The sequence below is a fragment of the Barbus barbus genome (assembly GCF_936440315.1).
Source record: "Barbus barbus genome assembly, chromosome: 26".
Taxonomy (NCBI): domain Eukaryota; kingdom Metazoa; phylum Chordata; class Actinopteri; order Cypriniformes; family Cyprinidae; genus Barbus; species Barbus barbus.
The window spans coordinates 10,748,866-10,893,044 of NC_136754.1; the positions used below are offsets into that span (position 1 = coordinate 10,748,866).

The 144,179-nt window shown below is 37.3% G+C and overlaps 3 protein-coding genes across 8 annotated transcripts in view; all 3 read right to left on the minus strand.

The window, feature by feature from the left end:
- Window positions 1–231: 231 nt before the first annotated feature.
- Window positions 232–57,843, minus strand: LOC306846407 (laminin subunit gamma-1). The gene is made up of 28 exons (XM_079379777.1): window positions 57,173–57,843; window positions 20,570–20,874; window positions 16,978–17,108; window positions 14,521–14,687; window positions 13,091–13,279; window positions 12,658–12,775; window positions 12,368–12,466; window positions 9,557–9,693; window positions 9,302–9,424; window positions 9,021–9,210; window positions 8,365–8,477; window positions 7,981–8,202; window positions 7,350–7,538; window positions 7,005–7,250; window positions 6,222–6,375; window positions 5,992–6,134; window positions 5,718–5,896; window positions 5,453–5,609; window positions 4,941–5,146; window positions 4,733–4,812; window positions 4,510–4,647; window positions 4,248–4,392; window positions 4,017–4,166; window positions 3,352–3,466; window positions 3,027–3,226; window positions 2,760–2,918; window positions 2,577–2,676; window positions 232–1,474 (listed from the first exon to the last, which is right to left on the minus strand). The coding sequence occupies exons 1-28, from the start codon at window positions 57,540–57,542 to the stop codon at window positions 1,218–1,220; spliced, it is 4,782 nt and encodes a 1,593-aa protein (XP_079235903.1). The 5' UTR covers window positions 57,543–57,843; the 3' UTR covers window positions 232–1,217.
- A 2,189-nt stretch (window positions 57,844–60,032) lies between these two features.
- LOC306846040 (ATP-dependent RNA helicase A-like) lies at window positions 60,033–71,258 on the minus strand. Of its 2 annotated transcripts, XM_079379115.1 has the most exons (28): window positions 71,157–71,258; window positions 70,690–70,810; window positions 70,463–70,603; window positions 70,272–70,377; window positions 69,965–70,098; window positions 69,740–69,888; window positions 68,694–68,740; window positions 68,456–68,592; window positions 68,280–68,369; window positions 68,045–68,206; window positions 67,861–67,938; window positions 66,257–66,448; window positions 66,031–66,172; window positions 65,870–65,952; window positions 65,627–65,783; window positions 65,329–65,426; window positions 64,476–64,689; window positions 64,272–64,366; window positions 64,118–64,191; window positions 63,648–63,800; window positions 63,399–63,559; window positions 63,208–63,319; window positions 62,897–63,058; window positions 62,639–62,766; window positions 62,298–62,527; window positions 61,997–62,112; window positions 61,404–61,604; window positions 60,033–61,284 (listed from the first exon to the last, which is right to left on the minus strand). In XM_079379115.1, exons 2-28 carry the CDS (start codon window positions 70,798–70,800, stop codon window positions 60,942–60,944), a joined length of 3,816 nt encoding a protein of 1,271 aa, XP_079235241.1. In that variant the 5' UTR covers window positions 70,801–70,810; window positions 71,157–71,258; the 3' UTR covers window positions 60,033–60,941. The 2 variants fall into 2 exon arrangements, with proteins under 2 accessions (XP_079235241.1, XP_079235242.1); XM_079379116.1 differs by lacking the exons at window positions 69,965–70,098; window positions 70,272–70,377; window positions 70,463–70,603; window positions 70,690–70,810; window positions 71,157–71,258 and adding an exon at window positions 68,841–68,983 and having other exon boundaries at window positions 69,740–69,869.
- A 1,032-nt stretch (window positions 71,259–72,290) lies between these two features.
- Window positions 72,291–144,179, minus strand: part of LOC306846623 (ras GTPase-activating protein nGAP-like) — a 77,947-nt gene continuing 6,058 nt past the window's right edge. The window contains exons 1-18 of one of the 5 annotated variants that reach the window (XM_079380109.1): window positions 130,572–131,406; window positions 112,955–113,082; window positions 111,538–111,664; window positions 96,918–97,027; window positions 93,616–93,728; window positions 86,171–86,324; window positions 85,409–85,507; window positions 84,754–85,308; window positions 84,522–84,666; window positions 84,301–84,445; window positions 82,852–83,088; window positions 82,359–82,560; window positions 80,419–80,618; window positions 77,908–78,868; window positions 77,691–77,822; window positions 77,404–77,606; window positions 76,345–76,432; window positions 72,291–73,558 (exon numbers count right to left, since the gene is read on the minus strand). In XM_079380109.1, the coding sequence (XP_079236235.1) occupies window positions 73,391–73,558; window positions 76,345–76,432; window positions 77,404–77,606; window positions 77,691–77,822; window positions 77,908–78,868; window positions 80,419–80,618; window positions 82,359–82,560; window positions 82,852–83,088; window positions 84,301–84,445; window positions 84,522–84,666; window positions 84,754–85,308; window positions 85,409–85,507; window positions 86,171–86,324; window positions 93,616–93,728; window positions 96,918–97,027; window positions 111,538–111,664; window positions 112,955–113,082; window positions 130,572–131,106 (4,302 nt within the window). In that variant the 5' untranslated portion in view covers window positions 131,107–131,406 and the 3' untranslated portion in view covers window positions 72,291–73,390. Of the gene's footprint in view, window positions 73,559–76,344; window positions 76,433–77,403; window positions 77,607–77,690; window positions 77,823–77,907; window positions 78,869–80,418; window positions 80,619–82,358; window positions 82,561–82,851; window positions 83,089–84,300; window positions 84,446–84,521; window positions 84,667–84,753; window positions 85,309–85,408; window positions 85,508–86,170; window positions 86,325–93,615; window positions 93,729–96,917; window positions 97,028–106,384; window positions 106,622–111,537; window positions 111,665–112,954; window positions 113,083–130,571; window positions 131,407–144,179 lie in introns of those variants that run through there. The other 4 variants (XM_079380110.1, XM_079380112.1, XM_079380111.1 and 1 more) reach the window with 4 other exon arrangements.

Sequence of the window (144,179 nt, forward strand, 5' to 3'; positions counted from 1 at the left end):
AATATTAGAGACATGTGGATCACGTGTGGGGGTGTGCAAGTTAAAGGGTCAAGACATCACGCATCACCATCCGCTGAAAATTAACCACAAATGAAATAAATGATAGAGCTATGATGCAACACTGAGCCATGTATACAGGCAAGCGTATTGTACCACAGAACATTTTATATATATATATATATCATTATATATATTATGCAGAAGTTTTGGCTGATTTTAAATTTTTTTTCTCGCAAATGAACCAATGAGGTGGCTGGTTGGGTCTTGGGTTTAAAAATCAGCCGTTCCTGAATCATTTAAGCATATTTACAAAAAACAAAAAAAAACAGTTCCTCAACTGTATATAAAAGAAAAAAAAAAGAAGAAAAAAAGAAAAAAACATTCACACAAAAATATAACATTTGAAATAATTATTAGCACCAGTGTATCAGGTAAAAGTCTTGCTACGCCAATGTACAAAGTTGCATAGTGTTGAGTTTTGCTCATGTTAATGCGTTTTGCAGGACACCAGTAATAAGCAGCAGCGTCTGAAAAAATCAAAACAAACACAAAACTGAAATGTCTGGCAACCGTGAAATGTATAAAATCAGCTGAGCCATGCAGGGATTTTCTCAACTTTTAGTACTGAACTATTTATATACACATGAACTGAAATACTGTATTTACGTGTTCGACTCTCTCTCTCTGTACCAAAACTAGCACGAGGGGCGAAAGAAGATGCGCATTACGAACAAATTAAGATTCCTTCACTGTTAGCTTTGAGCGAATAGCGTTACCGATGATGATATACACTAGCTTAAGTAGCAAACTTCCTCAAACAAACGCCTTGGATTAGGTTGGAATTCTGATTCGATTGTAAAGGTTTGAGAGGAAGAGCTGGAGGTGGTGCAGTCATGTGGGTTCAACTCAAGGCCTCTAACAGCTCACACACACACACACACACACACACACAAACATACGCACAAACACACACAAAACACGGCCATTACTTGGAGTTCTCTTCACGTAGCATTTCTGCATATCAAAAAATTCAAAGCTGCTTTTGTCTTCTGTTTGTAAAACATGATTTCGAAGAAATGTGTAGAAATACAAACAATAACCTAATAAAAGGAAATAAAATGCGAATAAAAGATTTCGAAAACAACACAAAGCCTGTTTTGGTTGAGGGTGGAGGTCTGTGGAAGAACACAGGGAGTGTAAGGTGTAGCGTGGAGAGCTTAAGGCCGCTCCAGAGACGGAGTGTTGAAGCAGCCTTCTGGCAGAGTGTTCTTGATGTCGTTGAGATTAATGATGTCCGCTCGAATCTCTCGGATCTGACGGTCGTAGTCGCTGATCATATCCTCCTGGCTCTTGGCGATGTCGTTCAGCTCCTTCAGCTTCCTGTCCAGCTCACTTCCTGCCATCTTCTCCTTGGCTTCTTTTAGAGCACTATCGATCTGATTCAGCTTGCTCAGATCCACCTTATCGATGTTGCCTGGAAGAGGATAAGGTGGTGTTATATTAAAATGTGTGTTAAGAGGTCATTACATTTCACAGAAATGAGTTCTTCTTGCACAATATAACAAGGAAAATTAAAATTATCATCAATACGGACAATGGTATAAGCTAAAAATGCTCGAGCTAAATATTTTCTTTTCTTTACCTTTTGGTTAGCCAGATAACATCTATTAGCCTATTAGCTTACCAGGGTTATTAATATTGGTAACACTTTAGTATAGGGACAAATTCTCACTATTAACTAGTTTTTATTAGCATTATTAACATATTGGCTGTTTACTAGTACTTATAAAGCACATATTCTGCATGTCCACATTCTACATCCTACCCAATACCTAAACTAAACAACTATTAACTAATTAATAAACTAAAATCTATTAATAAACAGCAAATTAGGACTTTATTTAGGCAAAATTCATAGTTAATTGTTTGTTAATAGCAAGAATTGGACCTTAAAATAAAGTGTGCCCATATTATATATTATGTTATATTATTGGAATTAGCTTTTATTTGAATATTTTTTATATAATTATTTTAAGATTTTCAGTTTTCATTTAAATTTAGTTTATTTCATTTTTTAAAAATATTTATATTTAGCTTAAATTTTTAGTAATTTTAGTACCCATTTAATTTCAGTTAGCTACAAAGGCAACATTTATCATTTTCAGTAGTTTTTTTACATACATATATATTTTTTTACCCTTTATTGTTATAGGACAGTGTAGATAAGACAGGAAGTGGGAGTGTGAGAGAGTGAGAGTGAGAGTCGGGATTCAAACTCGAGATGCCTATAGTGCAAAGTTTTTCATTTAATATTAATATTTAATTTCAGCTTTGTTTTAACAACTGTAAACTATTTTTAGTGGTTCTAATTATAGTTCAAAATGGCAATAACTGGAAAAGCTCAACAAAATATCACGATAACACAACATCTTTGAATAAACATTGAGGAAGGGGGATGAGATCTTGCATGACAGACAATACACACAGTATGATTTCAAACTTTTTTGGTTTCAATTATTGGTCATTGTTTCTGTCACAAAAATGTGGATTGTTGATTAGCAACTAGAGAGTCTTACCGAGCTGGCCTAATAATTCATTGATTGTGTTCAGCACTGTCCTGACAGCGTTTTTGGCTTTTCTGGCATTGCTCTCAGCTTCTTTAGCATTATCAGAAGCCTGCGGAGGAGAGCAAAGTCAATACAAAGCTAAAATATGGCTATAAAACAAGCTGCACACAAATAGTCAAGGCTATAACCCACCATGGCCGCCATCATCATGTCAGCATCCGCCTCAGCTTTCTTCTTCTCCAGCTCTTTCTCAGCAGCTGTGAGCTGGTCCATCATGTTGTTCACCTCTCCATCCAGTTTCATGGTGTCTTCAAAAGCTTTTTCCGCATCTACCTTTGTCTTTGCCGAACCCTGATTAAAAACAAGCAAATTGAATAAAGTAAGGTACTGTTTGATAAGGAAACGGACATCCCACAACTTTATGGTTTTGATGCTCTTCATCTGAAACTCAACATGTACCTTCTGCACATCATTAGCGATTTTCTCAGCTTCCTCTGCCTTCCCCTTAGCTTCTTTAGCATCAGCAGCTGCATTGCCTAACGCTGCCTCGGCCCGTCGGGTCTTCTCATTGGCTTCATTGATTGTCGCGTTGATTTCTGGAATTCGCCTCATGGCATCCTCAGCAGCAGTTTTGTTGTCATTCACTCTCCTGTCAAAGTCTAAAAATAGATTTTTTTAAATATATTATTTAAATATTTAATGTTTTTATTTTGATATTTAGAACTTTGTTCTCTCTCTCTAAAATATAAAATATCAAAATATAAAAGTTATTTTACACAATGACCTCTAAGGTTGTTCAGTATGTCCTGTGCCTCTTGGAAAGTAGATTTTCCTTTTTTCGCCGCCTCTTCAGCCAAAGCCTTTGCTGCGTCTGCACGTGCCAACAACTGATCAGCCGTCTGAAGAAAACACAGGTGGAAAAAGAGTTGGAAAACACAAAGGTTGAGCTTTTACACTGCTGTCTTCAATGACATGTGTAGCGAACATTCAAAATGTGAAATTCTGCACTTACAATAATTTACTGTTTATCATGAACATACTTATAGGAATGAAAATCAATACTGTGGGGAACAAATACACAATATGTTTCACAGCTAATCTAAAAATAATGCTATTCATAAAATGCCAAGCTTTATCAAACATCTCAAAACGTAACTCACACTGTAAGCAGGTTTCATAAGAACAATGTCTGAGTTCATGGTCCAGCTCTTTCATTAAGATTAGGATGAGACTATAGACTATGACCAGCGCCATCACTTGTCTCTCATCAGTATCATTTAAGTGGCTCCTGGGCCTCATGGCATGTGCTTGACTCTTACATATTAACTATGTGAAAGAGCTGCAACTACATATTCTCATTGTTTCTTTCTTAGACTCCTATGACTGTATTTTAAAAACTAACTCCATAGAACCAAGACAAGTACATTAAAAGTCAAAAAGCATATGTACCTGTTGCTCAGTCTTCCCTTTTTCCAGTAGTTTGCGGACTTCTGTCTCTTTGCCCCTCAGGTCCTCTCTCAGATCGTTGTACTCCTTCTCAGTCTTGTCTAGCAATTTGTCCAGGTCTGAAGCCTCCTTCTTTATCTTATTGGCCTCATCCTGAGGGACATTCAAGAGATTGGATTATAGTTGCATCCAAGTTGATTCAGTAAGAATTCTAATTCATTATGAAACCAGCACCTCTAATGTTTTGGTGTCGATTGGGGGCAAGCTGGTCAGGTTAGCATAGATCTTCAGAGCTTTGTTTCCTGCCTCTTCTGCTTCAGCATGTAGTTTAGCAGCCTGCTTCTCCAGGTTCTTGGCCAGATCCTTTGCTTCAACATATCTGAGCACATTTGAACAGCATTTTAGACCATCTGCATTTGAAATATTTTCTTAAAATCAGATGGCAGAATATTGACAAGACAAGAAAGTCGCATAAAATGTGATGCCCACGACATACTTCCTATTGAGTTCATCGATGTCGCTGCTTGTTTTGTTCTCGCCGTCGAGTGCCTTCTTTAGCATATTATAGGCTTTAGTGGATGTGTCATTGGCATCCTTCGCGATCTTCTCTATCTGATCTGCATCTGCTTTATGTCTGTGTAAAGAGCCACAGAAAAATGTTAAATAAAACTGTATTAGGTGGTATGAAAATATTAACAGTATGAAATATTGTAACTCACTTTTCGGACAGTTTGCGGGCTTCCTCTGCCAGAAGTGTCATATTGTTTGGATCTCCAGAGGTTGTGGGTATTTTAATGTCCTATGGGAACAGACAAAATGAGAAATATTGGCAACTAAGAGACATTTTAATGGACTCTACTACCATTAGCTGAAGGTATATGTGGAACATTACGACATGCTCTCTTGGCGGTGTAGCAGAAATCTCACCACTTTACTGATGGCCTCCTTGGCTTTGTCCAGCTCCTCTCTAGCAGTGCTGATCAGGTTCTCTGCGTCACGGACTCGGTTACGTGCTCGATCTGCCTGCGTTCCTGTGTTGTCCACAGTGTTCTTGATGTTCTGCAGTCGGTTCCACTGGTTGTTCAGGGTCTTGTTGATGTTGTTTAGCCGGTCCAAAAGGCCTTTATCCACTTCTGTATGAAAGATTAAAGAATAAAGATGATGCTATGTAAAATGTATCTGCTCTACTATTAAGTGAAAATATAATGATTCGATTTCCTTCCCTTTTTTTTTGGCTTTTTCGAATATCTTTTAGTTCTTATTTCATGTATTTATCCAATTTGAGGTCCTATTTATTATTTAAAGATTATTTTTTTAAATAAATGTAAATAGCGGATGTATAGCATGTGATACTATTTAAAATAATATTTAAAATGATAATTATAATTACTATTAAAACTAAGAAATATTTAGAAAATTACTATATTAACAGACAATACCTTTGCTAGCCTGAGCCTCTTCCAGTAAGTCCATTATGGTTTTCTCTGCCTCCTTCAGTCTGTCCTCAAAGGCCTTGTCACTCACTGTATTCTCAGTGTTGTCCAGATTATCAATCAAATTCTGTAGGTCAAGAAGCTTCTGTCTCTGCTGGTTCACCTGCACAGAAAAAAATGAAAAAAAAAAATGAAAAAAAATCAGAGGTATTAGAAGTTGTCTGTTCTGTTATTAAACAAAAAGTGCTGTGTTCATAAGATTACCCCTTACCTTGTCTCTGACCAGGCTGTAACAGTTGGGACACTGCTGGCAACCTGGTGTGGAGCGGTTGTAGAAGTAGTTCTCCTCACACATGTCACAGCGAGCTCCCACAAAGCCTGGGAGACATTGACAACGACCGTCTTCCTTGCACTGAGCAAACTCAGAGCCTTCTGGGTCACAGTCACAAGCTGCAAAAACAAACCAATGGTAAATGAACAAATCTAAATGAATAAAAGTAATTCTGCATTTAGTGCTGATAAGGCAAAATAACAGGACAACGTACGTTTGCAACCCGACGAACTGAATCCAAAGAAGTTGACCTCACAGCGTTCACATTGTTGACCTGTGACCCCAGGCTGACACTCGCATTGGCCGCTAACGATATCACACTGACCGTTTGTGGAGCCAATAGAGTTGCAGTTGCATCTGGGGAAACAAATTTAAGAATCTGTTGTAAACTTGCAGGTTTGTCGAGGTCAATGAAAGAATAAGAGAGAGAAATAACTTGAATACCGTTCACAGCCCTTGCCGCTCTGTAGGTTGTAGAATCCGGGATCACACGCACTGCAGTCTCTGTTAATGACATGGGGAAGACACTGACACTGACCCGTCACCTGAGAGCAGGTCGTCTTCCTGTCCACTGTACCGTACGGAGAGCACGAGCATGCTGCAGAGATGGAAAAATAAAGGTTTAAAAAAATAAAACAAAAATTCATTTTTAAACATTTTAAATTGTAATGTTTCACAATATCAGTTTTTAATGTAGTTTTAATCAAATAAATGCAATTTTGATGATAAGAGACTTCTTTCAAAAACAAATCTTACCGACCATAATCATCTTATTTTTGTTTTTTATATATTTTATTATTTCTAAAAATACTGCATTACTGTGAAATATTATTACATAAAAATATATTATTATTATTTTTTTATTTTTTTACATTTTACAATGTAATTTTTTTCTGCAAAGCTGAACAGCCATTACTTCAGTCTTTACATAATCCTTCATAAATAATTTGAAGGTGCTGATTTGGTGCTCAAGAAACATTTATTATTGTTATTATTATCAGTGTTAAAAAAAAAAAAAACTCTTGTTCTGCTTAACATTTTTGTGGAAATTGATATAATTTTTCTGGATTCTTTGATTAGTTCAAAAGAATCAAGAACATTCATTTCAAAATTGTCTTTAACATAGTAAAGTCTTTACTGCCACTTTTGAAGAATTTAAAGCATTCTTGCTAAATAAAAGTATTAATTTCTTTTTGAATGGTAGTATTTTTTGTTTGTTTCACTTACGTTTGCATTTGTCAGCTACATTTGCGGCACGTGCATCACCGTAGAAACCCTCTTTGCAACGGTCGCAGAAGACGCCGGCAGTGTTGTAAATGCACTTGAGGCACTCGCCCGACTCTCGGTTACAGTTGCCCACAGCATTGGGGTCAATGTTGTTATTGCAGCTGCAGGCACGGCATGCCCTGACTGGACCATTCTCACCAAGAGGGTCCCCAAAGAAGCCATCATCACATAGTTCACACCTCTTACCTGGAGACAATTAAAGTTGGGGATGATCATGTGCCATATTAGTGCAGTTTTATTTACTATATTGAAACTCCAAACAGATTGAATGCTCAGAGCCTGTACCAGTGGTTCCAGTTGGGCAGTTTGTACAGACCACCTCTTTGGTCTTGGGCACCACGGCACACGTTGCACCTGCGGGGCAGGGACAGGGTTTACAGTCTGAAGATGAGCCGACCGTAGAGTCACCATAGAACCCGTCTTTACACCTCTCGCAGCTCATGCCGGCGGTGTTGTGTTGGCAGTTACACATTCCTGCAAGTACAAAACAAAGTTACCATGTAATACCACACATCACCACAAGATGGAAACATTATATAAACATATAAAGGCAAAAGTAGCACTACTACTCTGATTACTGCAGTCTAATATGTACACAGTGAATTTTGTGTAAGCATGGCCTATTTATAAAAATCCCAAAATATGTATTTTTACAGCTCTTAAAACATTTTAGACCTTTAGGCCAACATTCTGGGTAAAAAAACAGCCAAAGTACTGACATTATATGATTAAATCACATTTTTTTTATTTAAATGGCTTTCATGTTGCATGCATCCAGAGTACATGACCTTCTGTAATTCCCCCATCCAGATAATAAATAGTGAAATCAATATCCAGTCTCCTGAGAGCAGATAAGTAACTGATATAATCAACACTATGGCAATGCAATACAAATAAGTCAGTTGTGATGACAAACCTGTCACAGGGTCACAAGTGTCACTGTGTCCATTGCAGTTGCAGGGCTCGCAACTGCTAAAGCGGCCCAGCTCAGGTTGGCTCCTCCTATATCCCAGATCGCACTGCTCACAGTGCTGCCCCAAGTAACCCTGAGGACATGTACACTTCTCAACCCAACGAGCTGGAGTTCCAGGGCCACGGCGGGCGGACACGAGGGACACGTTGTCTAAATAACCAGCACCTACAGCAGAAAGATTATTAAGTATCAGTTAAAATGCCCTTAAGAGTCTCGCAACAGAGAACTCAAGGTCATGGTAATCAAACAAATTAAAACACCTTCCTATTTAGTCTTTATACAGTGTCTAAAAACAAAAGCTCTGCTTCGGTGAATTAGTAGACATACTTCTTGCACTGTAGGTTCCACGAATCCTAATTGAAGTCAGATTGTACAGAAGTTTCTGGAAGTCGGCGTGTTTCATAGTGGGTCTCCAAGGATAGTCAGTTGTGTCATGGAGTCTAAATGACAAGAGATGATATTTAACATTTTAAGTACATCAGATAAGCTATACATATGCATAAATCTAGTGAGCTGCAAAAATATGAATGAGCTAATTATGAAAACTAAACATGGCAATTAATGTCATTGTATTCTGATGCATTTGATTTTTATAAATAACTGAATGTATGGAATTTACAACATTAACTTAATTTTCATTGAAGAACCTAGAAAAATATGTATAAAAATATTAAGCATTGCAACTTTTTCATAACAATGAGAGATGTTTCTTAAGCACCAAATCAGCATATTACAAAAATTTCTAAAGGATCATGTGACACTGATTCAGCTTTTATCATCACAGGAATAAATTACATTTTACAATATATTAAAATTGGAAACAATTATTTTAAATTATAATAATATTTCACAATATATTACTGTTTTGGTGTATTTTTATGTACTTGAATATGTAAATCTTAAAAAAAAAAAAAAAAGCGGATTCATTTGATTTAAGCAATTACCAGCCCTAGTTTTAACAAAAAGGAACTCAAAGATCTCACCTAAACACAAAGGTTTGTGTCTCCTCTCCTGGGTAGGAATTGCCCTGGGCAATAAGTGGCACAGCAACACGATGCCCAGCCCCTTCCAACACAATGTCCTCCGCTGACAGTCGAGCATCATGTCGCTGAATCCTGAAGTTCAGCGTGAGGTTCTGACCATAGCTCAGCAGCTGATTACTAAGAAATTTCTCTACAAGAAAATATCCCATATGATTAGACCAGTCTTATTCATTAAACCTTCTGCCCCTTTAACATACAGAGGAAACCACGTGCGATTATACCTGGAGCCACAAAGTAGATGGGGAAGTAGTCCTCTGAGATAAGTGAGATTTCTCGAGAGGTGGGTGACCACTGCACTGTAACGCTAGAGCCATCTCTATGCTGTCCCTTCCAGCCCTCTTCATCTATTCAGTCATACATAAGATATATTATTCATTCTCCATGTCACAACCTTTTGTAACCGTGGCTGATTTGACATTATAGCATCAGCAATTAGTATATAGAGGGTGTTGACACTCTATTGGATGGAAACTCACCCCTGTCGAAGGTAGAGGTGATTTTGTGTATGTGGTAGCCATCAGCACTTTCACACACAGTGGAATGCTGGAAGCAGAAGCATGGAGTACATCCCTGAGGATTTTGGGGGTCCAGATTAAAGTAGCCCAGTTTACACCTGAGAGAAAGACACAAAGGGTTATTAGTAATGAGACAGGCTGATTAGTTCATCTGTGAAGTTCAGGGACATTTTAATTATTGTATTTATATTTATATATTTATATTGTTGTCCACATAAATACAATTACTACTACAGTTTTATTCATTCCTCTCTTTACCTGCTTCAAAACCACCATACGCACTGGCTGTAAACTTCTCACAAAAGGTGTTGTGAAATGCCATTTGATTTCCTCAGCATTAAAAATTACAAATGCTATTTTTGGTTTTGAAGGAAACGGGAAAAGAGGGAGCAAAAAAGTCAAGGAGAAGGAATCAACTGGCTGTTTATTAGTACTTATTAGGCACATATTAATGCCTTATTCTGCAAGACCATATTCTAAATCCCTTAACCAGACCCAGTACCTAAACTTGACCACTACCCTGCTAACTATTAATAAGCAGCAAATCAGGAGTTTATTGAGGGAAAACTCTTAACAGTTAACACGTGTTCCATAATCTAAAGTGTTACCAAACATTCTCACAAAAGGTGTTGTGAAATGTTGTAATATGGTATTTATTTAGCATAAAGTTATTGAAAAATACTGTTTTTTGATTTGTTATAACCTGTGGGGCCCACATACGTGTAGAGTGAGTGAAGTAAGCAGGCCATCAGTTAACATCAGTGAGATCATCGTAAGGCCTCTAAAGACAGGTCACACAAATCAAGAGCTGTCGCTTCAGACACGCACTCCTTTCGTCCTTCCTGAGTCTGTCTTTTCACTTCTCCACCTTTGTCTGTGTGTCTCATGAGTATTGTACTGCAGGGATTATACAGTTCATGTGTGGCCAAACTTGGTGACTGAGAGGAATGTCACAGCCGACATGTGAATGAAAGGGTTAAGAGTTTTTTTTTTTTTGTGCAAAGTGTAAGGCAAAAGCAAGCAGGAGAGCCGGGATTATGGAAAATCAAACTGGAAATGCCAAATATTTGGGATGCATGTTTAAATTAAGGCTGCCAATCAATGAAAAATATCAATGAAAAAAACAAAACAAAATCACAATATCAATATTTGTGGAAAAAACTAAACAAACGAGTTGATTACAACACTGAACTGTTGTAACTATTGTACTTTATTGTAATGATTATTTAGTACTACTGTACAAATGTTTGCTGTCAGTATGCTTTTTTTTAAAGAAATTATTACTTTTAGTTAGCAAGAGCACATTAAATCAAAAGTAACAGTGAAGACATGTATAATGCTACAAAGGGTTCTATTTCAAATAAATGCTGTTCTTTTGAACTTTCCATTCATCAAATAATCCTGAAAAAATATAAATCATGGTTTCTACTAGAATATTAAGCAGTACAACACTGGTAACAACATCTTTAGCACCAAATCAGCACAGTAGAATGATTTCTGAAGGATCATGTGACACTGAAGACTGGAGTAATGATGCTGAACTCAGCTTTGCCATTACAGGAATCAATTTCATTTTGAAATAAATTAAAATAATTTTATTTTTTTGATCAAATAAATGCAGCCTTGGTGAGTGCAAGAGACTCTTTTCAAAAAGTTGTTGATTTATTTTCTTTTTTAAAAATTAATCACACTTAATTACAGACACATAATGAAACATTTAGAGAAGGACCATCACAGTCAACAAGCAGAACACTAGGCTAGTTAAACTTTGGTGACTGCAAGTCTGGAGGCCCTACATGGTCTGGCTGAGGGCTCTCTGCTGGGAAACCTTTGCCATCCCTGAGCTATTTTCTCTTCCATCTGACACTGAGTGTCCTAATTCTGTTTCTCAGACACACGAGTGGCCTCAGAGCCTCTGTGTGTCACCCACATAGGGACTTTCCACAAGAAAAACGGTGTAGACTTCAGACGCCCCTTATAAACATCTCTTTATAAAAGCTTTGACAGACATCCTCATAACAGAGCAGGAGCTGAAAGGCAGACAATCTTTATGGGGCTTGTTCGAGTTAATTCTGTTGATGACTCGCTTCTAATTAGGGCTGTCGCGATTCGTCGATTTTAGTCGACTAATCGATTTTTAAAAATCGTCAACTTCATTTTGCTCGCGTCGACTAACCGGTAAAATACCGGAAGTGGCACATTTCACGGACGAGAATCCATAAAACACATTATTAGACTATTTCCATGGCTGAATGATATATTAAACCCATTTAAAAATCATAATTAAGCATAATTGTGAATTCACAAACGCTATGATTTAATTAAATAATTCTATGCGATGCAGTTCTAACACCGTATATGCTCTTTAATTATTTCCATGCGTGCAGGTTAAGTTTGTGCGTCTCACAGAGGCTCCGTTCACAGTAACTTCACTTTTGCTTTAAAAAAGGATTTCATAGAAATTTGGATTTCATTTCGTTTAATAAAATATTTTTAAGTAAAATTGTTGTTTTTGCGGAAAATTAATCGTTTAGATTAATCAAAAAAATTTGTCGATAGATTAATCGAAATAAAAATAGTTGTTAGTGGCAGCCCTACTTCTAATTTGAGAACATATTTAAACAAACAATCCTAGCAACTATAACTTTGGTCCTTGCGAACAAGTCAAGTATGGACAACACTATCAGCAGGGGTGTTTAAAAATCCATAACATTTGCCATTGTGTGTGTGTGAACATGTGCATGAATGTTTTTCTAAAGTAATGAGTCTGACCTGTCACAGTTGAATCCATCCACATTTTCCTTGCACTGGCAGCGTCCGGTCTGGACATCACACTCCTGTGTGCTTCCGGCTGGATTACAAGAGCAGGGTCTGGATAGGGAAAAGAGGGAGCAAGAAGGTCAAGGAGAAGGAATCAACTGATTAATGAGTCTGCAAATCAAATATAACCTTCTCGAAAAGAAGGACAGCTTCTGGCATCCTTGAAAATTTAAAAAGTGTAAGAAAGTGTTGCAGGTTGGTGGATTAAGCCACGCCAGCATGGATGAGTTAAAGCACTTTACCTGCAGCCTGCCGCAGTCAGTGTGTGGTAACCAGGCTGGCATCTGTCACACTTATCTCCCATCACACCTGGCTTACAGCTACATCTGCCAGTGTTGTCACATTGGGTACTGAGAGAACCTGTAGACGAAGAACCAGTAAAACAAACGGTTACAAAGTCAAGTTATGGGGGCCCGTTCAAATTTACACCAAAACAAAATGATAAAATGAACAAATAAGCAAGCAAAAAGCAAAAAACAAAAATAAAAAACAAGGCAAAATAAAACAAAAAACAAAGCAAATCAAAACAAAACTAAACAAAAAACAAGAGCAAAGCAGAACAAAGCAAAACTAAACAAAAACAAAACAAAATAAAACATAAAACAAAATTAAACAACCATGTTTTTTTTAATGCATCTTCCACCTTGGGCTGGTGCAGTATGTCTTGTTACGCACCAACAGGGTTGCAGCTGCAGGAGAGACAGCGCTGGCCGGAGGGGTCTCTGTAGTAGTTATCCAGGCATCGCTCGCAATTCGGCCCATCTGTATTGTCAGCACAGTTGCGGCAGTGACCTCCGTGACCAGTAGCACGATACAGCTCAGGATCGAAGTAACATTCGGCACTCTTTCCGTTACAGTTACAAGCTGAAACAGAGATATAACTTCCAGTCAGAACTTAAAGGTAAAAACACCCAGGGGTGGCATTAATGTGAACATTACGCACACAATCAAACTTGCAGGCCTACGTGAAATAAATGCTTGAAAAAATATAGGGTGGTAAAGGAACTGAATTACGCAGATGTGGTTTGGCATTCATCAGGATGTTGATTAAGATTTCTGCTTGAGCAATTAGTTCATGAGAGACAAATGGAAATAAGATGGAGGAGTGAGAGCTGTGTGGGTGTGAGAACACTGGGTCTCAGGCTGCTGTACATCAGTTGTGCACATTAGTCATGCATTTCCAGGAAGTGCCTGCATGCATGTGTCCAAAGAAGGGGAGGGAGGACACCAGATACCCCTTCCATATACAATATAACTTTGGTTTAAGAAAACAAAAATGACTCCGTATGGAGGAGGTTATTCTGTTGGGAAAGACTGCAGTTCTCAATGTACTCATGACAGAGGTCAAATGGGTGGGATTCTGCATCTTTTTACTTATTCAACTCAATTTCTGAGAGGACATTAATGGGATAGCCCCCTCTCACCCCCAATATGGCAAAAAACTGTATTGACCTATGAACATGACTTATGTCTTCTTAAACTTGCTTAACTATTTTTTTTCTTGAAATACAACAGAAGGCATTATCTTAAGCATGATTTTTGAGCATTTGCTTTCCACACATGGAAAATAAATGGTGATTTATATGCTAGCTTTAAAACAATTTAATAAAAAAAATATTAAATCATCATTAAATTATATTAAAAAGGTGTTTCATATGACCTGTGCACTATCTTGAGTTTTCTGAATATATACATTAACCTAGTGGAAAAACAGAATCTCATTTGCACCCTTATTTATTACAGCATTTTTTTTTTTTTTTTTCAACAAGCGTGAATGAGACTTGAGATCAGTGAATAACATTAACAAAGTGTTCATTGCTATTATTTAAAAATTGTTAAAAAAACATTACCTTATTAAAATGTTTTAATTTGTAGTAAATATTTAGAATATAGGGCACAAATGTGTTTCAATAAAAGGTTATGATGACGATTTTTCAACATTTATTGAGCTTGGCTCAATTTTTTTTTTTTATACAGGTCTAGAATGATATGATGGTACATAAATGATCACAATTTTCACTTTTCGTTTACATGAGGAAAACCATTGAACGCATTTTTTTTTTCTTTCAAGGAAGAGTCAACTAAACACTGGAGATCAAACTTACGCAGACACTCGTTGGCGTTGTCAGCAGTGGCTCTCCTCCAGGGACGGTCATTGTAGAAGGGCTTGCACAGGTTGCAATTTGGTCCCTCTGTGTTGTGTTTGCAGTTACACACCAGCTTGCTGTGCTCGTTCTTCACACACTCGCTGGCATGGCCGTTACACTTGCACCTGGGCGGGGAGGGGGAAGGTAACAGACCGGTCAGGTGCAAAAGGGCCACCACACAATGATAGGGCGCTCTTACTGTATGTGTACACATCCTTCCACTGTTGTGCGTAACACAAACCAAGCAGGCACAAACGTGTCGCAAAGCTGTTCAAACAAAGAGCTCTGACGATGTTTGTTGAGCCTATCACTGAAATGTCACTGCACCTTTGTTTTGAGATTGAGTAGCTGATGTCTGTGTCTTTATCCTGCTTGCCTTTTGATGCAGCGGCAGAGAGTATGCAGTAGTACAGTACAGCACCACTACATTATGCAGTGCTTTTGACTGTTTTTAGTCCTTTTCACCTTTGGTAAATATTGCATACTATAGCATATCAAGCTGGAAAACGTATTTAAATTACATTTTTAATTTTTGTTTTTCAAAAAATAAAACAAATTCAAAAACAGAATTAAAGCATCTTAAAAGTCCTTATGACTTGAGCACTATATTTTAAGCCTTTCACTCTAGTATTTTTATTCAAATTTATGGATAAAATTAAATAACATTTTAATATATGTAAGAAATTATATGCTATTATATATTAAAAAAGTAAATACATTATTTATATTATATTTCCAAAATGCGCAAACACATGTACAAGAGTGCTTGATAATTTATTGATGCGATAAGAATATTATTTTAATATATTTAAGAAATTATATGTAATTATATATTAAAATAAAAAAAAATACATTATTTATAATATATTTCCAAAATGCGCAAACACATGTACAAGAGTGCTTGATAATTTCTTTATCCGTTAAGAAGACTAAAATGTAAACATATATACAGCATAAATTCCAAGATATGCATAGGAAAAAAAATAATAAATAATCGGCTACTATTTCTTCTTTGAACAGTCTAATTTTCTCCCATTTAATAAAATTGTCTGTGGCTGCATCTTTAATTTCTGTTTTTCACAATTTTCAGCAGAAGTGTCAATTTGCTAAAATTCTCTTTAACACAAGATGCAGCTTTTATTTGCAAAACATTTTTTTTCATAAATTAAATTTGCAACTTGGACAGAACGCTACACAAAATAACATGAGAAAACTATACTGAAACATGAGAAAATTAGTTCTAAAGCTTCCTTTCTCACTATTTTCAGTGCCAATGTTTAGGCACAAAATCTTATTTGTCCTCAACTCCACTTGTCATGAGCACACAGCAACGAACATATTCGTCAATGGAGATTACTTGACAGACGCCTCAGAACAAGAGAGGGCTTGTGCAGCTAAAGCCACCTCTTGCACATTGTCTCAGATGATCCTTGGCAAAGCCTCACGGAAAAGGTGACGTGAGGAATAACAACTTGGTGGAGGATGTGCACTCGTCAGACGTGCATTCTTCCCTAATCCTAATATATATTTATCATGGATACAATAAAACCCCCAAGATGCTAAGTTTCTGGTGATCAGATCATGTGTCTGCTGAACAGGAGCTCAGACGCCGTGAGGCAGCAGGTGTAAATTACTCCCTTCGGCCTCGGCCTTGTTCCCTTCCCTTTCCAGACTCTCTGTCCGCCCCATTCCAGTTCCACTGCGCTCTGTAATCCAGCACTCCCAGGAAGGAATTTAGGGAATGTGGGCTGTGTAATGGAAATCTGCTCCACATTTCAAACAGATTAAGGTGAAAAGACATACAATAGTGCACCTAGAGATGTTTCACACTTGCTCGACAGCGCCCTGATCCCTCATACAGGCTTCTTCAGGATGTCCTTCATCCCTAAAGCTCACTGTCATAGTATATGGAGGTAAATATGTAATTATTGCATTGCTGTACCTAGAATTCATTGTTGTGGTCCTTTTTTGCATATACAATTGAACAAAATGGTTTAAAACAAAGAATTCTTGTGCTATTATCTTAACTATATGCTCGCTCTCACAGAGAGTGAGTTTTCCCATGAAGCAATATTTTAAAATAAAGCAATGCATCCCATTCAACCCATTTCCCTCAAAGCGTGAAAACTCACACCGCAGCGATCTAATCTTTCAAAGCGGTGGTTCATTTTTTTTTTTTTGCACACTGAAAAAAACTCATATCTTTCGGGTCACATGTCCAGCATTCCAGATGGAGCTGTTGATATCTGTGGTCTAAGTACAAGGAAGATATGTGAATGCCTCATTAAACTATATACTTAAACATATTTATGCAGGAGAGTGAAGCAACAGAGAGAACCACGACCAGAACAGCTTGAGATGATGATTTGAACTTGTGTTACGTTCGGAGAGCAGATGTTGAAACTGAAAACGTACCTTCCTCCCACAGCGAAGTCAGAGATGGCGTAGTAGTAGGATTTGAGGACTTTGGGATCGTTGAAAACTTCATCTCCAAAAGTGTTTAATCTGTTCAGGGTCACTCTGATGTCCGTGGCAGTCACCCAATCCTGATAGAGAGAAAGAAAATTACAAATCAGGCATTTAAAAAAAATTACAAAATGGGACAATAAAAGCAAGAATGTAGACACAGAAAGGCCAGTCATAGATGAGCATGTAACATTTTTGTTTTCATTTTTTGGAATAGTTACTACAGTGGTTTTAGCAGGGAAGAATTCTTCCCATCTGTTCTGTGTCCAGATGTCTAAAGAAAATAAATCCTCAGGCCTCTAAACTAAACCAAACCTGCTGGAGTCACGGTGAGGCACTTGCAATGTCTGCAGAAAGGTTTCATGGGAAGAGAAAAACACCAGAGTGATGTTTAGCATGTAAATGTCATGTAGAATGATGTCGCGCAGTACTTGCAGTTGAACTTTGGCTGTTTGCGGCCACATGCTGGGAGTGCCAATGGGAACAATCTCAGGAACCAACGAAAACATGAGTCAGACCAAGACTTTAGTCCTTTTCTAAAAGCTTTGCAAGCATTTCCTCTAGTTTCGCTATAAACCGTGTCAGTTGTTATTTTACAAGCGGGGCTGTCAGAATAACACGGGAGGTCAAAGTGCAACCAGGCAACCCTGTAACAACGGTGAACATTTTCAGTCCACTAAACACCACTGAGGAGGAAACCTCCTTAAGTCATTCTGACACCTTATCCATAGCTGACAGCCGTGATTCAGAGCATGTTCCTGTTTGGGAAGAGAGCCAAAGACACCGCAGTTTCTTCCCCTAGAGAAACACGTTACATAAACACAGATTTATCACACTGAGATGTGGGGATCATCAATAATATCAGATTTTCCTCACACAAAGCCATACAATATTTCGGGATGGGCAGTATGATCAAAATCTTCTATCAAGGTGTGAGTAATTGTTACTGCATGTCACAAATGTATTTTTCACAACATCATTTTAGCTAAATGTTACATATTTTGATATTGTTTTTAAATTACTATTTAAGAATATATATAAGAAATAATAATCCATTTCTAAAAGATTTAAAAATATATTAAAAGCACTACAGTGTCCCAACTTTATATTTGGATGAGCTGCATAAATAAATCTGTCATCAGAGCAAAAACAGCTTCACGTAACGTAACGTGACTAAAAGCAAAAGACTCAGAACTAAAATTATAAACAGATCACTTTAGACTCTAAATTCTGTCAAAATTCTAGTCTGAATATAGGGTTTAAAATGTTTGCACTACTTCATAAAGCCATTTTTTGAGCTTGACAGTTATAGTCACCATCCGCTTTCATTGTCTGGAAAAGAGCAAACAGGACTCCTATTGTGTTTCACGGAAAACTTACATCATGTGTTTTAAGCAAAACGATGATGACAGGATTTTCACATTTGAGTGCACTTTGACTTTAACCCTTTTCAGCCCCCAAGAAATGTGATGCAACAAAATCTAATCAGCAGCACTGCTTGGAAACAAAAAACAGAACATATAAAAGTAACAGCTAGTTATCAACTAATGATATTAATGACAGATGATGAGTGAAGCCAGCTTGTTGTGGATCATTTTCAAAGTCCACAAACAAACTAGTCATCTTCACTCATCACACACTTCTACAAAAGGTCCTGGCATGACAGCCACATAAACCCACCGAAACAGATCCATTCCTATAAAAAGAGCTTGGGCCTTTGGTATTAATAGCTTTACGCCACATGAGATGTCTGATATGGAAGTATCTGGCGACAGGGCTAAAATTGTACATTTGGTATAGGTAACATTACATTTGAAAAACAACATGACAAAAAACAAAAAAAAACAAAAAAAAAAACAACAACAAATATTTGCCATAGTAATACCGCTTATTTTTGTTAATTAAAGGCGCCATCCTACAAGAATATAAACCTCTACCTATATTAAATTCTCTTTTGTAAATAAGAGACCACTTGGACCAACTTGAGTTTTCGACATATGAAAGCAAATGATGAATAAAAATAGTAAAATAATTAAAGGAGACACAAATCAACACAGATCCAAGTGTCTAGCTCTTGCATGTACGCTGCATGTTGTCCATCACATGCCACACATTGTTTTCCAGCTGTGTCTGTGTGCTGCCAAGCACAATCAGAACGGGGTGGGAAATCTGGGGGTGTCACCTAGTAACATGTTGCAACTGTTGACTGTGCTGTGAGAGCGGGAGGCGACATGGCACCTGGACAGTGCACCACGGGTCTCACGAACACACAGCAGTCAGCCTGCCTGCTTCCATGCATGAATTCAACCATACATTATCTGCTGTCCACCCACTCCTGCTCTTATCTCACACACTTAACCTCTTTTTGCCTCCCTGTAACCACGGCAGCATCTTGTTTTGGCTCGGCTTGCAGAGCGCTTTCTCTGCCTGACAACAATCTCCATAGTCAGCATGTGGAAGGACTGACTCAGCTCACATTGGGTTGAGCGTCTGTCTCTTATTCAGCTAATTAGTCTGAAAAATGTTTCTGTGGTTGTGGTCTCAGAAAATATACCAAGTTCTGGTGAAATGAAAATGTAACAGTAGGATTTCTGCATGACAGTAATTTTGTGGTGTGTAACGGGCAGAAACATGTCGTAAACCTATTTAACGAAAAAATGTATGCTTTTATGAAGCAACGTAATAAACCTCTGTGAAGTTGGCACCCCATAAAAAGAAATAATCACCAAAACTGTGCCATTCGTTTGTGCAGATTTGTGCCGCAAAAATGAATGCTTGTGCTGGTTTGCTGTTTGAGATATGAAACATTATTTTTTTGACCGTGTGACGTCACTCTCCACCCCATGTTGCCCAAATTGCTCCAAATCGGCACAGTTCGCTGTGTTTGTGCCATTAAAACAAGCACTGTATCTATTTTCCTTCCTTAGATATAACCAGATTGTTTTCGGGTGCACAATTTGTGCTGTTGAAATGAATATCATATATTTCCCCTTTTTAGAAATAAACATAATTTGGGGCAGTGATAATGTAGCACTGAAGACTAAAGTAATGGCTGCTGAAAATTCAGCTAGGAATACATAAACTAAACAAACAATCATCATTTGAAGGTAGATGTGATCCACTTCAATCCTACTACTATTTTAATATTACTTTATCATTTTATCATCAATTCTAAATGATTTTCTGCTACAATAGCAACTTCTTTTCCAGAAAATACAGAAAATAAATGGAAATTGTTGTTTTGTTGTTATATTTTGCAAATACTAATCTCTCTCACATGCAAACACTTCTAAATTATGAGCTGTTTGTTTGAGGCTGCGGAACATTGCTCAACCTGGACTGAAAAATCTTGGAAAAGTAACTTGGCTGCAATCGCACATTACTACACAACCACACATCTGGAAACGGAGTTTTCGATTCCCACCAACAACTTTGTTATGTCTGAGACTGTGAGTGGTGTAAACGCTTTCATGAGTGAGTTAGAGCAATCAAGGGAAGGTGAGTGAGAACTCAAAAAGGGACAAATAGAAAACTGGTTTACCTGCAGTACAGGGCTGTTGTCAAAGTTATATGCGCTAGGTCGGCCCTCAAGCGTGGAGAAGGCCACGTTTCCTCCAGTGAGCGGTGAGATGTCGCTAAACTCATCTGTGCACAGAGCCTGCTGCTCGTCCTCACCAGTGCGGATGAAGCCACGGTTGATCTTGCTGTAGGTCTTCTCGCAGGAGCCGCTGTAGTACTGGTAGGGAGTCCAGGGCCCGTTTTCACTAGTGCGCTTGTAGATGGCAAAGCTCTCAGGACGGCTGGTGTGAAACTTCAGGCGCACATAGGTGATGTCAAAAGCCTTGCCTAGAAGAAGAGAGAAGGCAATATTAACCCCTGCAGTTTATTCTTCATTCCTTCATATCCTTCAATCAAAAAAAAAAAAAAAAAAAAAAAAATCACTGAAAACACTAAACTTTAACACTATAACGCGATGAACCGGAGATGGACGGATCATTACCAGTCCTAATTTTTAAATGGAAATGCAAACAATTTTAAATAGTTGGCCACACGATGCATGGGATCACAGATAAGCATATGATCAGATACATTGAGGATATGCAGAACATATTAAGGTAAACAGAAGTGAGATTAGTGAGATGTGCTCTTTAATGTACAGGGACTGCAAGGCAGATATCACACAGATAGACTGGTAGTAGTGTCTGCAAGCTAAAGGTAGAACGGAGTTCAGATAAAGCAGAAGATGACTGGATACCATACGCTCTCTTTTCTAAACAATCTGTGCTTCGGTACGGCCCACTAGCAGATAGAGCCAGATTCAAGGACTGGATAAGACACTAAGTCAGCACCGAAGGTGTCAAACATACACACATCTCTGAAAGATTGCACAGAAAAAGGGATCAAGGTTAAGCAGACAAGCCTGATATTACACACAGCTGGCATAACGCCATGCAAACATAACCTTGTTTCACTCAAAATGCCTAAGAGCTCCTTCCTGTCTGATAAGATCTGCAAATCCTTGCCCTCAAATTTCCATTGTTCTGCTCATTTTTTCCCGCTAAAATATTCAGGACGGTGAACACCTTAGAAATGAGGGCGGAACGCCCCGATTTTTGTGATTGTGACATAATATTTTTGAAATGTATAAATACAATGACCTGAATACACCACTTCTCTGATGAATATGTATTTAATTTCTGATTTTTTTTAAATTAGTACAGGTTGTAAAATATCAGGTGGTGTTTATGAATTAATTTATAGGTTATTTCTAAGAAAAAAATAAATAAATAAAAATAAAGATGTGTATTCAAAATGTATTTGTATTGTATACTCCACATACACTACCTTTCATTTTCAAAACTTGGCACATTTTAAACTAGTTTTTTACTTTTTTAAAATCTCTTTTTCATCTCTGCTGCAATATATATATATTATTTAATAATTTCATCATCAACCAGCCTGAAAACCTTCTTTTCACTATTTAATGCATAACATGCAATAAAATATTGTCTTGTAAAAAAAAGACTAGAAGAGCATAATCACACCTTTTTTTTTTTTTTTTTTACAAGAAGCTTCGTTTTTTTGTGCTAGACTGGATTTCTGCAGCTTTGTAAGGTCCTCTAGCAATTATACGGAGCGTGTAAAAACATATTTTTGCATGTCTGAGCAAGCTGCGTGTGTTTGGGAGAGACTGCAACCAGGGGCCAAATGGAAATGGTATGGAGAGACATAATTTATTTAGTGTGAAGAAAATGACACCATCTTTCAGCAAGGCCACAGGGCAAAAGAACTTGCTCTCCAAACAAATCCGCAAAAACTAGGGACAACTGTGTGTTAAGTAAATACACTGAAAGATTGCATCAAAAAGTTAAACTACAGCTAAAGCAGGGACTGATTTAAAGCAATGACAAAGAGACTCATACCTTGCAGCAGTCTCTGAGGGCATTATGGCTGTTAACATGAAAATGAACTTGCTGACTTTTAGGAACCCCCGGCACACATCATGCTGTCAAGGTCAAAGTTCAGCAGAAGTGAGAGAGATTTTTACAATAGGGTGTGAGCTTTAAGCTTTTCTGTCAGTGAATGGGTTGAAAATGCCTCACGTAGTGCTTAACAAAAGTTGACAATGACTCAAAGGTGAGTCAAAGATTTCAAAGGATCAATCAGCACAAAATAGCTAACTGTCGTGCTCCAAAAAGTATTAAAAAAAAAAATTATAATCTCAGAGAACTACTTCATAGGACTTTTATTTTACACAAGCTATTGTGTGGTGTCAGAAGACCTGGAATATGCAGAGCATGTAATATGGATGCTGTTTTCTATTCAATGTAAGTGGAAGGTGACATTTTGTTATACAAATAAATGGTTAATTTAAGTGAATTTGCACATACACTAGAGATACAACAAAAACAGATCTTAAAAATAAAGAGTTCACTCAAAAATGAACAATTGTCAATTTATGCTACGACCTAATTTAGAGAGCAACATAAAAAGCGTTCAGAAAAAGAATTTTAAAACAAACTGCAATAGCCAGGGACAAAATGTATGAAAAGCCAATCAAGAGTAAATAAACTTTAGAGCTAACTAATCTAAATCTACCTCGTCCTCAGAATTTAACCTTTATAACTCCTGAAACAAAAACTAAACAAATTTTGCAGGTCAGCAACAATCACTAGCCTGTTACAAAAAAACAAAACAAAACAAAAAAAACAACAAGATGTCCTCGGCCCACATGTTGTTTCAAACCTGTGGCCTTTTCTTTTGTAGAACACCGAAGATAAATATATTTTTGTCCATAGAGTGGCAATTGTTTTGGACCCCACTGATTGTGTGGGCAAAAACATTTTTTGTGTTCTACATAACTGGGCTTGGAGAGACAAGGGGGTGAGTAAATGAGATTTTTAATGTTTGAGTGAACCATCCTTTTAAGTGACCAGAAGCAACAAAACAAGACCGCACTGGCCTTTGCAAAAGAGTGAAAACGATGATGGTCACGCTTGTGAAATAAGACAGTATTCCCTTGCATGCACACTGGAGAATTCAAGGACAGCACAACAGTCAAAGCTATTTTTCAGTAACACTTATCCAGTAGTTGTCCATATTACTTATAGGCCTTTCAAATTCTACTCCTCTCTTGACGGACAACTTACTCTTACTCACAACCATTATCCAGATGTTTTCCAGCCATGATTTTACCTTAATTTGTCTCTTGATCGTATCGTAATTCACTGCAGGTCAAGTGCAATGAAACAAAAGACTGGAAACATTTGCAGAAACATTGGGCCTAAATAGAACCATTTCCCAATTCAAGTCCCACGCTGAACACTGGAACAACCCAAGGCTTCCACATATGCCAATGCTATGCCATGGATCCGACAACAGCAGGATGACTTTTAAAACCCAATGCCTTTTAAAACCCAATGCCAAACAATGCAATACCTTAAAGCGTTCACATGCGAGTCGTACATGCTCTTCGCCGACTGCGCTGGCGTCGTGGTGAACAGGGGCAGCAGATGAAATTTAGCTCTGTAGCTAATTCTGGGGCAGTTTTCGGACTGTCTATTGTCCCTGTCAAATAAAGAATAAAAAAAAAAAACAGTGCCATCATTGATGCCTCACCTCTGAAGTCTCCCCGGCATTCTTGCAAAACAAGATGAACCAAATCTTTTGGCAAAGCCGTGAAGAATCAAGGCAGAAGCTGGCTGAGAGGAAAACAAAAAAGCTCCTTCATGTAGCCAATGCGCTTCAGGAGGACAGACAAAGAGCACTTGAGCACGGACTCGTAGTGCTCACTGGAGCAGTGCTGGAGCTCAAAGGCATGACCGAAGCCAGGGCACACATGAAGAGGAAAGGGTCAGGCCCTGTGGGGGACGTCGCACTGGACTGGCCTTTGAACTTACACTTGATGACATCTCATCTTTGTCACCAAGCCATTGGAGACTGAGAGGGTGTGATTTCAGGGTCTACACACTGTTTCAAACATCTCCAAACAATGTTGGAAAGATAATAACAGTAAAATACATTACATTTATAATTATATCACCGCAGCAAAGCTGATAAGAGGAGGTTTTAAGAAAAAAAAAAGGAAACTATGTTATCGTGACCCCAAAAATATTGCCCATCCTTTGGGCGATTAATCATTTCCTTTGGGTCAACAAAGCAGACATTACACAGACCTAAACCATCATCGACTGCAGCTGTGAGGGAAGTAGCCACAGGTGTCCCATGAAGCTGAGAAAAATCGCAATGAATGAGCAGAAGGAGCCTCTTTCTCAGAGTGTGCACCAGCTGGTAGACATACTAGGATGGAGAACACTAGAAGATATGAAACAAACTCTATTAGACTATATTTCAGAATGTAAGAGAATTTGTGGAGATATGCCTAAACTTTATTTAGTGCTCATTATTTATTATTTTTGTGTGATTGCTGGTTTTATTAGATAATTCTCATGGGAAAAAGTCACTCCCTCTGCTCATGAACTCGAACTCGACTGATGTGTTGAGGTCTACTCCAGGAGTTAAAAAGCTTTTCACAAACGCAGCTTAATTAGGCTTATATGAGGCAAATTGAAGGGCTCTTTTATCTTCACATTAATGGGAAATTCCTCTGTGCCTAATCACTTATTCATTACTGCAGCCACTGAATGCAGATATTAAGTCGACTCTAATCCATAAATACAGTGGGGTCTGAAAGTCTGCTACTCCTATAGTAAACTTTAAAAAAATTAATACAATGTTTAATTACATTTTATAATATTTAAATTAGCTTTTTTGATTGATTACCTAAAGTATTTTATTTCTGTAATACATAGAAAACTATTTTTTGTCTTAAAAACTATATTATAAATAAAAACATACAAAAATATTTCTTATTTAGCAATTTTTATAGTAACTTTAAAACTTTTGTTGTTTTTTAAGTTTAAATGAAAAAGTCCACATTTTTCTAAAAGATTCAGATATTTCTATCCCTCAGTATATTCCGAACTTAAATTAATGTAAATAATAATAAAAAAAAAATGCTGGCATATTATTCCACTCTTGAAGAATCTGTAAGAAGTCCATGAAGAGTGGCACCTGAATGACAGCAGTATGGGTTTACTCAGCCCTTCAAGTACAGGACCGCCCTGAACTGAAGAACAAGAGAAATTCCACCACTCCTTCCAGAACAATCAGGGTATTGATGATAAAAAACTGGGGCTCCCCATTGTGAGGCTGAATAGATGTACATTTCCGTGCCGCTCAGATCAAACGGTCTCAGGCATATTCACCATCAAGATCTCTGCAAATATCAAGCACAGCTTTCAAGTTAGACAGGGACATTCTATTCCACTTCTTCTGTCTTTCACAATCTGTACTGTCCTGACTCACACAGACACATGCAGTCATATCGTCACCAAATACATTTTTTTTTCTGCCTTACAAAGTGTCCAAACCAGCTGCAGACTTGTGTAGCTCAACCCACTGTGAAAACTCATTGGTCTAAATCCTTGCTCCACACCTGTAAAACGTCTGATTTTGCATTTAGTATGGAAAACTTAGCACGCTGGGTCAAATTAGAACACTTATTATACGGACAACATCTGGGTGATCTGGGTTTATGTGCCTCGTTAAAGCTCACAATATCTCTGGTTATTAGCCTTAGGTACTGACCCTTTGGTGTAAACAGACTCATTAGGGTGCGATTTCTCTCCGTCTCATACCTGTAACCATACTGAGACTGTGTGACAAGGACAAGAGGAGTTGGGAGAGGGGTGGTAACTGGCTGAACTGACCGGAATGTGCTTCCGCACATAGTGACGCCAGTTTGGGGAGGTCAAGCAGACTGAAAGAGAGAGAGGGAACATCTGTAAAATAATCAAAGGAAAGGGTAAAGGATAGAATGACTAAGAGAAAGAGATAAAACACAGAAGATAACATCCAAGCCAAAAACTGCCGATATAAACGAGTGCATAATGAGCAACAAGGAAGAGTGAAGGAACAATAGCTACATTACGCCAATTTATATCATGATATCATGAAGCATTTCCCATGGTTTACGTGATAAGAGGTCATTGTTTTATAGAAACATACTGTATGTTTCAGAACTCAAAATGCCATCCACATCAAAAAATCATGGGTTTGAGTGCAAAAGACTTTACTGCCATTAAAAAAGGGGAAAAGGTGGAGATGTAAATGTATGGCATTACATTTAAAAACATGTCCCCTGAAGGAGGTGAGGAAGTTCCGGAAACATCACCGTGTGGTTCAGTGTGGCTCAACTGGTCATTATGAAAGATGAGAGAAGGGCTCAGGCAACATGCTGAGGCTTGTGTGCGAACCATAAAACACAGGCCTTGCAAAACCACATTTGATTCTATTCAGTAAGATTAAGTTATACTTTTACTCAGCAAGGACACATCAAATTGAGCAAAAGTGGCAGTAAAAACTTTTAGATTGTTGCAAAAAAAAAAAAAAAAAAAAAAAAAACAGTTTCTACAAAAAATGTTGAGCATGAGAACTGCTTTCAATATTAATAATTCATAACATTGATGATTCTTGAGCACCAAATCAGCAATGATTTCTGAAGGATTGTGTGACACTGAAGACTGGAGTGATGGCTGCTGAAAATTCAACTTTGCCAAAAAATAAATTACATTTTAAAATGTATTAAAATGGAAAACGGTTGTAAAAATGCTTGTAAAAATATTTCACAATATTACTGTTTTTACTCTATTGTTGATCAAATAAATGCAACCCTGGTGAGCATAAGATTCTTCTTTCAAAAACGGGGAAAAAAATAAAAATCCTACCAGACATCTAATATTATTTTATCATTTAAAAGGTTGCTAAATTTGAAATGTTTAACACATTTTTATGGTGCATCTCAATTTTGACCCCTCACAGTGTCAGAGCATTCCAGCTGCTGCAACATTACAATTCTCTCCCCTTTGGCATAAATAAACTTTGTTCTACATTCTGTCCTTATGAAGTCCAAGCTGGATTGCATTCTTTGTGTTTTAGACCTATGGCTTGAATTTTAAAAAAGCACCACAGACAGATGTGCGCATTGTTCTTATGACGCTATATATCATAACATCTCAGAATGAGTCCAACAGTGAAAAGTGAATGAAGAAATGCAGCAGCTGTCTAAAGAGACCGTCATAAATCCACTTTAAACAGAGCGTGAGGAGAGACAGTGACCAGAGCCTTGAGACCGGAACATATCGGCCCTGAAAGAAAGACTAAATTCAGGAACTGAGGGTAAAAAAAATAAAAAATAAATAATTGAAGAGATACTCTACATCCTTGAGTTTTCACTCCCACTAGAGTTTTCAATGGCTGCTAAGCAGTTCCTCCTTAAACAAGGTGGCCAGCCTCTGAATAGAGCGAGTGTAAAGAAAACACAAAAACGAAAACAATATCTTTGTTAGGAATGCCAGCCTAATGAAGAAGAGGGACTAGTTCTCAAAGGACTTGTGCATGCTTGCTTGGCAAGGCGGAGGGCAAAAGATTTAGCCTTTAAAAGTGTCAAATACATTTGTGCGCCAAAGGTAAATCCAAGTTTTATGGGGAAAATGACTAAACTGAAAAGCCTTTTGAAATTGAGAGGCCGTTGACTAGTCTCCTTTCAAAAGGAGGCGCTGCCAAGAGGCCCGGCTCTGAAAATCACATCACATTAACATGGTCAGTCTTGTTGGTATGCAACTGTCACATGGCCCCAATTAAATCCTCTTAAAACAAACACCAAATAACCCTGAATCACAAATGAAACACTAATGCGCAGGTCTCATTGTGTGGGGGGAGTTCTGCCCATTCATGTGTTTCAAAGGTGAGATCCAGATCTTTGCAATCAGGGATTCCATTCAGGATTGACATTCCTTGGTTGAGGAGAGAAAAAAAAAAAAAAAAAAAGAAAAAAGGTGGAGCGCTTTGCCAAAGGCCATATTATGAATTCACACCTTTCAGCTTACCTTCAAGCCCTATTGGAGATGTTTGAGGTGATAAAGACCTACGACAATTGAGCTACAGCCCTGTTAAAACAAAAGAAAGATGCATTTGTTCAACAAAGCAGTAAATGGCGTCTCGGGCCCCAGGCTGACTGGCTCGCAGGGGACGACGGTAATTCACAAAGCTGTTTACAAGACTGAGTAAAACTATGAATAAGTGGCAGCGTTATCTAAACAACTCTGAAAGCTTTACTGTTGTGAGTTTACTGCGGTGCGAATGTTTTAATCGTGGCTAAATTGATTATAAGCCATACTTAAATGTCATGTGGTGGACATTTTAGTAGAGAGAGATTTACGGTGCGGGAAAATCATTTGCTCTGTTTTTGGCATTCCCCACGAGAACAAGGAACTGGAATTGAGCTACACCCGGTATATTTGGGCCTGCCTCTTTTGGTGAGGCTGAGGAGAGGCTTTGGGTCAGTTCACAACAGTCCTCTGTCATTAGAGAGACCCATTTCTCAATAGTACACCACTGCACAACATTCATCTCAAATGACATTTTTCTGAAACTATTCATATTTTACTCAAAATAAATTAATAAATTTAAAGGGCAATAATAATAATAATAATTATTATTATTATTATTACGGTTTTGTTATTTTTGTTATTAATCAAATACCTTATCACTGTAAATTATTTAATCTGTACATTTTAAAATAGTTTCCAGAAAGAAAATAAGGATCTCAAACATTTACAGTATGAGATTATGCACTTTATTGTCATGTAAATACCACAGTAAAAAGCTAATGACCAATTTTGGTGTTAAATATGACTCTGCAACAATCCAGATTTGCTGCAAACAAAACAAAATCACACCCAGCTTTTAAAAAACAAACAATGACAATTTCTACTTTTCATACTCCACTATTTCAACTATGACTTTCTGTTCCAGGAGAAAGACGGTCTGTAGGGTGAGGTAACTGTAAACTTGGACCCCTCTCTGCATTCCTTCAGCACTCATCCAAACCTCTCAAACACAGCCCGAGGTGCCCAAGAGAGAGAGAGAGAGAGAGAGAGAGACCCTCAGGGAAGCAGCAGGATTAGGGGGTGCTGTGCGAGTATGAGTGGGGGGCTGTCCGGAGGGAAAGCCTCAGCCCAAAGCTACAGTCCAATTAGTCTTCCTCTCATGACCTCACTGCATTCTTCTGTGGTGGGATGAACAATGATGGCTTTGACTTTTTAAACGTGTGGGCATGAGTTTTTTTCCTGTAGATAATTTTTCACCATCTGCCCATCGGCCTGCTGGGAGATATGTCGAACATCTGTTAGCGTCCACACTCCCATAACACATCAGCCAGGACAGCACGAACTGTACTGAAAATTCACACACTTCTTGAAACACATTTCACAGAGGTATAAGGAATTATTTATTAGTAATAATTAAGTTGGATAACATTTTAAATGTACATATTTTGGGATAAAAATAGCCTTAATATATAATAAAACTCAAATACATTTTGTGAGTGATATATGTTCATAAGCTCGAGGTAAGAACAGCTGGGTTTACTCCGGTTGACAGATGAAACTGATGCTTATTTCATAATTTCCAAACTTGTCAATTGTTCCGCCTTTCACACAAATCAACCAAATATTCAAAAGAAACAATGTTCAACATTTTTTTACAGGCTTTCAATCCTTATTTCCTGGCAATGGAGGTAAACAGCTGTCTGTAGTACTCGCATCTGATTTCCAAACTGACAAATTATATGACCTCTAGTCTAATCTTGTTAAATAACCGTATCGTTATGAGAACTTTAACACTTGTCGATCTAACATTTATTGCTCAATCTTCTAATTAACCAGTGAACTTTAAGTAACTTCCAAGACTTGAGAAAGACACATTAGTCACGCAAAAGCTTGGCTTCCCAGCAACAGTCAAGCTCAATTTAACTTGCAACCCAAGTAACACAGACACCTCACTTTCTGTTACCCACAACAGTTCATATGGAGAAAACAGTGAGAGAAGTAGCTAGATTGTGAGAATTTACATAGAAACCGATCAGCAATCAGAACTGGAACTGACCATTTTATACTACTGATTTTACAGCAGGTGGGTGGAGTGAAGGAGGGTGGCATGCACTGCAATACAATAGAGGAATCTGAGGAATGCGGTAGAATACATGCCGAGCCCACAGCCCTTTCTGAAATGAATCGGAGAGCGTATGATCTGATAACGCAAAAGTAAAAAAAAAAAAAAAAACAGCTCTTCTGCTTATTGGACAAGCGTTTAAACCTTCAAGAGAGTCACACTAGACATCAAGAAGATGGTTGACAAGCGTGAACTTTGTCACTCATCTGAATCCTGAACTTCTATATATACACATCTTTTGCGTTTCTATTGCATTTGCATGGGGTACTAACGGACATGAATGTAGTGCAAATTGTGCATTTAATCATTATTAATTTTCGATAGCACTTTTAAATGAATGCATTGCCTAATGAGGTTTTTTCTGTTTCGCAAGTATCGTAATTAAGACTTTTATTCACAGGATCTGCTACTGTTAACTTCATTTGTATTCATGTGTATAACCATGCTCTATAGAATATGAGCACGGGATTATCAAAAATCATATACTGATCGACAATCACAATCCAATAAATGAGCAAAATCTCTCTGATTGGACAAACCTTAGTAGGGTTGTACACTGGACAAAAGACTTTGTTGGCAAACACCAAATGTCAAAAACTAACTAAACACACACACACACACACACACACACACACACAAAAAAGCAGCTCAGTAAGCTTCTCTTCAAACTGTAAAAGCTCATTAAATGTGCTGAAAATGCAACTTGCTAGCTAGAAGCATGTACAAAAAGTTTTCTAAAAATGCATAACAAAAATGCATATTAGTTCCAGAGGATTTAATAAAACTATAGGCTGTTAGACAGAGCATATTAGTATTAATAATAGCACATTACACAGTCAAATAATAGGCATTACACATTCCGATAATGACAATATATTTTCCATAAGATCCACAAGCTGCTCAAGTTTGTGGACTTATGAGTTAAAACCTCAAGAATTCCTACTGATAAGAGCCATTTAGGCCGCCCTGTATATATGATCTATCTTCACCTAAACCTAAGCACATATTCAGGAGCTGGTGTTTGCGCTTTACTGAGAAGTCAACAGTATTAAGGTGTTGAGCTCTGAGGGGAGCGCAGGGACCCCTAGGGTGGCTCTCCGGCCAGGGTGGAGGCAGCAGGAAGGGGGGAGGATGAAAAACAGAGAGGAGGATGGGAAGTAATGATTGAGTTTAATGCCTGAGGCCCCCTGACTCGTTTCACAGGAGACAGACCATGGGCCACTGGTGTGAGAATCACTAATGGCCGGCATTGACACGAACAGGCGTGTTGGTGTGTAGCTCTGTGGACAACGAAACCCAAACATCTCTTAATAGAGAATCTTCTACAGAATGAAAGGTTAAGTCAAGAGCTAAACTACAAAATCAATAAATCTTGTCACAACTCAAGACTTTACTTAACATCAAGGGATTTCGAATCAAACCAATAATTTGATTACAGTCAAGAGATTTCCACACCAATTGGGAGTAACTGGATGGCCACCTACGATCACATGGGGCTACAAATGTGTGTTACAGTGTGGGAAACCAGGGCAAACACACAATAAAACAGGGTCAATAGGCCCACCATGACTGCACAGCCTAGAAGTCAAAAGGGACAAACAAAAAACATTTGCAATATTGTTATAGATCACACTTCCTAGGCTATATCCTGTTTTTTGTGCATAGGGGTCAACCAATATGGGTCTGTCAGTGTTCGACTGCAATATTTACAGAGCTGAAGGGTGATATAATGTAGACACACAGACATACATATGTGTGTATGTGTATAAGCAGTAATCAATATAAATAGGTGGTTCTCAGGATAAGGAACAATAGTGTACCCTTTAATTATAAAGTCTGATTTTTCAACACTGATTGGATAAATTTATCAATAATAAAATTAGTAAAAAATATATTGATTACCATTATTTAATAGGTTACATAAAAGTTACATTACTGAAATTTTGAAACTTAAAAAACTTGTTTCCTTTACAAGAATGTTGGGTAAGATGAGGAAAAAATGAGCTGAGAAAAAAAACATGTATTATAAATGTTAAGTTCGTAAGTTATGTTTAATTTTACCATCAATAAAAATTGTATTTTTGTCAATGAAAATTACATGCAATAATAGAGTAAAATGATGAAGATTATTGACAAATCTAAATCACATTAATCAAATAACAACAACAAGAGAACAAATGAACCCTGTTTATCACATCTATTTATATTACACTCATCAGATTGGAAAAACTCATCCTTAGGAAATGTCGACTTTACTGACAAGCAGCACTTTAATTAAACTCAACCATAAATCATTGCAGAGTATCAAGTAAAATCAAGTTCTAAAGATGTGATTTACTTTGAATACTATTCTATGAAACCAAACTCTGTCATCACTTGTTCGAGGTGAAGCTTTAAGGCAAAGCTTCAAGGCATTGATTCATTTTAAACCACACTGCAGTGCAGACGCATAGTGACACCAGCCACACATCACAGCCTCCTACGAACCACATCAGACACCGTTCATAGACAAGTCTTTGTGGTTGACTAGTCATAACAATGGGCGTTTCTTGCGTTATAACTCCACACATGGTGGTAGCTTGTTGAGTTCTAGACAGCCTGAGAAGCTAAGTACTAACTAGTCTGGTCTTGTTCAACCTAGCGTTAAAAATAGTAAAATTGTGTATGACCGTCAGTCTGTGAACTCATGAAATGCAATTAAAAGGTCATCTGCAAATACAGCGATCAGTCAAACAACATTTCAATCAAGGATATGAGGACAAAATGAGGAAACGCCTCTTCTCATTTCTTAAAATGTCTAAAGAGACCGAGAGCTTCGGCTCAACACTCACTTCACTGTTCATTAACTTCAGGCCTTTAGGCATGCGACGGCCTCGTTCCAAACCGACAAAAATCTCAAACCTTTCTAGAGGAGTTGAACTTGGGAAAAGGGAGGAGGATGTTTTAACCTATTCGAGATCATGAATGGAAAAAGTGGACACTGTTAAACAGATGCATGTTTAAACATGGATGCAGGACATGCAACAGCTGCATAAACAGTTACTGAAGTGCTGCCAAGCTGCTCATTCAGCCCTCCTCCTCAAATAACCCTCCCTGTGCCGGGGTATGTGATATTTTAAGTGATATCTTGAGAGAGAAGATCCATCCATCAACATTTTCCGGGTCAATCAGCCAAATCTGAAATATTTAAATATTTAAACCACTAGTCCATGATTTAGTCACTAAACATAAAGATGGGATTTGAGGGCGTTTGTCTACTCAAACACTCGGTTTTTGATATATCAGTTAGTATGCTAAAGATTCTTATTTTATAGGTTCCCACACTTTCTGACCAAAAAATTACTTTATAGTTGTTAATGACTAGATAAAGAATTTTCATAAATATATTATAGAGATCACACTCATAAAAAAATTCAGTGTCAAAAAAAAGAGCATGACAAATCAAAACCCAAAAACATCACACACACTACGGTTGGGCGATGTCTACAAAATTGGCATCGGACGATGCCTACAGTGAAACATCGCGATGGACGATGAGATCGTGGGGGTGGGAGTGAGGGAGGAGTTAGGGGATGTGCCCGAAGCGTGAATCCATTTTCAGAAAGACACGGGAAACACATAACGATTGCTAACAGTTGCCTGTTATATTACAGTACATAAAATTTCACTTACCACATAAACATAGTAAGGAGAGATGACTGAGGACGAAGGCGAATAGTTTTGCAGATCCTCAGCACCACTGACAAACATCTAATCTTGTAAAATGTGTGGTAAGTACTGCTGCTCCATAGTATAAACAGAGTAACTCACGCGATCGCGAATCTCGAAAGTGAAACTAAAAAGCAGTTTCAATGCCAGGCATAATAGTGGCTCCCTGATGCCTGCAATTATATACAATACAGTATAATTACCCAATGATATAACATCGATTGCGGGGGGTATGGGATCGCAATGTCGACATCTGCCCTATATTATGATCGATGGCATCGTCTATCTCCCCAACCCTAACACACACACACAACAATTTCAATTGAAGAATTATTTCAAAACTGTGCATAACTAATATAATTTTGACTATACAAATCAACTTGACTAGAAATTTCTATGACTTTAAATGTAAATGAAATTGCAATTGAATAAAAGGTAGGGATGCACCAATACCGATATCGGGTCGATACTGAGCTCATGTACTCGTACTCGTTAAAATGCCCCGATACTAAACGCCGATACCACGCATGTGATCAGTGCCATATTCAGACAAAGAAACACCAACAACAGAAAAACAGACAGCAGAATGTAGTTATTAGAGATTAAGGTTATCTAAAAATGTACATGCAATGAATATAATGTTAAACATTCAGTATTAATGCCTGTATAGCTGATGTGAGCAAGCTGATAAGCAAAACACTGAGTGGATCCAGCGCGCGGCGGCGCAGATGCGCAAGCTTGTCGAGTGAATATCCCTTTCTCACAGATATCACTGGAAAGTTTGTACTTCGGTCGGAAATGTCAAAAACGAGTAAGTAAAACAATGCACAAGTTACTTAACAGTAGGGAGAGAGAGAGATAGAGAGAGCGCGCGCGCACTTCTGTGGTGTGATCTTTATTGGTGTTCGCTCAGCACGCATCATTTGAATTAAAACTAAATCGTAAATATATGACAACATATAGGGGCATTCATTCACTTTAAACAATTTTTTTTTTAACCTTAAGCATTGAACACGAGTGAAAAACAAGTGAAACTATCAGCCTGTGTCAAATGCGCTAGGCTGTTCTGTAATTGTCCCGGTCATCTGCTCCGGTACACATAAGTGCGCGCGCTGTGCGTGTTTTCCTTGCTTCATGCGTGTTTCTGCAATTATATGGCTTTGAAATCTAAATCTCAGCATGTTTCAGATGAAAAAAAAATAAAAAATTCGATATCTGAAAATGATTGATTTATAACGAGTGGATCCCTGCATAATTACAGCAAAAAGCGTGGTTACAGCACTGAGCCGCTGCAATGGAGCAGCTCTAATGCTATTTAAGATGATGTACCATAGAGCAAATAAATAAATAAAAAATTAACAGTGAAAGTAACAAAAAATTGTAAATTACATTTTAATGGGCATAATTAAGTGTGAAAAATAACCGAAGGATATACAGTCAAACCAAAAATTATTCAGAGACCAGATATAATGTTTTTATTTTTTTTTACTAGTGGGTGCAGGACACTATAGTTAAGTTAACTGAGGATAGCAAAATAAAGTAAACTGTGACAAATTATACCCAAAAATTCTTCATACAGTGGACTACCAGTAAAATTGATGCAAAAGTGAGACCAAAAATTATTCAGACCAAATAATGGAAAAAAAATTAAATTCAGGCTTTCATGAACCTGCTTGACAGCATGCCCAGGAGACTACAGGCTGCCATTAAGGCTAAGGGTGGCCCGACAAAGTATTAATAGTTGTATAAATATTGTCATACCAACAGCTGTCTGAATAATTTTGATTGATTGATAGAAAGAAAGGTATTATCAAGCTAAATTTGTTCTGACACAGTTTAACTTGGAGTTCTTGTAATATTTTATTAGCATTTTCTAAACTATAGCGAATAAAATGTGAGAAATGTTGAAGGTGTCTGAATAAATTTTGGTTTGACAGTATCTATTTGATAAATGAAGTTAATCAACTAACATTTTACATACTCATTTGTTTTCTTTACCCAATATTTAAAAAATGTAAAAATACAATAAAAGTATCGGCAAGTACCAAAAATTTAAGTATCGGTATCGGGCGAGTACTGGAAAAAGTGGTATCGGTGCATCCCTAATAAAAGGCATTAAGCTAATACTTACACACACACACACACACACACGTACACACAGGGCCCGTTTACACCTGGTCACTTCATGTGTTTTCTCTGATTGACTATCTATCTGATTTGTTAAAACGTTCCCATTTACGCTTGGCCACATAAATGTGTCTTCGTAAAATGGATATAAATCCAATATAAATCCTTCAATTCCCCCGCTATATTTTAAAATTTAACGGAGTTCACGACAACGAAATCAAAAGATAAGCGCTGCATTTTATTAATTATCAACTCGTTTAAAGTTCAAAGACCGCAACAGGAGAGTGCGCAGCATCAGCACTGGAAAGATAAGTTTGTCCTACTTCTTTTAATGAAGATGATTGAGTGTTGAGCGTCTGCGTCTTTCAGTTTCATTCGCAGCAGTTTGCAAGACGGCTAGCTGAAGAGATACGCAGCTATCATCCGCGGTGATGCTTGTTCCATTAGCGTTGTCATATCTGACTATAACATGCCATATAGCCTATAAAACGCTCTAACACGTTTATTATTTTAATATTTTGGGAGAAGTAAAATTAGCATATGTGATTTCAACAACCAGATGCATTTACATTTGTCCAGTTTCGTCTGGAATGCAGCCCAGACCACCTCCTGAAGTGGTTTGAGTGATCGGATTTATATCGGATTTATATATTTATATTTCGGAGGGCATTTACACTTGTAGTTTTTTCAAAACTGTACATAACCAAAATAATTTTGACTATACAAATTACTTTACTAGAAATTTCCATGACTTTGACATTTTAAATGAATGTAATGTAAATGTAAATTAAATTACAATTAAATAAAATGTATTTAAAAAAAAAAAAAGTGCTGTTTCATGTGTAATTACTACTGAATTTTGCTGGGAAAAAATATCAATCATTGGTGTAATGAAGGATTTGGGTGCTGATGCCTAGTTGAACATGCAAAATATGTCAAAAAGAGAAGGAAATTAATAAATATGCTTTGGCAAAAAACAAACATCCTGTTTGCGTGACCATTTTGAGTTACCTGCTCACATTAAAACTCAAGGTCATGTCAAATGTGTGTCTGCTGAGAGGAACTTATCGAGAGCAGCTGTGGTAAAGGTCTTCAAGGGTGACAGTAACAAGAGGATTGCAGTGTAGAATTTCAGTCTCCTGTGTGTAAAACACTTGGTGTGTTGGACATATTCTCCATAATTATCCGTTTATGGCTTCTTCTCCTTTTTTCCCCCTCTCTCTTTACATCTACTATAAGAGGACGGTTCCTTACACTAAACAAAGTAAAATTACACTGCAAGCATCTGCATGACTGCGCAATGCATCTTTCCATCTCGTCACATTCACACACACATAAACACGCAGACTGTGTCTATAATTAGGAGAAAGGTCTCCCTGAGGCATTTAATAATTTCCTGTGCAACAAATCAGACAAAGAGGAAGATGCGCACAAGCCCCCCCACAAACAGTCCAGAGAACTTCCTTCAAAGGTGCCTCCAGAGGTCAGGAGCCTCTCTCGGGCCTAAACCACTCACTCTGCCCCATTCCCACAGCCCCGAGTTCGGCTGTGGCTGGGATTGTGGTTTTATCAGGTCAGGGTCTATGGATGATGAGATCACAAACCGATGACTTATTTCCCAATTTTAGCAATGTGCAAGAAACTGTACTATTGCTTTGAAATAACCCAAGGAAAAGTAGATTGTTCACCCAAAAATGAAAATACGGTCATTTCCTCACACCTCATTCTTCATGCTGTTTCAAATGTTTTTTTGTCCATATACTGAAAGTCATAAGTTTGGAACGAACATGTAGATGAATACGTGAAGACAGAATTTTCAGGGCTGGGCGATATGGCCAAAATTTATATCACAATATATTTTGGTCGATAAAATATAATTTCATTATCAATATGAACAATTTGAAAAAAAGCCTCAAAAGAGCACCCACAAAGAATTTCTGCTACTACAAACGTCTGAAAAATGTATTTAAATTCTTTTAAAAAAAATTAAATGATTATTTTTTTTAAATCAAGTCTATGAAACATCCTATAAAACTATATAATATTTTAGAAATAAAAACAATTACAAATAAATAAATGTTCACCTTTTATTTGTATGTAGACTTCATACAAAGAAGAAATGTAAAATCATCCACAAATAAACATAAGACTCTCAGGCTGATGATACACAGGGCAACTTTTTTTGAGCAATGTTGCTTGAGTACTTTCCTATTGAGAATGGGTAACAATTTTTAATCTGGATACTTTAGTATCGTGGCCTACTTTAGAAGTCGTGGCCTAATGGTTAGAGAGTCGGACTTGTAATCGAAAGGTTGCGGGTTCGAGTCCCCGGCCGGCAGGAATTGTAGGTGGGGGGAGTGAATGTACAGCGCTCTCTCCACCCTCAATACCACGACTGAGGTGCCCTTGAGCAAGGCACCGAACCCCCAATTGCTCCCCGGGCGCTGCAGCATGGCTGCCCACTGCTTCGGGTGTGTGTTCACGGTGTGTGTGTGTGTGTGTGTGTGCATTTATTCACTACTCACTGCTGTGTGTGTGCACTTGGATGGGTTAAACGCAGAGCACCAATTTCGAGTATGGGTCACCATACTTGACAATACGTCACGACTTTACTTTACTTTACTTTTAGATCGGTCGTGGGCCCTGTCTCAACTGGTTGACCCTTGATGGCAACATTGCTCAAAAAGTTGCTCAGTATATCATCAGACTCCCCTTATTAATATCTTTAACTTTAATCTATAACATAGGCTGATTAGTCTTATATATTGAAACAAAAGCGCTTCAGCCAGAATATGAAAAGTGCTCAGAGCTGCTGCAGTAAATAGAAAAAAATAAGAGTTGGAGACAGTGCTGGAGACAGGCTTATTGAAAATGCTAAATCATTCTCTGCCAGCAGGAGGCGCTTTTGGAGCAGCAGGAACTGTGGTTTCCCCAGTAACAGCTGTAAACAAAGCTGCACTGTGCTCATAAACGCTACATTATCAGATTAAATAAAAATGCCATCGAAACTTTTCTGAAGACAGTCAGTTCCCTTCAAAGACACATTCATATAAAACACCCACGCCACGTTATGATTTTGAAACGTGCAGAGCTCATGTTTATTCAACGAAGTCAAACTGTCAAAGCCATTTGGGAAATCTATTTGTGGCAGCCACAAATAAATTAATGTATAGGTAACACTGGTAATGTATATTGAAATAACGAAAATGTCTTTAAAAATCATATCACAGTGCCTAGCCCTACCTTTAAGCAATAAGGTGTCAGACTATCAACATCGAGAGGCTCAAATATATTAAAGCTGACAAGTGTGATATTTAAAACAACAGGACCATAACACCACTGTGTTCATTTCCAATAAGGTTCAACAATCAGCTGGCAACTTCCTGTCTGGCACCCTCAGCTGTTCCCTTAATAAAACACAGTGCAAAGAGCCAGACATCAGCAGGACCGTTGATAACAGTCATTACAGGAGCAGAAAAGATACAGCACAGATCCAAATGGGAAAGTTGCTCTTTTCAAAGGGTCTTTTTTGAGAGTGATAAGGAGGAGACATCTCTCTCTCTCTTTACTTTAATAGACAAAATCACCCAAAGTTACTCATTCGTTGCTCTCATCACAGCTGTAGCTGTTGGCTGAAGGGTATTAAAGATGTTCTGGGGGGGTCATCGTGATCATTTAGTACTGAACCCAACCCTGTATAGCTATAGCATTAAGACTATATAAGATGGTTGATCAAAAGTTGAATGAAGAATTTACCCCAATGTGATTTATTTTTTTATGTTCACAGAGCTATAGTGAATTCATTGTAAAGGCTCATCAACAAGCATATCACACTAAAATATTCAAGATGGCCAATTTGGCTTCATGACAAAAAACAAAACAAACAAACAAAAAACACACCTTTATAATACCAGAAATATGTGTTTTTGATGGCAGAATTGTGGCCAAAAATGTACAACATGCAACTGGCATTTGACTACATTGTTTCCTGTGACAGATGGGTTTGGCTTTGGCTCATCCATGCACAAATTCAGAGGAAACTGAATGTGAAAATGTACATTAAAAATGTCAAAAATAAAATCTAAATGTTTAAAAATAAAAAAATGTTCAGCTTCTGTGTTGGCATGACTGTTGCATTTCACATTTGTATGTCAGAAGGATATAAATAATAGTAAAAAATATACTTAAAATAATATATATTATTAACAATTAAAGCGTAATACAAATCATAATTTTTAATTTGACATAAATTCATAAATATTGTAACAAGTATATAATAAATATATAAATATTATATAAAATGATATAAAAAAACAAAAATCTAAATAAATTCAATATAAATATAATAAATTATGGAAACATTTTAGTTTAGGGACCAATTCTCAATATCTAAACTTAACAAGGCCTACCTTAATAACTATTAATTAGCAGCAAATTAGGAGTTTGAGGCAACAGACATATTTAATCGTGAGAACTGGACTTTAAAATAAAGTGTGACCCAAATTACATATAATAATTTATTATAAATTATATATACCTGTACGTAATATAAACACACACCAACCAAGTGATGCATTAATAAATGAGGCAATTTAACTGATGACAAGACAAGTTGTATTTTCTCCTATTAATTTTTCTATGAGTGGTCACTCTCTTCCTCCTCATACTGTCTTTGTGTGAAGGTTCAGGAGAGTATGCTAGGCATGCTAATGAGCACAAACTTGAAAATGCTATTTGGTGCCAGGCAGAAAGTCAAGCGCATGCTATACTAGCAAACTCTGAGGACAAAAAAAGAATGGAAGTAAGTCAGGTTAGTTCAATCTGCCGGGACTAAATTTGGCCCTGAAAACTAACTGAAAGTAAACGGCTACAAGACAGCTGCTATGACTAAAACAAGGCTGCAGGAAAGCTCAGGGAAAGTAGATAGAAAATGGCTAAAAGGCAGGCAGATAATGACACGACTGATCCTACTGTCTCAAAGCATGATTGTTCCACAACATGAACAACAGTTTTTATAATCAGCTACAGTAGACGCATTCTTTTCAGCTTTGCAATGTCTTGAATTGTAAATGACATCCCTCTGCAAGAGACTTCCTGTATCGCTAGCAGCAGAAAGATAAGTTGAACCAACCATATTATTTGGTGACATCTGGGAAGCAGTCAACAATGTAATATATTGTTCTTACTCTGCATATTTTCAATAGACAATGAGGGGAAAAAAACCTTTCAGACTGAGTAGTGTAATCACATGGCCAGACATCTGACAGACAGAAGAGAGGAGCTTCAGCAGACCCTGAATGTTAATTACTAACCTCTGACGCTATCATCTGACAGATACAAGATCCTTAACACCACCGGTGCCTCGTCTCTGCTTATCTGAAAACAAGCTGATAGGAACCAAAAGGCCAACTGCTTCTCACACCAAAACATGTCAATGAAGTGCACCATTTCTGACTTTATAAGGAAAATGTCCAGTTACCATTCAAACGTTTGGGAATATTAACACTTTTATTCAACAAGGATGCATAATTGATCAAAAGTTATAATGTTACAAATTTCGATTTCAAATAAATTATGTTCTTTTAAAGGGGTCATCAGATGCCCATTTTACACAAGTTGATATGATTCTTTAGGGTCTTAATGAAAAGTCAATAACATACTTTGATTAAAATTTCTCAATGGTAGTGTAAAAGACACCTTTACCCTGTCAAAATCAGCTCTGTTTTTAGCATGCTGTTCTAGTCCATGTTGCTCCGCCCCTCTCTGATGGCTTACGTACCGCAGCCCATAGAAACAGTCCATAATGAGGCATCTAGGTATATATATTTATGGAGCATACTAAACTTCAGCAGTGAAACTGGCTAACTAGCACATTATTAGGAAAAGCGAAAAAAAAAAAAATTTGCAAACATTCATAAAAACCCTTATACAGTACCTCCGGGATTTCGCGGGACTTTTTTCTGATTTTTGCGGCCTAGAATGATTTTCCTCCGACTTTTCTCAAAATTTGCGGTGATATTTGTGCCATTTCTTATTGTTTTGCAGTGAAAATATACCATGGACAACATTCTTCTAACATTGTTGTAACTTTTCTGACTTTGAGAACCACCGTAGGGCTCCAGACTAATGTTTGAGGACACCAGTACCATTAAGTTCTACAGAAGGTGGCGCCAGCACCTGACAGTAAAGCACCTAATCACATGTACATCTTAGAGATGTCTCAAGAGATTTGACATCTGCATTTACATATGCAAGACATTTTTTAGGGTGTTTGCTCATCTGCAAAACGTCACTAAGATGTTTCGTGGCAGATGTCAAATAGACATTTATTAGAATGCATGTAAAACTGCTTCTGAGACGTTTATCAGATTACAAGGCAGATGTTTCCCAGATCTTTAGCAGACGTCTTACACATTTACTTGTGCTGTCTGGGTAGTTGAGATGCAGATAAAATTCTATTTTATTACTGTCATTCATAATGCCTAAATATAATTTGATATGGCTAATAAGCCTATAAGTCTCTGCAGCCATATAGTGGTCATTTAATGTCCTTTTTATTTTTAAATAAGTGTTTGCTTTCCTACATTATGAAACTTTTAGTTTTATAAATGGAGGCAACCTATGAAGGATGAACAAATAATATGTCATCACATTAAAAATAACTGTCAAATTTGGTAATACTTAAAGCTTTGAAGTTCTGGAAAAAGTTGTGTGAAGCATTTAAAAACACTTTTAGACCAGCATTTAAAACATTAGACCATTTCTGCCACAAGTTGTTCCTGTGGTTATTTTAAATCCATGGTGAATGGTGGAGATGTGCGTTTATTGAATAATGTTTTCCTGGTTTCCACATCAGTGGCATTTGTTCTGATATCCATAGCTTTCACAGAATTCTGCACCGAATTTGAATGCTTCAAGATTTGACAGAGGTGTTACTGATTCTGTGGCAAATTCGACTACTTTTTTCACTGTATCTCCCAGCGCTGTGTATAACGGTGTCGCGTGATCGACAGCAGCCCGCGGCTCCGGCCCGAGCAGAGAAACGGTGTGCGCCGCGTAGCCCAAACGAATAGCGCAGATTCGTTCGTCCAATGTAGCTCTTGTAAATCGGGCATGATGAGAACGCAAGGCTATTTATTCACTTTTTCAAACTGAGAAACAACCTTTCTTTGACTGCATGCGCGTTGCTATGACGTCACGGGACACGTCTAAGTCCAAAATCTGCGTAAAATCTGCAGCAATTACGAAATTTTGCAGGCTCTTGCGAAAATTGGAAAAAAAATTGAAAATTTTTATCATTATAGGATGGGCGTGTACACACACTTCCAACACACATTTATGTTCAAACAACTTGAAGTGAATTTTGCATCTGATGACCCCTTTAATATTTAAAAACAATACAAAACATGGTATCCTGGTTTCCATAAAAAATATTAATCAGCACTCTTAAACATTGCTATATTGACATAAATCAACTCTTTTCAACATTGATAATAAGAAATGTTCCTTGAGCACCAAATCAGCATATTAGAATGATTTCTGAAGCATCATGTGACACTAAAGACTGAAGTAATGGCTGCTGAAAACTCAGCTTTATAAATTACATTTTAAAAATACATATAAAATAGAAAGTTACATTAAATTGTAATAATAACTCAATATATTATTGTTTTTACTTTATTTTTGACCAAATAAATGCAGCCTTGGTGAACAAAAAAAAAAAAAAAAAAAAAAGTTAACAAATCTTACAGACCATAAACTATGTATTATTATAAAATACAGGGTAATATAATGCTGATATGTACACAACACATACTGTGGAGTTCAAACTGTTCACTGTCTACACTGTAATCTGAGATTAAAATCTACTTGGAACCTGGAAATAAACCGTTTTAGAATATGGCTTTAAAACAAATAGGTTCAGATTATTGATTTCAATATTATCAAATGGCTAAATATTGGCAGATTAATTAGCCAGAGTTGTATATCATTACCAAATAAGCTAAAACAAATGATTATTTTAAAAATGTGATTTACTGTAGACATGACAAAACTACAGCATTTCAGCTCTAGCATTACACAGGGTTGTAGTGTTTAAATTTGTTTCTGCAGAAACTCAGCATTTTATAAGGTCAAGGCGGCATGCTGTACAAAGCCCTTAAATACGTCTTGAACCCATCCGTGTAATTATAAGAAAGGAGGACTACAGAGAGCTGAACTTCATTTCCACATGACGAGTGATCGCTGATATCAACAGTATCAAAATGACCTATGGGAGCATATGGAAACCCTGGCTTTGGATTAATTTCCTCTTTTTTTTCCAATTATAAACAAATAGGGCTTTTCTGCAAAAGCAATTAAATCCATACCGCACACTGCCAATACTGCTCTGTGATCCACTGGTGAAAAAAGGAGGGTGTTTTGGAATTAAACAGGGTCAGAAGTCAATGACAGGCCAGTGAGACAGGGAGTATGGGCGTAGGGGTACAAGTGATGTGTGTCCTGAGGGTACCACATCCTGTAATATTGCGTGTTTCAGCATGTAGACCATCTATCAGATCCAAAGGCAATGACTAAATGCAACCTCACAGGTCACATTACGGTCAGCGACATTCCTGAGTGGACACATCCCTAACAGTAGGTAATGCATAACTGGAACGTATACCTAGTTAATTTCACAACAGAAAGGATTAATAATGCACAAGAGATACAGCATCTGTGAAAGTTCAGAAACGCCTGTAAAAACATGCATAAAACATGACATTGTAAAGAAAGCAAATTTAACCAAACCTTCTGTACCAAGGGTCCAAAATTTACTTTCTTGCCAACAATCAGTGAATTAGGAGTTTCTCAATGGCTATGAAATTGTATTGTATTTTTAAAATCTACAAAAAAATATTTTCAAAAATAATAAAAAAAGAAATATATTTGTATTAAAAAAAATGATCATTTATGTATAAAACTAAAGCTATATTTTTTATTATACATGATAAATTACCATTTTTTTGACAAACAGCACAGGTCATGGTGACTGTCAAAAAACTGTTCAGATAGGTCAGATTACATTTCTCACGTTTTGTTTTGGTGGCATAATTAAAGGAATATTTGACAACTTCACAAAAAAAAAAGAAAGATTGTTGCGATTCTTACTTTGGAAGGCAGTTTTGCTCTTAGATTTGAATTGCTCATCAATTACATTAATGAGGGTCAGATTGGCATCCTTACAATTTGATAATTTGATCATATTTTATGAAAATAGAGTACAACTGGAGTCAGCCGCCAGTCCTATTTGGCGCTAGGCGGGTATTAGTTTATAATCCTGCTTGTGGTAACCTCTCCCATTCAAAAACTTTCGAGCTTCTCGCGCTTCCCCTCCCTCGGAGACAACAGCAAAAGATGGACACAACGCACTGGTGATATCCATTCATGCTGAAGAATCTGTGCTCTAATTTGCTGAAACGGAGCACTTTGCCACCTGCACCCCCCCTTCAAGCCGCTCCCGGCCCTTCAATTTACTCCCAACGGCAGGAATGTTAAGTTTCAACTTCAAAGTAAACAGTGATGAATGGACTACAAACACAGGCCGTGATTAAGCTTTTAGAGAGTAAATTTGGTGTTTAACATCTCATCCAGATGAAGACTTCTCTAAGACGGTGCAATGAAGTTGAGAGTAAGTTCTAATTAAGAATATTCAGTTTGAAAAAGAAAGCCAGGAAGAGAAGAAAGAGGGGATGGAGGGAAGTGAGAGAAAAAAAACAAGCAGACTGAAAGGTGGGGGGTGTATGAACAGACAAGTAGGAATAACCAAACAAAAAGACTAATCCAGTTACTGGATAACCCTTCCCCTATGTAAAGAAAAGAAGACAAAGGGGTTTTGTGAAGTAGAACTTGAAGAGGGTGGGCTAGAGATGGAGGGGGGAGCACTGGCCCATGCCTCAGATCTAAAGATAGGACCCTGACATCCACTCACACGCACACATGGCTGAGGCTTCTCCGGTGGGACGGTCCTTCATTCAAGAGGCTTAAGCAGAGAGCAGCCATTCAAGACATTCCTTAAGCGGCTATACCTTTTTACTTTAATAAGCTCCTTGGTGGCGTTCCCTTCATCCTTACTGCTCTCAAATTTGCTGAGGACAAGTCTGTGCAGTTTTATAATTGTGGAAGAAACTATGTACAAAGAGAGAGAGTTCAGTGGTTGTTTTAAGATAAAAATAATCTTTGATATTCAGGCAATCATAGATAAAGGAGGAAAATTGGCTTTCAAGATTCTGCGATTATGCACAACAAACATTTCCAGACAGACACAGAGGAACTGGACAATGCGTGTATGCTTATAATACACATAAATCAGCTCGAAATCTTATTATGCATGTAAGCAAGAGAGCAGATATTTACCTGACAATTTTGTTTACATAATGTGTGTGTACTGTGCATATTTATTATGTATATATAAATATGCATGCATTTAAGAAAAATGTTATATTATGTAAACAAAAACTTTTTCGTTTGACAGCACTAATATAATTAAAATATAAATAATTATAAAATATAATACTGTATAAATATAGTAGCATAATATTAAAAATAATATAAAATAATATATGATCTACCAAGAAATAATGTATTTATTTACCCTGAAATTAACTTTATAGAATAAAATCAAGTCCATATCACATAGCAACAGTGTGAGTGATCATTTTTTTTCTTGGAAAGTAGAGTTTAGAGTTTAAAAATCAAAAATGAAAATGAAGCAGAGATGGATTGTAGAACAATACAGAAGATGTGATCACATGAACTAACAGAATAATGTCATGTTATCTTTCAAAGATAATGTATAGACCATTATTCATTTACATCTCTCTAGAGTTTGTAGCACTTATTACTACATCAGCCCTGTAAACTAGCATTCTGGCCAATTATCCAACACAAAGGCAGGAGGAATGTCACAACAGTGTGCAGAATTTGTTTTGTTATTTCTTAGGAGGAGATTGTGTTTGGACAGGGGAGACAAAAGGAAGTGACTGTTGAGACTCCGATTACAATCATGGCTCAGTATTTTTCTGGATGCCGGAAACCATACTGACCTTTGGTCAACAGAGTGTGTGTGTGTGTGTGTGTGAGATATCTTTACAAGACCTGCTTTAAAAAACAAGGTCAGAAATACTTAAAAAATGGGTTGTATTTGAATCGAATATGCTAAGACAAGAGGGTCACCTTTAGTAATAAAGCAGTTCTTAACATTTAGGGCTGTGTAAACAAAAGCTAAATGAAGTTGAATATGATGACATATTAATGATTCATGGGTTGGAATCAGAGGCCTTTCCTTAAACAGGAGAGGCGCCAGGCCTCCACCTGTCTGACTCTATAATGTTACTTGTTTTCTGCCGTAACCTATTTCTGGATGCATAAAACTTTGACATAAGTGTTGCTAAACAAAAAGATGTTTTGATGAATGAGTTTCATGCAAGGTTGGCATGACAAATAATCTAAAAGGAATGTGTGAAGGGACTGTCTAAAATCTGAAATCTGACTCATGCAATGAACTGTAGGGTCATGAAATACTCTTGAAATCCAGCCTGCGTCGAAGGAGAAAAAAAGTGGTAAGCCACATAAAACTGTTAAGAAAAATAAACATTTCACAGCTGGTACATTTATCTCACTGTGAAAAATAAATGACAACCATCTCTGACAGTATAGAACTGATGAAAAAAAGCCAAAGAGTAAAACAAACTGTCACGATTTGACAAATGATTCTTTTTCTCTCACTGAATAATCTGTCAGAAGATCATTTGTTTAATATTCTGTCAAAAAGGGTGGAGTATATTTTCCAGGCACTTCAGAAAAACATCACACAGGAAACCATAGGATCCAAGGTACGACGGACTAAAACAACTATTTGCCCAGCCACATGAGGAAAAAAAGCATTAGGGTGTTGTTTCAAGAACATGATATTTCCCCCAAACAAGCTGCTAATGGAAGCCAGATTTAACAATGGAGAATTTGTCATTTGAAAACACAGTGAATCTCCTATCATTAACAGTGTATTGAACCTTTAGGCAATTTTAACATCAGCTCTGCGTGAATGCATTTACTGAAGTACTGAAGAATGGCTTGGGAATTAACTTTGCATTAATTAGGCACTTATGAAAGTATGCAAAATGTAGACTACTGCATCAACATGCTCAAATCAAAAATATAGACTAGGCAATACCACAGATGATTTAAATTAAAGCAAGATAAAAACAAACAAAGATAAAAATCATATCTAGATGTGTATTGACAGGCACAATCTTGCACTGATTACAACTGGGGAGAAAACTGAATTAAGTCAACAAGCTAACATCGCAGTTGGTTGACTGGGTTGTGCTTGTGCACACCTGGATTTTTGCCATATACCACAATTTCACTTTACCTGTGGTATTCATGCTTGCATTCTGATGTAAAAACTGGAATAATTGGGTATATCAAATCTCACATTGTTATGCATGTCAAACCCCCTCCCAAAATTTAACAAATCAACCTTTCCTGAACAATTATATGATACATTATTGTAGCATGCAATGAAAAGGTTTGTCTCTAAACCCAGGAAGCGAGGTTGTTCACTCTCCGATTGTAAACCCCATATTTTACTCTACTTTCAAATCATGCTTCACTGTAAAAGAATGCGCTATCACCGATGCCCGAGGGAGGGTATTTTCATAAAGTATGAACCAGCTGTGTAGCGTACACTGCCAGCTTTTTTAACCATCCACTCCGAGAGAGCGTGATGTGCTGGAAGAAGTAATGAAGAATAATAAATACATTGAGTTTTTCTCATTGTGTTGGGACAACACTCCTGTTCCCACCTGGCTTGTGAAGTTCTGTTTGTGTGTGAAAACAGCTGTATTTGGCGTCGGACAATCTGCAAGGAAGCTGAGATCGGATTCACACTTCAGTACTTGGAGGCAATGCTTTGAAGCTTCAGAAGAACTCTTTTGTTGGAAAATAACAGAGCGAAGGGCCTGACATCTGATATGTTTTGATAAGTTGAGGTGTCAGTAAACTAAAAAAAGCTGCTTTATGACCTTTTGTGGAAAATTTGAATAGCGTCTAAACTTGAATGAATGACTTAAGTGACTTAAAAATCATTTTAAAATACAGTAATGTGCAAAATGCCACCGAATGGCAGAATTGTGTATATATAGCTTATTTTTAAGCCTGATTTATAAAAAAAAAAAAAATTAAAAATGCATAAAAAATAGGCTGCTAGGACAAGCACATTTACCAGGCCTGTCAAGCTAAATGCTAGATGAACTGGTTGACCTGTATAACATATCAGGTCATATCAGAGCAGTGATATTATTTTGTTTTTGCAACTCTGCAACAGGTTGCAATGCTGGCATCAGCTTAAAGGCCATTAGCTGCACAGCTTGTGCTTATGTAAGCCTTTTCCTGCTTCTGATACCATTCTGTGAATGACAGATTTGGAAAATAACCACACAGTCTTATTCCGCACAAGTTTGAGCCGTCACATTCACAGCATGAGCAACATTTCCCTTACAAGTCTAGACTCCACAACAAATGAAGGAGCAAAACAATGGGGAATAGGGGTGTGCGATATGACGATTTTTGATCGTGGACGATAAAAATGTCTCCACGATCTGCTTTTGAAGAAATATCGTAGAATCGCGCTACAGCCCGCATTCTATCAGTTACAGTTCTGGCGCCGCCGTATCAATATACTGTACAACACCACATACATTCACTTCAGTGTTAACTCAACGGCAGTTACACTCTCGAAACACTGCACTGGAAGTCACTGTGGACCAGCAAATGTTTGGTTACCCACATTCTTCAAGATAGCATGTATATTCAGCAGAAGAAAGAAACTCATTCAGGTTTAAAACTAATTTTGAGTGAGTAAATGATGGTATAAAACACTATGACAGAATTGACAGATGACAGAATATTTATTCTTTAAAATGTTAAAACAGCAAATGCAAAGAGAGAAAAATATAACTCTCTACTCTTGACTGAAAAAAATACAGTTGCTTTAATAGGAATCAATCTATATAATGTTTTATTTTTATATTTGTTCATTCAGTTTCTTGAATGCTCCTGCTAAATAGGCCTATTGCACCTGAAAATAAAGCACTGTTTGTTTTATTTGTATATTATGTGTATTTGCAATGTGTATCTTTGTTCTTATTTGTTAAAAACAAATATAAAATGATAAAGATTTTTATCTTTGCCCTCTCTGGCCTAAATATCCACCATTCTTTTTTTTATATTTTGTTACCTTGAAAGGCTTTGTCTTTATAACAGGGAAATTATTTTGGCTGTACTGCGCAGACAAAGTAGTAAAACCAACATGACAAAGAATCGTGATAAAATCGTGAAATTGTGATATTTCTAAAAAAAAAAACGTGATAGGATATTTTTGCCATATCGCCCACCCCTAATGTGGAATAACAGTGTATGACTGATTGACAATATAGCGCTGGCAGAAAGGAAACAAAGTGTTCTGTAAACATATGCCGTCATAAAATTGGAGGTTAATGCATGTTGTCACCAGTGAAGCCTTTAATAGGGTGTCCAATTCATACCTTGCCTGCCTACATGCCCAATCAAAGACATTTGAGAAGAGCCAAATCCAAAGATGAACGCTGCTTACAGGTGGAGCTGAGAGCATTGCGTGCACTAAGCCTTAAGGTATTGAAAGACCAAGGACAAATAATGTACATCCAGTGAGTGTGTAAAAAGGTGAGAACAAAGTTCAGTGAGGCCAACTGTGGAAAACGTTCAATTCCTCCTTGAATACACACATTAAAGTCGTTCAGCTCTGTATGGAAAGAACAAACAGAAGTAGCGTACGCTCATTTTTCATTGGGATGCAAAATATATTGGCACCATATTGTTTATTGGCTGATATTACTGATTTATTGGTATTGGTAAATTTTTTGGTACGGTCCAATATTTAATAGTTGTTCATGCTCACTTCCATTGTTTTTACATTTACAATACTTTTTCCATCCTCTGGCATTTTTCATACTGAACAATCTAATGATGTGATACCTAAATTCATTTTAATAGTTTAATTTGTTTGTTTTTAACAAACTAGCACAGAATTTTAATATCAGCTATTACAACATTTTCCGTTTTCACATCGAAATGATAAAAAGCATGCAAACTAATCACATCAATACATTTTAAAATGTAATTTCATAAATTTATTTTAATTTAATTTTTAGCACCAATGAAGATTTATGAAAATAAGTGCAGTGATCTAAAATCATTGTTGGAACTCCCAATATTTCTAATTTACAGAATTCACATTCTCCAATTCTTTGAAGGATCTTCCTTAAACATTTGGGAAATGCTCTATAAAAACAAGCAGAAATAAAATAACCCTTAAATACTTCAAGCACCCAACTCAGAAAGAAAAGCAGCACAGTGGCATGTCGAAATCATCACCCATCACGCAGACAGACTCATTTATGCCAAACTAGCGTTAAATCTCTAGAGCTTAACTTTTAACGGGGTCCAGTCATTTGTTACGAGCACTAATCAGTGATGGCAAGAGCAGCAAACTGTGGCCCCCAAGGGCTCATTCCACTATTTCACAGTCAAACAGGCCCACAGGACAACGCTCTCCTAAATGACACCATAACCACAGCTCCCAGTCTGACGGCTCCTATCGCTGGCACCACAGACCCAGTGTGGGCTCTTTCATTACACGTTTGCACAATCTGGAAAGGACTAGTGGCTCACAATGGCTTTATCACCAGGAAATGAGGGAGATTCTGCACTGTGTCCACCCTGGGTGGTCCGAAGCCCAAATCTTGCCCCTGGCTGTACAATTAGAGCCATCAAATATCCAAGTCATTGCTTTCTAAGAGTGGTGGCATTGCAAATGTGTGGAAACAACAAATTAGCTTGGATTACGTTTACTATAGTGATGCAATTCCAAACAAATTCCATATCAACTGCCAATTTTCTCCTCACAGGAGAAAAGCAGCAACGGGCCCGATGACAACTGGAGTAAAACAAAATTGTGCAGTTACATGAACAGCTCGACTAAGCTTTCATAAACAAGTTTCCCACACTGAGATCATACCTTCCAGAGAGTAACAATAGGTTCGAACCAGATAGCAAGCTCTTCTTTCCAGCCCCCTACACTCAGATTGGTATAATTTGGACCATCTGGTCCCCCTTCAGAAATGACAAGTTCTTTGATGGAGTTTGGGGAAAAAAAAGCGCCTCTGAGGGATGAGAGACGAGGACCCCAGAGCCCAGGAAGCATTCGGCTGTTTAGTTTCCCACACTGTGACCACTCATCGTCTCCTCTCTTATGAGAACTCAAGAGAGAGAGAGGATGAGACAGGAAAGAGACAAAGAGAGGAGGAAAACAAGAACTGAAAGCAACTTCTCAAGAATTTGGCTCTCGTCAAGTAAACCAAGGTCAAACTTCTTAATATACTGTAAATGCCAATTAGCTCCAAGTAAAACAAGCTTCTTCCTGACACGTAAATAACCGTCTGTACAAATCTTAAAGGAAGACAGTATTAAAAAGGCCACATTGTATTCTGGATAGTGTGCGCCAGAATTTTCCCAGATTTAAACAATTAGGAGGCAGATGTTCGACCAACCCTGTTCCATGAAAACAGAAGTGAAAACAAGGAGAGCTCCTGATAAACGCACAAGGACAGCATATGATTTCCGTGGCGTTACAAACTCAAAACAGGAGAAAAATTAGCTCTTTCATTTTTATAGTTTAGCATTTAAGTATGAAATTGCAGATGACACAGGCATCGAAAACAATATGCAGAGTAAAATACAAGGCACGGATTGACAGTTCGCAGTAAACAGCAGATTTCTTCTTTCTATCGGTGAGGGAGGAAACAGGGCATGATAAGGGCCATTCACAAGCTCAAGTTAATGAATCACTCACTGCTGCAGTTTATCAGATGAAAGGAAATTCTCACCCTCCACAAACGCTCCCTAGAGCGTTCTGGAGAAAAACTCAAAACACACTTTGCCAATTCAAGAAGTTGGAAGTAACAGACTAGTAGAATTAACAGCTTTTTTGCAGTGTTCTTCAATCAATGCTGCAAAAAAAAAATATCCACCAAAAACATTTGACAGCCATAATTCCACAAATTCTATATAAAAAACCCATTGCACTGACTGACGACAGTCGCATTTAAAGAAAGACATCTGTTAATCTACTTAAATATCTACAGAGCATTTATTGTGCATTTTTAATGAGTCAATCAAAATCTTGAACTTGCTTGTGATTTAGCTGTTTGAATCAGACTCACTGTGTAAGTGAATCATTCAGATCCAATACTGAGGTCAAAAATCGACTCCCTCGTTATTTTCGACACAAACAAGGAATGGTTAATGTAAGGTAAGGTGTGCTAAATTAGACATTTGTGAGGGAACTGCAGGGGTGTTAATCAGTTGATGAAATGCTATTGAAGTCATAAAGATCTTTTCTTTCGTATTGTGATGTACCTCCTAATGAAACAAATTATGGAGGGTGGGAACTTGGTTCTATCCATTGGTTATTGATTGAATGCAGGCAGATCTGAATGCAAACTTGCAGTCAATTTTATTAAAGTTAATTGTAGAATCTGGCATATGTCACTAGAGAGAAGTCTAGTCTAAAAATTATGATGTTGCATATGCAGGGATGAATTGTATGGAATAAGATTAATAACATGCATTTAGGATGGGGGGGGGGGGGGGGGGGGTGAACAATTAATTTTCATTCCATGCAGACTTGAATTCATAATAAATTAAAAGAAATAAATATTTTTATGACAAAGACAGTAAAACATGATATACTTTACAAGGTGTATAAGTAAATATTCTATGGCTGACTAAAAAAAGTTCTTGTTTTAGGGCCTGTGTATAACACCAATACCCAGTACAATACTGGAAAAACAACCTCCTAACTACAGAAATATAAATTGGCACTTCTAGCTGGGTATGACACAGTATAGCTAAATTTATATCTGCAGTCCCTCTGGGCTGCGTCTGACAAGTAGACCAATTTAAAACATGCTGCGTCAACAATCTTCCATTAACCTGACCATTCTTTAAAACACCACATTATATCTATTTGCCTGTACAAGTTCAGATGCATATGTCTGCAAGTCTTCTTTAGTCGGTGTCTGGATGATGATTCACATTTCTCAATCTCACAACATTCTTGAAGTGTGACAGGCCAGCCAGAACTGGTTAATAAAGAACGAGTGTGGGACATGCAGAAATGTTCAATAGTAAATCTACCCTCCTCATCTCTCCTCGCCCCCCCTGAACCTGTTAGGCCAGGCCAAATCTCCACGCTCTCCCAGGACTCAGCAGTGTCAAGTTAAGACATGCCTGCTTCCGCCTCGACCATCCCAATGAAGGCAGAATAAACATGAAAGCCATCAAAGGCAGAGCACATAAAATAAAAGCTTATGGCTGGGACCCAGACTACTTGTGGGTTCCCACCTACGGAGTCACTTTGGAAAAGAAAACAAAACAAAACACGGAAGAACAAAAACAAGTAGCTCAACAATTGTGAATCTTCTCAAAGATTTTGGCTTCAGTTCTCAGTGTCCACTTCAACCCATCAAAACAATGTATTTTTGAGCAAATTTTGAAGTACTGCACTCTTTAGGAAAAATGGTCAAAATGCATATTAAAAATGTTATAAATATATGATTTACATTTATTTATAAATATTTTGTACATTAGAAGACTATGATAGAAGCACATTTATACTTGAACGTTCATAATCAAGATGAAAAGCATCAAATATTATATGACTGTCAGTTTCACGCTGTTTTAATGACACAATTCAAATGCAAAATGCCTAAATCAACAAGAAGAGCTAAAGTGAATTAAAAGAAAAGGCATCTGACTGCAAAGGCCCGTTGTAGACCATGTGCTAACAAATGGCTGCTAATTAGCCAAGTGTATGATAGCAACATTAAAAAGCCAAATCACTTCCTCTTCCATTATCTAAATGCAAATGTATTATTGACACCTTGATTACAGCTCATTAGACATGCTTATTACTTGCATTTGGGTATATGCCAACTGATATAGCTGCATCTTTTGGGAACGAGAAGCTATAGAGGTCATGGCTTGCTGGGACTCTACTAATTGGTTACATTACTGCTCTTTTCCCACAGGCACAAGAACTTCCTCCTGCAACCCAATCGTTCTGCTTATGCTGGAATTCAATGATTTGCGTAATGTGCACAACTTCATTGCCTAGTAGAGAGGTCACTCCATCCCAGAGTGAACAGAGGCTCTATATTGTGAAGTGACACAATGCCAAGTATTGAGGTGAACTCGGAATTTGTGCTCTGCATTTAACCCATCCAACATGGACACACACAGCAGTGAACACACACACCATGAACACACACCCGGAGCAGTGGGCAGTTGGGGGTTCGGTGCCTTGCTCAAGGGCACCTCAGTCGTGGTATTGAGGGTGGAGAGAGCGCTGGACATTCACTCCCCCCACCTACAATCCCTGCCGGCCCGAGACTCGAACCCGCAACCTTTGGATTACGAGTCCGACTCTCTAACCATTAGGCCACGACTTCCCCTAAATAATGGTAATGTATGATCATACCAGTATGTATCTTGTATGAACTTCTTAGGTAAGGTTTCTCCATGATGTCCCCAGAACTGAAGAACAGTAAAGTTTGAGCTGCATTTAAGAGGTAATGATTCTTGCTCAATGATATCTAGTATATGATAACAACACAATACAACAAAAACTTGAACCATGAAACATGCAGATTTATAATTGCCTAAAGCTATGAAATTTGAGTGACGACTGAGGTTTGACTGAGTAGACGCTTGTATAATGCAAAAAACTAGAATTGCCAGATGTTTCACATCTGAGCAGATTGAAAAAGTAGACAGACCATATGATCTTACAAGTTATTAGTACATATTTAGTGGATATACTATTATTTATTAATGAGACACTAGTGTGCATCGTCTCACTACAACTGCCAATGCTAACAGTTTAATAATCCTCATTTGTGCATTAATTATAATGCATTAAATCTAATAATAAGCAATGTATTTTTACAGCATTTATTACATCTTGATTTTAAAAGTTATAAGTACATTTTGCAATTAACATTTATTAAATGCTGTAGAAGTACTCTTCATGTTACCTAATAAGATATTATTGTAAAATGTTACCTTTTTTTCAACTTGACTAGTCAGAATGGCTACGTAATAGTGTATTACTACTTTCTAATAAGATTGATAACACAATCTAACAAATGGAATAGATACTAGCAACTATCCAAAAAGTAACTAAGAAATACATAGGGAATAGAAATTAGTATGAATACAATGCATAGTAACTAGTAATGGTGGAATTGGTGTTAAGCGCTATTAGTTACTAGTCAAAACTGAATAGTTAAAATCTGAATCACAGATCTCTATAGATTTCAATAATAATAAAAAAAATGTGTTACCAGTAACAATTAAATAGTTACTTCTCCAATGAATAAGTTATAGTATGCAATGAATACATACTGGCGGTGACTAATTTTAATGACTAGTATCTAATGAATAGCTGCTAAAGAAACTGAGATGCTAACTTTAACTTTAAAGAACACATGCTAAATCGACTTTTATCAACTTTTATTCACAGCGAAGGAAACCAAACAAGATTTTTGCGACTCTGATACACAATTTGACGAGAATACAAGAGAGAGCCGCTTACCCAGGTGAAGGGTCAGGTTGATGGAGTTTGGGTACTGGATGCCCGCTAACATGGTCTGACTTTGCCACCAGGTGGTATCCGCTTGGTTGTTGTAATCGGTGAGATAAGCAGCGCCGTGGTGGTTTCTGGGGTCTCCGGCGTCGCAAATGTGGCATGATTTTGTGACTCCCGTTACCCCGGTCTGTACGCAGTATTCTTCAGGCGGAGAGCCGCAAGTGTTGGTGGACACTACGGTTACATTGAAAGCGGCGTTAACAAACTCTGGCATGCAGCGCTGAGGCCGATTGGACTCATCTATACATTCATCCATCGCTCCATGACTGCACGCTGCCCATAAAGTCCATAATAACAAACAGCTAAAAAGCGACATTGTGTCCTTTTGTTTATGCGACCTCAAGTAGCTACCGTCACTGTCTTGATGCCTTAAATCCTCGCAGTCTTTAAAAAGTTTGCGGTAACTCGCCAGCTACCGAGTTTGTGGTTTTATAAATAAACTCATGCGGAAAATGGTGGTAATCGCTTCACCTCTAAAAAGCGATAGTTGTGGCTTAATCTCCTCGCGAATTCTCTCTTGCAAACCTTCACTTTATTGCTGCTTTGTAACCACCGCCATAGAAAAAAAAGTTTTGGAGAAAAGGAACTATATCCGACTACACCCTGGCAGCTAGTGCGCAAGTCAAAGTACTTCCCAAAAAAAAATCCCTACGTCTACTTCCGCCTGAAGGATGCTTTGATGGACCGCCGACCCGCTAAACAAGGCAAGTCCAAATGGACAGGGAAGCATGAGTGGGCGTGGCTTTGCGCTTTCCCAATTGGTCAGTTTCCCAGTCAACTCCAGGAGTGGGTGGGGCCGGAATTTCACACCTCACATATTCTCAACGAAGCGATGAACTGACCACTAACTATCCGTAAATAGATAAACAAATGTGTTAAAACCATGGTTCACCATCAGAAAACCTCTTTCAAATAGCTGTCCATATGCAGGCAGGCAGTTAAGTAGCCAACTTAGTTTTATTCATTTAAAAACTTTTATTTATCTTTTATACTGTGGTATCTTCAGAGAGACTTTCTGGATGAATCCCACATGCTATGAATAACTAGGGAATGATAGCTGTTGCTTGCTGTGAGCAGTGGGGTCAAAGGGCAAGGTTATATATACCTACTCCATCAGGGAAGGGTGTATCCGAAAACTTTAAATAGCTGAGTGTTAGTTATGTTTTGTGGGCTGTTTATTAATATTTTACCAGCATTGTCTCCAAGATGTATAGAGAATCATCTAAAAGTTCGCCCCACACTCATTCTATCCATTTTTAGATTAATCCTTTGGCATAGACTTCAGCAAAAACAAATTGTCATATTTTCAGCTGCGCGTATTAGGCCTACATCTTACCTCAAAATCAACTTTGTCCAAAAAAAAACCAAATCCTAACCACTGTAGGCAAATTCAAAGGCTTCACAAAACTAACTAGTAATAAAATAAAGTAACAATTAGTGATACTAATACCAATAAATAAACAAATTAAAATATAAATAGTAGCCTAATAAAAATATTGGACTGGAAATGTAGATTTTTTTCTCCAATTCATAGCTATCATAATGAACTGTTTTGTTTTGCATCGGATATTCACAAATAAAGTATTGATTGGAAAGTGAGAGCTGGAGTACTGAATGATCTGTAAATGTGTGCGCTATTGATAAGAACTATAGCAGATACTGTATCTGATACTACTCTACATGAGTCCAGCGAGTGTCTCAGACTGGCAGTGAGGAGAATAATCATCATCAGATAGTCTTCAGATGCATTCCTTTAGATAACGCTATTACGATTTAATCAAATCGTGATCAAAGAACAAAACTTTGGTGGTTAACAAGACAATCAATTAGTTAACAACCATGGAGTTGAATTGGTTTAATAGTTCTCTAAACTGGATAGAATTGCTCTGTTGGAAATAAATGGGTTTAAATTTCCCTACACAAAAATGACATTACGGCCAATTTAAAATGCTAAAAAACAAAGATATGCTTATACATTTTTTTTGAGCTAAGAATCTTGAGATCTAGCAGTACTATAAAACCTCTGACCTTGCAATCAACAGTCAGCTCTGTACTAGACTTCTGTCTATCCATCAATCGCCTAGTCTTACTACATCCAGAACAGGGGAAATGAGGGATAGAGTTATGCCTATATGTCAAAATGAGTGTCAACACTTTGTCAAAAACTCATTCCTGCACCCCCATACTGCTGCATCAAGCTCAGGCATGCCTAGGATGTGCATTGTCTCACTGATACCTTCAAACACGTTCATCAGCAGTTGTTCTTCAAGGATAAAAGAGGTATGAATTCTCTCATCTTACCCAGAGGCTATGAAAATATTTTTCTCAGAGATATTCTCTGGAATTTTGCTGTGGTGTCAGATTTACTTTTTTGACAATCAGATGAGAGTAATAATGTATATAAAAATGTAAAAATAATGTTATGGAATTTAATTGTGTACGGAATTTGTGGTTATATTAGCAATTACATGCTGATACACAATTTTATTTGAGTTTAGATTAGTCAATTAGGGTTTAATAATAATAAACAAAACATACAAAACAAAGCAATTAAATACTTTTTAAATCATTAATGGTAGCATCCATAGATAGACTCTCCAATCAGATATAAACACTCTGCAGCGCCCTCTATCGGTAGTCATTAGCAAACGCCAATGCCGTAAGCAAAAGAAACACTTAGATGCCAGATATCAAGTAATCATCTAAATTAATTATATTTGTAGTTTAAGTATATATCTAATATATATTATAAAAAAAATATTTTGCCAGCATTTTATGCACCAAACACAATTACATACAACTAAATGTAACTCTAAAGGCTTATTTATTATTTAATTATACATATTAATTGATGGTTTCACAATTTCTTTGTTTAACATTTATGAAAATGTTTAGTTGAATAATGGATTTTTTTGGAATCAATGATACATTCGGTAGCCAAAATAATCATTTACACTAACACCATCATTATATCACATGTTCCGAAACAGAATGTACAATGATTAAAACATTTAAAAAAAAAATTGATTTATACTTTTTAAAAAACGTGTCAACACATTTCAGCTCTCAGTGTTCCAAAATTCTTGCGTGTACACAGCAAGTACTGCAAAAATGTCACTTGGTATTTTGTGGTCTCTGGAAAGACACTGACTGGATTCTGAAAAACTGAAATGGTGTTATTATTATTACTTTACTTACTTATTATTAAAGTACAATATTGATGCATTCATCAGCCAGCAATCCATTATTATTATTATTGACTGCAAACATGTTATATTTCACACAAAATACATAAATCTAAACTATGTTTGTTTTAGGACACAATGTTGCTCAATTTGGACAGAAAAAAACTTGGCTGGAGTTACACATTGCTGCAAAATCACACATCTGGAAATTTGATTCCCACCAGTGACTTCATTTCCTAGTCAGTGAACTATTTCTTAGAGGGCATGAGAGAGATCAAGACTAAAATTATCAAAAAGAAATTATTTTATTAGAATACAACACTTAACGTGTATTTGCCATCGATTAAAAAAAGATTAAACATTATTGGTCACAAATAGTTATTTTTAATTGCCGTTTTTAACTGACAGTATGGCAGTCATGTTTCAATTTATTCAAAACGAGGAAAGATGGAATATCAACAAAAAGCAACAACAAAACTCAAACATTATTTAATATCTTCCCAAAGATTCCCTTGTTCAGATGTACAGTTTTAATAACCACCTCTGTTTCCCCCCCAGCCTCCTCTGAATCCCCTCCCTCCATATCCTCCTCCTCCTCCACCTCCTCTATATCCTCCACCCCCATTAGATCCTCTGTATCCACCAGACCCTCTGAATCCACCCCCACCAGACCCCCTGAAGCCACCTCTATCAGACCCCCTGTATCCTCCCCCGCCACCACGATACCCTCCTGACCCCCTGAAGCCGCCTCCACCTCCCTGGTATCCTCCACCGCTGCCGCCTCTGTATCCTCCTCCTCCACGACCCCTAAACTCTCCACTCCCTCCAAAGTCAATACGGGGCATCTTGGGTGGACGTGGACCATCTCCAAAGCTGATAAAAAGGTGTTAAAATAACAATTAACTAACACTGCATATTCAAAATAGTTATTTAGTTGTAAGTAACCTTTATCCTAAATAAGCCATTTAAATGTATGGGTTCAATGATCTCACCGTGGGTTGGAGGCCATGAGGTTGATGCCAGCTGACAAGGGTCTGGACACAAGCCGAATGACGTTCAGTAAGCGCTCATTGGTGGGATCCAAATTTCGGATGTATTCTGGGTCTTTGGTCACCTCCACCACCAGGGCTTCCATCGCTGCCCTCAGGGCTGCCACACCACCGGCTATATCATGGGGTATCTTCAATTTGATCCTACAGAAGGAAGGTTCTGTAACATTTGGTTTGCTCCCTGGATTCCTGACTTATTTTTGTTGTTTATTGTTCAACATAGGGCTGTGCAATTAAATCGAAACTCGTCAGTGAAGCAGGTTCAGTGATTGGCAGTAAATCGCCATCACCTGCTTTCAAATGGAGCGGGAATTACTACACAGAGCCTTAGTTCACCGACAAGATAGACGAATCGCCTTCAATTATGAACCTGATATTGCTTAGCTTGTCAGTGAACTACGGTTCTGTGTAGTAATTCCCACTCCATTTGAAAGCAGGTGATGGCGATTAACTACTAATCAAGAAACCGGCTTTACTGACAAGATGCGCATGATAATCGAATTTGATTAATTGCACAGCCCTAGTTCAACACATACCAGTCATCAAGCTCAACAACTTCTCCATTGGAGGTGATCTTCTTTGTGCCGAACAGAATAAGCTGAAGAGGACTGACAAGAGTCATTCCTTTGGCAGAGATGGCTCGAGTTCGGATCTGTAATTACAAAAAGACAAATTATACTGTATTTTTATACTCCGAAAAAAAGAACTATTATGTGCAACCGACTAATAAGTGAAACATTATGGTTTGTGGCTGTGATGTAACTAAAGTCTTTAAGTCTAAATAAAGTAGAAACTGAGAAAAAAAATAGCAGTTTAAAGCTAGACTCTCAAACCAACCTTTTCCCCAAAGACAAAAAAGGGAGATGGATACACCATATCATGGTTGCTGAAAGGACAGTTGACGGAGGACTTGTGAATGAGAGCATTTCGCCCCTCTGTGGTCAAGATCTTCCTTTTCTCTTTGTGGTAACACACATTGGGGTAAGAGCCAAACGTCAAAAGAGAGATCACCACATCCAAGTTATTGTCTGGTCCCACAGTGTTAAACACCTGATTCAGGAGGCACTCTACAAAAAAGGGAAAAGACAAAAATTTATTTTAAAATCTCTTAAATAACATCTGAGGACTGAAATAAACTGTAGAACTACATGGAAGTGCATTTAGAAGCACGGCTTAACCTTCAGGGAAGCCGACGTTGACAAGGATATCTTTCAGCTGGACCTTGGCCTCCCAGGTCATTCTCAAAGTGGGCATGTTCAACCTCTTATGCTCACAAAACCGGATCTCGGCATCCTCACCTCCCATCCTGAAAAATTCTAATGTATTTATATTGCGAAACCCTCAAGAGATCAAAATATTAAATGTTTAATAAAAAAAAAAAATAAAAAAAAAAAATATACAGTCTCTAAATTTAACAGAACGACATTTGGACCCACCGGACTTCATCCCAGGCCTGGAAGACGGAGAGTAAGGCCACGTGATCTGAGAACCGTGAGCCTGCAAAGTTCCTATGAACAAAACCGAGGCGTTTGCCCTCATTGATAAAGGGCTCGGGGAAACAGGTCGCTGCTGAGATAGTGCACACAGCATCTCCAACACTAAACAACACAAACACATCCACAAGTAAATTCAACCAATTAATAATAAAAAAGTACCAGTTAATAATAAAAAATGACCTGTGTGTTCTTGACAGCTTTGTGAGATGCACTCAATTCATAAACAGCCAAGGTTGGAAGAATAAACTTACTTAAAGATGCATCCCATGATCATCATCTTTCCCAGACGTGGTTCGATGGGCAGTTTGGCCAGAATGCGTCCCAGTGGAGTCAGCTCATCATTACAGTCTAGAGCATCCAGCTCTGGAGAGCAACAGAGGCTTGTTTGATTTTGTTCACTTCAATATCATTAATATTAAGATGCGTAACACAAAATCTGTACCTCTCAGTGTATGTTCAGCTTCAATAACGGCATCCAATGGAGGTGGCTCAATGGCTTTGGACAAGAAATTCCCAATAGCACCCAGTCTCAGTAGCTTAATGCTGAGGGCCACCTCGTGCAGTGGTGTGCGGAAGATTTCAGGAGTCATATGGGTCTCCAATCTGCATACCAATCATTGCAATCATTAACATTTCAGATAATGTGATTTTGTTTGAAGTTTTGGTCCAACTAAAGAATGACATTTCATACTTTTCAAAACGAGCTCTGCTGCAGAGGTAAAAGCAGAAGCCTGGTCTGACTCTGCCAGCTCGTCCCTTCCTCTGCTCAAGGTTGGTCTTGGAGGCCCACACTGTGGCGTAGTTTGTCATGTTGTTGTGAGAAGTGAACAACTTCACTTTCTGCCTAAATGACACATATTTGGTATTTTAAAACCATTTGTGGAGAAAACAGAGCATATAGAGAAGAGAAATGTACATCAAAGAGATAGTTCACCCTAAAATCACAACTCCGTAATTTACTGAGCCTAATGTCATTCCAAACCTGTATGACTTTGTATGTTGGTAGCCAAACAGCTTCCATTGAATGGACAAGAAGAAACATTTCATGATACATATCTTTTTGTTTCAAAAAGAAAGTCATACATGTTTGGAATGACATGAATAAGTTACAGAATTGTAAGATTTGGGTGAATCATCTCTTTAATTAAATGAGCTGCTTACTTGCAGGAGTCTATGACGAAGACCACATCATTGATGGTAATGCTGGTCTCAGCGATGTTGGTGGACAAAATGACCTGTGGTGTGTGCAAAATTTGTTTAAAACGGAAGTTTTAATATATAAATTCCTAAACTGCACAGTGAAACATCTCCAGACCTTTGTCACACCCTCAGGAGCGGGCTCAAACACTCGTCTCTGTTCTTCCCTGGGGATCTGAGAGTGAAGTGGCAAGATTCGGTAACGATGGCCACCTTTGAGGGACACAATATTGGAGGAATTACTATGAGATATATTAAGAGATCAGGGGATAAAAGTCACAAGAGAAAACATTTCGAGTGTGAGCAGAATATCATTACAGACCGAAGTGAGGGTTCATCTCCAGGTGTTTCTGCATGGAATAGATGAGGTTCCAGCCTGGCAAGAAGACTAGCACAGCCCCTGGTGATTTCAGCGTTTCAATGTACTTCAGCAAAGCCTCGACCAGCTCGAACGGAGTTTCCTTCTCATTCAACTGAGACATGGCACGCTTGGTTTCATGAGTATACTCGGATCCACAGATGACATTACAGTTCACCTGTAGAACACAGAAATACAAATGTCAAGCATTAATTTAAGTACATTTAATTTTAGTAAACTTATGAACTATCATCTGATCAGTGCTGTGGAGTAAAGTTTAGTTAGTTAAATGCAGCTCTTCAACTATGTTTTCAAGTTATGAAAGGGTATGTTTTATATCCAGTGGATATACAGTAAATTTGAAATGCAATCTATCCCTGTGAGAGCTGAATTAGCAGCAGCCATTACTCCAGTTTTCAGTGTTATATGATCCTTCAGAAATCGTTCTAATTTGGTGCTCAAGACAGATTTCTCTATCGATGTTGAAAACAGCTGTGCTGCTTAATATCTTTATGGAAACATGATTCTTTTTATAACAGCTTTTATAAAGGAATATTCTCATCTATTTAAAAATACATATTTTTGTAACAACGTACAAGTCTTTCCTGTCTCTTTTGATTGATTTAGTGTGTCCTTGCTGAATTTAAAATGAATACTTTGAAACGAATAATTTCCAGATAATATTATAATAATTGGCTTTGCCTTTAGTCAATGACAGTATAAAAGCCATTTATCTTTAAAATGTGTATTTTTCCCAGATGGTATAATACTTTGTTTTTTGCACCTAATTTAAAACAAATAAAAACAAACAACATACATCTTCCTCTCCACCATCTTCATCTTTATCTTTTTTTTTCCGGTCCATTGGTGGTGGTACAAACTGAGTCATCTGAATGCAGTCTTCTAGGAAATACTCTGGAAATATCAAAACATACAAATAATAATCTGTTAGGTTGTTGAAACAAATTCAAGAGTGCTTTGCATTCAAGCCATTTCAAATGAATGCTCCATTACTGAGCAATGGGCTTCCAAACTTCCATAGGAATCTTTCATCCAGTGTGTGAGATGATGTTAATATCAAATAACATTATAATTCAGTGAAACATGCTTCTCACCTTGCACAGGATGTGCACGTCCATGCACCTCGATGACAGGACAGTTAAAAAAGTATTCCCTAAACATGGTGGTGTCAATGGTGGCAGACATGAGGATGATGCGCACATCAGGGTAAGCCTGGACCACATCTCTCAACACTACCAACAGGAAATCAGTCTGGGCAGAAAAACATACTTGTGAACAAAGCGAGACGTTGTACCTCTCTAAACTGTCTGAAGCTGGGATGGTAACATTGGACTTACATTTAAGTCCCTCTCATGGATTTCATCCACAATCACATGACTGATGCCACGGATACCAGCTTCCAGCTTCCTCAGCAACACCCCTGTGAATAAGACATTTTTAGTTCCATCACCCAACCCTGTGCAATGTGCCACAGTTAGAGATTAAGAAATGAATGTACCAACTGTGCAGAAGAGGATGCTGGCATGAGGTCTGGGCAGGACAGACTCAAAACGAACACTGTAGCCACAGCTTTTCCCCACCTCCTCTCCTCTCTCAAATGATACACGTTCAGACACTGACACAGCACTGATCCGTCTTGGCTAAGAGGATGAACGGCAGTCAATTTACTGTCTTTTTTATGGTGACCGAGCACACAAAATCAATAAGCATTTCAACAGGCTCACCTGCGTAACAATGATATTGCATTCAGATGCCTTGCCTGCCTGTACGAACTCATCCAAGATGTACTGAGGAACCTGAGTGGTCTTTCCACAGCCAGTGGCTCCACGAATGATGACCACTGGGTTATTGTCAATGACGGACATGATTTGCTCCTTGAAGTTTTTGACTGGCAGCTGACTTCGCTCCATGAGAATCTGTAAAAAGACCATGTTGTTTGTAATCTGACAATACCAAATTCATCTTAATATGATAACTATAAACTTTAGTCCCTGACAATAATTCTTGCTCATGAAAAATGCTTGAACAATAAAAAAAAGGCCATGCTGAATATCCCATGAAATATCAAAAGTTTAATATAGATTGAAGAGTTTAACTCGATTTATTTTTTTATTTATTTTTAAATATTTGATATGCAATAGTGTACAACAGTTGTTATCAATATTGTTCATTCATCTGCCCAGGAAAGAAAAACTGCTCATTTCAAATGTGCATATCTTCTAAAAGTGAATTTCATTCATGTTTAGTGTTTTTTGTTGCGTGTATGTATATATGTACACATATATATATATATATATATATATATATATATATATATATATATATATATATATGTACATATATACATACACACGCACACACACATATATTATAGCTGTCAATTGATTAAAATATTTAATCGCAACATAATCGCTTAAAAGTTTTTAATACTCTAATCAACATGGGCATGGACAAATATGATGCTTTATGCAAATGTATGTTTATTATGAGCATGCAGACTAGACATGTTTCAAAGATCATAGATGATTTTCAAAATAACTTTTTCATGTCTATTAGACATGAAAATGATCAGAATCCCTGGTTACCATTACCATCTTTCTTTGCACTTTGTAATTTACTCAAGCCTGTTTACACTATTTGCACAACAGGGCAGCTCACTTCTTCTGAACATGCAAAATGTTATTTATTATCACATTTGTTTGCCTCTCTGTGCCCACATACTGTAATTTGATGCAGCTAAATTCTCAATGAAACTGTTTTCATTGATAATTGTACTGTTTCTGTTGTCAGACAACAGACTGAATATGAAATTGTGACTTAAACGCGACACGTTAAGACTACATAGCTCTCCCTTCCAAGATGTTAATCTGCACAAAAATCCTGATAATCGAGCCGTCATCTAATAATATCAAATAGGCTACACATAAGATAAAGACAATAGCTGTGCTGTGATTTCAGCTATACTTGCATGTAAAATTAGAGAAGCAACATATCATCTGTTTTAACTGAAAGCGCTGCTCCTCTGCTGCTCGCTGAACAGAGCAGAGCGAGAGAGTGAGGGGTGTGCGCGCACTGGGAAATATATATATATATAGATATATATATATAGAGAGAGAGAGAGAGAGAGAGAGAGAGAAAGAGATAAGCGTGCCATAAAAGGGAAGGTTTGTGAAATGCCCTCAAATATAATACACAATGTGATTTATATATAAGAAAAATCCCCTCAAATACAAATGTGGAAGGCCTTCAGATATAATACACATGGACTAAAACCAACAAAACTCCTATTTCAATTTCATGGAGTCTTTCAGGGCTGTTTTTATCTCACCGTCTGCAGATTTGTATCCTGTTCAAGCTGGTAGTTGAGCTCATGCAGCAGGTCTGTGCTGATCTGTTCTGGAGTACACTGTAAAACAAAGTACAATAGGTTTTCAGTGGCATGAATATGTATCACACCAATTTAACTTGCTGTTACCGAGTTAAAAGAATTCATCACAGAACAGCCGACTCACAAATGCCAGTGGCCCTTCGTCGATGTTGGAGCTGGTCCAGGGGTTCCAGTTGACCTGCGGAGGAGACCACGGCACCACTCCTGCTGTGCTCTGCCTTTGTGAGGGCTCAAACTGAGCCATCTTCCCTTGCACCAGAGATACTGGACTGTTGGGGTCTTGAGGCTAAAAAAGGACACACATTCTTTCTTACTTGGTAATGCTCATAAGTCAGGAAGGTTTTCTGTCCAACACTTACAGGAGGAGGTATCTGGATGCTAAGTTCCTGCACAAAACTGTGTATTTGATGCTGTACATCGTCACTGAGATTCACTTCATATACATCCACCTGTCACAACAACCAACACAGTAAGTTAGAAGAGTCAGTAAACATACAGGTCTCGGAAGACAGATAAACTGGGGTGTTAAACTCACAGTCTCTCCTTCTTTCTTCTTGGTCTGTCCCGTGTAGGCTTCAATGACCCCCAAATGATAAAGCTGACGGACAAGAGACAGCGCACAAGACTGGGCGGCCAGCTTCTTCGTAGAGCCATGCTCACGGGCAAAAACCTCTGGAAAAATAGGGCAGCTTTAGCAAGGACACAATTTCTGATGTGAAAGAATTTGCCCTTGACCTTACAGTTAATTATGTAGAAGGTTTTCTGATACTTACTCCTTCCCAATTGTCTTACAAAGATTGTCATCTCAGCAATAAAACTCCTATAACAGAGCAAGATTTAAAATCAAGACGTCCCAACATGACATTTAGCCCACAGGAGTCTTTACAAGATTGAAGCACAATTAAACTCCACAAACTGACCTCTTAACCGGACAGCACATGAGCTCAACAGTGACATTTCAGCGCAGAGTCCGTACAGGACAACCCATCCTGATCAGGTTTGTTTTTCTGCCAGACTTCTAAACATGGTGTTATTCCTCTCTAGGTACTGGAGGCCTTGACCCCTGATGGACGAGTGACACCAGAAATCACAACCAGACATTATTTTGCCTCTCCCACCTCTAAACCCAACCAATCACATACTTCACCATGCGACCTCTTAGTGTAGCCTAAGTCATGTCACATGTTTTCCCCCATGTAAGGTTGTGATTTCTGGCATCTCTATTGTCCTCCTTTAAGATTATATACTACATGGATGAATCTCACAAAAACATGTCCAGGTCACATTTCACCCCCAAAATATAATGAAATGAAATTAAAACAAAATAAAATAAAAACAATACCTCAATAAATATTGATTGTTCTAAATAGACATAATAATAATAAAAAAGCCGGTTTTTAGAACAGTAAGATTTTTTTTGCATTGATTTTATAATAATTAATTCAATTATTTTTATACATTGGAAATACAGTATTTTACGTGATGCAGTGAAATATGACCTGGACACATTCTTGAAAAGTTTCGTGAGAGTTACCCATAAATCATTGTTGATTTTGTAAGGTAACATCTGAGATGAGACCGTCTTTTAGTTGTCTGAGATCTCCTTGAGGTTAGACACACATCAAGGAGTTCTCTGTCAGTGTTTCAGTCCAGCAGAAAAACAAACCTTCGACACATTACATTTAAATGCAAAGTCTGATTTTCGATGAGGATACCAGTTTTTAATTGAAAACATTCGCTTACAAATTAATAATTCTCTTTAACCCATTCCATGTGCTGTTTAAAACTAAGCTGTTGTCTTAAATGGGAATGTTCTGACCTGTTGTGGTCAGGCCCGACTTGGCTGTACTTGTAGTCAGTTTGGTTCTTCTCCTTCTGAAAGAACTGGTTCAGACGGGCCTTTGCATTGTCCAGAGTCCAGTTTCCATGCAGGCCAGCATTTAGATCAACTTCCTCTGATTCTAAGGTCTTGGGGAATGAGAAAAGACCCCTTAATTCTCAGAAACTTTCTGGCTAAAAACTGGCTAAAAAAATGAAGACCTACTGCTTTTGCATCCTGATCCTCTCTCTTAGAGTAATACTCCTGCAGGTTGGCTCCTCGCTCCCATTGGGCGTTACCAAATCCAGAATAGCCCAAACCTGTGACTCCAGGAACGGGTGCAGAACCCTCAGAAGGTTCTGAGACACAAGGAGAATACAGAATTAAAATGGTTATTTTAGTCATTGTTATAAATGGTTTAAATAAAACCAGTGTGTGTATGCCGTAACTACACCAATCAGTAGCCAAAAGGCATCTTTCTCCATTGACATCTAAACAACATCTAAAACACTGATAGTATAATGCAAGATACCTTCTCCTGATTCCTTCTTCACAGCCAGATGTGGAGGTAGTGGACAGTTGGATGGGAGACTTCCAAACCCACCACCTTCTTCATTTCCTTCATCAGGTACGCTGACCTGAAAACCATAAATGTAAACCCAGACCTTCCTCATAACACATACGAGTAGTGGAAGAACTGGTAAACACAGGTGTGATACTGACCCCTACAGCAGGAACTTCACTAGGACTAACTTCTTTCATCCGAACAAGATAATTCACAAAATCTCGGGCTGCATTGGACTGAGCATCCTTCTTGTTGGTAGAATTTCCCATGCCGATGTAATTGTAACCCTCAATACGCACCTTAAAGAAACATGGTTCAAAACAACAAACACATTTTATTATTAAGTATTTGATATGACTTCAAGAGGCCTCAGCCTTATTCTCACCTCACACAAGAATTTCTGTCTGTTTTTATTTCCAGCTGCTCGGATGTCGTAGTTCGGCGTTAGCTTCTTTTTTCCACACCAAGCATACAGGAAGTTCTTAACGTCCGCCATTGTTGACGGCCTGCATGCGAATTAAATTAATATAAAAAGTAAAATTATTAATCGCCCATAGGAAAACAACATAGTAAACTCTGCAATCTTCTGCAAGACTAGGTGGAAAATATGATTAATCCAACTCGTTAATGTGGTAGTTAGCATTTTAAACTGTCAGCACAAGAAAAATCATACATTTAAAATATACAATTAAACATCTAAAGATGATATATTTGCAGGTAGTCTGCTGTAATGAATGGGCTAACATTAGCTAGCCGGTTCCTGCAGCCATATCCAGGCCATATATTAAAACTACTATTAAACAAAGCTATTAAATAAAAATAAAGATGAACTAGGCTACGTTTGTATCATACCTGACCCTTTCGCACAAATCCAAACAAGACGCACACGACGTTCAGAAAAGTACGTATCAGCTAACAGAACAGAACACGCACAGGCAGATCACAACAGGAAGTGACGCAGCCCGTCGAAAAGCATATCAAGGCAAAAGCAGATTCATTCAATATAAATATTACTTTATAAAAAATATTACTATTGATAACATATATAGATTTCGGGGTTAAAATTATGAAAACAATTTATTTGATCGAATGTTAGTTCCCATTTATTTGGACCAAGGTTAATGTTAGGTTATCCCCAGAGATATCTATGTACGATATGACATCTGGAGTCAGCGGCAATGACAAACTTTCATAGCCGTTTAATTACACATTTCAAAGTAAATACTAAAATATTATTTTATTAAAATATACAAAATAATGTACATAAATATATATATATATATATATATATATGTGTGTGTGTGTGTGTGCTTTAAAATGTAGGCTAATTTATTCCTGAGATGGTAAAGCTATATATTTTAAGCAGCCTTTGCTCCAATCTTTAGTGTCACGTAATGCATTAAAAATTATTTTGTTTTCGATCAGTGCTTAAACAGTTGGTGTTTTAATGGCTGTACAACTGCTTAATAATTTTGTAGAAAGTGATTAATTTTTGTTCTGGATTCTTCTATTCAAAAGAACAGCATTTATTTGAAATAAATATTTTGAACCAAATGTATTTGCTATCACTTTTGATCAACAATGCATCTTTGCTGAATAAAGTATTAAAATAATCTGCAACACTTTTTAATAAGGTTCCCTGCATTAACGAAGAGAAACAGTAGACAATAAATTAACTAATCTTTTTTAATGTTAGATAATAAAAATACAACTATTCATTGTTTGTCCAGTTTAGCTCAGGTTCATCAACTAATATTAATATATACAACTTTTCAACCTTAACTAAGATTAATAAATGTTTCATAACTACTTTTCATTGTTAGTTCATGTTAACTAATGTTAACGAATGAAACCTTATTGTAAAGTTCTACCAAATTATGTAATAAAAAAATAAATTCAACCATCTTTAATGGGAATGACTTTTCTTTTAGTAATGTGCCTGAATGGAAGCAGAAATGATAAATCAGGTCAAACACAGACAACATGATCAATGAGGCCACAATCCATCTTTATTCAATGCTCAGCTTTCAACTTTGAGACTGACCATCAAATATATCGCTACGAGAACAGCAAACATTGAGGAGTTCTGTGCCACAAAAGGTTAAAGGCATTGATGCTCATATGGACAGAGAGAGAACACTGTGGAAAAACAATGACTTTCAATAAAAGTAGCAGACAAACAATAAACAGGATCAGAAAGAGGGCAGTGAGGCTGTCTACAACAAGAGGGCAGTGAGACTGTAGATTGGTGGTTTCACAGCACTCTGGTCAGATACATAAAACACATATAGGGCAAAAAAAAGTTAAGCTGGGTTGAGTGCCAGTAAAACCGCTTACATCTGTCAAAATAAAAATGAAGTTCAATTAATTCAGTTAGGTAATTCAGTTCAATATTTGAATTTATTAAACCCACTGCTTCAGTTATATTTTTAGTAAAATTAACGAACGCGTATTTCAATTTATTAAATATCATGTTCTAGATTTGTTGTAATCGAACTGTGGCTGGCTTAATTGTGTCCTTTTAGTCAACTAAAAACACTTTTTGCAAGATGATAAAAAAAAAAAAATTAGAAAACTTGTGTTAGAAAACTGAATGCATAAAATTGCCTTTCATCCATCTCTGCCTGTCAGATTCTGCAACTTGAGGACATTTACAACTACGGCCGATACCTATGTGCTTTTCTTCATATTTTCTTTTAAAACAATTCTATTTTAAGATATGTACATCTCCTTCATATATCTTAGGCAATAATTAAAAATCTGTTTTCAATCTTAAATCTGCATTTATGCATAAATCAGTATTTAAAAAAAAACACAAACTCACTGACTCAGAACCGGAGCTACACTTTACTCTCCCACGCAATTTCAAAACACACCTCTGCAGTAGCATTTCTGTACAGAACCAATATTAGATAACGTTTATATACATTAATAACCAGACATTCCTTGCAATCGCATGTATACAGTAGTCAGTCAGTTTAGGCATGTAGTCTAAGTACTCAGTCCGTGTTGAACTCCACCAATCGGTGCTGGTGATCTGTCTGGGAGCACCAATCGGCACGGCTCATCAAGTCCATGAGCACCAATCAGCAGCTGCTGTTCTTGAACTCTCCGTTTTCAGTGATGGAGAGCTTGGTGGGGTTGGTGGGTGACAGGCCGTTGCGGAGGTTGTGCATGCTGTATCGCTCTTTGACCTGAGTGAGGGCACTCATCAGCCGAGAGTTAGCTGCATCCAGGGAGCTGATCCTCTTCTCCTGCAAGAGAGTGAAGCACATTAAAATTTCTGATTCTGATATATTTTTATTTTTAACAGGAATATTCAAGATTACATGTTACAGCCTATTCTTGGCAATTTAGCAGCAGAAACAGCTCACATTTTTGTTCAAACATTTATAATAATTATATTATAAATATAACATACAAATAAATAGTTTATTATATTATATAATATACACACAATTATCATAATAAATATACAATTTTATGTATAATACAATATGTGAGTGTGTGTAAAAAATATAATATTATATATATAAAACGGTTAATTTATTATTATATTATTAATATGTATTACATCAAATGTATTATTATTATTAATTCTACTTTTAATTTTATTATTATTAAAGGTAGGATTGCTTTTTCAGGTGAATTAACTTGAAATTACATTTAACCATGAATATTCCTTTTATAAAAATAATATAGTAAACAAATGATGTTGTCCAAAAGGGATAATGGTGGACATAGATGGTGAAACTTAACGTGTTAGCAAAAAAAGTGATAAATAAAAGGTAAATAAAACAATTAAAAAGAATACAAGTCATGTTTTATCATGTATATTTTTCAACAAAATATAACCAAATCAACTCATTTCATAATTTCATAATGAAGATAATTAAAAAAAGTAAAGTAATAGCTGATGTGAATAGGGGCTATTAATAATTTGTGCCAGTCTGACAGCGGTCAGGCAAGTGAACGATCACATGTGCTACAAGCACATGCACACAAAAGAGCAAGTTTGTAAGGACAGCAAAAAACAGGACAACTGAAAACCTGTATAAGCAACAGATGCAGACAAAAACCAGACATGAGAGACCATCATTACACTATAAAGTAATTATCTGCAGAGGGCTTGTGGAGTGCACACATACTGACTACAGTGCTGGGAGTTTGGCAGCATGGGCAATAAGGAAGTGACTAGGCAAAAATAATGAGGGGAGAAAAGAAAAAAAAATACAGCAGCCCAAGCTACAGCTCACAGACACCAGGTAGTAAATCTGCTAAGAGAGATCCCTATCAACACACATTCCTCAATAGCATCACGCTAAACATCAGGAAGACACTCTGACAGCTTTTAAATGTGTGAAAAGCGTGAACATTTCCCAACACGAGGAGAATTTTTAAAGTAAAATGACAAAACAGGTTATGACTGAAATGTTTAAGTATGCAAATGTATTTAAGTATCTAGTTTAAAGGTAAAGTGTGCAATTTCTATGCCACTAATGACGTCACGAACAGTTACAGTACTTTTCAGTTCCTGATTAGAAATCCCACAAACTTTCTATAAGATGAACTGTTACTACAATCACTAATATTTTATATATATATATATATATATATATATATATATATATATATATATATATATATATATATATATATATATATATATTAAATACTAATTAAAAGTAAAATCCACCCAAAAATTACAATTCTGTCATTATTTACACACTCATATCGTTTTAAAAGAGTATCTTCTGTGGACAGTAAAACAACAACACCGCCACTATTTTGAAGAATGTTGGTAGCCACACAGTTTTGGTTCTCATTGACTTCCACTGTATGCACAAAAACAATGGAAGTCAATAGGAACCGTTTGGATAACACCATTCTTCAAAATATATTCTTCTGTTTTCCTTAGAGAAAAAAAAAAAAGAAAAAAAAGCACAAACAGGTTTGGAACAGCATGAGAGTAAATGATGACAGATTCTTCATTTTTGGGTGGATAATCCTTTTAAATATCTAATAAATACTTAAATATTAATAAAATAAATTACATTTAAAGCGAATATATGCATAATATGTAACATCAATAACATAAATCACGTTATACAGTCAAACCAAAAATTGTTCAAACACCAGATATCATTTTTGATATTTTTTTTACTAGTGGGTGGAGGACACTATAGTTCAATTATGTAAGGGAGGACAGCCAAAATAAAGTAAACGGACATATTATACCCAATAATTATTCATACAGTGGACTACCAGTAAAAACTGAAAACAATTTGGGACCAGAAATTATCCACACACTTTGACCTAATCATGTTTTGCTTAAGTGTTTTTCTTTAATTGTTAATGCAACCTTTTTTACACCACAGACTGAACAAAATTAAGCATTGCTTGGTGTCTGAATAAATTTTGGTTTGACTGTAGATAAATGTATACATTTCTAGTTAAAATTAATATTAAGTTAGCTTACGTTTCGCATCCTATATCCCATTCAATCATTAGTTTTTTTATATAAATAAAATAATATGTATTAATACATTCTTGTTTATTATACATTTTTGTTATAGTGATCTCTGTGCAATTTAGATTTTAACACGTCTTTTAACACTGAACATCTATACACTTCACATTTAACCTTCGTTTTATTTATCATTTGAAGTGGAGAGAAACAAAATAGTTTAGAGGACTGAGTGTTGCAAAGGTTCAGGCCAGGCATGGGTGTTGGATCGGGGTGCGCTTACATAAGCCTAGCTGCTCTGCAGGAGCAGAACTGTCTGCTTGTACTTGCCTGCTGGTATTACCTCAGTTCCATTAGCGACCTGGAATTCAGTAGGACACAGTAACAATGAGCCAGTCAGCAGCCTGTTTGCTTTAATACCATCTGAGGTTTAGCAGGGAGTTCAAAGCATACCACTGTGCAGTGCACACAGGCCAGCTCCTCACAACCAAACAGTTGACTAAGATGATCTCCAAACTCTTACTCAAGTTCCCTTGCATTTATCATGCTGGTTAATATGGTCGTCTGCAATACCTGTGCATCGATTATCTTCTGTTTGGCATCTATAACCGCTTGCATCTCTGCATGGTCTCTCTTCAGTTCTTCCTCCACGGCCATCAGCCTGTGAGCCACAAATGACACAAAGCCTTGTCAGATTTCACATGGTTCTGGATTATCAAATAGTTTCAACATTGCAGATTTGGTTGTTTAAGTTGGATAGTTTCGTTTTTGTACAAATGAAAAGAAAAAAGTAATGTTTTAGTATAGGGACTAGTGTAAATCTACAATGATTATCGTTTCACACTCTTTACCGAGCATTTGCACAAAAGCACACAGGAGCGTTTGAAAGCTGCGTCTATCAGCAGATCCCTAATATATCTACACATAGACTGAGCCGCTGACAGATACCGGCTTTCAAACACTCCTGTGGGCTTCTGTGTGAGCGCTCAGTAAAGAGTGTGAAGCGATGATCATTGTAGCCAACCAGTGTCATATCTGTTGAGTGCGTGAATACAATGGCCAATCAGCAGTGTTTAAGAATCAGCTCAACAGCCCTCAAATGTTAGCAGGAAATGGATGTTTTTTAAATTTCAGTACTGACTGATACCGAAGTCTATACTTTTGACAACACTAATAGAGACCAATTCTCACTATTAACTAGATGCTTATTAGCATGCCTATTATTAACATACTGGCTGTTTTTTTTTAGCACTTATGAAGCACATGTTCTGCAGGACCATATTCTACATCCCTAATCCTACCCAATACCTAAACTTAATAACTACCTTACTAACTACTAATAAGCAGCAAATTAGGAGTTTATTGAGGCAAAAGTCATAGTTAATAGTTTGTTAATATTGAGAATTGGACCTTAAAATAAAGTGTGACCAGAAAACAATTACTTCAAACTTAAATGCATTAGTACCTTAAGAAGACACAAAACAGACTTTTTACACAATTTTATTGTTAATCAGAAAATGAACAGATATAAAAGGATTTTACTAAATATTTAGACTGTATTTTGAAGTTTGCAACCAAAAGTATAAGATGTTCACTCCTTTATATATACTGTAAATTTGGTCATACACTCACCTGCAGATAATACTCTTCATCTGGCTGTCTTTCTCCTCTTGTTGTCTGTGCAGACGGTCCTCACTGTCCTCCAGTCGAGCCTTGTATTCCAAGAGCAGCTTCTGCATCTGCTGTTCCTGTGCCAGCAGTCGCCTCTCATATTCCTCCAGTCGCCGACTAGACACCCGCAGACGCTCCTTCAGTTTTGAGATTTCCTGTTCGTACTTCAGAGAAAAAGAGTAGAACCTTTTAATACCTTATATAGTGATTATCTAATGCATATTTGCTGCAATTTCTCCTTTTTTTACCTTCTCTACATGTTTAGCATCATCTTTGCTTGGTCCTTCCTCTTCCTCATCTTCATACTGGCCGTTATTGAGGACCCATGCTGCCGTTCGCTCCACCGGGGACATGGTGACTGACTCTACAGGAGACTGTACCTTATGGACACATGCAAAGAAAGCATTATTTGGGTTCAAACATGTCTGGATAAAACAAACTCTCTTTCTTCATCTCGGTCTTTACCTGTTTGGTCCCTCGTCCTCCTGGAACCGAACTGTCTCTAGAGCACGTGGACTGCTGTCTGGATCTCTCATCGCTTTGCTGCATGGGTTCAGTGATGACGCTGCTGCTGCTACGCAGGGAAGTGCTGTGAGGAAGCGATCTTGGAGTTCGTACTCCTGCGTTTCCTGCCACCAACCCCACTCCTCGACTCTGTTGCTCCACCTTCACGATATGTGCTGTACCTGTGCTGCTCTGCCTCGGAACCGCCACAACCTGGGCTCCCGAGTGCTGGTCTGCCAGGGGAGGGTGCCAGCGTGCTGTGGGAGGAGGCGTTTCTTGTCCCTGGATGCTTTTGCGGCCGAGTTCTTCCTCCACGCTGCTGGTGGAGGGCATCCGTGCTCTGGGAGTAGCTCCCCGGCCACCTGACGCACTGGGACTGGCACTCCGAGAGCTGCATGTGCTCAGGTTCTCCGAGCTGGAGTCTGGCTGCAGGGACTGGGCGGAGTGCGTGGACTGGGTTGAGTGCGTGGACTGTGCGTGCAGGTTACTGAGGTGGTAAACAGGGTTTTGGAAAGACAGCGGTTGCAGGCTACGCTGCTGGCTGAGGGAGGGGTGTATAGGGCGCCGCACTTGCGGGGCACTTTGCGGCAAGTTGTCTCTTAGTTGGGGACCTTTCGGATGGATGGGGGGCTGGTGTAGGTGTGGAGGTGGGACAGGGCCGATGGAGGCCTGAGAGCCCACTCTGCCTAATCTAGGTGGGGCTTCGTTGAGAGAGTTAGGACCCGGATGCCCCTGTGCCAGGTAAGAGTCCTGCAGGTCCATTAGAGATATACTGCGTCCATTTGGCAGTGGACTGTCTCGCTCCTCTTTGTCAGAAAAGCTCATGCTGTGAGTGGAGGACTGCTGACCCAATAAAGGATGCTTCCCTCGGACCAAGGCCTCCATGTGCTCCTGGACAGGAGATTTGATGCTCCTCATTTCACTGAGGAACAAGATACAGAAGAATGAATATATGAGAATAATGCAATAATAATATTGCACATTTTATTTTAATGGTCCAATTAAAGTCTCAGTGGTTTTGGAAAGTTACTTGTGCTAATGTAATGTTGATTCATACTTTGGTGTTACAATGCATTGTAGTCTATCCTTGTCCGATACCGACTGACCTTCTCAGAGAAATATAAGTAGGTTTGTCAGCCATCTGTTCTGAAGCCTTTTTAAAAGTTACGATGAAACATACGTTGGGACAGATCTTTTATTCTGTAGTGTGATGTTCATCTCAGTGAAATGGATTACCCCCCAAAAAATTTCAATTCATCCATTATTGACTGGATAGACAAGTTCTAAATGCAATCTTTGGAGAAGTGTGGTATGTGTCACGAATGAGATAGCATGAAATGGAAACTCACCCTATCTACCTTCTAAACGCACAATCTATTGTGAATGATTCATCCATGCATCTGTTTCTTTCTTTTGTCCTTTTAATTTGTGAACCTGGACCACAAAACCAGTCTCAAGTCGCTGGGGTATATTTGTAGCAGTAGTCAACAATACATTGTGTGGGTCAAAATTATAAATTTTTCTTTGATGCCAAAAAATCATTAGGATATTAAGTAAAGATCATGTTCCATGAAGAAATTTTGTAAATTTCCTACCGTAAATATATCAAAACTTAATTTTTGATTAGAAATATGCATTGCTAAGTACTTCATTTAGACAACTTTTACTTTACTTGACCCTCTAACTCTAGCACTCTTTATTATAATTTTAATTTATATGTTTTTATAAAAAAAAATAAAAAAATAAAAAATAAAATAATAATAATAATCTGTACTGTGTTAGGCTAACCAAGACTTGTAATAGCACTTGCACGTTGTTGCTCTTTTTTTGGTTTTGATTGCTTCTTATGTCCTCATTTGTAAGTCGCTTTGGATAAAAGCACCTGCTAAATGACTAAATAAATAAATAAATAAATAAATAAACTTTAAAGGCAATTTTCTCTATATTTTTTATTTATTTTGCACCCTCAGATTACAGATTTTAAAATAGTTGTATCTTGGCCAAATATTGAAGATGTATAAATCTCAATTTCGTAAAACTGACACTTATGACTGCTTTTGCGGTCCAAGGTCACATTTATCATTAAAATTGTCATAACTTAATCTTCTGGTGAAATGATAAGAGTTCCCACCCTAAATTTTTTATCTTTTCAATAACCTGCTTCACTCAGATGTACGTCACAATAAAGAAGAAAAGATCTGTCGCTACTTCCATTACATCAAATCTTTAACCAGAAATGGCCCTTCAAACTTGGCACTTTCACAATACACAATTTCACAATTCTTCTCCTTTTAGAAACGCACCACGTTAGATCTTGTGGATGAGTGAGTAACTACTATAATTTTGGTATAACAAACAAATAATTTCAGTCTGTTCCTCGCACAAGCTTAGTTATGGCTTTAGGTGATTTAGAATGTAGCACAAGAGTCATACATGAAGTAAAAGAAATGATAAAATCCAGCAATGTCCTACCTGTCTGCTGGGTCTTCAAATATTCTCTGCAGTCCTGAGGACACACTCCCACTGATGTCATGAGCGGAGCTGTGGTCCTGGAAGCGCCTGAGCTGCTGCTGGATGGGGGTGGGGCTGGACAGCGAGCGGGTGATATCGCCAAGTATACGCGGCAGGGGCCCCAGTTTGGCCACCGTCGCCTGCAGGAAGGAATTGTCACCCTGGGTTGGCGCGTAACCACATTATGGACCACAGAGGGCAACCACATGGAGCCCGAGAATTTGAGGGTGCAGATGGCAGATTGGTGGGTTGGCAGGACGTTTTTTTTGGTTGGTCGAGATAGTAGGCACCATAATGCATTGGTGGTAGGACAGCGTAACCATGGAGACACAGTGTGTCGGACAGGAAAGGGTGGAATGGATAGTGGCATGGGTAAACAGAGGAGAAAACAAAAGGAAAAAAGTCAAATTAGGGATAAATAAAAGAAAAATCAAACACATGCTTCTATAAAAATGACAAAAGCGGTTGCAAAAACAACAAACAAGGTAAAAATGGTCAAATGCAGGCCATGCACCAAACAACAACAGAAGGTTATGTCTAAGACGAGATAAAAGAAAGGTTGAGATGAATTAACTCATGGCAGGAAACAAAAATATTGTGCAGGGAGGTTTTAAATCGCAGTCAAAACAAAACCATGCTCCAGACGCAACAGGTCAGCAAGGGTTAGGGGAAGGGTGTGAATGCGCTGTGTCCAATGCCATTAAACAGACTGTTTCAGATTTAGGGACATTAACCTTGGCTAACTTAACCTAAACAATGAGTTATGACATTAACACTGCAAACAAGAGCAAAGCTTTTTTTGTCAGACACCGTTGTTTAACAGTACTGCAATGTCAGGTTGAACATTTGAAATCTGCTAGAACTTTACAATGTTTAGTGGGGATCAAGCATTACTGACATGAAGCACACAGTTCAACAGAAGACATTTGCAGCAATACCTCTGAGGTATGAAATGTGCCATTCTTGATTACTACTTATATGTGCACTCAGTATTTTTTTCGTTTATGTTGAGTAGCATTCATGTTTGCTGGTCGCGTAAGTACTAGGGCTGGGTTTTGACACAAACTTCACGATTCGATTCGGTTATGCTTTACAAGCTTGCAATTAAATTCTGATTCGATATCAATTATTTTTTAGATATATAGGCTATCATGTACAGTACATGACATTTTCAAGGAAAAAAAATCTCCCAACTTAATGCTGTAAAATATACTTGAGAGGCAGTTGGTACTAGATTACTATAACATTGAAGGTTAAAATTCTAATACTAAAATAAACTAAAAGTTAACTTTAAATTACATAATTATATTTCTACTCTATTTTAACATTTGAAATATAAACATTTAAATGGTGGCTGTCATAGAAACTTGGTGGATTTATTCAAACTTAAATACTGAAGAACAGTAAAAATTGTAATGATTATGTTATATGGTGCAGATATTTAGCACGTTCTTAACGTTCTTTGAATATTGTAATAAAATGCACAGAATTTAAAAACACAAAGTTTACTGCGATTTATTGGATGTGATGCACGCTACAATCTTCTATTCAATAACTGAAAACAGGTTAGACTAATTGATTCTTGGAATTTAAGAATCTATACTATTTTGTAAAAAGAATAGATTCAAATTGAGAAATAAATTTTTTTCCCAGCCCTGGTATTTACTATTTTTTTCTGTCAAGCGTTAAAAAAAAAAAAAAAAAAAAAAAAAATACTGAGTGCAAGATGTTTACATTACATCTCTTGTAGGCAGGTGCATTTTTACACCCCCCACTGTCACGCTTCTTGAACAAATTGAAGCTCAGCTGTTGTAAATCTCTGTAAAACCAGACATTAGCCTACGGTAGATTTTGTTCTAAGAGGTATTGTTGCAGTATAATGGTTTGGAGGGTTTCTGTACCTTGTCCAGCTGAGACACCACCTCCCACAGTAGTGAGTGTAGCACTGACAGCTCACGGCCCAGGTCAATGTAGCCCTCAAAGCCCGGGGTGTTGGAGATAGTCTCTAGATTTGAGATTTCGAGCAGAAAACGGGTCATACCAGCCCACTCGTGTTCCACAAAGTCATTCATGAAGGCCATGTACTCCTCTTTATTACCGAATCTGATGTAACAGAGAATATGAAATGCATAAGAAATTCAAAAGTACTGAGAGACACTGAAGTTTCATGATTAACACACTGCATTAACACACAAGAATATTCCAATATCAATACATAACATTAAATGAGAATTTTGCCATACACTGTTTTGTAAGTGTCACCTGATTTTCATAACAAAATGAAGCCATTTTGACTCAAATTCCCATTTTCACATTCAAAATCTGAAACTATTTCATATTATGAATTTTATGAAGTAATCACTGTGTACTGCATGAAGAGTGTTCCTGACATACTTGGCAAAGTTAGCGAGATTCTGGATGACTTTGGCAATGAGGGTGAGTGTTCGAGAGGTACGGTCGTCTGGGTATTCCTGCATGAGACTGAAGAGTGAAGGGGACATGATGGCAGGGCACAGGAAACGCAGGAAGAGCGATGCGCTAATCAGGCGCTGACTGATATCCTGCTTCCCTCGAGCATGACACTGCTGCTTCCATGATGCAAACACCTCCTTCAGTTCCCGTGGAAACACACTGACCAGAGCACAGCAGCAAGTTAGGATGGAACTAATGCAATTACAAGCATGAGCATATGAACAAACTACAAACAAAAATGAAATTGTATTTCTAGTTACCAGTGGAAACATTGTGAACTGCATAAATGTATACTGCTGTTCAAAACTTTTGGGTCGGCAATATTCTTTATGTTTTTGAAAGATGTTTCTTATGCTCGCAAAGTCGGTAAATATTATTACAATTTAAATAAGTTTTATTTTATTTTATTCTAATATATTTTAAAATTTAATTTATTCCTGTGATGGTAAAAAAAAAAATTCAGAAGCCATTACATGATCCTTAAGAAACCAGTATTTGCTATTATTATCAATGTTGAAATATTAATATTTTTGAAGAAACCATGATACATGTTTTTCAGGATAAAGCTCATAGGAACACATAAGAGTCTATTTGAAATGGAAATTTTGTACATTATATGTTATAACTATCTTCATAATTGCCACTTTATTAAACTAATTATTATTTTGATCAATTTAGTGCATCCTTGCTGAATAAAAGTAATTTCTTAAAAAAATAAAAAATAAAAAAAAACATGTGTGACCCTGGACCACAAAACCAGTCTCACGTCGCTGGGGTATATTTGTAGCAATAGCCAAAAATACATTGTATGGGTCAAAATTATAAATTTTTCTTTTATGCCAAAAAGCATTAGGATAAAGATCATGTTCCATGAATATATTTAGTAAATTTCCTACCGTAAATATATTACAACTTAATTTTTGATTAGTAATATGCATTGCTAAGAACTTCAGTTCGACGACTTTAGGAGATTTTCTCAATATTTAAATTTTTTTGCACCCTCAGATTCCAGATTTTCAAATAGTTGTATCTCGTAAAATTTACACTTATGACTGGTTTTGTGATCCAGGGTCACATATATATATATATATACACACATGTTCCTGACCCCAAACGTTTGAATGATAGTGTAAATCTGAATTTATAACCATGATCTGGGAAAAAAAAAAGACTTTTCCCAATTGATCAATTTCTGAAGAAGAATTTAAAAAAAACATTTTATGGAGATTGCGCACAAGAAAATCACATTTTTTAATTAGCATGAACCCAACATATTTTCTTTACTATGTTTCTGTTGTTATTCAAGCTTATACTTAGCTACTATCGAAGTTTATGAGTTATAAGTTCAAAGAATAAAAAAAAAAAACTTACCAGTAAGAGTTGATGATCTTGCAGAAGGCCAGCTCACAGCACATCTTCAGGTTACTTTGGTGCTCTGGAAGCTCATTGCTGGAGCACTTTGATGGGTCTACTTCACAATTTTCATCTGACTCATAAAGGGCTTTAATAAACTCTCCTACACAGCAAACACAAACATATAAGTAAAGGGCTACACACGCTTCTTAATATACCAAGGTAAACGTTTAACTTACCTAGTGCATCATGTAGGTACTTCTGTCCCACCAATTTGAGGTATTCTTCAATGGCTTTGGTGGCTAGCGTGTTTTCCCTAAAGATCAGCACGTCATGATCAGCACAGCGATCCACCTCTGACATCACCAGATCCGTTAGGAAGTCCTAATAAAGAAAGTTCAATCAACTTCTAGTCATAAACAAGTGATTTATAGCTAATTTAAGGTACTGAGATCTCAATTGGCATCGTACCTTCGCCCGTCCCGTGCTCTGCAGTATGTGCACGAGCGCACTGGCCATCTCCTCTTTGTTCTTCACGCTGATGACAGGCTCCAATACAGAGCACAACATGGTATAGTTATTGGTCACAAACTCCGCAAACTCTTTGTATTGCTCCATGGGCAGGATGGAGACAGTCTGGAAGCGAGATTTGATACGGATGGAGGGGCCTCCACCTTTGGTTTTGCTGGTGGTGGGGGTGCTGACCGGATACCACTTCTCCACAAACTGCCTTCCCATTACTCCCTGCACTGGTATGTTCACCAGGCCCACATAGTTGTTTTTGTCCTTTTTCTTTTTCTTGTCCACATCACGATAGATGTGTACAGTGATGCTCTTAATGGACGGAACGCCGGAAAACTCAAAGTGTTCTCCCCAGAACAGGCAGTCAGAGCGGGTTTTGCTGGTGGTGCGGGCGTACAGCACATCATCCAGACACAGCTCACAGAAATACTTCTTTTTCGGTGGCAGATCTTTGGCCTCGATGATCCACAAACGGAGGACGTTTTCCGCTCGTCGGCAGTTGTCCTGATGATGGAATGACAGATTGAACCACAGCAGCTCATTTTAAGTATAAAACAAGCATGTATGATTTTGCATTGATTATAAAAAAGCATCTTATGGGCACCTTATTAGGCTGCACGGTTCTCTTGAGGTTCTCCATCCATTTGTCCCGTTCAGCAGCAGAGGAGCAGCTGAAGCACTTACTTCCACCTGAGTATGCCACCTACATGAAGAGGGGGAGAAATTCAGCAATTCATTCATTTAATCCAAATGTTATAAATAACTGAACTGCATCTAATATAACCCCCTTGTGATGTCAAGATAGTTACACCATAGTAAAACGTTTGGGGCTGGTAAGATTTTTATTTATTTTTTCTGAAAGAAATGTCTATTTATGTTCAGCAAGGACATATAAAATTTATCAAAAGCAAGAATAAAAACATTTTATTTCTATTTCAAATAAATTATGTTCTTTTGAACTTTCTATTCATCAAAGAATCCTGACAAAAATTGATTGTTTTGCAAAAAAATCTTAAAATAGCACACATATTTTCAACATTAATAATGATAAGAAATGTGTCTTGAGAACCAAATTGGCATACTTGAATGATTTCTAAAGGAATCTGTGACATTAAAGACTGAAGTAATGGCTGCTAAAAATTTTGCTTTGCCATCACAGGAATAAATTACATTGAAACACTTAGCTTACATTGTAAAAATGTCTCACAATATTACCGTTTTAATGCATTTTTCATCAAATAAATGCTGTCTTGGAAAGCATAAAATACTTCTTTTGAATCAAAAATCTTACCCAGCCAAACTTGAATGGTAGTCTACATATAAATGTGAATGTGATGGGAATAATGCTAAGAGGTGAAGTTTGTACCTCAAAGCAGAAGTCTTGTCCTAGAATGCTGCTGTGTAAAGGTTTGATGTAGACATCCTCCTCCATACTCAGCTCCAGTGCTTCAACAGCACTGCCTGGACTCAGCAAAGACTCATGGGAACAGGACTCCTTCAATTTGGGCAGGCCTCGTGACCTACAACAGCACACAGAAATACAGAAACTTTAACTCAATTACTTAAGACTCAGCCAGATCATTTAGTAATAATTACATCCTGTCTTCCGATTCTGATATTTCAGTCTCCTTCCTCACTGGCTACACAGTGTCCTCAGCCACAGGAGATTTCATATGCAAATGAGAACTTTGACAAATATGAAACTCCTATGAATCGTTTCAGTAAAAGAAAAAATAAATGACAGTGTATGGCCACAAGGAGGCAGTCAAAAGTAAGAGAATGAGTGTTTTAGATAAAAACAATAATTTCATTATATATACACACAATAATAAATTTCTACATCTTTATCATAATTAAAACATTATTTATTATATAATATGTCATGCAACAAATTCCAGAATCTCACTGTTTCCTGAAAGAAAGTTTATACCTACGAAAAACAACTAAAGATCCACTCGAAGGAGTATCCCAAGAGCATATCAGGATATTAACACATTCCTGAAATGAAACGAAGACTCCAATCCAATAGTTTTCACTTCATTTTTTTGGTGCAGACGTAGAGCTACTTCACCGTAGCTCAGGTGAGGTTAAAAAGGACGCAGAAAAGCTGATGTGACAAACAAGAAAGAGGGCTGGCCAATGCAAAGTCCCCGTGAGAATGTTACCATGGGGACCGCCCTATGAGGAGCTGAGGAGCGAGGGATGAGTTGACTACACAAACATCTTAAACACTTCCACACACACACACACACACACACACACCCCTACACTTCAAACCTGAACAACTGCCACACTTGCACAACATCCACACCTTGACATTACTCACATGGTTGGGTTTTGGTTAATAAGAATTCAGTCTTAAGATGAGACCAGAAGAAAAAATACAGGCATATCACACACACACACACACACACACACACACACACACACACATACATACATACACACCCACACACACACACATATTACTGTTCTACTGTGTTTTTGAAAGTAGTATTTTATGCTCAACAAGGCTGCATTTATTTGATCAAAAACAGTAAAAACAACTGTAACATTGTGAAATATTATTACAATTTAAAATAACTTTTCTCTTTAAATATATCATAAAAGGTTAATTTAAAATATTAAATATTGTCTCAAATTTAAAATATTTTAAATTAACCTTACTGTGATGGAACTCCATTACAGTCTTCAGTGTCACATGATCCTTCAGAAATTATTCTAACATGCTCATTTGCTGCTCAAGAACAAATTCTTAAAAACTTGCTTTGTTTCTTACGCTAAAAACAATTGTGCTGCTTAATATTAATAATGTTTCAATAGAAATCTTTTATAACATTATAAATGTTTTTTATAACATTATAAAAAAAGGACAAATTTAATGCATCCTTGCTGAACAAAAGTATTAATTTATTTTACATTCTTCCTGACCCCAAACTTTTGAATTAAAGTCTGAAATTGTTTTTATTTATTTATTTTCAATTTATTGAAAATTTGTCCTTGCTGAATAAAATTATTAATTTCCTTCAAAATATTAAAAAATAAACAACTAAACTTGCTGACCCCAAACTTTTGAACAGAAGTGTGTATGCGTTTATATATTCATAGATATGCCTGGACAATCAAGAAGTGTTTTACAGCAGACCAACATAAAGACTGACCACAGACTAGTCAGAGTATAATACAATGAAAGTATGTAACATAAAAACATAAAAGCCTAAAGAAAATGATTGATAGCTACTTCTATAACATACTGTACACACATTCTCATTTAGTCCTGCTGAAAACTAATCCATTATTGAAATTTGCAACTTAAAACCAAAAGCTTTTTGCTTGTTTTCAAGTATACATCTACTCTAAGGTCGAATACAGTGTATACATCTACTCTAAGGTCGAATACACATACGATTAGACAGTTGGTCACGCAACATGGACTATCCTGGCATAAGTGCCTAATAGAAAATCTGCTGGCATCAGTTTCTCTCGTTATGAGAAATTGCGGTGATGCCTGCTGACTTAGATAAAAAGCAGATTACCACAATGATTGGCCTCTCTCATCTGGCTCACATCCCAACAGAACCCAAACACAGGACCCATCATTTATCACAAAACATCCATTATCTGTCCACATTACCGCATATTTTCCCTGAGATGTGATCTCCAGTCAGAATTGAATATAATTCAGTTACACAGCCCAGATATCGTGGAAAACTACAAAAAACAATCTTCTCAGGTTGTATAAAAAAAAACAAACAGCACAATCAATGTAGTGTGATTCGTGAACACACAAATATTATGAGTTAGCTCTTTTAATAAAAGTACTCAAACTCACAAGTTACTGAATCAAAAATCAGTCTAATGAATCTTTTATCAGATAAAATGCACCGAACTGACTCACTTACTGAACTTCTGAATCTGACTCTCTGCTTAAGTGAACTGCCTGTGGTTTATGAGACTGAATGCAATTGCAAATGACAAAGTGAAGTTCAAGATACATCCATTCATCTCCTCCATCCAAACAGTATCTCTTTCCGTCTCCATTTACAGAGGTGTGGTACACTGAATCGGACAGCTGATGCAGAAACAGCAGGGTGACTCCTGATGGAGGGCTCACTTCCAGCTCTCGATACGTTTCACCTGCGTTGACTCGGACAGCTAAGCAGATCAGTGCACAGTCAGCCTGTATCCGGACACAGCTCTCCCACATCATCCAAGAAATCTGATCAGTCTGCTGGGACTGCGGTGCCACATTCAAGCTCTTTACAGTCAAAGCTTCCAAGTCCACTATGAATACAGGACTAGTATTTTCATTCAGACCACATAGTGAGAGGTGATTCTGCTACAGCAAAGGTCGATTACTTCAAAGCCTCTAATGTGCTATTTACATTTTCTTTTCAGCTACGACTTCAAATGTTTTCCCATAGCCAGCTATTCAGCAAAGCCAAGAAAGCAGAAAACTGTAACCTTATCTGAAGAGAGGTTTAGTTAGCTTTAGCTAGCTCTTGGCATGATCACAATACATTAAGTTTGGGTGCATTTTTCTGGATTTCTTTAGCTTTTTGGTACATCTTACAAAAGATTTTGTAGTTTGAAATGTAAATGAACAAATAAGCAATAAATAAATAAAATAATATAATAAATGAAAAACATTGTTAAAAACATTATGAAAAAATGAGTGAAAAACAAACTATATAGTGTAAATATTTTTGTGTAGCTTTTCTTGTTATCAGCAATGTACATTAGGGTGTACTATTTTACATTTTCTGTTATTTAGTTAAATGTTTTTTTGTTTCTTGTGTTTTACCACCTGTATAATGGTGGTCAACAGCGCATTTTAAGATTAAAAGCATACTTTGATAGTTTATGTAGATTAGTAGTATATTAATATTATAACATTTAATGAAATATACAATAATATGAGACACCAATATGCTATTGCGTAGTAATACCTGAAACGTTCTCGCTGGATTTTCTACAGTGAATTTCTGGAAACCACAGCTACCACATCTGATATTTTGGTAACACTTTAAGTTAGGGAACACTATTTACTATTAACTAGTTGCTTGTTAGCATACATATTACTAGCATACTGGCTGCGTATTAGTACTTATGAAGCACATATTAATGCCTTATTCTGCAAGACCATATTCTAGATTCCTTAACTCTACTCAATACCCAAACATAACTACAGTAACTAATTGCCTCACTTACTACAAGCAGCAAATTAAGAGTTTTTTTTTGGGGGGGCACACTTATGTGTTCCCTAATCTAAAGTGGTACCATATTTTCTTAGTGTCACTGTGTGGTTTCAAATATGATGAAAAGCTAATGCATCTCAGTCATACAGGGATGTACAGCATCTAGCGAACGATAGGAAATTGTGTAGTCAATAGCAGTTTTAGACACAGTATGTAAAATGTTGCTTAAGTTGTCTCAAGCGCCTCATGAATTCTACACCTCGGTGAGATGTCATGCAAAACTTCGAGTTTTCCATCCTCTCTTTCCACTGACAGCTACTCGCAGTTGTTGCAGAAGAAAGTCTCCCAGCATCGTGCTGACAATGACATTATTACTGATAACTGACGCAGACACACTGGAAACTGACTACACTGAACAAACAAATCATATTTCATCACTTGCAAAATGACAGTGAGGACAGGGAGTCCTAAAGATCAGACATGAAAAACAAATGGGAATTTTCTGCAGTATGAAAAAAATGAATGAAATTCTATGGGTTACGTTTATGGTACATAAACAAGTAGATAATGCAAATATAGTACCGTTCAGAAGTTTGGGATCAGAAAGTTCAAAATCAGCATATCAGAATGATTTCTGAAGGATCATTTGACACTGTGAAGACTGGAGTAATGGTTTTCAATTCAACTTTGCCATAACAGAAATGAATTACATTTTAAAATATACAAAAAAGAAACAAAATTATTTATATTTTAAAATAAAAGTCATTTATTAAAAATAAATGTATTTATTTTTAATAAATACATTTTAAAATGTAATATTACTATTTTTTTGTATTTTTAATCAAATAAATTAAGCCCTGGTGATCATAGAGACTTCTTAGAAAATCGAATTAGCAAAAAAAAAAAAACAATTGACACCCCCCCCCCCCCCTTCACCTAAAAATAATCTTATTTTTAGGTGAACTATCCCTTTAAAGGCACCCAAACATGTGCACACAAGTGTATCAGTGAACGCAGTGACAGATGTCTGTTGAGAGTTCAGCAGCAATTCATCTCAATCAAACTGTCATATGCAGTTCCTGTCTTGGCCACACTGAAACAGCCACACTATCACATGCCCCACAACACTCACACACTCCTTCCCGGCATTACTTTATGAGCAAGAGCTCCTCACAAACAGATGCACTCAATTCACAAGGAGCAGCATGAGAAATCAGCGTGATTAAAATCGCATCTCCTCCTCATCTGTAGTCTAACCGCAGAAGCTGTGGTCATTAGAGTATACAGAGAGAGCAGACACACCAGCAACATCACAGCCAGAGCCCACAGTCTCCATCCAAGCAAACACAAACAAAAAGGGTGGGAATGCAACTTATGGTTTGTCACCAAAGGTAACCAGCCCTAATTCAGCCCTGAGGCCTGTGACACACTGTTTGTGTAGTAATAAAGCAAAAGTGACTTTCCCTTTTGCTATTAAGAGCACTGCTTATCCATTAATCCTCTAGCTGAAGTAAGATTTACAGCGCTTACACACCCGACCGCAGCACTGCGAGGAAGCAAATCACAGGAAAATCTGACAAATCAAATGACAGAAAACAAAGGGCTGCAACATCATCTGTGTGGACAGTTTTGAACGAAGGAGGTCAATAAAACCTGAAGAAAGTCATTTACCTTAAAGGCAGACAAAATAACTTATCTTAATGAAAATTTATCTTAAAAAATGTAATTAATAGCTGGACAACCCATTACTCTAATGAATGTTTATGTCCTCCTATTCAGTCTAATGAGCTAATTACACGTCATTTCTGAAAAAAAGAACAGGTTAAATTGATAAAATAAAATGAAATAAAATATTTATTTTGTTTAGAACGAATAGGAACTTTTAAATGGTGATTAATGAACATAACATTGTTTGGGTCTAACAAAAAAACAATAACAAACAAACCAAACTATTTCATTTCACCAGAACACAATCAATCAATGGAGAAACATTTTTTTCTTAGAAAGAAAAAGATTTATTTTTGTTAGAACACATAGGAACTTTTGAATGTCGGTCAATGGAGAAAGATAAAGCTTCTCCTTCACTCGTTCTGCTCTGCTGTGTTCTGCTTATTATCAGCGTGTGCAAACACACAAAAAAATATAACTTTATTTTATACTTTGATATTTTCACACAGACAATAACCGTTTCTCAGTATGTGTTCTTGTGGACTTGTAAAACGTCATTGCCCAAAAACCAATGTAATTTTCTAAATATTACTGTTATTCTGTCATGAAATGTAGTTTTAAGAGTTTTTCAGGCAAGAATGTAGTTGTTTAAAACTGAAATCTGCGGTTTATTTATAAAGATATAGCGCCTATTTGAAAATTTGCTATGCCGATTTCGAAGCTCCAGGCGATCACCGGGTGCTCGGTGCTCATGTATCCGCCTTGAGCAGCCTTACGCTCAGCTAGTCCTTCCGACATTTGCCGCTGGCTCTGATGTCGCTGTGGTGATTAAATGAGAATCAATTTGTTTTGTGTATATTTAACAGGCATTCGTGGTCTCATAAATCTATTATTTGTTCCTGGTCATATCGTTTTGACTGAGCACAAAGTTTAACTTTATATTTATTTTGAACTTTACCGGAGGAACTTACAGTGCTGACGTTGTAGCAAACGTTTGACTGTGAATTGTTTGCTTTTGTCTTTAGTTCCTCTTATATAAGCCTCTTATACTTTTATAATGGCTATTATTGTTTATTAAAACTGACATAAAAGAGGCAGAGTTGTGCTTATTGTCGTGCTTTATTATCAATCGCTACTTTCCGGCATACACCACGCCTATCAAGTAAAGGGTACTGTTGGCAGTGGAAACGCTAGCCTGATCAGGGTTACCCGTATCGAATCGTACTGTATTGAACTGTACTGTACCGTACTGCTCAGTGGAAACGAGACATAAATGGTAGTTTTGGGAAGAATTGGCCCCTGCTAACCAGCCATAGTATTTGTAATCCAGTGCATTTCACTAGGGGGCAGTAAAAAAGTGCAGTCAAAAGGTTTTTCAGATCATGCCAAACATAAATCAAGTAAAATGAGTCCAAACTTTTGACTGGTAGCGTAAGTGCAGTTTAAGTCGCAGCTTTAGCGCAGTAGCTTCATTAGGAACGATCTGCCAGAGCGGTTCTGCCAGAGAGCTGTCAGACTGCCTGAAAGGTTTCAAATTTCTTTTAAAACAGATCTCATGTTATGCCAGGTCCCAGCACAGCATCTTTTCCAACAAGCTGCTCTCTATAAGACACAGGCATGAATTTAAGCAGAATATTTGGCCTTGTTATACAAGCAACCAGCACCTTGTTTTTTTAATTGCAGCTTATAATTAAAGAAAAGTGGAAAAAAGTAAAGCCATTGCTTTACCTATAAAAGTTTAGTAGAAAAGATAATCCATTCAAATATATCTAATCAATCAATGTAAAAAGAAACAAAGATGGCTTTGAATTTATCTGAAAGATAACCGCACATCGGTCTCTTAAATTCTGGGCAGAGACACAAAAAAGACCAAAGAAAGTCAGTGAGGTTCAGTCAAAGTTCCCTCTGAATACATTTATGAGAAACAAACAAGCGTAAGTTGTACCTGTCATTTTCTGTTGGTCGTAGCGATGGGAGTCTAAAGCTTGTGTTGCGATCCAGCTTTGTTTGACTCTTCGTTCTTTTGATGGATCCTTTCAGTCGTTTACTTAAAAAACCCTGTGAAGCAGAAGCACAGAGAAAGTCAGATGAGTTCCTATGAGAAACTCATGTTTTTCAGTTGATAAATGACAGCTGAGTGTGAGGCTGTGCCCGGCATGACTCAACCTTGCTCATGATTAAGCGTCAGTATATACAACTTTAAAGTCATGATCAATTATACATGGAACACCACTCGCAGAAAGACCCTGAGAACATATGACAGAGACAAGGGCACCATCACGACAAAGCAGACGGCAACTTCGCAAAGACTTCATTGACCTTTCCAAAGCAGGTTTGAAGGACAGGCAGCTGAAGTAAAATCCAACAGACCGTTTCATCAGACATATCACTGTATCTTGGCGGTGAAAAAGCACTCGCACAGAGTAATATGGGACGGCCAAGGCCGGCTGAATAGTTTACCGTCTGCTTGTAGCACAGTCAGTGCTTGCTCAATGTCTTAAAGGAAACAAAATATTAATAAGTAACCAAGTCAAGAGAGTTCAAACAGCCACCTGCGGATATATAAGTGAGTAATATTTGGTTCTGGGTCAGAATGAACTGTTCTTACGAGGTGCATTAGTTTCAGCAAAACAGTAAAGAAGAAAAAATAAATACTCAGCATGAGCATATCTATTCATGTCCAATGAGAGTGTGTTAACTCATTTCAGTTAGTAGGAAGAGCACAATAAATAAATAGCTTTGTTGTGCCTATGAAATCTGATTGATTGAGACTGTAGGAGAAACAACCTCCTAAATAAAACATTGCTATAATTATTAGGAATAATAATCATAATATTTTGTTCTAATTGTGAAATCTGACTAAATAAGTCTGCTCTTCTGGGAGAAGCAACCCAAATGAATAAACAAACGAATAAACGGGAAAATTACTATATTTAAAAAAAAAATTCTGACTCTAAAAAACTGCCTCAATAAGCCACTTTCAAATGAATTATAAAATATATGTTATATTGGTTATCAGGTGATATTAGAAATTTTCAATATGAAAATAATTACCAGCTTATCACATTTGCTCGAATTTTCCATATCAGTCAGAAAATATGACCAGACTGTCTAACCTGTTTACAGTGAATTTATTATTCCGAAGAAAAGAGGAAGCATGAAGAGAAAACCAGGAAGAAAAAAATCTGTAGTAAATCACAGCGGGTTAGCAGAGCGGCTATTCATTAAAATCATGTAGGACAATGACGAAGTCTAAAAAAAATAGGGCAGGGGAAGTGAGATTTATCTTGTTCAGATGAGTGCCAGACTGTAAGTAGGAGAGCGTTTGGCTAGTAAAAGGCCATTTACAGAAACGAAGCGAGATTGTATGTGATATATTAGTCATTCCTCATCAGAAGAAAGATGAGAGAAAGTTTTATGTTTGAAAAGTGAAAGACAGGGTAAAGCGAAAAGAGAAGAAGAAGAGAGAGAGTGATGAAGCACTAATGTGGAGGGTGTCACCGCATAAAGTCTGAGAAAGGGCATTGTTTGGAAATTATCCAGCAAAGATCAAAATGCCTTTCAAATTCCCACTCTGAAGTATGTGGACACTTAAACAGTATTTTAAAAGCATTCAATATCAAAATCGTTGGCATTAATACAAAGTTAGTCCTCACTAACAGTTTCCACTCCTCTGGGAATCATGTGACGACTGCTGATGTATTTTAAAATTCAGGCTGTCCTACAGACTGAAAGGCTTCAATGCAGTCTTCACATAATTCATATATCAATTATATGCTGCCTCAACAGAGCCCATTAATCCCAATGCACCTGTCAATCAATGCTTCCATATTCTTAATAGAAAATGACTTGAGCTGTAATGAGACTTCATATTAAAAACACATCCAACATCCAAGTTTTTTATCCGAGTGCACCAAATCAGTTCATTTGTCTAGGAATTTTGTGACAGAGAGCCAAATATGTACGATTAATCACTTATAAAATGACACACAAAAATGCTGGAGATATAAATATCTGCCTTGTCCCACTTCCTGCCTGGATGAAAATATCAAACAATTTCTAATGCATCGAGTCAGAGGCACAGACTGTTTCCAGAATGAGTCTTTGTTACAATATAGCTATTGGAGGGAGCGTCTGCTCATTGTTCATGCAATGCAGTGCTGAAAATACTGCATAAAAACTCAAAATGAATGCGAAAACTCAAAAGGTATGTGCATACACCATATATACATACATCATTGTGCTGAACCTCTGTCCTCACACATAGGAACTGGCCTGGAATAAGGAAGACCATTAGTGGCTGGCGATAAACGGAGGAGGACGATGCTTCACTAATCAGGGGCTCAAGAGGGTAATTAAAGTGGGGCATTTATCCCAAGCAGGAATTCTGCTCTATTTCTACATCAGTGCAGTGTGACATGTAACCAGCCTCTTGTAAATGATGATGACTGATAGTGGGGACTAAGTAACAGCAGCGACACGAATATGAAAAAATACAAAAATTAAAGTAATTTACTGTTGTTTCAAACCTGTATGACTTACATTCTTCTGTGGAACACACACAAAAAAGTCTCTGTTGTTTGACCAGATAAGTAAAAGGGTTCCACAGAATGACACAAGGGTGAGTTAAATATCCCTTTAAAGCGTTTTTTTTTTTTCAAATGACAGCTTAATGTTGAAAACAGGTTCAAGCTAGATTTTAGGTTACATTTGTTTGTTCAGAGTTTTGTTATTCATCATTCAAAACTTGACAAGCCATACTGGTTTGGAACAACACAAGGGTGAGTACATGATGGTAATTTTCATTTTTGGGTAAACCATCCCTTTACATTTTTGTCATCAGCTCAGCTGTCTCCACAATAGCATTGTTCCAGTCACTTTTCTAGAATTTAGCAGTGCAGCATTCCAAAACTTCACATCATTTTTAATAAAACACTGAATTGTGAATGGAACTTTACCACTGCTGAGTCTGATTCATTCCTGTGATTCAGCTCATTCAAACAGTTCATTTAAATGAACTGAAAAATAATACTAATACATAAAAAAAATACTGGATGAAGATTACACTGGTCAGAGCAACGTAAGCTCTAATAGCCCACAAAAAGACATTCAGGGGCCTAAAAATGAAATAATAGCTGAAGGACAAAGAGTGCTGGCATTGCAGACTGTGAGAAGTAACTGAGGCCAGAGAGATGTGATGATGAATTGGTATAATGCTGATATAAGTGCTTTGCTAAATGAACTCACAGGCACTTTGAAGGGTGAGGAGTTGGGGCCATCCATGGAAATGTTCTTCTCTGAGCTGCCCAGCCCCGATATGCTCCTCCGCCTGGGAGAGCGCTCCGCTGACGCTTCCGCTGTGAGAGAAGAGAGGAAAGCAGGGATTAGATCAGAAGAAGTCTTCAGAGAGACTGAGAGGATGTCTTTAAATGTTTTAATAGGCACACTAATGATCAAGAGAACTACAGATATTTAAAACATTAAGCTGGAAAGCTGGAAAACTGGAAAACTGGGGTAGTCGACTGTGGAAAACTTCCAGGAAGAAGTTTGGCGTTATTGATGAATTACTGATACTGCAGACACAGGAAACTTTCTAAGTGGAATCAACATTTGTGCCAAACATCATTACACTACCATGGCTGCACTAATTTAGAAATGATGGCTGACACATAATCAATAATTATTTCATTATGTTATAGCTTAGGTCTATATTATGAATAGTTAAAGGCCAATCAGAACGTAACAGTGCAGCGGTTTATGTTCAACTGCATGGCAATTAAGTAGTTCTATGCCAGCATTAGTTGCATATTACATTTTGTCTGTATTTATAGTTTGTATTTATATATCACATTAAAGGTGCACTAAGCAATTTTTGAAAAATGCTTTTGACCGCGGTGTCGGACCATGTCCCAAAACACACTTGCAGCCAATCAGCAGTAAGGGGCGTCTTGTAATGATACAGCACTCAATTTGAGTGTACATGACGGATATTAGGAGTTCGACTATAGATAGAGAGAACCGGAAGATAAAAAAATAAATAAATAAAAAAAAAATTAAAAAAAGGAAAATATCGGAGGAACAAAACTTAAATATCGCTTGAATATCAGAGCAGCTTTCCAGCTTTCCAACTCAAGGAGCAGGAAGAGCTCGAATCGGACGCTGAGGTTGCGATGTTTCTTTTCGATAGGTGAGTAATGTTGATTTTGCATTGTTTTCCACAACTTATCCGTGTTGGATTTTGTTTAAATATGGTTGTGTGTCATCTTTGCTTGATTCCGCGAGCGTTGTTATGTCAGGGTTACACGTGTACGTACGTGTGGGACGGAGATATCAAAATAGGGGCGAGGTCCTATTGGGCTATGGGCATGTTTGTTTTGGTGCGTTCAAATATCAACATCGTTTGGCAAAAATCGCTTAGTTTGTTTCGCATTTTTCTTGAGAACCAAATCAGCATATCAGAATGATTTGCAAAGGATCATGTGACACCGAAGACTGGAGTAATGGCTGCTGAAAATTCAGTTTTGCCATCACAGGAATAAATTACTTTTTTAAATATATTAAAATATAAAACAGTTAGTTAAAATTGTAATGACATGTAGCCTTAGTGAACAAGAGATTTCTTTCCAATACAAAATCTTACAGACCCCAAACTATTTTTAATAAAAACTTATCTGAAAATAAGATTAAGGATGCACAAGAATTATTTTATGAGCATCCCTAACAATGACGTTTTAAAGACAGGAGTGTCTTCCTTTGCTTCCACATTTCAAAACTGCCCCTGCACCCATGATTGAGCCTCCTGAGCAGTCTTAAATGTAGTCTGGGGTCTAATAAAGTCACCTGCCCTTTGTAAATCCATCCCTCCCTTAATGATGCCCAGCAGGTCGCAAACAGAGAGCTCACGTCTTGCTAAAGTGCCAGTCAGACAGGTTTAAAAGAGTGAATTAACCTATAGCTTTCAGTAAGTCCTCTTAATAAAGCACTCATCCATCCACTCATGAACGCTCACTCGACCTGCCACCACCAGACCTCCAGATGAACGCCCTGTGGCTCTCATATAAAGCCACTCTCAGAAGCTAAGTGGAATATAACTCATTTTCGTTTCATAGCCAAGTTTATTTTTAATTTTCTCAGACCGATTTATTCTACATTTGCAGGGACCCCGCAGCCGATGAGTGTCAAGGATGGAGCAGGACGTAACCTACATCCGCACAACCTCCCAGAGACCCACCCCTCGAGCCGTCCTCACTGAAGTGTACATCACCCCCATAATGAGTTAATTCACCCAGAGAAATAAAAACCCGGTCAATCACTGAGCACGAAGTGCTGCAGAACCCCTGCCTCTCAGCGTCTGCACTGAATCAAGAAACACTGTTGAAATTGACCCAGAGGTCTTTGGCCAAGACGATGCTTCTGGTTTCAGCTTGCAGGCCTTAGTGGATCCATACAACAGAGATTGTGCCTGGTCGGTTGGAGAGCTGCACATCGCTGCCCAAGATCAAACCCTCGGCTCACAATAAAGAGCTTAAAGACGTAGTTCACCCAAAAATTCCAAACTTCTTTGACTTACTTTCTAGTGTATGATACTGTTTTTATGCAAACAATGAAAGACAATGGGGTCCAAGACAACACCGGACCAGTTTTTAACTTTTCAAACTCTTCATTCTACAGAGAATATTTATCAATATATCTGTTTTACAAATGCAAGAAAGTTGTACATGCTTGGAACAAAATTAGGGTGAAGAAATCTAAAGAATTTATATTTTTAGGTAAACTATTGATTTAATATCTCGTACACACACACACCAAATCTCTCATCAAATTAATGGGACATTATGATGTCTCTTAAACTACGCATCAGTCACGCTCACATTTGGCCGCTCTCCATTGGACCATTGATTAACGGCTAAATTTAGCAGTTCAACCTGTTTTGCAGCTCAGGAGCAGCCCAGTCAAGTTCTGTGCAGTTCATCCGACTTCCTAAAACCTCAAGATGCGTAAAATACATCAGTTTTCTAAAATACACCCGTTTTCTAAAATACACTCTAAAAATGAAAGGTTCTTGATTGGCATTGATGGTTTCATGAAGAACCTTTAAGATCCATGAAAGTTTTCCACTGCAAAAAATGTTATTGATAACAGAAAAAGCGTCTTCAGATTATTAAAATACTCTTCAAACTAAGAAACAAATGATTCTTTTTAAAGAATTTTGGAACCGTCATTCACATTACATTTGTGCTTTACAAGAACAGCAACTTCACGTTTTCTCCTCCACAGCCGGGTTCTGTAGACCGCCTGTTGTATCATTGAGCTCCTCGGTTCAAACTCTTCCATGCATCGCTCACACTCTCCGTGAAGTTGCTGCTTTTATGAGGGCTCTGCAGTGCTGAACTTGACAAATCACAGTGATCCCTATGACTAAGCACAGCGGTACTTATTTTACAATCTTGATGCTAGCAACACAAGATCATGGGTTCAATTTCCTGGGAATGCATGTTGTGATATAACATACAGCTTGAATGCACTTTACATCACTTCGGATAAAAGCTAAATGCATAAATGTGAGTAAATGTAAACCAAGAGCAGCAAAACACCACCTCGTTTCGCCTCTGAACATGCACAGACTACTTATCAAACAGGAAATGACCTGTAACAGCATATTCAACTCATTTATTGAAGTTAATCTAATAAAACGCAGCTGAGAACGAGGAAAAGAGAGAGAGTGAAAGATACCTCTATCACAGCTGTTGCCCATCACCTGCTGAATAAATGGATTTGGTCACCATTGGATTGGCTGAAGAGTGACCATCGCCCTCGTCCAATGAGCTTGAGCGCTTTCCCTTTAATTGTTCATCACTCTGAGAGAGATTCCGCCACACTGATAAACTGCAGCCTCTTCATTGTCCTGCCGTGGCTTGCTGCCACATCGTACCGTCGTCTTCTCTCTCCAGCGCTCTCCCTCAAAGACTGAAACGTCCTCTGCTAAACCTCTCTCTCCCGTCTCAGTCCATCCTCTTCTCTCTATCCGTATCACTGGGCAGCAATCCTAGTCCTCACTTTATCAGCCTCTTCCCTTTCTCTTTGGCACACCAGCGGAAGAGATTTTACCGCATTTACTCAATCAATCGCTGTAACCTCACTCCTCTGTTCCTCTCAGCAGAACAGCAAGCACTTCCCATCCCTCTCTCCTTCTCTCTTCGTTTGCTAGTCCCCCCCACCCCCCTCCTCAGCGCATCTGCCTGCCTGCTGCAGCCTTGCACATTAGCAAAAACGAAGAGGCGCTCTTTGCCTCGAGACTTTTGTTTTCGTACTTCATGTGGGACATGGCTCTGGAGGCTTGTGCTGCACGTGTGAATGCGTGTCATTTATGAGAGGTGTGTTTTGGAGGTCGTTAAAGAACGGAGAAGTAAAAGAATAGAGAGAAAACAAGTGTGTATCAGATTACAATGTAAGGTCAAAGCGTGTTAGAGCTGTTAGCTGGACATGAACTACTGAAATAAGACAGAATCGAATGTAGACTGAACTGAAGGAGTATAGTGCACGGCTTTATGTGCTACATTTAGCATGTCCTTCAAAATCCTTATTGAATCTAATAAAGCATTATCGGATGCTATCAGGAGACTGGGATCAGAAAATGACGCAAGGCATAGACTCAAACTTAGACTGCCCACATTTGTCAACTCAAGGTGTTGGAGTGTGTGTACTAACTCCTCGGCCACAGCTGCAATATAAAGCAATAAAGTTAATTAACATTAGCTTGCCAAATTAAATAAACAAATAAATAACTTCGAAGCAAGCACCGATGACTTGTCAAATGTACAAATTAGTGGTTTAAATGCACCATACTGCAATAAGTGTTGTTGAATAAATGACCTTGTAAAAGGCTGACAAATAAATAATAAAATAGTATTTTATTTTAATATTATTTTGAAAGACTTTTCTTATGATTACCAAGGCTGCATTTATTTAAATCAATAATACTATAAAAAAAAACATTTCTCATTATGAATGCGTGAAAATGTTTCTTTGATGATTAAAAAGTTTAAAAATTATATATTTGAAATGAAAATCTTGTGTGACATTATAAATGCCTTCACTTTCACTTTTCTATCAATTTATTACATGCTTGTTGAATAATTTCTTTAAAAAAATTCTTACTCTCTCCAAACTGTTGAACTTTATGAGTGTAAATAACAAAATAAAAATAAAGCAGTTAAAAATAGTGTTGAGTCATCTAAAAAAAAAAAAAAAAAAAAAGAGACAGGACAAACCAGCTATTCTCAGTGACTACACTTTGATTTAGTTCCCTTAAATCACAGCTATTACATCACACCTAGAATTATTCCTGTCTCTCTCCCTCTGCAGCTCTCAGCCCATCCATCACCTCACTATATGCAGCCCAAGGTCAGACTGTCCCTGACTGTCCTCTGTCCCCTGGCGTCAGAGTCATCAGGTCTCCCTGTCAGCCCCTCAGTGAGGCCAGCACAGCACAGCACAGCGTCTCCTCCTCTCCTACCCGCTAGGCTGTGAATGCCCCTGAAAATCCACTTACTGCATTGATTTGGCCCAGCCCTTCCTCGGATCAATACAGCACTGGAGATAACAGAGGGGTTAAAATCAACACTGCAAGACCTGAAACAGGGACCCAGGCCGTAATTAGAAGTGATGCGGGTGCTCTGGTGTTGGTGGATAGAAGGGTGGGGGATGGGTGAAGAAAGGGTGGTCCCTAGTTAGTGCAACACCACCGCTCTTATTGCCTTCTGAGATAAGCAATCAATCTGTGGTAAAATACCATTTGGAGAGTGTAAATGAATCAATATGGATTTGCCTGAAGAGAGTGAAAAAGATTTTGCCACAATGCTTTATCTAGAGCCAAACTGGAAGCCAAACTTAAGCCAAATCTTAACCATAACTGCACTTCCATTGCCCATCATTCTCTGGATGGATGAGAAGACAGTTATTAAATGTATTGATATATGAATGCATTGTAGGAGAGACACAATTCACTGAAAAACTATTTTTTTACATTTTCTGTGTGGTGCTTGCCTCCTTCACTGTAAGTCTACGAGATTTTTGTGTTTTTGTTTTTTAACTGTTTTATTGTTCATCAACCACTTAAGCACTGAAAATCATAGGAAAACAGGGCAACTTTACTTTCCAATGTTCGCAATCCTCAAATTAAAAAAATTAATCAAATAAAATTTAAATAATTTTAATGTCATTATTTTCATTCAATGTAAGATGTAAAAATGTTACATGTATAATTACATAATATATTTAAATGTATATTATGTAATACATGTATAGAAAATATATATTTTTATTATGTATAGCTGTGTATTTTTTATATAATTGTAGTTTTGCATTAATAATTGAGAACTAGAAATTATAGATAATACGAGAACGCGATATATTTACAATCAATTCTTCTTTTTTTACGAATGTTACAAGGACAATACAAGTCTTCCTTGCAGTTTCAGCTAAACCTTATTTATTTGTTAAATTTAAAAAGGTGACAAGCAGGTGAATTAGCAGCCAACTGCTACAGAAAACTAAATTTTTAGGTTTAAGACATCAAAATATGCAAGATATAATAGGGCTGCGTGACTGATCGAAATAAAAACTAAATTGTGATATGGCTTAGTGCAATTAAATTTCAAAGGCTGCAATTAAATTAAATTAAACAAAATGTATACATGCTGTGCATTTCCCTTTGCAGCATCTCAGTGCCTTGTTCATGGTAAATGCTGATCCACACAAACTCCATCTCTGAACCTCCTCTGAGTTTAAGTTGATTTAATGTGCTTTTAGGAACACACCATGTGCCATCTATCTTCAATTATCATTATATTTAAAAACTCTGAACTTTACAGCATTACAACATTACAAAGTTCATATTTTTAATTTGTTTTGCATTTAGCATTTTTTATTTTTATTTTAATATTTATATAATTATTATTATTATTAACAGCAGTTTAGTAGCATTTCATATTCATATCGACATAAATCACAAAATTCTGTCCAAATTGCGTAGCCATACAATTTGTTTTTGTTTGTTTGTTTTTTTAATTCGCAATTGCAATTTAATATCCGTCATCATGCATGCTTGTTGTTGAGCGCTACCCAAGTATGAGCCTTACCAAGCTTTACTCATTATCCCAACATGACCCTGAAAACAAGAACTTAAAGAAACCCACAACTTTATCAATACTACATGACTGAACAGTATGGAAAACATGAAAAGCCTACTTGTCAGGCCTCTCCACACCATCACAGTAAAGATGATGATACCTGATATGAAATGTGCAGGGCGGGTATTAATTATTCATATTTAGTGGAACAGCAGGGGCATCAGTGAAGCTGAGCAAAGCTCCACGCTTCCACCACACGCAACTGCAGCATTTCTCTGCGTCATAATGCTCAGAGACGGTAAGCTATGGGAAAATCCCGCATGAAAGCCACTGCAAAACGCAGTGGGGTTTTAGTCAGCTAGTGAAAACGCTGTGACCGGATAGGATTTACTCAGAAACACTTATTCACGGGCCTGTTATCCCAAAGATTTGTTCTTTTCAGTCAGATACCCAAAAGCATTTTATGAGGGGTTATATTTCTTTTTATAGCTGGGTTTATACTTCAAACTTCTATTCGTCGTGCTAAACCACAATAACAGATTGATGGCGCTACAGAACACTTCCAAAAGCGTTTGCTGACTAAGACAGAAATTTCTCTCTTGCCATTTTGGTTCAGGTTGGTGCACTTTCTTAAATACCACCACTCTTGAAAATGTTATCTAATGAAACAAGTGCAAACAGAAGCACAATAGTGTATCTATTCTCTTGCTTCCCTCATGACAAGACTTCTGTCACTATTTACTTTTCCATCTATCTGTTTTTGTGTGATTCCAAACGTCTGGAATGTAGTGATGTCACAACACCAAGCTGTGAAACTGGATACTCGCAAGATGCCCTTTCCTTTCTTAGACGGAGCAGACAGGTGTGGTGCACTACATTACGATCCTTGCAACTCACAGACCTTGCATTGTTTTAGTTTTATGATGCCTCAGAATCTAAAGGTCAAACAGGTTTGGTCAAAAACGCCAGAAATCCACAGACAGGTATTTCAAGTTTAACATCAAGTATTAAAAGTGTACTGAGGTTCATATGAGGGGGGTCATGCGATGTACTTACACACGTCCTTTCTACTTGTATATGAAACACTTGCACCTACATGCACAACAGAGCAATTGTATGTGACGACTGTCATTTTAGATTATGCTATTTCAAGGTATTCAGAGTCACAAAGCAAGCTTCAGGCCTGACAGTGTAAAAATCTTGTCAGGTGGGGGCAGGGCAATGGACAACAAAGATCGAATGACGCCAAGCAGGAGTTTACATCCAAACAAACTTTTCCGGGACAAATCATCCTAGGACTCTCAAATCCCAAGAGAGTTTGAGTGATATTTATAATTGAAAACTCATTTCACTCGTGTTTTTTCTTTTGTCAAGCAAAACTATTGGAAGGTCTCTTGAAAGCAATCTCTGCATTTTCATAGTTTATTCGTAATCTTATTCATGTTCTCTGTAATCTAGCCTTTCCATACACATAAATGATAAAATCTAATAAATTACTTTTTGTTGCAGAATAGTTGTTTTTATACACATACATACAACAGCATTGCTATACATGACTAAAATGGCCTATACTTTCTATGTATAAGATGGAAAATAAAATAGGAACATCAGATTCTCTTATTATTAACTGACTACTTCAATGGAAGCATACCTCTCCCTTTTAATACATGAGCATAATAGAAAGATGACATTAAAAGGGCAAATAAATAAATAACAGCAGTGGATGCCAGGAGGGGTGACCGTTAATGAAGCATAGGGGGGCAGGCAAGCGGAAGAATCGATGCTTTCTTCTACTTAATGTTAAATTACAACAAGCCATTATTCATTATTAGGTATAATTAACAATTAAAGCCTAAATAGAAATTAGGCTTTAATTAAACCGGACAAAAGAAAACGTCCACTTTTAAAACCAGAGCCCTGAAAAATGAGGAATGGGAATCCTTCCGAATCTGGTTCTATGAACGATTGATTAAAGTACCACGAGCTTTAAGTACAACACAAACACTAACAATTTTTGGTTTAAAACACTACAGTATAAATAATAGCACGCGTTTTAGTATGCCACTTTTAATTTAGTAACCTCTCCGAATGATTCATTTAGTGTGTCATATTTTGATTAACTTAAAAGAACCGATTCAAAAGAGTCATTTACTCGGGAATCGGACTGCTTCGGTTGGGCTGAGCTTTAGGAGTCAGTTCTTTATAGTAGTGAATCAAAGAGTCATTCTTTGGGGAATCGGACTACACTAGTCACGCTGTCTGTTTCAAACACCAGATTCAGAGTATTTTAATACGGCGGGAAACACAAGTTTAGGAAATTTACACGTCATGAAATTAAAAAGAACAGTTTAAAGATTCCAAATCGTAAACAGAGAACCGTAAAGCAGTTTCAACTTCACACAACTGTTGAACACACACTAGTTAACTTACATCATGTAGATGCATTAGTATAACAACACTAGAATAATACTGCGTAGTAGTAAGTAGACTAAAGTCTCAAATGTGTTCGTATAATAGCTATTCAAACTCCCACAACGTGTGGCTCCACAGTCGTTGAATATGAAGTGATGCGAAAAAACATACCTATAAATTCCATGGTTGATATCGATCCCGCAATCAGTTATAGTCACATCCCTCCGCGAAAATAAAACGAAACAATCCCAGAGAGCAGATGAGCCGGTGTTTAGTGAGTGAAGTCTCTCACAGCACACCCCTTCACGCAGTCCATACACTGAGGAATGCAGTAAAGCCTGAGCCAGATCCAGTCAGTCTCAACCTACTCCGCTTTTCTCTCTGTTACTCTATTGAAAAGAGCACAACAATGGCTGTCCTCTCCGAGGATCAATCTACAGACGATTGCACACTGTCCGTCTTCAGACATTACCAGGAAATGTTTAAAACCAATAAATCAAGCAGGCTGACAAGCTAAATCCCTTGTTTTGAAGGTATTTCACCCAAAATGAAAGTTCAGTAATTTACTGGCAGTTATGTTGTTCTGCCAAAGAAAAAGCCAAATGGGCTTTGATTATGATGGTTACCAGAAAAAAAAGAAGAGGAGGAAGGAAACAAAACTAATGCAAAGGTGCCAATGACTCAATATAGCACAGATCCTGATAACCTACAGAACAGAAATATAAAAATATGGCTACACTATTATATTTCACTCATTGTGTAACACTGAAGAAAGACATTCACCTGTTACATGCGTGAGAAAGAACAGGAAACCCTCACTGCTCCCGAACAATATAGTGGAATGAATGGAGGAAGTGAGGCAGCTGGATGAACAACTCAATTTATTTTTCTGAGCATTAGCATTGTGTTAATGCCATTTCATACCATAGTTTTATCATTAAAAAGAATGGAAGTCATGAGAAAGCAGTGAAATACTGTAACTATGTTTGCAAGATGCAATACAGAAAAAGAATAGAGTTTATATTTTAAATAAACGTAGGATTTAAGCTTTGTTTCAGTATAAACAAAATTTGGTTTCAGTGTTAAAATGGTATAGATTATTTAACTATCTTCTGGGACCCGCTGTTTAAATCAATTAAGTAATGCTTATTTTTCCACTTAATATGGGTTGAAGCTACATATAACAGCAGCTCACACTGTGAAATGTATCATAGCAACAAGTCTGGCAAGGAAATATTTGCAATTTCAATCTCCCAGCATGCCAAAGTCACACAATATGGTCACTACCGAATGACACCATGCTGACTGTTTTAGATCAAATTTTGCAATCTTCAGGTATTTGATCTGTAGTTTTCCTCCAATCCTTAAAATATTTAGTGATAGACTGCAGCATTGCAAAAAATAAAATATGCATTTCTGCGACATTCAGATTCTATATTGTCTCATATTTAACAGTCAACTATTTTTTATGTTATTTACACAACCAAGCCAATTCAATAAATCATAGATGGATTAAACTTTATATAGTGCAAGATGGTTGCTCTGAGAGGAATAGACTAAAGCTTGTCTTCTAGCTCACTGAAGAAGCTTTTATAGAGGTCAAAGCAACTGCACTGCAAGCCTATAACTATGTATTTGGAGTTACTTTATAGGGGAGTCTGTGAGGTGGAGGGATATTATAGGATGTCAGAGGAAAGCTCTTAGATGAACGTATCAGAATTTCAGCCTTCTAACTTGCTATAGGAAAGCGTCAAGTCAGTTAAATCATCCTGTATATCGCTGTATAGGCAACAACATGGTTACATTTTCTAACCCTAAAGTCCAGCATTGCAATTTTTCAGTTTTACATTTCTCTAAAATTCACCCCAAAACAATATATGCTAAACTTCATTAATTTTTGGAAACAGTGGCTTCCTAAAAACACATTTAAGGAGAAAAACCCAAAATGCAACATCAGATGATGGTCTCAAGATGACCGAAAAAGGAGCCAGAAAAAAAGACCAGTTGCAGTACAAATATTACAATAATTTTCATCGAAAATTCAAGATACAGAGAAACTGAAAATTACACTGCAGCATCCAAAAGGCCAAAGCAAACAAGTAGAATTATGTGCATCTATAATGCACTGAGAAAATTGTAGGAAAGAGCTGATAACAATACTCCTATAATGGCCACCCAGATAGATCTGATACATATAGCCTCGAACTTTGTTCCTTCTTCCAATGGGCATAACAACAATATTCTGCTATCAACACACTAGTAGCAGTTTTTCTTGCCCTAAATAAGCCAGGAAGTTCTTTTGATCTGCCTCGCCCACCACGTAAAATGTGAATTTCTCAAAAATTTGAATTTTTTTTTTTATTTGTTTCAATAAAACACTAAAACATGTTGCACAAAGACCTCAGGGGGAAAACAGACTTGGGGACCAATATTAGTGGATTCTGTAAAGCTGAGTCATCTTCCTCGCCTCAACATGTATAAATATCTAAATCAATTGGACATATTCTTTAGTGCAACAATAGAATGAGATGCATTTCATCTACCAAAATAGATTTCCATTATTCTATTTTAGTCTCGATTAAATGCTTCATTAATACTAGCAAATAGGTTAAAGAGAATGTTGCTATTTCAAATATTGCATTTATTAGGGATAGTTAACCTAAAAATGAAAATTGCCATCATTTACTCATACTCATTTAGTTCCAAATGTGTATGACTTCTGTTTTCTGTGGAAAACAAAAGAAGATTTTTTTTTTTTAAATGTCTCAGAGCCAAAGGGTTTAATGTTATTTTTGACCGCTTTCATTGTATGGACAAAAACAGCTGAAACATTCTTAAAAAATATCTTATTTTGTGTTCAGCAGAAGAATCTAATCTTTAAAACCAGATTTTGTGTGGAAGGAACATCCACAATTCAAACCTAATTGCAAGTACATAAATAGCTCAGTTGAGCGAAGTCAGAACCTCATTGTCTTGACAACCATGAGAAAGACGGAGCTGGAGCTTCAATAAGTGATACACCTCTCCTCACTTTTCTTGCAACAACAGAAAAAAAAAATATGTATGATTCAGAGATCGAAACCATACAAACTGAAAACCACATATGATCTCACAAAATTTTTTGTAGCTGTGAATCTAACAGCCTCTAGAGACTCAACCTGTTCTGAATTGCCATAGAAATCCTGGACTCTCCCCTCACCACCCTGGCTGCGGAGTGTCTCATTGTCAAACAGAGCGAACATTAACATATAAATAACCCTCTTCTCTCGCTCTCTGAATCCGTGGCGGTGCAACTTAGGAGGGTCTGGAGAATGAATGACTCTCTTAGTCACAGAGATTTGTGCATTTCTCTGACCGCTGCCTTTAGCAACCGGCCCACTGGGTCAGTGTCCGCACCCCCGCACGTACTGGCACTGAATGCGAGACCAGTCAGAGGGCAGCTTCAGTTATTGCCCCCTAGGCCTGGGAGGGAACGAAACGCTGTCCAGAGAGAAAGAGAGAGAAAACTAACAAAGTAAAAACAGTGAGTTTTGTTCTGCAAAATTACATTCCTCTATACTCCTCCTCGCACAAGCTTGCCCAGCCCACAGAGGTCGCAGGATCAAACGTACCCAAACACAATGAATCATTATGAGAAAAAGGTGCGGATATGGAGGTGAATCAGATGATTAACCTGTTTTCATAATAACTGGAACTTTGAAAATTCTGGATAGGGAGCGTCCATCTGAGTCAGTTTGGATTAAAGGAATAATGTTCCCAAAAATGGACATATCCTCTTGCCATTAAAAGCTTGTTTGGCTTACTTCTGTTGAACACAAATTAAGACATTTTGATAAATATCCTTTTTTGTTCATATAATGAAACTCATTGGGGTCCAGTGATGGACCCCATTGACTTTCATTATATGAACAAAAGCAGACAAAATAATATCTAATTTTGTGTTTCACAGAAGCCAGTCAGTTATACAAGTTTGTAACAACATGAGAGTGAATAAATTCTGCAAGACTAAACACTTTCATGTTGTAACAATGAGGGCGATGTGTGTATATATGCGAATAATTATGCATTTGATACTGTTGTACAACTGATCTTTGTTTTGTGAAATATTCTGCAGTTTTTAGCATGCATATTTTCGCCCCCAATCTGGTGTTTTTCAAAGCCCAGCCTGCGGTGTTGCAGTTAAATCCACTGCTTTGTTATCCTGATCCTCTGTGCTTGTGGCAGTGGATTCAGGAGTAATGGTTCCGATGTTACAAATGCACCTACTGACATGAAATCCGTATGCAAATCCATATGCTATAAGCTGCAGTGTGAGCATGCTTGCTTAACAACATCTTAAAGCTACAGCAAATGCTAAAAGAGTGCCATTTGATCCCCTGGTATAAGCTTCATCTTTGAAACCCTATAGACAGAGTAAAATCTTCTGTCAGAAGTAACTAGTGGTCCTGCTACTGGTTGAATCAGCAATTTAGCACCTTTTAAAGAGACTGCAAAAGAGAAGTTTCTATTGGATAAAAAATAGTCTGAGGCTGAGCATAACTAGAAAAAAATATACTTATAAAAACTAAACTATATAAAACTATATAAAAAATAAATAAATCATGGCATAAAGTTTAAGCTGACAGTTTGATTTTATATCTGATAACTGATAAATATCTGAAATTAAATCTCTATACTATTTTTGTATATCAAAAATTGAAAATTATTTTAATGCTACAGTGAATAATGGTCACAATATTAATTGAAAATCTAAAAAATTTATTTGCAAACAATTATATTTGGCAGTACTATTATTATTAAATTATTAATATCTTATGTCAATAACTTAGTGCTACAGTGAATATTAGCATCGCAATATTGACAAAAAATCTAAAATAAACTTTATTTGATAAAAATTATTACAGTATTATAAAATTTTTAATAGCTTCAACTGATAATTACTACATTATTTTTGCATCACAAATATAAAAATCTAAACTATTTTAAATGTTACAGTAAATTTTTACATAATATTAGTAATTAAAAACATGAAAAAAATCTTTATTTGATATAAATTAATTTTAACTATTTAATGAATTTTTAATGTTATTGCTAAATTAAAAATAACCTTTGAGTGATATATAATATAAAATGCAAAAATAGATGGAAATAAAAATGACAAACAAAAAAATAAACATCACTAATATTCTCTGATAACCCATATCAAAATTCTCTAATATATTCAAGTTTCCGCTTGAATATCCTTGTGGTTATTTTGCCTGACAAGAGAGCATAAATAGTCGTTTTGCTATCATAACAGAAAGACCACATACTGTAAATCTTACCTAACATGGAGGTTCCCTCTGGTGGATACTCTGGGAACTGTCCTTCAGAGGGCACACTGAATGTCCTTCTCAGGCTGCGACACTTTGATGAGGATCCTGTGGGGCTTTCATGGACCTCAGATGGCATCTGGGAACAAGTCAGAGGTCAGAGGTCAGTGGGTTGAGGTCACAGGGGTACACATTCTAATAGTGGGCCAGAAAGCTCCCTTTCCTGACAGTGCTACTATTTAACTAACCGTTTAAACGAATCTGAAAGCAATCTGTCAATCACAAACTATTTCAATACATTAAGTGAATTGATTATTCCCTTTCATAACCTCAAGATTAAATCGGGTTGGCTTAGGTAATATGCTGGAACTCATTAAAGAAGAGAACAAATCATTAAACTGTGCAAAATGAGGCTCCTTAAAGGGGTCATCGGATACCCATTTTACACAAGTTGATATGATTATTTAGGGTCTTAATGAAAGGTCTGTAACATACTGTGGTTAAAATTTCTCAATGGTAGTGTAAAACAACACCTTTACCCTGTCAAAATCAGCTCTGTCTTCAGCACTGGCCCGAGACGCTCAAGCCCTAGCCCGGCCCGTGTCCGACGGCTTATCAGAATTACCGGCCCGAGTCCGACCCGAGCCCGTTTTTTTCCCCCCCTTCTCCCAAAACAGCTTATACTACTGTTTCGGCTATTAAAATACTTAAATTTTGTATGTAATGGCAAAATGATATTTCGTTTCGTTTTTATATGAAGTTAATTTAGAGAAACGTTTGGAGCATTTTTGTTTGTTAAATAGTAATAAGTCCTAAGTTTAAGTTTTTTAAAGTAACGACCAAGTGGCCAGCGGCAGACAGTGAGCTGATCATAGCCTATGTTTGATCAATTTAGCCTCCTCAAATCATCACGACATGCCTAAAATAAAATCTATTGATATACTAAAACAGTTCAAGTATATAACAATGTTTAAACGTTAAACCTGCACTGTGCTGAGAGTGGAAGCTAAAAACGCGCTCTGCAGGACATGGAGGCAGAGTAAGCACTTGCTTTTTTTTTAGTGGAAACAACTTAAAATAGCCTACGACATCCTTTTAAAAAAAAAATTTTTATACCTTAGCTTATATATAAGGTAAGGTAAACAACGACAGAACTTTCATTTTTTAAAAAGAACTATCCCTTTAAGGAGGTCAGGCAAATTTACTTTATGATTTTGTTCAAATCACAGACATAATTGTCTGGAAAAATAATCCCATCCAAATCCAAATCACATCCGCAAACGATGCATGTAACCCTCACAAGGGGAAATCTACAACAAAGCACAAACATCATCTGCGTGTCTTCATTTAACTGTCCTTCGCTCTTCATTCTGATGGAGAGGAAGAGAGAAGAATGAGGGGATAGAGCATAGGGAAGGAGCGCTGTTACCTCTTCCTCCTTGTTGAGCAGAATGAGCTGGCTATCGGTCAGGATGCAGTACTTCCTCTCCCAAACGCAGGGCTCCGTAAATGGCGACTGGCCGCAGGACAAGCGGTGGCTGGGCGGCCCCTTCACATCTGTACACAGGGGACAGAAAAAACACCTCAGAATGGGTTGCCACAGAAAAGGACCACCACAAAACCAGGCTTTCTTCATGTCAGCAATGATTCTCTTCGGACTAAAACTTCAGAACTGAGCAACGCTTTTAATTGGACTTCCAAAATATGCGGCTACATATTCCCTCAGCTTGCAGAAATAGACAAGGTCCCTCAGAGAGGCACAGACTCTCGTCTCTTCTTTATTTAATCACCAGTTCACCTCACAAAAATAGACTGGACAATGATGTTGCTCATAAGAAAATGAGTCACACTGGACTCATTAAATGCTGCTGTGAGCAATTTCTGCATCAGTAGCAGCATCAAATGGATTTGTAAAAAGAACAACAGTCCACTGTTAGGACAAACAGCTAGTGCGGTTTCAAATGCATCTCATTGGCAGAAAGCTGCTTTCAACATTTCTGATTGGACAATATAATGCTGCAATCACATTCACAAATGTGTCAGGTAACAGGAAAAAAATTAAGGATATATAAAAATACTACACTACTGTAGGTTTGGGGTTGGTTTTAAAAGTATTTTGTAATGATTTTTAAAAAAAGTATATTATGTTCACCAGGACAGTATTTATTTTGCATTTATTAAAAAAAAAGAAAAAAAGGAAAAAAGTTTTTGTATCCATAACTCCAGTCTTCAGTGTTACATGATCATAAATCATTCTAACATGCTGATTTGCTGCTCAAGAAATATTCCTTATTATTATTATTAATTCTGAAGTTGTTCTGCTTAATATTTTTGTGGCAACTGATACATTTTTTCAAGATTATTTGATAAAAAAAAAGAAAATTCAGAAGAACAGCATTTATTTGAAATGGAATTATTTTCATTACATCGTTAATGTCAATTTTAATGAATTTAATGTACCCCTGCTGAACTATTTTAAAATAATTTTAACAATCACTGACCACACACTTTCACCATGTGACTTATGTATGAGTAAAACAGAATATTCAACAAGAATACAGCAATGCAAAACTGTTTTTATTCTAAATGAGAGTTTATCTATCAGTAATTGACTGGATTGAGAAAAGCGGACGTCGGAGGGTGGCTGGGAAGAGTTGAAAAAAAAGGGATTGGTGATGTCATCTGAAAGGAAAGTCGTTTCAGAGGCAGAGCAAATTTTTACATTGTGATTAAAAGATTACAAAGACTCTTATCTCTTCAAAATAACGAAATGACTGAAATAGCTGTAATTGAACTATGGTGTTCTGCTTACTGCTGCCTGTAGAGTGCAGTGTTATACTAGTTTATAGTGTTGCTCATGTGCTCAAGCAATCCACCTCTTTCACAGGATTCAATCTCAGTGGAGGAAAAGGACACCAGGAAGCTCAAAATTCTTTGCATCTCTCTCAGAGCAAATGAACAAACCCTGTTTGGGAAAACATCTGCTTTTTTAAAGCAAGAACTGAGTGATTCGATGTGTTCAACACCGAGTGCATTTTGGGAACGCTCACATATCACATACCAACGAGTGGAAGCACTTGTTTGAAAAAATTACTGACAAAAACCCTGGCGGTCTTCCTTGTCTATTAATTGATCATTTTAGACCTTCGCTAAGCTTCATCAATCAGTTCTGGCTGACAGTTTTGCTGTGCGGTTGACCAGAGCGAGACACAGAAAGAACATGTCAGGACTCAAGGTCAGAGGTCAGCCCGCCCTGATGTCACTCTGGATCAGCCGACTGGGCCAATAGTGGCCACACTTCAGTTTTTCCCAGGGCTCATGACTAAATTAACACCACACAGACGCAGAAGAAAGTGACGCAATGTGTCTCAAGAGGACGGGTGTGACTGCTGCATCCCGGCTCAGTTTATTGAACGCAGTCATCTTGCCCACGACTATTTTCCACATAAGTTATCAGCCTAAAGCAATACTATGACGAAAATGCACAAGGGGGAAAGAAAAAACACTAGCTCTTTGAACAATGTGAGATCAGGAGATAGAGCGGACAGAGAACTGATAGAAAGATTCAGAAAGAGAGCCAACTGACCAAAATAAGGACAGAGAAAAAAAGTACACAGTGAATAGAGCTTGGTGGTCTTTTTTTTGATGATATTTGATATAAATTATTTATTTTCACTCTTCTTTTTTTTTTTTTTTTTTTTTAAATCGGAGAAACCATTTCAGTAAATAGCACAAGATGCTATAGATTTAAAACGTTTATTGTAAAAATGTAAAACAAAAAAAATTTAAAGCAAACATTATTTAATAATTTTAATATACATGAACCAATTTACACTATGATTCTTTTTAAAAAATCTTTTTTATTCTTTTATTCAGCAAGGATGCAATATTTGATCAAAATGTCGGTAAAGACATTTGTTACATTTCTATTTCAGACAAATGTTGAACGTTCTATACTATTCTATATCCTGAAAAGATGTTTCATGGTTTCCACAAAAACATTTTTGAGCACCAAATCAGCATATCAGAATGATTTCTGAAGGATCATGTGCCCGTGAAGACTGGAAGAATTCCACTTTGCCATCACAGAAATAAATTACATTTTGAAATGTATTCAAATAAAAAGCAATTATAATTCCTAATAATATTATTTCACAATATTTAGTCGTTTCACGGACATTTTTACCGTTTAGTCGTTTTTATTTTCAAATAAATACAGTTTTGGTGTAAACCAATTCCAAACCTCTGAACATAAAATATTATATAAAAATTGAAGAAATAAATCACTTTTTTTTTTTTTTAAATGATGAAATCAGATAGATAGAATGGACTTAGAAATGAACCAAACATACCAAGTCATTTAAATCTTGTTTTTGCTAATAAATCTTAAATCAGAAATGCTATTAAGATTCAGTTGGCTCTCTGTACACTTACATTTTATGGAAAAAGCAGCTTGGACAAACTCCTTTTATTTTCCATGGAAAAAGTCAAATTCAATTCAAGTTTATTTATATAGTGCTTTTTACGATACAAATCGTTGCAAAGCAGCTTTACAGGAAATTAAGTTTCCACAATATATTTATATATTGCAGAAACTTAATATATTTAACTTATGGCAAAATTTGGTAATTCTGTATGTTGTCTGAGGGTTGGCATCCTCTGAGGGTTTGGCATCATCTCTTCTCAAATGTGTCACAAATGACATGAGGTTGATTAAATGATAAGAGAAATATACTTTTTGGGTGAATTATCTCTTTAATGACCCATGAGCCATTCACAGTGTTGATTGTGTTATATCACCAGAGATTGATCATCATGAATATATTGTGACTATTGGTAATATCACCCAGCCCTAGGTGTGAACAAAGGAGTTTGGAAGAGAACGAGCTCAACACTGACAACGACACAAACATTTCTTCTATTTACTGCTCTGCAAACAAGCATACAACTGTGTAAACAGACATGCTTTAATGGGTGTTTGGATAAATGCTGGAAGGCAAACGAGGGAGACTGGCGGCGCTCCACTCAAGGCGGCTGCGGAAAGATGGATGTGAAATGTGTGGGAGTGGAGGGAGCCGGCTCAATCTAAAGACTGTCTGTTTGAGACGACAGCTCACGCTCAGCGGCACAGAGGCAGCGTATAACATATGGACGGGTGAGATACAGTGACTTCTCCAGAGATCTCATATGCCATTCAGAAACGTGTGAAGCTGTTGGGAAAGCAGTTGACAACTCCATCTGATGGAACACAATATCTTCCATAATTATCTACGCACATTGAGACTCCAGGCACGAGAGATTTTAAAATAACCCTGTTCAATAACACCAATATTTGCATTACAATGTGTAAATTGTGCGCCACTAGCATCGGAATTTAAAAAAATAGCTGTCTATTTTAATCTGTGTATCAGCGTTATTTAAACCTCGTCAACCAGCATCATCCACTGACTCTCAAGGAGATTTATTTGAGGAATTTTAATTGCATCCCGTACTGAATCATCCCGTTCTGGTGAGGATGAGGGCTTCACCTGCACCTGTTCATACCAGCTATGTGCAAATCACAGCTTCTCTCTGAGGAGAGTAAAAGGCCAGTGAACATTGAGGATCAGAGATCTCTCAAAACTAGCAGATGGAAAACAGCCTCTCAAAGCCCTTTATTCTTGCCATTGGAAAGAATTCAATAGTGTTTTCAGAGCTGAGAATTCTCATTTACATCTCACTGAACTAGTCTTGATTGCATATGGAAGGCTATACATTGCAGATTCATTTATTTGACTTAATTTGCAGGAGTGTTATGCAGAATTATGACAACGGTTTAAAATCTTTAGAAAACCTTGGGAGAAAACTCTTCTCTGTGCAAAATGCAACACAGCATTCCCACCCTTTTTGAAGCAAAGTATTTCTATATTTTTTCTAGTTGTTGTTCATGACTGCACAATTAATTTTACAGTAACTGAATAGAGGTTGTTCCATTTGCATTTTGGGTACCAATTACTTGAATTAATAGATTTGAAATAAATTTATTGGCATACAAAAAGCGCAAAAGAGACTTTAATTGCAGCTCAGTGAGGATTCAGCTTCCTTAGGCTCCGTGTACAGCATAAACCTTCCACGATTTTTAACTATTTAGATTTTATGAAATTAAGGCCTGAGAATTTATATTTTTCCAAAAACCATTCATATTTGCAGGATTTCTAACAGCATCTTGGGCACATTGCCAGTTGTTACACAAAAATCATTTGACATCCATTAGTTTAAAAAAAAAATAGCTTATTTACAGTAATGAAAGTACAAAAATGTAATCAAATAAAAACAATGTCATCTTTAAAGTGTTAACCAGGGAAGGCCTCAGCAAACTTTTAAGGAGGCCTCAATAAACATTAATTATTTGAAATGAGACATTAAATTAAGCACGGATAGTCCAGGTTCTTGATTCTGATTGGTTGAGCCAAGTTCGAAGCTGTTGTAAATTACTCTACAAACATACACCTTGGTTTACATTTGTGTGTTGCTCGGAAACCACTTTGTTGGAACCACAATGTTTCTGAGTAACTACATTGTTTGGCGGAAGAACAATGGGCGAATTCCAAATGGAAGTGAGCATCCCTATGCCCTACTCCCTTCGAAGGGCAGAGCCCTTGAAGTGTGTTCTTTGAAGGGTGTAGGGCAGTACTGTCTCGTATAAGCGTTTGGAACTCCCTTGGTGAAGGGAATGATGGACAAAACGTTCCCTTGACAACGCTACGTGTGCCTGCAGCATTCAGCGTTCCAACAGTTGTTGCAAATAAATATTTCTTCTTGTTATTATTTCATTCAAATACTGTCTAATCGTGTCTTATATACTATTAAACTTTTTCAACCTAAACTTGCTAACAATACAGTCTTACAAAATATTTTTGTCAGTGATAGAAATATGATTTATTACATAAAAACAAAGACAAATTTAATTAGCTTATTCTACTTACATATGCATGTAAGGTCAAAATAAACCGCAACTTTGCTTTAAAATGCATCGCAAGATCTCCTAAGTGAAGATCACATGATCACAAACGGAAATCACTTCCGTGAAGTGACCATCGCATGTTCCCTTCGCTAAGGGACTTCTGGAAGGGCCCTTTGTGAAGGGAATCAGTTGTTCACTTTCGTTTGGAACGTCCCTACAAATGGCGTCCCAGCCGTCCCCTTCAAGGGTGCAAAAAAGCCATTTGGAATTCGCCCAATGTTTTTATTAATATCATTACACTTTATTTTCTCTGTTTTAATTTGTGAAACCTAACTATGTATATGGAATAACCATTTTATAAAAGCAATAAGCCCTGTGAAGCCGTGGTTTACAGTGAATTTATAACAGCTAAGGGGGTTGTAGGCACTCCTCAATTATAAATTCAATGCAAACCACGGCTTCTTGGGGCTTATTGCTTTATTAAACAAGCATTAAAATAAATTAAAAGCAACTAAAAATCAAGCGATTTCATATTCTAATTCACCCCTTCACTTTCTTTTCTTTTGGATGAACCAGGGTTAAAGTTATAAAAAAAATTATATATGGCAATATCACTTCTAGTCCTGGAAATGTCATGTAAATTAATTAAATCGACCATGTGTTTTTTCTAGAGAAAATACTAATTATGCTTGGTCTGAATCATTCTTTTACATTAAGACTATTTCTCTGGATGAATGTACTGTAAATTAGCAAAGTAACAGCAAAACAAACTAGAGAGTCTCTAGCCCACTGAGAAGGCAAAACATTTAACACTTGCTCAGGAACCTAATTACTGTGATCTCCTGCTAAATATATCAGCGGTATATAAAGCCCCCTCCCTGAGGTGTACGGGCAAGAGAACATTTAGTTAAGTGCGAGTATGTCATCTGAAATCTAGCGTGAAAATCACATCTGTCCTGGCAAAGTCCTTCAAAAAGTCCTGTTACATAACCTCCGCAGAAACTCATTTTAACAAGAATGTTATTTCTGCAGAGTTCAGCGTGTCCATCATCCTCAACTGAACTCATCTTTCACTTCAAATATCCTCTAGATTGTAGCGCAACGTCAGCAATGACAAGAGTACATGCAAAGGATGTTACCCAACATGCTCTGTGAGGGGGGCGGCAGCTCTGAAGTGAGAAAACTGATACTAATCAAACCCTGAAATGACAGAAAGGTCGGTTAAAATGTCAGAGAGACACGGGGATGAATAAAACCCCCACAAAAAGGCAGGATCTCTTGCTAAATAAATTTATTGCTATAGTATTTCATAAGAAAGACTTGAAAAATGTACCAGAAAGAACAAACACTCATTTCTCTGGAAAGGAAATGCAACCACAGAAGCAAAGGCTAGATCAGGTGACCTCTGTGGGGAAACAAAAATGACAGACACAAATGAAGCCACCCCTTTCAACAGGGATGTGCAAAACTAAATATTTTTAAGATGACTAATGATTTGTCTGAAAGACTATTCGACTAATCTGTGTTAAGGAAGCCCTGTAAAATGAGGCTGGTTTCAGGTTTACCTGACCCCAATTAGACAAGCTTCTTAGGGGAGGCATATTCTAGCTGCTACAAGAAGTGTAAAGAAATGGAACAAATATATATATATATATATATATATATATATATATATATGTGTGTGTACACACAAATATAAAATTAACAATAATGTATAACTAAATTTTTTTAATAAAAAATTTAATTGACAATTTAAAACAAAACTAACAAACAAAAAAAGTTTCTCTAACATGTCAAACATTGTGACCAATTCCATCGACTACGGTGAAATTGAAAAATAAATAAATAAAATAAAAATTTTAAAAAGTGAACATCATACCCAGCTTCTGCACTGATAATTTTGGCCCTGAAGATATACTCTGAGCTGTGAGGGCAATTCTTTTAACAACAGTGAGCCGTGGTGTGTAAAGGACACCTGGGCTCTAGAAAGGGTGTAATAAGACTGTAACCGTGTGGGTGTCCTAGAAATGGTCCTACGTGCACCCATATGTTTGTTTGTGCAGAAGCACAGCTTGAAAACAATTACTGCAGGGTGGCTGCCAGCTGATCCCAAGAGCTGCCAGTTTGTGACCCTGTAATGGAGCTGGAGCCCACAAATAGAGCTCAACCAAGAGGTCAGCAAAGGTTCAGACAGACTAGCAGGAAGTGAGCGTGTATGTGTTAGATTAAAGCTCCATGTGTGATACAGGATGATAATGTGATATCATCATGTTTGTGAGACATCTGAGGTAATAAGGCATGTGTGGACTATCTATGCGAGTATAAAAAAGTAAAACAGATGAGTCAAGCCAGTGTTGCCTCAGCATGTGTGGTACACCATGGTTCATGATGTTTGAGTAACTTGGCACGCAGATATGTCACAAGCAGATCAAACATCTGTGATGAGCATGTGCGTGACACTGACCGGGACAGGCCTAATGTACATCTCTATGATCACAGACACCCACTGAGGCCCAGACCGGCCTTGCATGTGTCTGATGAAGGGTAATCCTAACCCCTGCAGCCCTGCCTGGAATGTCTTCAGCTGAAGGAGAGGTCATACCACCTGTCTGGGATGAGGTTTCAGACGAGGGAATGCCTGGGACCGCTAATCACTGCCAACACAGAGAAAACTCAACCGCCTCCTGCTTTTAAAACAGCACTTTGTCAAGAAACTAAACTCTCATCAACACTCCTTGCAGTTTATTTCAGTGGTATAACCCTAGAAACAGCTCACCAAAACACCATTTATTTACCCTGATGTTGCTGCAAAAACCATGACTTTTATTCTTCTGTGGAACATAAAAAGAAAATCCCATATGAATAAATCTAAATGGGAATGTGTGCAATCAAGCTCCAAAATTTGAAAAAGCACAATAAAACTGGCCCATGCCTCATCTACTATATTCCAAGTCATCCGAAGTCAAACATTAGGTTTGTATGACATATAGACCAAACTTAAAGTCATTTTTTATTGAAAATCCTCCTCTAAGCTAAATTAAATATGGGAAACGGAGATCGTTTGACATCATTTTAGAGTGAACTATCATTTAAATGTTGCAGTTTGTGTGTTATGTATGATTTATAAAAGAAGTTAATTTAACACTAAGCTACGTTATATACACAAACAACTAATTTTTAGGTCGCAAACATACTGGTTCATACTGTTGAGAGATTCTCAAACACTTTATGAGCCACTTTGATTGTTTGATCACAAATGGGACAAAGTTACTTCTCGTGTTTTCTCATGACAAACCACCCTATAAAAGTAGTTCATAGCATACTGCAGACATATGAGGAAAGCAGAAGTGGAACGAAGTGAGACAACAGGGAAGCATCAGTTGTTGCAGAACTAAAATACGGATGTTAATGGTCTAGCTCCTTTTTAGACTACACCATATTCTGGTCTAACTATGAATTAAACAAAAACGTCTAATAAAAATTGAAGCACTGTTTGTTTACATAAAACTGTGAATATGCACACAGTTGTTCAAAACAATTTTTACTGCTTTTTTGATTAAATGAATGCAGGATTGAGCATCTTTCAAAAATATTAAAAAAATATCTGACTGACCCCCATATTTTGAACACTATATTGTATCAAACTGCAATGTAATATAAACAACCAGTCAAAAATTACACTAATTTAAGCGCTCATCCACACAAAGCCAGAGCATTCCCTATCCGATCTGTTTTTCCTTGTTCTTCTGTAAACACGGCGTCATCTCAAGAAATATCTTTGTGTACACGAAACCACTGAAACAGACTCAAAACGATGTAGTATACATGCCAGACCAGTATGTGGCGATGTAATTCTCCCACAGAGATACACTAAAACGGAGAACATAACTTGGAGCATGCGCATAAACCCTGTGCGCTGTATCCAAACCCAACACAAGAAGAAAAAGACAAACATGGAACAATACATTTATTGATCTGTGTTAATGTTAGTTAATAAAAACACATTGTTCATGTTGTTGTTACTGCTGTTACGTGACGTAGTCATCGTTTCACAAAATATACGGATTGGCTGTACACACGAAAACGAAAGGCTGACTCATCAGATTTATCCACTTTGGTTAATTTGGTTTCAAATAATAGCAGTTTCAGGCTCCCAAAACACTGGATCAGTCTGGACGAAACGCCGATATGATACAAAATTTTTACATATACAGCTAAACTCTGTGTGGACGGGCCCCAAGTCTCACAAGCCTCAAGTACATACAGTTCTTGGTGAAGAAAAAAAAAAAAAAATCAGGATGAAAATAAGTTTAGTAAATCAAAAATTTCACTTTGTGATTCACCGTGAGAGTGAGTTGTTAGGTTGATTCAAACTGAAAACTTGTAGTTTGAGAGTGATTAAAAAGAACCACAAGAGAGTCATTTGTTCACCAACTGTTATACGCTGGTCCCAGGATGTTTGATGGTTTAGTGTAACCAGCAAGAACATCACATTAGAAATGTCTGTCTTTTTATTGCCTTTGTTTCACTCTACAGCCTTATTACTTTTTTCTATCAGTTTCAAGACATGCTGCAAGCTCAGCAAAAACACTTTCTTATTGTAATGCCACTCAATAGAAAATCAATTGTCCTTGTTTTGTTTAATGGAACTGGTTCTGTTTAAGAGGGCTATTGATTCCCAACCCTACATTCAGTGTACATTAATAGAATCAGATTACATCACTATTAAGCACATACTCAAACATCCAGTCTATTGCTCAGTTTAGAAACATGAATTGGCTGATTATACTGGGATCTTTCACCCAAATGAGTCTTTTCATTACGTTGGACTTTCATTAGTTTCATATATGTCCTAATGCCAAATTCCCACAGTGCTTGCCAGGTGTGCGCACACCCTGACACACAAACAGATCACGAAGGAGAACAGAAGATGCTTTGTGTCGCTCAGCCGTGGAGCGTCACCCTCCTGCCCTCTCATGAGCCAACCTACACAGCGCCCAACCACCTGGTCTCCACGACAACCCTTAAACACAAACAGCCCATCCAATAACAATGCCTGAGCACAGAGGGAGGGGTGTGGCCACACCAGGTTGACAATTTGTGTGGAAGAACACTAAAGTCACCACAGGGAAAGTGTGCGTGATATAGCGTATACACTGTAAAAAACAAATTCCTTAATTTATGGTAAAAAAAAAACGGCAGCTGTGGTTGCCGGAAATCCAGTAACAACATTTTAGGTTTTACGGTTTTAACTTAAATTTACGGTTAAATACCGTAATTTCATTAACTGATATAATGTTAATATACCAACCTATTGAAGTACTGAAATCTGTTTTGTACCTTTGAAATACACTGATAAACATCAAATGCAGGTGATGAGAAAGTCACATGATGAACCAAAGCCCATCACAAGCAGCTTTAAAATAATAACATATATAGAAGATGCACAGTGTCATTCACACAAGCACTAAACACCATCATGGTGAGACTCAAACTGAAATATACAATAAACTTTAGTTTAACAACATTATATGTAACATACAACCCTAATAAACATAACTGATAAGAAAAAACTAAATAGAAACAGTTATTTCAAAGAAAAATTCTGGGAATCCTGGGAACGTCAGTTTACGTTTTTTCCCTGTAAATTTTACAGGAACTTACCATTAACCATTTAACAGGTTTTTACTGTAGCATTTTCATAGTTTTTTTTACCGTTGAAATCACAGTCATTCTTTTACGGTGTATGTAATGGAGTAAGAGAGATAACAGCGAGAAGGTGTGGTGCAGAAATGGCCCGTATACCCCTGATTGACGGCTCGTCTCATGTTATATAAATAGCCCATATGAAACCGTGAGAGAGCAAATGTTTTACCACTGTTACCACAGACTAATGGCAGCACTGAAGAAAAATAATTCTGTTTCTGTCTAGCACTTCCGCTCAGCCTATACAGCAGGGAGTGGTATGACAAATCTTTTATATATACATATACACACACATATACACGCATGTACGTATGTATGTGTACGCAAATAATAAACTATAAAAAAATACACATAAAAGTAATAATAAAAAAAGAAATATAAAAATATTTATACCTATTTTTTGTTAAGAATTGTATTATGCGTATACACATTTTTGATGCAAAAAGGGGTGTAGCCATTAGTAACCTGAATGGCTTCTGGTGCCATTGTCTTCTAGTTATTTTTAGCTGTATAAACAGCTCATTATGCTTCTTGATAATGCAAAGTGGTAGTTATTTATAGTTTTCGTAGTTATTTATCTATATATACACGCAACAATGGATTTTTTTTTTGTTAAATCCAGTGAGTTATTTACTTAAATTTAATACATACACTTAGAAACCAAAAATATTAATCTATAATGTAATATAATATAATATAAATTTATATCGGACTCTAAATTCTGAATGAATACGCCATACTGTATATGAAGTCATTGTGAAACAGACAAAATACACACCTGAGTTGAATTTTCATTGTGCTTGCGCAAGGCATATGTCCAAAAACAAATGGCATTACCATGGTACTGTATGTGTCCAAAAGCAGCAATACCATGGGATTTATTTGAGTTCAAAGCTGGGCAAAGTGCAGGACTCAAATTCTTGCAGATCATAATAAGATATTCAGCGTAAGCCCACAACAAACGCATCCACAGCCATCTGACTCTGGAATGGCAATTCATAAGCCCTTCAAATTAGCAGCTTTAATTGGTGTCTGGGGAGTTTGGGGGAGTTGGGTCCACAGAGACAGGAAATGACTGCAATTAACAGATTGGGCTATGATTGCAGCTCTGTGAGGATGCGTTTGTGGAACTTCCAGCTGGAGGAATAAAGTGGGGATGCTTAGGGGAAGTTGCGACTTTGTTTTGACACAGTTGGTTAAGCAGGATGTGATGTGCTGGGACAGGTTAATCAGCAATCTAACAGGGACTGGTCCGGCCTGGGAGGAACAGCTGTTGACTGCGGGGCGAGGTGGGGCAGCACTATCCTCTTACCCATGATGATCTCAGACACGCCACCATAGAAAAATATAAACACTTTGCAACTTAAGACACTGCTCAGCCACACAAAAATCAGTAGGGATGCATGACATATTGGCCATCAAGCAAGATTAGAGATTTTATTTTATTTTTTAACATACTGGATATTTGTCCATGCTCATTTACCAGACAATTTGTTAAACATTTACATGCACTCCAGCCCCACAAGATGTAGAGGAGTTTGTTTCTTTATCTAAACAGATTTGGAGGAATTTAGAATTACATCACTTGCACACCAATGGATCCTCTGGAGTGAATGGGTGCCGTCAGAATAATAGTCCAAACAGCTGATAAAAGCATCACAATAATCCACAACAATAAACAACAATCAGTATAGTAAAACAATAACAATAATTTATCAGCTGTGTGATCTCTTATTCTGATGGCACCCAATTACTGCAATGGATCTATTATGCAATGTTAAATTTAAACTAATCTACATCTTGGTTGGCCTGAGGGAAAGTACATTTTCATTTTTGGTTGAACTATTCCTTTATTGTTAATGTTTAAACACGAATTAGTAAAATATATAAAATATTTCATACTGTACATTATAATAACATGGCAAAATTTATTTTTTAGTATGATATTTTAATAGAATATGTATTAGTCAGAATTTCTAAATGTGCATCCCATATAATAATATAATACAATACATACACATATATATATATATATATATATATATATATATATATATATATATATATATATATATATATATAAACAAAAATTGCCAAAAATGGCGATAAGCATTCATATAATTTAGAAATCCAGGCCATGATAAAGTCAAACTCACCTCAAAACACCTGCTGTTAAATGAATTCCCCTTTTCTTTAAATGACGATTAACTGAATTTAGAAATATAAAAAGGTGTCCTTTCAGATCATTTCCCTAAAGCAAAATTTCACAAAATGCTTGCGAACAGCAGAATGGAGCTAGTGGGTCTGTGTCATCGAAGTGACAGGAGAGTGCTTCGTGTCATTCATTATTCACATCATCAGCGTCACAAGCCTTTTACCATCGTACCACTCAAGCAAAGCAGCTCTGAGACGTCACACCATCGTCCCTTTGCCCTTTAATCTGCACACTCAAACATCTTCCTCCTAAAATCGCAAAGACTACATTTGTTCAGTCAGTTGTAACTCCTTGTAGAAGCTAAAACACCACACTGCTCAGAAAGACACTACACCCACAAAACATGCCCTCTGCCCAGCTGAGCCCCTCTAAATACATGCATACTGTTGAGGGATGAGTTACAGGCACTGTTAGGACACTAGACCCAATAAACTGAATGTAATAATAACAATCCAACTTCATTTGTATTGGAATCACTTACATTATTGTGCTGTTCAGTTTAAACTGGCATTTATCAGGACTGAAAACAACATAAAAAAAACAAAAACAACAACAGTGGTAAGGAAAATCACTTTCACTTCTTTAAATTTGTGTGCAATTAGCATATTTTTCATGACTACGTGCTGTTTTACACTTGTCAAACTTTATTGTCAGATAAGGAGGTCATGCATTTCTCACAGTCCGACATCTGTCATGTTAAATTCGCAGTGCTGGTATTCCTTTCCTCCATTGTTACAGACGGGCAAGAGGCAGGGCACTAAGCGCATGCTCTTTTGTTCAAGTCACTAGTACGACACTGAGAGACTTTGTTACATATTTAAATAAGCTGCCATCAGCATGCCTGGAACATTTGCATGTCTTTGTATGTATGTGTATGTGCTTCAAACCTAAATCCACTATTGTTTTATGATACGTCATATTGTTTTAACAATTAATTAGACAACAAAGCCATTATTATTATTTTTATTATTAACTAACTAAATAGCAATGATTAAATATTTACTATTATTATTATTATTATACACTAATACATTTAATAGAACAAAATAATAATAATAACAACAACAACAATAAGGTTGTTTTGCAACTGAAAGTATTATATTTTTCCACTTGAATAAACATGTTAAAAACAAACAAACAAACATTCCTTTTACAGTTGTTTCCTGGCACTGTTCAAGTGACCCAACGAAATTGTAAATAAATAATAAAATTAAATAAATAAATTGCCAGTCTCTGTCTATATTCAAGCCAGTTGATTCTCCATTGGCAGCACTTTCCATCCTAAAGGATTAAGTGTCTTTACTGTTCCTGCTTGCTCTTGCTGTTAATGCACAATGACAAAGGTTTGTGTGCCAACTCTTGTGGGAATATCTGCTCGGCAGAACAAAGTTATCTAAAGCACGACATTGGGACTGCAAATTCAGCATCGCTGCGTTTTCAGCTGCAGGTCTAAGACTAGCAGCTCTCCCCACCCACTGTGTTTCTGTCAGGCTGGGGCATTCCTGGAGCAAGCAGCCCATGACGAGAAGACCTAAGTGAGGAAACTGTGCTTACTAATGTGTCAGAAAGACCTAAATAGTACATTCTGCTTTAACACGGAAATTGGCTTTATTGAAGGTACAGTTCTGCCTATCTCTCCTTCTAAAACTCAATTCCACAGGGTGCTTTCTCATGACTGCTGCAGACCACCTCTGCCCCAGCTTTTCAAAGGGTAATAAGGCTAAAAGGTGGCGAGCCCATGGTCTTTGTACCCTTGCAGGAACGCTTATTAGCATACAAAAAGAGGTGAGTGAGCAGCCTCCTACATTTCTAAAAGGAAGGGAGGAAAACATTGGACTTAGGAGGGGGGGGGTCAAACTCCTGCTGTCACCCCGAGGTTTGTTAACACTAACTCTAAGCCAACCCAGGGATCTGCATTCACACTTCCAACCTCAGTTGAATAGTGTTGAACCCAGAGGAGCCGAAAGCAATAATTACTTTATTAGAGCAAGTGAGGAGCTATGAGCTCAAAGGGAACACTTTTGCTCAGTTTACCACAGTATCAAATTTATTAGCTAGCACGGAAAGGTAAATGCATTAGCATTTATGCTAATAGTGATGGGAAGTGTTCTGTGATTAGGTGGAAAGCGGGAAGGGGGAAGTGAACCTAAAAGAGGAAAAGGTGTTTACTCAGATAGTGAGAGGCAGTATTCAATGTATCACCATTTCACATGCAAATGCTAATGGAGTCAATAGAGAGGTCGGCAATAACAATACTTGCAATTTGATCATATTTTTCAAGATTTCAAGGAAATATAAATACAATACTATAAAATGTGTAAAAATGTATAAAATGGTTTTAGAAATATGGAATTTTTTCATGTAACGATTCATCTCAGTAAAAAAATACGTCAACACTTTACTTAAAGGGTTAGTTCACCCAAAAATGAAAATTCTGTTATTAATTACAAAACCCGTGAGACCTTCGTTCATCTTTGGAACACAAATTACGAAATATTTGATGAAATGGAGCTCTCTGACCCTCCGTAGACAGCTAGGACATTACCACGATCAATGCACAGAAACATAGCAAGGACATTGGTAAAATAGTCCATGTAACATCAGGGGTTCAACCGTAATTTTATGAAGCTTTGAGAATACTTTTTGTGCGCAAAGAAAACAATTGATTCAACAATTCTTCTTGCCGAGTTACCGGAGAGTACCCAGAACGTAATCAGCATGGTTTATGTTCAGTAGACAGTAACTCAGGTCAGAGCGCTCTCAGATTTAATCAGAAATATATTAATTTGAGTTTCGAAGATGAATGAACGTCTTACAGGTTTGGAACGACATGAGGGTGAGTAATTAATGACAGAATTTTCATTTTTGGGTGAACTATACCTTTAAAGCATTTATGTATAATGCATTATAAAGGGTATAATGCTTTATAATTATTCATAATGTGTGTTATAATAGATTATATCTTATCTTATAATTACAACTAAATTTAAAATGCATAGCGTAACAATGAATTGATAAGTGTCATGATGTATAACCTGTGGTTACAATCATTCAGGAGATTGTACAATGCATTACAATGCATAATGCATTAAAACTATTTTATAATGCATTACACAAAGGCTTTGAGTAAAGAGTTACCAAAATTACTAAAGAATGACTGATTCTACTGTAGATATGGAAAGCTTGAAGATATACTCCTTGAGCTTCAGTTTTGCATTTTCTGATACACAATGAGATTAGACTCAAAACACCATATTTTTATAATCCAAAAACATCTACACTGGGAAGACACAAGAAAGCTACATAACTTTCATATCGCTGTTAATAACCAAAATCATAAGGATGAAAGATAAATCATCCTGTTACTCTTAACTGATGTATATGTGACTCAATATGACTGGCTTAAACCCATGAACGCCTCACTGTGTTGTATCATTCTAAAGTTAGTCAAACCATTACTTGGGCTGGCAGCTACACATCTGACAAAGTCAGTGCTCAACCAACCCTATGAATGAACCAAATTTTAAACAAATAGTTGTGGAGGCTGCACTTAAAGGGATAGTTCAACCAAAAATTAAAATTCATAATTTACTCACCCTAAGGCATCTTTACAGAGCTGAGTTAAGGCTGCTATGTGCCTGCTCAAAATTCAGTGTAAAGATGTAATGCTTCAATAAAGCCAGACTAAATAATGCCTGCTCAGACCCACCTCAGCCCATAGGAATCAAATGAAATTAGTTGTGTAAGTGCATTTAAAACTTTAAACTGTGTAAAGACACCTAAATACTTCAGAAGCACTTCTGCGCCACCTTTGCAGTGCAAATCTGGCAACAGTTCTCATATCATTCCAAACTTCTATGACTTACTTTCTTCTGTGGAACATAAAAGATGATGTTTTGAGAAATGTCTCAGTGTTGTTATTGTCCATACAAAATAATAAAATATCATATTTGGTGTTCCATAGAGGAAAGTCATACAGTTTGGAACAACAACAGGGTTAAGTCAACAATGACAGAATTTACATTTTTAGTGACCCATCCCCTCAAGTAAGAAAACTTCCACTGGCATAATATCAAAACCATTTTGGACAAGGAAAAACTCAAGTTTTTAAACAAAATCTAGTCTAAATGGTAAAGCGGTTGCATCCCTGCTGTGCCTTCAAACATGAATCGAATTTCCTACCTTCTTCTGAAAGTTCTCCAACAGCCGGCTCAGGAGAGGTATTTAAAATTTGGCTAATTCGTCTCGACATGGACAGCAGAATCCCTGAAAACGTTTGAGAGCTCAGCCCCCGTCTGAGCGGTGGAGTCTCAGTACGAATTTCGCTCCCCAGTTCAGATGTAGATCTTAAAAAAGGGGTCGAGCTGCGAGATAACCAGTCCCTCTGAAGATTAGGATGCTCCAGGAGGACACCGCAGTTGGTGACCCTGCGGGGGTCCGGGAGACTGTGGACCCTGGAGATAGGAGGATTGGATCGAGCCATACTGCTGCTGCTTCTGGACCATGTCAAGCTCTGTGTGCGCATGTCCTGTCCAGTCAGGTTCCTTCTGTCAAGTGTGTCCAAGGGCTCCTCGGGGGCTGAATTTGAACGGTGCTTTAGCCAAGGCCTGCTGAGGAGACGCCAGCGACGAGCGCTCTCCCTGCCAGACGAACAGCGTGATGGATTCCTGTTTGACCCGGTTTGCTCCTCCGATGTGGCCTTCCGTGGTAAACTCATGGTTGATGAGGAGAGAAAAGCTAAAAATGCTTAACAATATCAAGAAACAGGAAGCCAAAATCAATTTCAGTCCATTGCAAATGCTAACAATTGCATCCTAGTCTCATCTCGATGAGCTAGGCTGGATATAACCAAGTTATCCGAGCGTAATACTCTAAATTTGATGCCTGACATAGTGGATAACACCGTCCCCGAGATCTCCTTGAAGAAACATGCTGAGCAAATGTGTCTCAGCGAGAGAGCAAGACATCTACTGGTGAGCCACCACTTCCTGGATTCTGGGTTGCTGCTAGGGTTTCTGGGAGGAAATAGGTGTCAGATATGTGTGTGCGCAGAAACACTTTGCCTCACTATCCAATCAGCGCATGTGCTGCCCATTTAGTGGCCCCACTCTGTGGTTGGCGCAACACCAACCATTTCATGAAAGTAAAACCGGCAGAACAAAAAAAAAAAGTGTCTTCAGAGAATCTGGTTCGTCAGAGTCAGGTAGAGAGAATGTACGGCATACAGCTTCTGTGCTGCAAGTATAAATTCAGGGTAGTGATGAAGATAAACATTTTAAAAATAACAGCAAAGTGTATCTTACAAAGAAAACAGAAATGCTTTCACTGAAGTGAAAAACTGAACAGTAACTTTAAGGGATTTCCCTGCAATCTGTTGTGCAATAGAGGGAAAAAATGTCTCTGAAAAACAGAACAAACATGGAAGTTTCATATTCTGGATAACAAAATGGTTAGTTCTGATTGGTCTGATATGCTCTTATATATTGCTCATGTCTATGTTCATGATGAATCACAGCTGTGATATCCAGTACAACAGCAATTTGATGGTGTGAACATCAAAAGTATTGCACAAAAAAAGAGACATTGTTCAATGAATGTCATTTTGATCTTGATTACATGAAGAAGTTGATAATCATATCCTTTTCTAACATTTGCGGTCAATAGCATGGTGGCGCCACATCAGTACACCCACATCTGTACAAAAGCCCAATGAACTCAAGAGCAACCAATGAACCAATGAGAAAGTTAAAGAAGAAAATTCCTTCTGTCTGATCCTTTCAATGCTGATAACCAGCCATCCTTTCAATGCTGATAACCAAAAAGGTTTTCAATGCGACAAGGTGAATCAGAAACATTACAAACAAAGTCTTACATTCCCATACTTTTAAATAACCAAGCCACTGTAAAAACTATATGTCCCTGTGTCACGTTAAAAAAGAAACATACAGCTGGTCAGCAGGACTCCCTGTCATAAGCCAGATTTTGGGCTTGGGCAGTACATTTCCAGAGCAAATGATTTAGTACATAAGGTGAAAGCTGTGAATATTAAAGTCGACAATCTCTGCTGAGATTTGCCATGTGCATTATTGACTCTTCTGTAGATTATGAATAAACCTTGACTTACAAATTTATAGAGACAAAGAAAATTAAGCAAGTTTTCTACATCACAGACAAATATATTGGCATTAGATCTACTGAGCCCACCTGGCTGGTTAAGAAAAGTGAATTAATTCCTAAAGCTACCAACAGCCTTTTAAATGGACAATGTGCATTGGGATGATGGGATCATTGGGTTAAACACTGGTAAAACACGTGTTTGTTTCAAAGCTATTTTGTTTACTTATCTTCTATTCTGACATATGATAACTAACTAACTAACATACATTACATACAAATCATAAATATATATGGCTACAAAATTATTTCAACCATTTAAAGGGATAAACTGAAGCCCATTCACAAGAGTACCACGATGCATAAGTGTGCATTCTGCTTGTAAAGAAGGTGCAGTGCATCTAGGTTCAACATCAGAAACATCACACAAATGCACTGTGGTACTCTCGTGAATGCGCGTCATAGACTGACATGGAAGAGAAGAAATTGTTCAATGTAACAATTAGTGCATGTTATTATTATCTATTATAAATGGCCACTCTCCCCTCTATATTATCAGTATCAGCTGTTGAAAAACTCCACCTATCTCAATTCCTTGCAAACTGTACCACACACTGTATAAAAAACTCAAATCTGGTCTCCTTGTCGCTCAGTGCGAGTATTTTAACATGGTATAAAAGATGATTGAGTAAACGTCAGGTGGAGAACAGATGTGCCACTTGACAACATCTGTATGCTATTGAACTTCACATCATTCATCTGGTTGATGCAGGTCAACCATACAAGGCAAAGCATTAAATGCAGGTGAGTGAAAGAGCACTGAGATAAAGTCACGTTCACACTACATCTGACATCCATGAGCTTCTATTATTATACTATGTTCAGAAGTCAGTGAAGCAATTTCCTGCCTTTTGACGCCCTGTAAGAGTCCAGTCTGGACAGTAGCAATTAGCACCCTGTTACAGCCATCAAACAAGTTTTGTGCCTGGAGGCAGCGCATGAAAGCAATCATTAAACGCCAGTATCCCACTCCATCGCTACAAGCGTGAGATGCAGATAAACGCCATTATCAACAGCACAATCTGATCTGAAAAAGACCAAAGGTCACACTTCCTATTAGTGTTTCAGTAATTCTTTTACAAAGCAAATACGGTTCGACATGTAGGTCATAATGTTTGCTTAAAAGAAGTGCTAATGCAGGACTGATAACATTTGTTGAGTTGACATTGCTCAAAGCTTGTTGTCCTATCCTCTTTCTCTTCACAAGCTCTGATCAGCCATCGCCTTAAAAAAATTCCACCAACCTCTGCAGCAGAGGAGGACACATTGTCTACACGTCTGACCACAGGAAGTAATGACACAAGGCCCCCGGCTACACCTACCGCCACTTTGTCGGAGTGATTTTTTTAGCTCTACTATTTAGTGCAGGAGGAAACCAGGAGGGACAGGGCATGCACGCACACCCTTCTCCTAAAAATAGCATTAGGCCCTACAAATCTGTCAGTTACACCAGCGGTTTGAATGCACTGTAACCTTTGCGTTATCTTTATCATCAGTAACCTTCAAAGATCATGAATCATATTATGAAGACATGAATCATATTATGAAGACCCGACAGTTTGAACCATTGAAATCAGGGGTGGCATGGTACACAGATGTCACGGTTCAGTACGTACCTCGGTTTCGGGGGGGTCACGGTTCGATACGATTTCGGTACAACAGGAAAAAAAAAAATAGAAATCTACTATGCTCAGTTTCTTTTCATTTATTTTGAACAGACAGTAGTACAAATTACAATTTTTTCCATATATATGTGAAAATACTAAATATTATTACGTTATATATATATAAAATCTGCTTTGTTTTCATTGTGAGTGTACACAATAAAATAAAAATAAAATACAGTGAGCGCAACCGCCTCTGTCACCGTTGGAACGGGACTGAAGTACAAAGGCTATAATTGACATAAATAATAGTTTAGCATTCAGATGCGTTACTAGGGCTGTGCGATTAATCGAAATCGTGATGAGAGACGTTGCGATTTGCTAATCGCAAAGCCTGCGATGTGGACGCGATATTACTCTGTTCCAGAGCATATGCATGACTGCCAGCCTTGAGTGGCGGCCTTACTAACCAATAGAGTGAGCGCACCTCCGTTCTCCCCGATCAGCAAAGCTCTAGCCAACTGCGTAAATGCCCACCATTTAAAAAGGGTCAGATCGACAGTTAGGCAAATTAAAACTAAAGAAAATCGTATGTAACTTCAGCTTCGAAATGACAGGCAACGAACAAAAAAGGTAATTTGCAAGAGCTGCATCACAACGCATATCAAGAGCTCCCTTATTGGTTCTGCTTTCAGTACTGGAGAATAAAAGATACATTTTTAGATGTTTTTTATTAGTAGGCTACATGAACGTTATCTCCCCAACAGATTAATTTGAAATAAGTTTATGTTCGTGCATCTCCTGCATCTCACGGATGAGCAGTTTACACTCAGCCTGTCTCTTATGCTCTTTTATACTCGCGGTCTCGTGCCCGGTTCTGCTCCGCAAGTCTCTCACGAGCGCATCTGGCAATATGGACGAGGCCTGACGCACGCGCGCAACCTGTGTCCACTCGCGCCGGGCTCCGTGTTTAAAACGAATGTAAATTAAGTCTAACTGCTTGCCAATTTCACTTGGATGAAATGAAACATTCAGCACATTTCCCACTTGTTCTTAAAATCTCAAATACTTACAAATGAATAAATCAGCTCGTGTAACATGCAATACTTTAATAATTGATTAAAGAAATACAGTTCTTTATTTATAAAAAATAAACAAATCTTTCCTGTTAAATACAGTAACTCTGTAAAAGTAGTAATACCATTATAATCTTCCCTGCAGAAATAAATAAATAAATAAATAAAACAGTAGAACCCCTCCCAAACCACAGTAGAAAATGTAATGGATTTAAGGGTTATGATGGGAATTGTATTGGTTTTAATGTAAACTATAATGGTGTCTACTGGTATTTGATGCATTCTATTGGTGGGATGTAATCTAGCAGGTGGCAACCAATAGAACAACAGTAATTCCTATTGGAATAATGCCCAAAACAAAAAGGAATTTTGTAATGGTTTTTATGGAAACTAAGAATGTCTATTGTTTTTTTTTTTGTTTTTTTTTCAGCAGGGTGATACTCATACTGTGCTGCACATTATTGACAATATTGAGCTGAAGCTTGACTTTGCAAATTTGAAAATCGCAAATCAAATCACAATCGCAATATGTAAAAAATTTTTAAAAATAAAATCGCAATTTGATATTTTTCCCCAAATCGCACAGTCCTATACGTTACATCGAAAATATGGAAATATTATGGAATATTTGGATTTGTGATGACTGAGAGAGCTAGGATACACGAGCACAAAGCCCCATTTCACAAACAGTTGAGTGCGCAAGCCTTTAAAGTGTACTTCTTTGTCAGTCTATTTGAGAGACTCGTTCAGAATCAGCACATGGTCACTGTCTAGTGGGCTTTGTTTTCAAGTGCACAACTCATGAGAGTCGCTGTTCTTCTGCTGGCGGTTATCAAACAGTGTTGCATTACAGCGGGTGCCCCCTTCTGGATTGGGGGTGAATTGCATGTATTCGTCGTAAGGCCTCATGCACCGAACACAGATGTCCGTGACGTGACGGTTCGGTACGAATAAATGTACCGTGACACCCCTAATTTAAATGAACCAAGTCTGTAAGAGTTTGGATGTTTTGTCATTTAAAAAGAGGCACTATTAAAACATCCATCATAACACACCTACACTTGTAAGTTTACAACAACAAAAAAAAGAAATCCCTGAAATAAAAATAAATTGCATGAAAAAGCATATTAATAATGATATTAATGATGCTGCTAACTGTATAATTATATTGTGAATATCTGATGGAATGACCAGCCCTAGTTCCTGGCAACATCCCATTAGTACAGTAAATACACAGTCATGGATGAATTCTTCCATGCATTTATTTCTCTCAGCAAGGACAGACCCCCCAGAAACAGAGGCGTGTGTATTTTTAACCCACACATAGGTTAGTGCTCTCGCTTTGGCTCTTAAGTAGGGGAAATCCTGCCACCCCCAGACATCACCCCAGTGTGGAGGCTGAAAAAAAAAATTCCGTCTCCTCCTCCATACAGCAGGCTCAAACGGGCATCAACAACAGCCCGGACGTAATGTTGCTTTCAAACAAAAATCTAAGAAATAGACTTGGAACCCTCTTCTGTGAAACAAAATTGAGGTGTTTTGAAACATGTCTTAATGTTTTTGTCCATACAATGAAAGTTAATGGTCTCCAATGCTCTTCAAAATATCTTCTGTTTTTGGCATTTATTCAAGCTTGGAACAACATGAGGCTTTGCAAATAGAGTGCTGCAGGGATGACATACTTTTGTAGGCCAAAATCCGGAAACAATTTAGCATTTTGCCACTTTCGGTTCCATCGTCCTGAAGGCTATGGGTTTTTTTTTTTAAATGGGTTAAATGCCTGAAATAAGGTCTGTGGTTAACACAAGCTCAAGATATTTTCCCGTTTTATTCTATGACATAAAACAAAAATCCCTTGTGATTTATTTTAAGCTTTTAAAAAGGGCAGTTGCTACCAAGTGGCTTAATGTACTATTGAGTTTGTCAGGGACATTAAACAATCACAATAAACAAGTAAACTCATCTACTCAATGTGTTTATAATCATGCTTAGGGATGGGTATCGTTAAGGTTTTAACAGTATTACTACTCTTATCGATACTGCTTATCGATCCGGTACTTCAACGGTATTCTTATCGGTACTTTTTGTTTTACTTTGTTTCTTTGTTCATATTCTTACAGTATCTTATCTTATGTATATAAAACACTAAAAATGCCTGCAATTCATCAATTTGTAAATGCACCAGTGTGCAGGTATTTTTAGTGTTTTATATACATAAGATACAGTAACAACATGAACAAAGAAACAAAGTAAAACAAACTGACAAATACAATAAAACAAACACACAAACGAAATGAAATAAACAGTGCTTTCATTTTTCCATGAAGGTCTACTAATATTAATGTTCAGGTAAGTCATAGTTACAAAAGTAATCAAATGTAAATGAGCACTGCATAGTTTTCACTGTATGTACTGATAGATAAGCTATAACGTTGTTCAGATTAAGAGTTGAGGGTGATTTTCTCTTTGCATTTTGTTCTTGGATTAACATTGATGGCTCAGGCTCCAGTCTGACACTTTAACACAATATACTGACACGCATCGGATTTTATCCCAGCTGTTCTCGTCCACTTAAAACATAAAAGTGAAGACTCTCATAACCGGCCATTTTGACACATTGTGTGCGTATTTTTTGGCATATTTTAGTGTGTTATTTCGACGCGCCCGAAGCTCAAAGTGACTTTGCTTGTCCGTTTTGGAGCACGCCGCCGCGCAGGCACACGCGCGCACACACATTTCAGCCTGCTAGAAGAAATGCGGCTATAATCCTTGGAAGCCAAAATCGAAAAAAATAATACTTAGCTTAATATAACAGCCACAGGCCTAAAGTGTGAGCAGATGTTTGAATAGTTGGTTCTCTCTTCTATCAAACAGGACTTTCATGTTGCGTGTGCTGAAGCTCATCCGCGTGAGCACGATCTGGCTTCTGAATTGCGCATAGCAAAAATGCATCCATAGACAAATGTTTGAATATTATTGCACATAAAAACAGCTGGCGACATATATATATATATATATATATATATATATATATATATATATAGAGAGAGAGAGAGAGAGAGAGAGAGAGAGAGAGAGAGAGAGCGAGCAACAATAAATGTATGTGTGTTTTCTTAATTTCTCCAATACCGACAGAAGTACCAATAACGTCAGAGCTTATCGATACTCCGGTCTTTCATAATTTAGCCCCGAGACTGATTTAATACCGAGTTTCGGTACCCATCCCTAATCATGCTCTTGCAAAATATTTTAACTCAATCTTTCAAGGAAAATGCTTTTTAATAACAGACTGAAAGAGTTGTTGGAAGCTTAATACCTATGTTTATCTTTGTATTTCTGACATTCGAACTTAGTCTTCAATATTCATGAAAGTTGTGTTAATTTGTGAAACATGTAAAATACATAATTGTTTGTTATCTTCTTTAATAATCCAAAAGCGAATGGAAAAAAATCAATGGGTTTTTGTTGAGGAATCAGACTGAACTTCTCGGTTGGCCTACAAAAACATGTCATCACTGCAGCACTCAGTGACGACAGAATTTAATTTTCTATGTGAGCTCACTTTAACATTTTTATTTCGATCTTACTAAGAATAGCCCTTTACATTTGAGAACTAAGAGGAAAATTATGACCCTTTTGGAGTACTTTTTGGAGAACTGCTGCCCTATTGTTTGTGCCTCAAAGGACTCTTTAAGATGGGAAAAGGATGTCAGGAACAAGAGCTCGGCTTCACCTGCCTCACTGTAAGTGTCCAGTCCAGCTGAGCCGCTTTCTAAAGCCGTTCACTGCAAAGCCCTGATAAGATAGTAACAGACTGAGTGGAAACACAAGACTAAAGGTCTTGTGCAAAATAGATGAGATGGCCCACACAAAACCTGGAAAGACATTTAACAGTGATGCACAAAACAAGACTGACAATGCATTTACAAAATGTACACAACTAGATAATGTTGAAAGCAAACGAAACGGCAAACATACACGCCCTGTACACATACCTTCAATGTCTTAATGATGTAGACGTCTATTTATGCGAAGGCGCCACATCAATGGGGCTTATCTCGGACTAAGTGATAGGCATCTGAAATCTTTTATGAAGTAACCGTAGAGCTTTTTCAATTGTGGTACTGTAGTTGTACATTAGCATGGTAAAACTCTGGATGCTTCCCACAGTAGACTTCGGTCAGTCAGACTCGGAGGAGCCCGCAGCGCCTGACCCCATTTAGCCGTTCTCGATCAACGAATCAAATAGGGGCTTTCAGAGTTGCCTAATATCCTTAGGGCCTGCAAAGTGCATGAAACACACTAAGGGAAGTCTGATTTTTTTTTTAGACTTTCATTTGTGCTCTGCTCTCTTTTGGCAGCTTGCACAGCATTGCTAAGCAGTGAAGTGTGATCTGTGACTCTTACCAGTCATTTGCAGAGCAAACAGCGCACCATAACAACCGTCAAGCTGAAACACGCAATTTCAAGATTCAAAGAGTAAGACCTGACTGTCATTTCTGACAGACCTGTCTGGCACCCATATTATAGATAATGTCTGTAATGGCTCACTATTAAGGAACAGTGGTTTTCAATGGCTTTTGCTTTCCGACCCAGATTTTACACTGAATAAAATTGGCAACCTAAATCAAAGAACCAAAATTGTTCCAAAATTGAACCTAAAAAAAAAAAACCCTCAACCATCAAAATAATTCATATTACTATGAACTGAACAGCTTAACAATACGCACAAAGAACACAATGAGCTGAATACAAAAACTGCACATTCTGATAAGACATACATAAGTAATGCAATTTACTTTTTTTAATTTATCAAAAATAAATTTCCTCAGAATCATCAATGAATTACATTGATTGATCGGATCCAGTGATTGGTCGGATCTGTGTTTGGTCGGATCTGTGTACAGTTCAAAAGTTTGGAGTCAGTAAAAATTTGTATTAGTTTCCAAAAATATGTATTTGTTTCCACAAAATAAAGCAGCACAACAATTTTCAACATTCATAAGAAAAGTTTCTCGAGCACCAAATCATTGATGAATAGTAGAATGTTTTTTGAAGGATCGTGTGACATGAAGACTGGAGTGATAGATGCTGAAAATTCATCTTTGCCATCACAGAAATAAATTGCATTTTAAATTCTCAAAATAGAAAACAGTCATTTTGAATGAAAATATTTCACAATATTACAGTTTTACTATATTTATACATTCTTGATTAAATAAATGAAGCCTCAATTAATTTTTTTTTTGCATTATTAAAACTTCCCCTTTCCAATTATAGGTAGCCTACTGTGATATAAAAAGTATTTTATTAACTGTAATGTGAAATAAATTATATACTTGTACATATGTAAAGTATAAACCATATTTATTTACTATACCAAAAAAATATGACTTCTGCATTGCAGTAATATATATATTTTTTTAAATAATGATAATCAGTAGGAAAAATTTTGACCAAGGACAAAATGATTGCTTGGTATAATGCAACTGCTGCCATCAAGCCCACTACAAAACAGCAGCTACACCTACCAACCATCCATCTTCCAGAGGAAGACATGCAAGAGAGCACACACATGGACACACACAGCTGGTGTCGACCAATCAAACGCTAGCATTGCTAATGGGAGGGGCCTTGTTATGCATCATGATGTCATTCAGTCCCTCATGCTTTCCTCAAACAAGCCAGCTAAAGTAAAGCATTGTGTATGACAGACATTACGTTATATGTGCTTAGTGGACTGAGCAAACCATGTGCTGAACCAGAGCTCTATAATTCCTGCTCCAAATTTATTGGAACAAAGATGTTGAAATCCCTTCAGGGTCAATGTTTACATACGCCAAGCCTTCCTAAACAAATGCGGTTGCCTTAAGTGTACCTACAAATCCAAACGGTAAAAGCTTTAGAACAGACTAACATGAAGGTGCTGCTGAGGGCGAAATCTAAACGCTGAGGACTCTGGTTCCTGTGAAAGCATATCAAATAACCTTGGCGTCACATGAGTCTCTGTCAGTAACATGAGATTGTGAACGTCAGAGTGGAGAGTGGCTTTTATTATCCATTTTATTCAGGCATTTTTGCTCAGAGTGGTCATGGTGAATCAGAGCAGACAGGTGGAAAATTACCATCTAGGCTTTTACGATGAGGAAGTGGCTACCAAATATGAGCAGTCATCAATTATAGCAGCGCTGAATGTTAAACAAAAAAAACCTGAAGGTTTATCTTGGATCAGAACGCCTCGTCTTTCTCACGTTCCTCTATCCCTTATCGTTTCCCTCAGGATATCTTGCTCATTTTCTTCCCCCGTATCTGCCAACCATGTGTATCTTTATCAATGGCAGGTGTACCAAACAGGCCAGGGAAGATATACCTCCCTCTTGACAGCTTGGCTCAGATGATTCCAGATGAGCGGAAGCTTTATTGATGCATTTTTGCATTCGACCTGCTCACCCGTAATGAATCACATCCATCAAAGGGCTGTGATAAAACACACGAGTTACATTAACCCAGGGCAAGAGAGCAGTTAATTAATAGAATACGCCGCTCGGAGGATACAGCCCGACCTTGAGCAACTTCTAATGAATTATCACCGAATGCACAGCTACACTGGATAAATACAAATTCAAGAATATTATAATTGGATTGGCCTACTTACAGGCACAGATGAGTCTCATTCCAACCGTAGAAATTCAAAGGCACCAAAATCCTCAGTGCATTTCTAATGCGGAGACATGAGCTGGTTAACAAAAGGATGTTGTTTAACCCTAGGGGTGTTATCGCAGTCAAACCAATTAAGCCAATCAATTCTGACAATCCATGAGTCCTGGGGGGGGGGGGGGGGGGAGTAACACTCCTGTATCAGAGTCTTTAAAAGAGCAGGCAGGAAGCACATGCCACCGGTCTGCTGACACGCTCTAATCGATAGCCCAGAGTGGCAGGAATTCTTTCATGAGATCTCTTGCACGTGGAATTAATGTTCAGATGGGAGAACACAAGCTGCAGAGGTTATCGGGGTATAAAACAGACATTCCCAAGTCATTTATAAAGAAAAAAAGTTAACGCAAAGTTCGATTGTATGCATAAGTAGCTAATTTAAAAATATGAGGGTAACAAAATCATTAGTCACTAGAAACAAGCCAAATATCAAATCAAACTCCAGAATCAAAACAAAGCTAATTGAACAGCAGCAATAATTTAAAAGTAGCATTGCACAGCATTTTCCCCACCAAACATTTTAGGCTGAAAACTACACGCAAAATGTCACATAAATTAAAGCAATTAAATTATAAAAAAATATATATAAAATGAAAACATATGTAAAAGTTATAATCTAAAACTAATTTTAAAAATAAATATTCTTGTTTGTTTATTGGCTTTTAACACTGAAAGCAACTAGGCTATTTGCATGGCAAACACATGGTAAAAAATTCAAGACATGCAATATAAAACTGAGACATTTTAATATTTTTTATATATATTTAATTATAATTAATACAAGACAGAAATTCTAAAAAAAAAAAAAAAGGTAAAAAAATTATCAAATTTAGTTACTTTAAAAATAAAATGCAATTTTTATTTTAGTATAAACTGTAATTTCTGATGCACTAAAACACATTTTTAATTTTAGCACATCACTGTGTAAGTGATATTGTCCAATCAGGTTTTCATTATAAAAATAAGTCTCAATTGGGTGATTGGGACCTCAAACCGAAACAAAGGGATCTTGTATAATCCTGAAAGGGTTTATTTTGTGATGATGACCACCTTATTGTACATTATCCTGCTTATTGCATGACTACTTACCAAATAAATAAAAAAATGAACATAAAATATTGATCAGAAATAAGCTTATTTTGTGAGAACAGACCCCAGAGTAATACACAAGATATGAAACTACCACAGCTAGTGGTCATTACAGAAAAATATTTGACCACAGAATGCTATGATTGACAAACAAGTATCAAGTCTTCTAGAAAATCATGTAGTAATACAAAAAAAATACAGAGCATTATAATGTTCTTCACCATCACGTTTTATGGCAAGACTAGGAGCAAAATATTTATCCAAGAATGATCAGGAAAACAGGAAAGGGGGTTTCCTGTGTTTTCAGGTAACGCCTGGAATCCCAGGACATTGACTTCCAGCCACTCAGTCTCCATGAGTGAAAGGAAAGGGTGGAGAACTGACAGATACCTGCTTTCGTCTCCTTGGAAACACCAGACCACCGCACTCTTGACCCTCAAAACATTCCCCCCTAAAACCAAAGCATCAATCAAAAAAAAAAAAAAAAAAAAAGAAGTATTTATCTATTTATTTTTTTATTTAACAGATGACATGCCCAGAACTATCAGTATGTTGTTTTGGAAGATCTAAGGAGACAAAGGCACCCTTGAACCAGCCTTGGGAAAGGAAGCAAAGCAGCCGGCCTGGTGCATCAGTCGAGCATGTGAAACTCTTGTGACTCAGTGAACTCAATTCAGGACTCTCCAATTAAAGGGCTTTTCAAACTGAATGTTCAGCACCGCAGGCAACTCACCAACACGCTGATGTGGAGTACCTGGGCAGTGGGCACTGCATCAAACTTGATGAGGAACTTTACTAGGCAGCATGTATTCCACACAACTCATCACTCGTGACAGAAATCACTGAAACACTGTCATTATCTCAGTCGGTTCCTCAAGAGTTGGTGTTACGCTCCTCTTTTTCCCTGTTTCCAGCAAACCTTTAATAAGCTTAGACACGAGAGTCTTTCTCCAAGTAAATGACAAAGTGAGCATCCACAATCCGCATTAAACAGGGCCTAATCCTTATCTATAAGGTGCTTAATAGACTGAAAATCAGGGATTAATGGAGAGCCAAGTCAAGGACACATTTAGTCATTTAAACTTAATTAAATCTGACTTTGCAAATGAATTTTAAACAGAACCTTGGATGCA

Bases quoted from the DNA above. Each gene is read 5' to 3' on its own strand.
- LOC306846040 (XM_079379115.1), bottom strand. From the start codon at position 70,800: ATGGCGGACGTTAAGAACTTCCTGTATGCTTGGTGTGGAAAAAAGAAG. The intron at 70,378-70,462 runs GTCAGTATCACA...TATGGTTTTCAG, and splicing joins GTGAAGTTCCTGCTGTAGGG to GTCAGCGTACCTGATGAAGG. The intron at 66,449-67,860 runs GTGAGATAAAAA...GTCTTTTTACAG, and splicing joins AGGATACAAATCTGCAGACG to ATTCTCATGGAGCGAAGTCA.
- LOC306846407 (XM_079379777.1), bottom strand. From the start codon at position 57,542: ATGTCGCTTTTTAGCTGTTTGTTATTATGGACTTTATGGGCAGCGTGC. The intron at 9,425-9,556 runs GTGAGTTTCCAT...ATGACTGAATAG, and splicing joins CACCTCTACCTTCGACAGGG to ATGAAGAGGGCTGGAAGGGA. The intron at 7,251-7,349 runs GTACAGGCTCTG...AATTGTCTCCAG, and splicing joins CTGCCCAACTGGAACCACTG to GTAAGAGGTGTGAACTATGT.